This window comes from Myxine glutinosa, chromosome 8 (genome assembly GCF_964187855.1).
Source record: "Myxine glutinosa chromosome 8, kmMyxGlut1.1, whole genome shotgun sequence".
Lineage (NCBI taxonomy): Eukaryota > Metazoa > Chordata > Myxini > Myxiniformes > Myxinidae > Myxine > Myxine glutinosa.
Window position 1 is genome coordinate 63,908,818 of NC_136268.1, and position 144,179 is coordinate 64,052,996.

The 144,179-nt window shown below is 40.4% G+C and overlaps 4 protein-coding genes across 9 annotated transcripts in view; 2 read left to right on the plus strand and 2 right to left on the minus strand.

The window, feature by feature from the left end:
• Window positions 1-28,837, plus strand: part of TLL2 (tolloid like 2) — a 253,701-nt gene extending 224,864 nt beyond the window's left edge. For all 4 annotated transcript variants that reach the window (XM_068124572.2, XM_068124574.2, XM_078783341.1 and 1 more), the window contains 7 exons: window positions 9,413-9,573; window positions 11,102-11,282; window positions 15,686-15,811; window positions 17,944-18,071; window positions 19,815-20,028; window positions 23,981-24,231; window positions 27,724-28,837. In XM_068124572.2, the coding sequence (XP_067980673.2) occupies window positions 9,413-9,573; window positions 11,102-11,282; window positions 15,686-15,811; window positions 17,944-18,071; window positions 19,815-20,028; window positions 23,981-24,231; window positions 27,724-27,858 (1,196 nt within the window). In that variant the 3' untranslated portion in view covers window positions 27,859-28,837. The remainder of the gene's footprint in view (window positions 1-9,412; window positions 9,574-11,101; window positions 11,283-15,685; window positions 15,812-17,943; window positions 18,072-19,814; window positions 20,029-23,980; window positions 24,232-27,723) is intronic.
• Window positions 28,838-48,497: 19,660 nt separating this feature from the next.
• Window positions 48,498-56,711, minus strand: LOC144893376 (uncharacterized). Its single transcript, XM_078783960.1, has 3 exons — window positions 56,509-56,711; window positions 49,618-49,657; window positions 48,498-49,479 (listed from the first exon to the last, which is right to left on the minus strand). The coding sequence occupies exons 1-3, from the start codon at window positions 56,709-56,711 to the stop codon at window positions 48,631-48,633; spliced, it is 1,092 nt and encodes a 363-aa protein (XP_078640086.1). The 3' UTR covers window positions 48,498-48,630.
• Window positions 56,712-59,151: 2,440 nt separating this feature from the next.
• On the minus strand, window positions 59,152-117,368 carry MMRN2 (multimerin 2). 2 transcript variants are annotated; one of them, XM_068124576.2, is made up of 7 exons: window positions 116,572-117,368; window positions 107,988-108,113; window positions 95,756-95,862; window positions 92,863-92,928; window positions 73,317-73,472; window positions 66,589-68,451; window positions 59,152-59,975 (listed from the first exon to the last, which is right to left on the minus strand). In XM_068124576.2, the coding sequence occupies exons 1-7, from the start codon at window positions 117,150-117,152 to the stop codon at window positions 59,542-59,544; spliced, it is 3,333 nt and encodes a 1,110-aa protein (XP_067980677.2). In that variant the 5' UTR covers window positions 117,153-117,368; the 3' UTR covers window positions 59,152-59,541. The 2 variants fall into 2 exon arrangements, with proteins under 2 accessions (XP_067980677.2, XP_067980678.2); XM_068124577.2 differs by having other exon boundaries at window positions 59,153-59,975; window positions 95,756-95,832; window positions 116,572-117,198.
• Window positions 117,369-139,693: 22,325 nt separating this feature from the next.
• LOC144893288 (gamma-synuclein-like) lies at window positions 139,694-143,031 on the plus strand. 2 transcript variants are annotated; one of them, XM_078783343.1, is made up of 6 exons: window positions 139,694-139,969; window positions 140,073-140,205; window positions 140,614-140,655; window positions 141,205-141,335; window positions 141,648-141,692; window positions 142,379-143,031. In XM_078783343.1, exons 2-6 carry the CDS (start codon window positions 140,085-140,087, stop codon window positions 142,391-142,393), a joined length of 354 nt encoding a protein of 117 aa, XP_078639469.1. In that variant the 5' UTR covers window positions 139,694-139,969; window positions 140,073-140,084; the 3' UTR covers window positions 142,394-143,031. The 2 variants fall into 2 exon arrangements, with proteins under 2 accessions (XP_078639469.1, XP_078639470.1); XM_078783344.1 differs by lacking the exon at window positions 140,614-140,655.
• Window positions 143,032-144,179: the final 1,148 nt, after the last annotated feature.

The window sequence follows — 144,179 nt, forward strand, 5'->3', positions numbered from 1 at the left end:
CGTGATCGGATCACTGACTCAACCAATCACTTTTTTTCACTTTGATCACTCAATTTCATCAATGGATAATTGCTAATGTCATACCAATCATTATTTGATCTCACATACCTTAGAATATATGCCAATGTATACATATACACAAAGAATATATATTAGGGGGTGCTTACCTTAATTCGTTGTGTAGGGGTGCTTAACTTAATTCTTTGTGTATATATATATATATATACACACACACATAATCTATATAATGTTATGACGTCGCTGGATTTGGAGCAATGTCCCGATCCCAATCCTGACGAACCAGTGTTATCGTAGACCGTCGGGTGGACTTAAGGTCAAATCCTCCATCCACACGATCACCAACTTAGCGATGGATCATCCAGAAAGACCTAATGTTGCCCACTAGGAAAGCCGAGTAGATCTTTACTTTGGTTTTTGGTGTCCAGATACCTCAAACGAGAATCGGACGCTTTATCCAGATCGTCCGTATAAACAGGATGAGCCGAGGGGTGGCTTGGAGGATCCGGAAGGGGTTTTATGAACCCTCCTGTGAGGTAATGGCACCAATTACCGACGGCCATGGTTTTTAACCACACCGGGGTTTGTAGCACAATGACGAACCGCGAACCACCAATCTTTGTTAAGCAATTTTGACCGGTCGTTAATGGCTCGAATGAAGCTGCGTGCTCAACTGCAATTAAATTCACCAGCCGTGCTCACGGGTTTCCACCTCCTGCACTGATGCTAATTGCCCGCTTAGCACCTTAGGCCTCAAGGCCTTGTATGACTTTTAAAGAACATTTAAGGAAGAGATAACGGAGGAAAATATTGTTAAAGGCTTTCCAAAGGTTTAATGGGGTCCATACACAAAACAGAATGGAAGGATGTTGTTATCCTTGTTCACAAATACTCTACTCTCGTGCTGAACATTTAATAATGAAATAACTATGCGACTCCCGTTCAGCTCCCATTGAATCCCTGCAACTCTCTATACCTATAGTTTCGGCAAGTTGTGGTCGACTTCTGGTGGCATTCATGATCAGATTTTTCCAAACATTCCTATCCTGCATTGCTTCCTGAAGCTTTGGAAGATACAACTTGGATGTAGCCTTTACCTCCATCCATCCAGCACATATAAGGTCTGCCTCTTTCTTTTCTACCCTCAACCATGACAATCATGGTTCCCTTTTTGAGGCAATGTTTTTATGGCCGGATGCCCTTCCTGACGCCAACCCTTGGTCGCCTCTTACGACGCACAGGGATACGGTGTACCTATTCTAAATTGGGGTACACACTGGGATCATTCATCCCAGCAAGCTGGTACTCAAATTTGCCGATCGGAAGGATGACAGGCTGAGTCAACCCCCTTGGCGTTAATTCAGCGATGACCGGGATTCAAACCCAGGATCCTAGGATCCCAAGCCGGCACCCTAACCGCTAAGCCAACACCAGGCTAACCCAACGCTGACCATATGTTGATTTCTCCTTCACCTTTCAAAACTAAAGGACAGGATATCAACTGGTGACAAATTAGGAATTGTTTACCATTCATCATACAGAGAATCCCTGGTGTTGGGCTAGCGGCTAGGGTGCCGGCTTAGGATCCTAGGATCCTGGGTTCGAATCTCGGTCGATCGCCGAATTAATGCCAGGGGGGTTGACTCAGCCTGTCATCCTTCCGAGGTCGGCTAATTGAGTACCAGTTCACTGGTAATTCCCTGTTTGTCGTTGAAGGCGGCAAAAAGGGTTGGCGTCAGGAAGGGCATCCGGCCGTAAAACATTGCTTCAAAAAGGGGACCAAAAAACAACAACTACCACGGTCCCCGAAAAAGGCCAACCCCCGCTTTGCGGGGAAAAATGGCCTCTAAACGGTGGTATACAGAGATTGTGACCAATTCTACAATGGGGAAACTGGTAGGAATTTAAAAGAAAGGCTATATGAGCAGGATAGAGGAGTTAGGCTTGAAAAGGTGACATAGTCAGCCATAGTGCGTCATTGCCTGCAATCTGGCCACAAATTTGACTTTGATGGGACCCGTGTCGGAGACAAGGTGGCTAACAAACGACACAGATTGTTACTGGAAGCATGGCATGTGAAGAGCCGAGAGGGTGTTCTAACTGGGGAGAAGATGGACATACCCACACAATACACATCTCGACACGAATGCCAAAAAACTGGATAGTGCAAACACCTGAATAACGTGAGGGACAAACAATAACACTAGACCCATAACTCCACATGTCAATAACACCAAACAGAAACCCTATCAATCACGTAACCCACACCGCACCATGTCAAACCCAGACATTAACCCAGCCATATTTGTGGCCCAGACACACAAAAAAGAACTAAAACGGCACTCGGTAGATAGAGACCATACCTCCGCCATGCTGAACTGTTTACGTTTTGTATCCACAGATAGGCCAGATCTGGATTCGGACCTAAACCAAAATCTAATCAGCTTGTTCATGTCACCTACCCAACTCGTCCAACAAGTTTTGTCACAATCCATCCACAACGTTTTCAAATATCATGTTACATATCCTTTTGGCCCCCACCTCTCAACAACAACAACAACAACATGCATTTTAAAGCCATTTTCCCTGCTAGAGCGGGGGTTAGCCTTGCGGTCCCCATGACAATCTTCTCCATTTTGCCCTATTTTCTGCATCTCTCCTTGTTAACCCCCTTGCCCGCATTTCTTCTTCCACCATCTTTAGCCAAGTCTTTCTCGGTCTTCCCCTTCCTCTACTTCCTTCTGCATTCATTTCCATCACTCTTCTCAACCAGTCACTTTCATCCTTCCTCAACACATGACCAAACCATCTCAACCTGTTCCTCTTCACAGCATCAATCACAGGCTCTATTCCCATCATCTTTCGCAATTCATCATTTGCCTTCCTCTCTCTCAACGATAGTCCACACATCCACCGAACCATTCGCATTTCCACCCTTTCCAGCCTTCGTTGCTGCTCTACATTCATTACCCATGTCTCGCTCCCATAAATCATAACACTTCTCACACATGCAGCATACACCTTTCCCTTCAGCTTCAACGACACCCCCCTCCTCATCAGCATGCCACTCAGTTCCCGAAACTTCTTCCATGCACATCTCACTCCAGCAACCGTTGCCGAGTCTGATCCACCTTCTCCATTCAGCATGTCTCCGAGGTAGCAAAATGTTTTCACACTTTCCAGCTGCACGCCGTCTCCAAGATCCAACTCAATATTTCCTCCATCTGCAGCTCCCTCTGTGCACACCTTACATTTGAATGTAGCTGCCACACTGGTTAATGACCCTCTCAGACCACTGCATTTTTGATGAACCCACTCAGAGCACATTGTACATTGAATGGAGTTCACTCCGACACCCTTCCTGCACACAGCACAGGGCCACTTCCCAGTTCTTTCCACCTCACCACATGCTTTACCACTTGCCATCACCTTCGTCTTTCCGATATTCACCTTCAGACCTTTTGTCTCAATGCATTCCTTCCACTTGTTCATCTTTTCCTTCAGTCCATCCATACTTTTCGCAATCAACACCAGATCATCTGCATACAACAACTCCCACGGTAAACCCTCCTTTATGTTCTGACCCAGCACCTCCATCACAGCTACAAATAATAGTGGACTTAGTACTGACCCCTGATGTACTCCCACCTTCACCTCAAACTCACCACTGTTCCCGTCCTTCGTCCTTACAGCTGTGCGCGCTCTTTTGTACATTGCCATCACTACTCTGATCAACCATTCCTCCACTCCTAACTTCCTCAATGCCCATGTCAATACTTCACGTGGAACCCTATCGAATGCTTTCTCCAGATCAACAAACCCAAGAAACAACTTCTCCCTCTTCTCCATGTTCTTCTCCTGCAACTGCCTCACAATAAAGAGCACATCTGTCGTTCCTCTTCCTGGCATAAATCCAAACTGCATTTCGTCGATCTTCATCTTCTTCCTTATCCTCCTCTCCAACACCCTTTCCAATACCTTCATTCCATGCTCCAATAACTTTATCGCTCAGTACAAGGCACACTCCAGAGTTTCACCTTTCCCTTTGTATAGAGGGACGAGGGTACGCAGTTCCCAATCCACCGGAATGCGGCCTTCTTTCACCACCAGATTACAGATCTCTGTCATTCTCTTCACACCCCAACTTCCTGCTGCCTTCAACATATCTCCCACAACTCCCGTCGGCCCTCCCGCTTTTCTACTCTTCATTGCTTTTATTGCTTCCTCAACTTCCTTCTCAGTTATCTTCTCTGCCGGTCCTAAGACTGGGTTACTCTCTATGTTGCCATCCCATTCATTCTCTGTATTCAACAGCATTTCCATATATCTTTTCCATCTTCCTTTAATTCCATCTGGGTCCACAACGATTTGTCCCACTTCATCCTTCAAGCAACTCACCCCCATCATATCACACCTCTCTTTCGCCATCTGCTTTGCAATCCTGAATACCGCTCTCTGACCCTCTTCCGAATCCAAGCGTTCTCCGAACATTTTCCTACATGCCTCCTGCGCCTTTGCTACCTCTTTCTTTGCAGCCTTCTTGGCTGCCTTATAACTTTCACACTCTGCTTTTTCTGCTCCCGTACCCTTCGCCTTCTACCACTCCTTGAACTTCTTCCTCTTCTCGTCAATCTTCTTTCCAACTTCATCATCCCACCACCATGTTTCCGAGTGCCTCGGTGGTCCTTTTGTCCATCCACATACCTCACCAACGGCTCCCAACAGACTATCTTTTATTGACATCCAACTACTTTCAAGCTCAACAACATCATCCTCGACCCTACCCAGCCTCTCTTTTAATACCTCCCTTACTGTCACCTCTTTCAACCTCCACACCTTCATTCTCGGTTGGTACTTTACCCACCGAGCTCTCCTCGCACCTTTCACCCTTATGTCGCAGACAACCAAGTGGTGCTGTGATACAGCCTCCTCCCCCGGGATCACCTTTGTGTCCCGGAGGTGCCCCCTATCTCGCCTACGCACCATCAGGTAGTCAACGGTTGTCATCGACCCACCTGACGTGTATGTAATAAGCTTATTATCCTCTTTCTGGAACTGAGTATTACAAATCAACAAATCAGCTCCATCAGCAAACTCCAAAATCCTTTCACCTTCTCCATTCTCACACCATATCCGTAACCCCCATGAACTCGTTCAAAACCGTCCATACTCCTTCCCACATGTCCATTTAGGTCTCCTCCTACCACAACAACTTCCTCATCTTTCATGTTTTCCATCAGCTTCTCTATCGCACACCAGAACTTGTCCTTCTCTTCATCGCTCCGACCAACCTGCGGAGCAGAGGAGGCCCACACACAGGCTTTCCACAAAAAGGGGACCCCACCTCTCAAAGGTGAAGAATCGCTTTGAAAATTCTCTGATCCGGATGCAGATCTTCATCAAAATCTAATCAGTTCCTCTTTGTCACACACCCAACCTGGCCACCAATTTTAGTCCAAATCTGTGCACAGTATTTTGAAATATATTCTTCACAGACAGACAGACAGACAGACAAACAAACAGACAGGAATGAAAACACAACGTCCGTCCACCTTCAGTGGCGACGATAATTAATGAGCTGATCCACAAGAATGGAGGAGTGCTTTTGCTTCATGCTGTGAATAAGGCCACACGAATGTGCCCTTGAACATATGCACAACTATTCGCTGCATTCATGTATGTACCATACTAATATCTACTCGTATCTACTCAAACAGTTTTTGATTTAGCATTTGCTTTTTTGCTTCTCCTTCTATTTAATTTGATTCTCCATTTGATTGTTTTTCTCTACCCATTAGCAAATGGTGAATTAAGTCCTGTAGCATGGTGCAGAGTTAGAGAACTTCCCTTTGAGCTTTCTAGTCTTGGTTCAAATATCAACCTGACTATAAAATGTTGTAGGCTACCGTTGCTTCACAGGCAGGGAATTTCCATCTGTCAGATGGAACATTAAGCTGGGGACTTTTCTGTTTGCATTGATTGCTGATGGACGTGACAGAGCTCACAATGAAGACTGCGTTATCACCGACACACAGGCCCTTACTAAACGAGCTCTACAAAGTCCAACTCGTGAGTTTGAGCTCTGGCAATCCCATTACCGGCCTGAAAATAATGCTCCATGGAAAAGCCTGAAACATGGGTGGAACTAGAACGGCACTCAGTAGAGAGCATACCTCCACCTGTTTGGCCATATCCCTCAAAGGTGAGGAATCACTTAAAAAGTTGTATGATCCGGATCTGTCCGGATCTGGCTGTATCCGGATCCGGATCTTCACCAAAATTGAATCGATTCTTCCTTGTCACACACGCAACCTGTCCAACAAGTTTCGTCCAAATCCATCCATATCTTTTTTAGATATCCTGCTATGTCTCGTTTTTGTCCCGATCTCCCAATGGTGAAGAATCACTTTAAAAATTCTACTAGCCGGATCCGAATCCGCCAAATTTCGTCATCTCTGCCAAATTTCGTCCGAATCTGTCCACAACTTTTTGAGATATTTTGTTCATAAACAAACAGACAGACAGGGGTGAAAATATAACCTCCATCCACCTTTGGTGGCGTCGGTAATGCGTAAGAACCAAAACACCAGAACAGATTATGAAATGCATGACCACGTGCAGGCCCAAGCAGCACTTTAAAGTTGCAGCACTGTTTGAAGAGACCCACTCACTCCTGGTTGTTCAACACCGTTTCCAGCAGAAACATTGCAGAAAAGTTTAAAACATTGTTTTTTGATGCATGGACTTTTTGGAGTTGACCCAAAACTTCGAGGATTTCTGAAACTTCCTCCTCAATGTGCACTCTTTTTGCCTCGTGGCTTAAACAGTCGAAATGGCAGGCCATAATGAACTGCAGTTTTTGTCTGAAATGGTGTTGAACAACCACTACCGAGGATGAGGTTACCACCCTCTTTGAAGAAAATGGAAGAAAAGAGAGTAGAGCAACGACTCTCTTCAAACCCCCCTGCAATTTGAATGCACTGCTGTTGAGAAGTGATAATGAAATCATCATCTATTTCTGGAACGGGCAAATCGAGCAAGAAGGAAAAATACAAGCAGAAAAAAAAACTCCCCCCCACCCCCCCAAGCTCTCTCCCTCCCACAGATCTCCTGATGTCCCTGTTTTATACTGTTGTTCTTGTGTGCTTCCCTTTCTCTCCCCATCATGTCTCCCGCTCCCTTTATTTTATGTTTTTTTATGTGTCCGTTTTTTTTTTTTTGTGATTAATGTTAGCTCTTACACGAACCTCGATCTTGTATACAAAAAAACAACAACAACAAAAAAAACTAATTACTTGAACTAGAGGCTGGATACCCCCTTATTAATCTGCGGTCACGAAGCGAAAAGTGGTGGTAAGTGATTGGGTATGTATGTACACCTATGTCGTGCGTACGTATCTGCGTTTTTAAAATTCATTGTCTCGGCAATCAGTGATCCGATTGACACGAATGTTTCACCATAGTAGGCGTCTACTCATGTATAAATATTTTAGTGATAATCATGACGTCATACAGTATGTCACATTGTATGGGCGCCATCTTGTTGAATTAAAATTCATTTAATTATTTTCTCAGCAATCGTTGGTGCGATTGACACTAAAGTTTCACCATGGTATGCGTCCACTTATGTATAATTTTTTGTAGTGATAACTATGATGTCATATGCCAGTCATATGGTACGCTGGTACGGGTGCCATCTTGGGAAAACCGAAAAACTTTGGACCTCTATATCTCCAAAACCGCTGCATTGAAAACTTTGAAACGTGGCTCATTGTGGGGAATAAGTGTTGTTAATGATGACGTCATTGATGCCTTCATTGTGACGTCATAATTAGACAAGTACAATGCTTGGTCTGATCAGTATGAACTCTAGCGTGATCCACGCAACAATTATATTGGAGAATGTAAATATATGACGTCATTGGTCACGTTGTCTTGCAGCCATATTGGATCAAAGAAAAAAAAAACCCTTAAAAAAACAGAATAGTTGGCTCACACAAAGTGGACTGCATGGGATAAGTATACCATGAATACCACCGAGTTGTCTCGACACAGCCCATCATTAACCTATTAGTCTTCTATCACTCTATATTTTGTATTATATGTTTTGTCTCATATGTGTCCCTCCAGCACAACATGTTTATCAATCTGCCTCTTCTTAGTACAATTCCCAAGTTCAAACCTGTTATTTGACTCCTTTAGAACCACCTCTACATTTGAGTTCAGTCTTTTCCTTGCCTCTACAGCTTCTGCCGATTGTAATAATTTAGTGAACACTTTGTTGGTCGTCCATTGTTGCTTCACTCCAATAACTTCATATACACTACCGGTCAAAAGTTTTAGAACACCTCAGTTTTTCCAGTTTTTATTGAAATTTATGTAGTTTAATGTCCAGAGAATAACCTGAAATAGCACAAAGGTAAGCAGTAAACTGCTCGAGGTTAAAAAAAAGTTTAGGTTAGCAAAAACGGGAAAATAATGTAAATTGCACAGTTATATTGTAAAAAAAAAAGGCCTTCTTCAGGGAACAAGTAATGGGTTAACAACTTACAGCTGTTCTGCAGCAATGTAAGTAAATTAAGCCTTGAAAGTTGATGCAAACAATTCCTACAGGTGTCCCAACCTCTGCTGATTAACTGATTACAAACCCCCTGTCTGTATAAAAGCAGTACTGGAACAGACTGTTATTACACCCTCTGAAGCATTATCTGGACAATATTGCACTGCAGGAAGTAGTATATTGGAAACTGGAGGAAACTCTGACAGGAAGAGGTCTGGCAGACCCAAAGCCACAACAGAATCAGAAGACAAGTTTCTGAGAGTCAACAGCTTGCGTAATAGGCGGCTCACAGGACAACAGCTTCAAGCACAGCTTAACACTGGTCGAAGTAAGCAAGTCTCAGTTTGAACTGTGAAGAGAAGACTTCAAGCTGCAGGTTTGACAGGTCGAGTGGCAGTAAGAAAGCCATTGCTAAGATGGAAAAATAAGAAAAAGAGGTTTGCCTGGGCCATGAAGCACCGCCAGTGGATTACTGAAGACTGGAAGAAGGTCTTGTGGACCGATGAATCAAAATTTGAAATCTTGCTTAATTTCAGTGCATTGAGACATTAAACTGCGTAAATTTCAATAAAAACTGGAAAATTTGAAGTGTTATAAAACTTTTGACCGGTAGTGTATATCTCCACCTATCCATAATTTATGACAACAATTTTCATTTTAATTGTCAAGTTCTTCTTTAAAATCATTGCTTTATACAAAAAAACATTTTGGTCTGTTAAACTATGCAATCTTGATGAATAATACCTTTAAAATATAACTCTATTTTTAATATAAGTATGAGACATAAACATCTTGAAATCATCTTGTGCCTTCTTGCCCTCCCTGCTCTACCAGCGGCGTGTGGAGGCTTCATGACCAAGCTCAATGGCACAATCACTAGTCCTGGATGGCCCAAAGAGTACCCCACCAACAAGCATTGTGTTTGGCAGGTGGCTGCTCCCACACAGTACCGCATCTCACTGCAGTTTGAGTTCTTCGAACTTGAGGGAAATGATGTAAGTCTTTCCTCGACCAAATATGCTTGATGGTTTAAATTCTCCCCTGCATATACCTATCGTTACCTCCGCCACCGAAGGTGGATGGAGGTTATGTTTTCACACCTGTCTGGCTATCTGTTTGTGAACATGATATCTCAAAAAGTTGTGGACAGATCCGGACAAAACGTGGTGGAGAGGTTGAGTGGGTGATGATTTCGGTGAAGATCCGGATACTATAATATTTTAAGTAATTCTTCACTATTGAGAGATCAAAAACCATTGTGACCAAAAACGATAAATATGAACATTTGATATCTCAAAAAGTTGTGGATGGATTTGGATGAACATTGGTGGAGAGGTTGGGTGTGTGAAAAGGAAGAATTGATTCAATTTGGGTTAAGATCTGAATCCGGATCCGGATCAGAGAATTTCGTGATTCTTTTTTATTGTGCGATAGGGCTAAAAGCGATACATGGCATGATATCTCAAAAAGTTATGGACGGATTCCGATGAAACCTGGTGGACACGTTGTGTGTGTGCCGTTGAAACCTGGTGGACACGTTGGGTGTGTGATGATGAAACCTGATTAATCGATTCTATTTTGGAGAAGCTCCGGATACGATTTTTTTTTTTTTTATTCTTTGAATCATTCATCACCATTGAGTGATGGGGCCAAATATGATATACAGTATCGCCTGATATTTCAAAAAGTTGTGGATGGATTGTGACAAAATAAGGTGGATAAACAAGTAGAGAGAGAAGGAAGAGAAGTCATGGCAGGAACAAGCCGATTCGATTTTGGTTCAGGTCCGAATCCAGATCCGGCATATCAGTGTAAACTGTATGTAAATTTTTCCAGATCCGGCATATCCGGATTACATAATCCGGCATATGTAAAACATAAACTGTTCAGCCTGGTGGAGGTATGCGCTCTACCGAGTGCCGTTCTAGTTCATTTTTCGTCCCGTTGGCATTGTTTTTGGGTTGTCCATCTGGCTGTCCGTCCGTCCGTCCGTCCGTCCATCTGTCCATCCATAATAGGTTTTCGTTACAATGATAACTTAAGAACGCCTGAAGGGATCTCGGTCAAAATTGATACAAGTATGTATGATGATGCAAAGATGAACTGATGAAATTGTGGGATCAAGAGGTCAAATGTCCTGTTAGGTAGAAATTGTGTTACCACACTAACTAATGTAAACCAGTGATGGGATTTTGACCAAACTTGGTATAAGTACATATTATGAAGCAAAGGTGAACCGATTCGATTTTGGCATCAAAGGTCAAAGGCCATGTCAAGTAAAAATGTGATACCCGAGAACAGCTGAAGGTATTTTAATCAAATTTGGTCCAAGTATGTATAATGATGTAATAATGTGGGTGGAGGCATGTCGGTCATCTTTACCACGTCAAAGAGTATCGTTGTAGTTTAAAACAAATTTAGTTCTGCTGAAATGAGGAAGAGATATGAAAATTATTAAAATTGGTGCTCACAATACAAACATAACATACTTGCTATGACAACTTCACCTTCTTTGTGGTGTAGGTGTGCAAGTACGACTACGTGGAAATCCGTAGTGGATCTCCGCCTGATGCCAAAGTACACGGAAAGTTTTGTGGGACTGAACTGCCAGAGATCATCACATCTCAGAACAACAACCTGAGACTTGAGTTCAAGTCTGACACATCTATATCAAAGAAGGGGTTTAAAGCACACTTTTTCTCTGGTGAGACAAAACCACCTTCTTAAACGAATGTCCCTTGTTTCATTTTTTTTTTTTAATTAAATAATGTTGCTCTTGTCGCATTGATCGCTTCATGTTTTGTATCAAAAAGTATGACTATCCATTACAATAGTAAACTACCCATAAATGGTAACACTGACTCGTGGTAAAACTTGGGGTGTTTTAGTACAAAATTGTTGTTTGTGAGAGAATAGTCAATAGCTAAATTGAGGCGTTATGTTTGTGTCTATCTGTAGCCCATTTTACCATGTATTAATCATTTGTTTAAGGTAAGGAGTCGATTTAAAATGTTGCCCATGACTTAGACAGGAAGTTGTACTTTTATTAGTAGCTAATGTATGGTGTCTCCTCTGTTGACCCGGTCAGTGTGGGGAAGCACACGTCATGTTTTGCCTCAAAAGGATGGAGGGAACAGTCTTTGCTCGACAGATTTCTGTCATTAATGGTGCTGGAGAGACCACTTGAAAGACCTGGGGCAGAGATTGGTGGAAATCCTGTGGAAATCTCCCGGACAGAGATGTTTTGCTCAATTATTGAAAGGATGGTTAAGAAGAGAATGTAAAATATGAGGAGAGGAATGAGGGTGAGGGTGAGGTGGCTGTGAAATTCTCTGTCCAACTACCATCCCTTCCTTCTCCAACCATGCCTCCAGCTGCAGTGTTCCTCGGCCGGCCATGTGTTCTGCCATTTAAGAGCAATGTAAATGCAAATTTCCCATATCCATTTATTGTTTTTGGATACAGAGCCAAGCTCATGGAAGAGCTAGTACACTGAATGAATCAGGATTTAGGTGAAGAAAGAGAGACAGAGACAGAGAGAGACAGAGAGAGACAGAGACAAATTTATAATGGAAGAAAATAGAAGAGAAAGCAAGAGAACCATAAACACGAGAAAAAAAGTACCATTAAGAAAAAAATCATTACATTGTGATAACACAAACCATGTTACAAAAAAAAATTATTAAATTGTTTTCTTGAATTTCACAAATTCCTTCAAAACACCAGGTATCAATACATTTTTCAAGTTGGTTTGCACCCTGAGCAAAATTAAATTCAAGTTTTAACCTTGCTGAAATCAAAGCACTGAAAAAACCCATAACATTGCACTGTTCCAAGGGCTTGCCACCCAGCTTTGCCTTCCGTGACAAGTACACAGCAAGCTCGGCAGTGGCTATTAAAAAAATAAGTAATGTAGACACACGATCATATTTTACAGGAAAACCAAAGATGAAAGCTTTCAAAGAAAAGGTGACATGCATTTTACGGAAAGTATAGTTTAACCAATGAAACAAAGGAAAGAGTCTTTCACAATTAACAAAAGCATGAAACAAGTCTTCCCTTTCTGGACAAAAAGGACAACAAGCAGGAATAGGACAATAAAAACGAACAACAGCATTTGACGGAACAATCCAGTGGACTAACGGCCACTGGAGATCACCAGTTATTTTGGACATAGGTCCAGGAGAGAGAGACAGAGAAAGAGATCGAGAGAGAGAGATGGAGAGAGACAGAGAGACAGAGAGACAGAGAGAGAGAGAGATGGAGAGAGAGAGAGATGGAGAGAGAGAGATGGAGAGAGAGAGATGGAGAGAGAGAGATGGTGAGAGAGAGAGATGGAGAGAGAGAGATGGAGAGAGAGAGATGGAGAGAGAGAGATGGAGAGAGAGAGAGATGGAGAGAGAGAGAGATGGAGAGAGAGAGAGATGGAGAGAGAGAGAGATGGAGAGAGAGAGAGATGGAGAGAGAGAGAGATGGAGAGAGAGAGATAGAGAGATGGAGGGAGAGACACCAACACCAACAGGGGAGTTGAAGGACAAGTAGAGGTAGACTTGGACAAGCATTGGTTGTGGGGAGAAATGGGGGGGGGGGGGCAGGACAGGACGCATGGGGTGAACATGATGGATACAGAAGGAAATGTTCAGGAGGAAAATACTGGAAATTTGGAAGAAGGACTTGGGGTGGTTAACAAGGGTAGAAAAGATCATAGTTTTGGATTAGGGATGATTTGAGATGGTGGTGAATAGCGGCCTTGAAGACCTGCAGGGAAGAATGAGATTTAAGAGAATGTGGAAGTTGCTTCTATAGGCACAAATAAGAGGAACAAATGAGTGGAGGATAGCAGTGATCCTGGATTTAGGTAGTTTCTCCAGAAGGGGGTTGATGGTGGACCACGAGCACCCTACAGAAAGCTAGGGGGTGACAAAGCACGGAAAGAGCAGAAAGTGCAAGACCTGAAAGAAGGCAGAAGAAGACAGAGAGACCACTGACCTGTCTGCGATGGGAAGTGATAGCCCCGTATACTCAGCTTCAGCATGGGAGATTCCAATGATCTTAAAGGCCTTGGTTTCCACGGCGTCAAGCTGAGCAAGATGTGAGGCAGGGGAGCCAACCCAGAGGGTCTTGCCAGCCAGCCCAGAGCCACCCCAGACGCATCACTCCAGCAACCTGTGTATGAAGGTCTTGTTGTAGGTGTTAGGAGTTCAGGTGTGCTAAGGAAGGACTTTGTACGACAGAGGATGCCTAGACGACCGGCGACTGGCTTTGGAGGCCAACTTTGAAATGTGGTTTGCCCAAGAAAGATCGTGGCCGATAGTGAGACCCATGAGTTTGAATGACTGAACTTATTCAAGAGGATTGTTACATAAGTGGGTGGGCAGGGAGAGAGAGAGATCTGCCTGTCAAGCCCCCGGAAGAGCCATCTGACAGTGCGTAACTTCGATCTTAGTTCAGATACGATCACAAGTGTATACAAAACTCAGTTACCGACCTGGTTTCGCCCTTGTTGGGGCTTCATCAGGGCAACGCAGTGAGTCCTGCATACACTTGTGAATCTGAAAACCTTTCGGTTATAAACCAGTCATTATGCGATTCCATATCATCAGTGGTGAACCGCCATTAAGGTATCCCATCCAGCTATCACTGTACCTTAATGGGAGTGATAAGCACCGCCTGCCACACGGTGTATTACCTCTGGTATCCACTCATTATATGGAGTTGCCTGGATGCGGTGGATGAGTGGCCTGGACCACATCCAGGTTAAGCCATGTGTGGAGTTGCCTTGGATGCCACAGGCAGAGAGTTTTGGAGAGCGGAAGGCATGCATGGGGGACATACCCCAGAGGCAAACTTAACGAGGTGCCACCAGATTTTAGAGGAGGGGGACAAGTTTGAAAGTGAAATCTTGAGGTTGTACAGGTGTTTTCTGGCTCTCCTGAGAGTGGGCACACACTTGTTGTGGAGTTTTTGGAATGCACTGTGATTGCCTTTGGTCAGGTTAGCCTTCCAAGAAGAGAAGGCAAGTTGTTTCAGAGCAACTTCCTTGCCGCAGTGTACCATTGGTGGGAAGAAGGGTAGAATAATTGAAGATGAGATGGGAAGAATATGTGCATGAGAGAGAGAGTAGATTTCTGTTGAAGAATTCCCAAGATGAGTTAACAATCTGGGGGCAGTAAATATGGGAGATCAGTCCTGAAGAGAAATGGCTACTTGCAGTCCCTGCCAATGTTGTTTAGTGAAATGCCAGACTCGCCGACTTTGAGGCGGATCTCTGAGAATAGCCAGAGAGATATTGACTTTCACAATCACATGACCAGATGAACCAGTTTTAGCAGAGGAAGAGTAGGAGACATTTGCAGGGAAGTTTGTCATCACCAAGTCAAGAAGCGAAGAGTGCCATTGGGAAAATCGGTGTTGGAAAGTTCACAGATCGAGTCATTTCAATGGAGTGAACAAACCCTTTTTATTTCAAGCAATATTTTAAAACCTTCCAGATTTTTTGTTATGTAAGGAAATGGTAAAGGTTGTGATGTGTAATTCATCAACTTGGGGTGGTTAATAAGGGTAGAAGTTTTCATCGTCATTACTTACTGTTTGCAATTAATTAATTTCCTAGTAATATTCTAGTGTTGCAAGTGCCTAGTAATTTCCAGGCGTGTCTCATCAGCATCCAATTGTCTCGGTAGTGCAGCAACCTTTTGTCTCTGTTCATGTGCCTGGAATTGTTCATGTGCATGTGCATGTGCTCATGTGTCATGTGTCTGCTCATTTTGTCCTGAGGACCTCATGAAAGCTGTTGGGATTGCTCAACCGTAGACCAGGTTAGGGTATGAAAATTTCTGGCAATAAGCCTTCTCTTCATTTAAAGACATTTTAGGATCTTTAAGGTCCACCAACTAATGCTAGCAGATGGGTCCTCAGCTTGACGCCTACCCGAGGGACACATTCACTGATGTGGTGTCGTCATACACGTGAAATATCTGGGTGTCAGTTTTTAGCCAGGTCGAGAATCAAACTGAGACTAGACACTTCAAAAGCAAGTATGCTACTCGTGAGATCCTTCTAACACATATTTGGGGTCTTGGTGTGCATTCATGTGCCTACCCACAGACAAGGATGAATGCTCGAAAGACAATGGTGGCTGCCAGCATGACTGCATCAACACTGTGGGAAGTTATACCTGCCAGTGCCGCAATGGCTTCATTCTGCATGACAATGGGCATGACTGCAAGGAAGGTAAGAGCAAAACCTTTTGCAGAACATAAACATTTAACAGAACTCTCCAACTCTGTTTTGTTGAACAACGAGACCATCTCCGAGAGAATTAATCTGATATTCATCTGCAATTAATTCGTTTTTTTTAGTGTTCTCACCTAAGCCCATGGATAATTATGCTGTCATCCTCAGTTGTAATATACTGTACTGTATACTAATATTGATTTGTCTGTTGTCTGCCTTTGGAATTCATGTAAACATACACTGATGTCTTTGTCCTGCATGTGATATAGGAAGAAGCTTTGATTAATTTTTGATCACAATTGATGATCACACCTGTGCGGTGTTCATTATTCTGCTGCCAAGAATTCACTCGGCTTTTATTAGTTTCACCCCGGAGGGGATGCGAGACTATTGCAATACGTGTGTGTGTTAGGGTGTTTCATATTATAGGTTTAAAATTAAAATATGACATTTTTGTTGACTTTACTCATGCCCTCATTCCTATTTATATGCAAAGGTTGTCTGCCAATTTTGAGAAAGATCAGGTAATATTTAGGGGTTGCACAGTCTGCACACTTTTGAAATTTTACTCCAGTTCATTTAAGAAAAAGAAGAAGATATATTTGCAAAATAAAAATTAATAAGACATCGAGAGAATTGTAAAACATTGAACATAACACAATGAAATGAATATAAGCAGTGTGTGCAATGCAGTGTGTGTGCAATGTGTGTGCAATGCAATGAATATAAGCAGTGCAGACTATAAGTGTGCAACCTCTAAATATTATTCAATTTGTCTAAAATTTGGCATACGGGTCACTTAGATGAATAGAACCAAGGGGACGAGCAAAGTGACACGAAAATAGCAACTTCGGAAAATTGAAACACCCTAGTGTGTGTGTGTGTGTGTGTGTGTGTGTGTGTGTGTGTGTGTGTGTGTGTGTGTGTGTGTGTGTGTGTGTGTGTGTGTGTGTGTGTGTGTGTGTGTGATGATATTTTACTGCTAACTCTGACATCATAGGTCACATGCTATGGTAGCCATTTTGGATAAAAGGGAAAATAAATTGACATAATTTACTCCGAAACCGCTCAACGAAAAAAATTGAAACTTGGCATATTCCATCAACTCCCCATGATGTGTACAAGGTGATAATGATGACATCATCGGTGAAGTAATATTCCAACCACAATTGGTTGAATTGAAATCCTTATCCGAAAAATCTGAAACTTCATTTATCTAAGCTATGTGAGGGAAGAATTAAATTTACTAGCAACGGTACCCGCCCTATGCGCGGGGCTTCAATTGGGAGGCCCAAATGAAAAGGCAAAATATCAGAAATTGAAGGCTTTTCTTTATTTTAAACGATTCATATAAACATCCATTGAATCATATCACATGCAAATCATCAAAATCTAAACAGTACATGGCGCCCATTTTGAAAAAAGATTGAATTCTGCAAAACGGAAGCGGCCGCTACACGTCTTTCTCAGTCGCACGTTTGTGTGAAGAGTGCGCGCCGAATCTGTAACACGGGAGTGGCCGCTACACCTGTTTCTCAGTCGCTTTGCACACGCTGCCATGTTACTTCGGAGCCGTATGTTTGTATAGGAAGAGTTCGTCAGGAGTCGATCTACTCTGTCCTGGTACGTAGAATAAACAGTATTTGTAGAATTTCAACAAAAGCCACATCACTGTTCATATCGGTAAATATTATTGCATGCATCGTGTTTGAAAAAAATGGGAAAATTGGAAAACTTGGAAAACCTGGAAAAACAATATAGCCTATTTTACTCCCAGGGGTCCCAGGAATACCCACCCAAAATATCGTTGCGATCGGTTGAGCCGTTTTTGCGGTACCTCCGAACGGACGGACAGACATTTGGTGAATTATAGTAAGATGTTGTACATAATCCATGCCAAGAAACTATGTGACACGTTGAATTGTGCTGTGCAATTAAAGTCATGGAAACAATTCCACCATTTTATCATATGTAATGTAAACGGACTCTTCTTGGGAACGAGTTGTAATATTTCCTTGATGATGTTTTATTTTTTTTTGAGATGATCTGGTCGAATTGTCCGACTCTTAAGTGTGATATATGAGTGATAACAAAGTGGTGTTTGATGTTTCCCTACCTTTTCATAACAGCTGGCTGTGAACACAAGATGAACAGTGTGGAGGGTATAATTGCAAGTCCAAATTGGCCTGATAAGTACCCAAGTCGCAAGGAATGCACGTGGGCGATATCTGCCACATCAGGACATCGTGTAAAACTTGTAAGTTATTAAGTGTGGGGCGAAAAAAAATAACACATGAGACATCACAATGGTCCAAGGAACGGGCAGGTATAAAAATGCATAAATCAAATTCTAATCAATATGGCAGGTTATTTTTTTGAATGGACCGTTCAAACAGTAATTTCACGCCCACTCATGCCCCTTTTTTGTATGCTTGATTAAAAAACTATATGCTCACTGATGGATGGAAGTGTATTAATTTCCACTAAAATCTTGAGACAATTGAGATTGGAAACGAGGCAAGGCCAGCCCCAGACTACTTACATCTGAACTATTACGTCTTGGGTTTAATTGCTGACAGATTCACATCTAAGGTACATAAAAAGATGCAAAAAGTGACTACAGACCGATCAGCTTCCTTCTAATCATCATGAAGGTCATGGAATCCATCATCTCAGTTGATATGAAATCCTTCCTTTTCTCCAACAACCTCATCTCAGATCAGCAAATTTGATTTCAGTCCAGGTCACTCAGATCTTGAAAAAATCAGAAGAGGGTCAAACACTTGGAATATGTGTTTCAATCCTGAAAAATCTCACACTCTCACTATCTCTCTCCGAAAAGGCCGTCTTGGCAAACCCTCCCATCTTCTGTCCTCTTGAGGAAGTTCCATCATTCAAACTCCGGGGTCTCCCTGTCAGCCATGATCTTTGTTGGAAACCACATTTCAAAGTTGGCTTCAAAGCCAGCCTCCAACTGGGCATCCTCTGTCATACAAAGTCCTTCATTGACACACCTGAATCCTCCGCAGCTTGATGGAATACAGCTCTCCCCTCTGGGCTGGCTCCCCTACCTCCCATTTTGCTCAGCTTGACGCTGGGGAAATCAAGGCCTTGAAGATCATTGGAATCTCCCGCACTGAAGCTGAGTCTATGGGTCTATCACTTCTCCATCGCAATCAGGTCGGTGCTCTCTATCTTTGACCACCTCCTTTGTGGTCTTGCACCCTCTGCTCTTTCTGTGCTTTGTCCCCCATAGGTGTTTGCAGGGCATACACAGTCAACCATCAACCCCCTTCTGGTGAAACTTCCTAAATACAGGAACACTGCTCAACTCCACTCATTTGTTCCACTTTTCCCTGCCTGTGGAACCAACTTCCACATTCTCTTCAATCTCATTCTTCCCTACAGATCTCCAAGACAGCTGGTCACCACCATCTCAGATCGTCCCCATCCATAAACATTGACCTTTTCTACGCTTGTTAACCCCCCATCCCAATCCCTCCTCCTTTCAAATTTCCATTTTTCCTGCCAAAGAGTTTCCTTTTGTATCCATTTTGTCCACCCCATGCATCCTATCCTGCCCCTCATTCCTCCCTACACCCATTGTTTGTCCAAGTCTGCCTCTGTCTTGGCCTTCAACTCTGCTATTGTTCTTTCCCCAATCTCTCTACTGTTGCTCTTGTCTTGTTGCTTCCTGATCCGTTCAGTGTTCTAGCTCTTCCACGGGCCTCGGCTATGTCTAAAAAACGAAAAAAAAAGTATCCAAATGAACATTGCTCTCTAGGGTAGTGCCAGCAGAGGACTTTATATTGTCGAGCATATCATCCTTTCAAATGTACTTTTACTTTGCTATCTCTACTGTTTTCATTTGCTATATAATCTCTTCTGCACTTTATATCATTTTTGAGGTATTTTTAAGAAGTTCGATAAAAGCCTCACTAATAAAAAGCACAATCTGTGCACTCCCCTCCCCCATTACCCCTGTATTTTCCCCAATCAGGCTTTCAGTGACTTTGAAATTGAACAGCAGCAGGAATGTGCCTATGACCATCTGGAAATTTACGATGGAGTAAGCGACAAGGCTCCGATCATGGGCCGCTTCTGTGGGAACAAGAAGCCAGAGCCATTGGTGTCTTCCATTAACCAGATGTTTGTGAAGTTTATCTCCGATGCCTCAGTACAGAAACATGGCTTCAAGGCAGTGCACACCACTGGTGAGGACCTCTCGGAAGAGTTCTTTAGAATGAAATAATGACTTTATATTTCTTGAAAAACACAGTGACATTGAAAGCAAGAAAATACTTTGTGTTAATTCTGCTATTATCACTGCGACTCTCATAGAGGAATTGATTGTTAACAACTGGAATTGATGTTTTGCAATTACTGGCAAAACTAGACCATCACTCGGTAGAGCGCATAGCTCCACCAGGCTGAACAGACTACGTTTAGTATCCCACCAATAGGCCGGATTTGGATCCAGACCTGAACCAATATTTAATCGCTTGTTCTTGTCGCTTAACCAACCCTTCCACCTAGCTTGTCATAAGTCATCCACAACTTTTTGAGATATCCTGTTCACAAACAGACAGACAAACCGACAGACAGACATCACCCACCATCTACCATGTGCCAAACAGCCCCCACCTGCTCCAATCTCCTCACCATGCCCCCCTCCCCCCCCCCATGATCCCCCTGCTCCCACCATCAGAATGTGGTCCACCAATATTGAATGTCCCAATTCTAATACCACAGACCTCTCCGTTGTCTGTCTGTTGCAGCTTCAGACATTATAAAACGGAAATGTTCCTCTTATTAAAATCTATCTTTGGTTGGTTAAGCTTTGAGAGGGCAGCTTTGACATGAGAGGGCAGCTTGCAGTCCTTGTCAGTCTGCTTGAGTGAACTGCCAGATTCTATGCCATTGAAGCAGCTCTCTCACAATAGCCAGAGATATGTAGACTCTCACAAGCACATGATCAGATGAACCTATTGGAGCAGAAGAGGAACATGAGACATTTGTAGGAAAATTCGTCATTACCAAGTCCAGAAGGGAAGAGGTTCCAGGTCATTGGGAGAAATCCAGGTCAGAATGTTCAAGCCCATAGAGTCTAACAGTGAGGCCCATGGAGTTGCAGAAGTTTTTTGCTGCAATGCCATGGATGGTTGAAGAGGTACCAACCACCAGCCAATTGCTATGGTGACAGTTGAAATGACTGCAAATGAGTAAGAGAGAGTTAGGATGGGTTGTTCTAAGATGGCCCACGTTGGCAGAGGGGGAGATGTAAATAGAGTGTGTACAGCACACAGAAAAACAGGAGGAGGTTGCCGAGGGGAAGTCGAAGCCAAAGGTACTCCTGGATGTTATGAGGGGGAAGGGTAGTACACGGACAGTGGGAAATGGAGTTTTTGACATTAATTGCAACTCTGCCACAGGAACGGGGTTCAGACCTGTCGAACCAGAAGAGACAATACCCAGAGGGGGAACACAGAGGAATGATTATGTTCGGCATATAATGTAATAAAGAGAGGGCCTGGGCAGTTAGGCAAATAAAGCTTGGATTGCAAGATCTGTCAAATTGGAGAAAAGACTTCGGATGTTGACGGTCCATAGTGTTAGGGATGGGGGAGGAGGAGGAGGAGGAGGTGGTATTGGCAGGAAGTGAGTTGATTGGAAGAGGTGGGGGAGCATGGAGAAGTGAGGCAGGAGGATATGGAATGGGATTTGGGAAAGCAGAGAGGGGGTGGGATGCTGAAGAGAGGAGAGGGGCTGGGATGCAGGGAGAGAAGAGAGTGGCAGAAACACTTGAGAAGAAGAGAGGGGCTTTGGCGCGGGGGAAGAAGAGAGGGGGCGGAATGCTGAGGAAGCAGAGAGGGGGTGGGACACTGGCTGGGGAAGCAGGGCGGGACCCAGGTGAGAAGGGGGGGGGGGCAGCGGGGAGTAGAGAGGAGCTGGGATGCAGGGGAAGTAGAGAGGAAATGTGGTATAGAATGTCTGTTGTGCTTTTGTTACCTTTCTCATCCCATACCAGTGTTGGTCTCTTTTTGCTTTTCCCCCATTTGTTGTTGCCAGCCATTTTTCTCAGCCATCCCTCTCTTTCTCTACTCTCCAACTCCCAAATATTCCATTTCTTATGTCATCTCATATCTGCTACTAGCCGAGATCCCGGGTAGTTGCCCGGATACCAGCTAGTTGCCCGGTCTATTTTTTGTGAGTGCCCTTTTCACTGCACATGCTAAGGAATGTGGTTGGGGAAGATTTTTTAAATTACCTTTCATGTAGCTACAGGCTTAAGCACGATAAAGATATATTTAAAAAAAAAAATTTTTTAATGTCAAAACATATTTTTGCCCTATAGCAGGGATACAGGCATTGCCTTGGTGCTGTCCTAATCCTGTTGGCATTTTGTAGAAATTTAAGCGATTAGAAATATATCCAAAATAATCGGAACTTTTTTTTCAAAAACAAAACGAAACTTTTTTTCCTGAAAAAAAACTCCACGGCCACTGACTGTTGAACCTCTGAAGGTTTGATGAAGATCTGTTTCTGGCTAGACATCTAGACAAGAAAATGGCGACACAGACACGGACCGCCAAACAGCTCTTATAGTATAGATCTGGTATATATTGCTTCTCCCTTGTGATCACCTCATAACAGGATATCAACACCCAAACTCATTATCAATATGAAGAACATGTTTCCCTACAGTGGTACCTCAAGCCAATGGATAATTGACCGATGGATAAAAGTTGTGTGCTCTGACAAATTAATGTTTTCTGCCAAGCTCAAAATTAGGCTTTTGTTTCACATTAAAGGCAAAAAAAAGCTGATTACATATAAATCATCCAAATAAATCACAATGGGCACAATGTTTGAGTTGTCTCACCATTCCATGAAAAACACGGAAATGGCTTCTAAATGTAAGTACAAGATTAGGTTATGTATTTGGAAATCACACAAATCAATTTATTCAGACCATATAAAAACTTTAAAATTGGAAAGTTATTGAACGTTTACTGAGAGATACAAACCTGTTATCCAATTAAAACAGGCTTTCAAAGCTATCGTTCTCTTAACTGAAGATATAGATTTAAATTTTTTTTTTGTTTGTTTTTTTTTTTTTTGTATACTGAATCGAGGCTCGTGAAAGAGCTGACATTTACTTCACAAACAAATCAACCAGACAAACAAAATATATAAAAAGAGGGAGCGGAAGACAAGAGAAGGGGAAGCACACAAACACTTGAGGGCACACAACATTTAAGAGCAGGGAGATGTGTGGGAGGGAGAGGGCTTGGGGGGAGTGGGGTGGCAGAAGTATCAAACACAAGGACACCAAGGACTTCCAGGACAGAAGTTGGTATTTCAAAAAAGTGGAATTGGGGTGAAATTAGCGGGGATAGAAAAGATCAATGTTTTGGATGGGGAAGATAAGAGATGGTGGTGAACAGCTGTTTTAAAGACCTGGAGGGTGGAGTGGGATTGAAGAGAGTGAGGGAGTTTGTTCCAGAGGCGGGAGAAAAGAGGAATGAAGGAGTGAAGGTGAGCAGAGAGTCTTGATTTTGGCAGTTTAACCATAAGAGGGTTGCAGGCAGATCTTGTGCGACCTGTAGGAATATTTGGGGGACAGAGCCCAGAGAGAGCTGGGGGGGGGGGGGGGGGGGGGGGAGGGCATGGCCAGAGAGGAGTCGGTAGAAGATGGAAAGACCACCAACCTGCCTGCGGTGAGTGAGTGAGAGGCCCTTGGAGTTAGCTTCATCGCGGGAGATTCCAATGATTCTGAATGCTTTGATTTCAACAGCGTGAAGACGAGCTAGGTGTGAGGCAGGTGCACCAGCCCAGAGGGGAGAGCAGTATTCCATTGAGCTGCGGATGAAAGCCTTGTATGTGGCGAGGAGCTCAGGTGTGCCAAGGAAGGACTTCGCACGACGGAGGATGCCCAGTCGGCGACTGGCTTTGGAGGCCAGATTTGAAATGTGGTTTTCCCAGGAAAGATCATGGCAGATAGTGAGACCCAAAAGCTTGAGTGACAGAACTTCTTGGAGAGGATTATTCAGAAAGTGGATGGGAGGGTTGTCCAGTCGGTCTTTTCGGAGAGACATCGTAAGAGTGTGAGATTTGTCAGGTTGAAATGTTTTGCTACGCATTCATAAACTGCTCTTGTTGTAGAATGTGGTGGAAAGCTGCAAGTGGACGTCACAACACGGGAGCTCTTTTCACATGCCCAGTTCGGGGACAATAACTACCCGGGACAAATGGACTGTGATTGGGTAATCACAGCTGCTGATGGATATGGAGTGGAGCTCGTTTTTCAAACGTTCGAGATCGAGGAAGAGGTGGACTGTGGATATGATTACATGGAGATATATGATGGATACAACAATGATGCACCTCGTCTTGGAAGGTTCTGTGGCTCTGGGGTAAGAAACCTTTGTGTTTCTCCATATTTTATCTATTTATTTAATATTTTGCATGCAATATATAGCTTTGGAACGGAGTCACTCAGAGTAGAAAAGAAAAGCATCCTCTTCCGGAAACTGGAAGTCGGCAAAAGTAACCAGAAGTGTTTGTCTGAAATCAATCTGATGTTATGCATTTATCTGCACATGTGTGTGGAATTTGGTGTAGCTCCTCCACAATCCTTAGATCTTATAAATAAAAGAATTCTTGTTTGTTTTTCAAATTATTTTAGGCATACGAATTAAAACGTCAAGTTTGTCAGTACAACCACTATAGAAAACTCCATGAGCAGTGCAGGCCTTATGCTCTGGCTGTGAGATCATCATAATAAACAATTCAGCTGACCACATGCAAATTTTTTGCATTACAAAATTATCAAAGTAATGTTAAAAAATATAGTGTGTTTAGAAAGTATTCACACCTCTTGACTCTTTTCACATTTTGTTGTGTTACAGCCTGAATTTAAAAGGGATTGAATTAAGATTTTTTTTGTCACTGCCAAAAACACATAATACTCCGTCCGTAATGTCAAAGTGGAATTTTTTTTATTATAAATCTTTACAAATCTATTGAAAATGAAATACAGAAATATCTGGGAAGCTACTTATATAAGTATTCAGCCCCCTGAGTCAATACTTCGTATAAGCGCCTTTGGCAGCGATTACAGCTTTGAGTCTTCCTGTTTATGTCTGTATCAGCTTTGCACATCTGGATTTTGGGAGTTTCTCCCATTCTTCCTTGCAGATTTGTTCAAGCCTTGTCAAGTTAGATGGGGAGCATCGGTGAACAGCAATCTGAAAGTCTTTCCACAGATTCTCAATGGGATTCAGGTCTGTGCTTTGGATGGGCCACTCAAGGACTTTCACATTCTTGTTCTGAAGCCATTCCAGTGTTGCTTTGGCTGTATGCTTGGGGTCATTGTCCTGCTGGAACATAAATATTCGATGCAGTCAAAGGTCTTTTGCACTCTGAGGCAGTTTGTCCTCAAGGATTTGCCTGTATTTGGCTCCATCCATTGTTCCCTCTATCCTTTGAAGTCTTCCAGTCATTGCCACTGAAAATCATCCCTATTGCATGATGCTGCCACCACCATGCTTCACGGTAGGGATGGTGTTAGATGGATGATGAGCTGTGTTCGGTTTCCACCAGACGTAGCATTTTGCATTCTGTCCAAAGAGTTCAATTTTCGTCTCACCAGACAACAGAATATTTTGCCTCATGCTCACAGAATCCCTTTCACGTGCCTTTTTGCCAATTCCAGGCTTGCTGTCATGTGCCTTTTTCTAAGGAGTGGTTTCCGTGTGGCGTGTGGCCATAAAGCCTAGATTTGTGAAGTGCTGTTGAGATTGTTGTCCTTTCAGTAGGTTCTCCCATCTCAGCCAAATAACTCTGTATTTCTGTCCGAGTGGTCATTGGGTTCTTGGTCACCTCCCTAACCATGGTCCTTCTTGTCCTGTTGCTTAGTTTGATCGGACGGCCAGCTAATTCTATCTCGGAGTTCTATGAACATTTCCTTGGACTCTATGGAAGAGTTTATGCTCTGATATGCACCGTCAACGGTGGGACCTTGTATAGAAAGGTGTGTTTCTTTCGAAATCATATCCAATCAATTGAATTGGCCATAGATGGACTCCAATCAAGTTTTAGAGCTATCTCAAGGATGAGCAAAGGAAATTGGATGTACCTGAGCTCAATTTGGAGTCTCATAGCAAAGGGGTTGAATACTTGTTGACTCAAGACGTTTCAGCTTTTCATTTTTAATAATGATGATTTTATGGGGTATTATTTGTAGATCAGTTACAAAAAAATCTCAATTATAAACATTTTAAATTCAGGCTGTAACGCAACGAAATGTGACAATTCAAGAGGTGTGAATACTGTCAAGTCCGTAGCCAATGAACACCGGCCGCAGACGAATAGCCAAACGTTGTTACTCCGAGGCATATACCCGAACTTGGTGGGATTATCTTTTCGCGGGCACGGGAAGGAACCATGGCCTTACCTGAACGGACGGCCACCACGGGGTTTATTCCTCGAACCCACAAACACAAATACGAGACAAGCAAAATTCACAATACAAGAATGAAATGCATAAATAAAGGATTTAATGAAAATAAAGCACGGAAATAAAATGGATGCTGAGGTAAAACTATAATTCTTAAATTGAGGATCCTCCATCAGACGCAATTACATGACAGGGGAACGATAAAAGAAAAGAAAAAGGGGTTTGGTGAGTTGGCCGATACTCAGCTTTGCTCCGACGAGGACAAGCGCGACTGGTCCCCGAGTCTCTGTGCGGGAGCACACAAGATAGCGCAAATCGCCACATGGCACACTGAGCCGTGAAGCGGTGGAAAAACGTCCTCCTCCTCCGTTCATTCCACTCTCCACAAAGCTCCGATCAATCTCTCAGGCACATACGGCACGAAGCGCAGCCGTCCTCCACCCAGGCCAGAACAAAAGAGAGAAAGATTTTTTTCCACAAGCGCATACGAACCCAAGAATGCGACTGCTTGCACCCAGCACCAGAAGGAGAGAGAGCGAGAGGGAGGGACGCATCCTCCTTGGTCCCTCGCTTATGTCACACTCAACCAATCTTGACGTCTCATCACATCATCCCATCTCCATGACCAATCATCCCCTTCGGGGCGCCGCCTCACGGCCTGCCTGATGCCCAATGAAGAAGCTCGGGGCGTAGCCTGTCAATTATGGTTCTTCGAGGCGGAGTCTAGCTGTCCTTCGGGAATGTTTGGCTGGGCAGGGTTTACTTGCCGGTCGCAATGTCTGGGCACTGTCAGCGATTATGGTTGTTGTAATGGCGGTCCTTTTAGATGAAATAAAAACGTAGGGAAAATCACAGGGGGGGGGGGGGGGCAATTACACACTGGGGATTATCCTCAAGCCCTACCTAATTAGCATAACTCCATCCCTCAAATGGAGACACATAAACGATCTTATGCTCTACAGATTACCTACTTAGTACATTGAGGTTCTTCTTCTTTGCGTCACACTGTCCATGCAAGACGATACATTCCTATCTCCACTACGGTATTTCATCCCTACCCCCACAAACGTAACAATACTTTTTGAAGGCACTGAATATTTATTGAGTATTCTGAAGGCACTTTTATCGTATGACTATTGAAGTGTTAACACATATTTCCTTGTTGTGTACTCTATTCCTTCTCTTATCCTTTCTTTATGTGTAAATGGGTTACATTCATGATATACAAAGTAAATCACTACATTCCAGCTGTTCTATTGCTAAATAATATTGCTTCATTTATCTATGCAGATAGGTTAATATTAATTTCGGATATCAAGGTATATGCTCAAATATCGTTGGATGAGCATATGTTTCTGTAAGTTTACATACAGTATGTTGTTTTTTGTTTATTTTGAAGTACACTGTTGGCTGTAAGAATTCAGATTTTTCCCTTACCTCTGTACAGCCTCCTGAAGAGGTCTTTTCATCTGGTGACAGCATCATGATTCGTTTTCACTCAGATGACACAATCGACAAAAAAGGTTTCCACGCTCGCTACAGCAGTAACAAATTCCAGGACGCAGTTCATGCCAAAAAGTGATGGCCACAAATGGGGCTCATTTATACATGCCGTGCATATGTAAAGAGATTGTTCCATGCAGATAAATTTGTGTTTTCGAAGCAGCTCTTTGTTTTACAGCAACAAAAAAAAATTGCTTGCATTGAAACTTCAGGGATGGAACAAAACAGAGGACTGGTGTGTTTTACCTTCGGGGAGGGTGCTCATTCTTGTACATGAGTGCACAGAAAGAAATCGAGTTCACAGAAGCCACAAGCCAAGCCAATGCACTGCAAAATCGTCCTTGTTTCGAATGGTGCTCAAATGGCATTCATGACTGGCAAGTGTTTCAGCTGCTTGATGTTTTTACTTTGTTTGTATGCCCATTCTTCTTTTTGCTTGTGGCATTGTTTCTGGACTACTCACATTGACTGTCTGGCTTTGATATATAGAGCAATAGAACGGCAGATTAAATAATCTGCTATTCTTCATAATTCTTAGATTTTTTTTAACTGTGTGTCCCTTTCTACCATTGGTGTTGTGCACCAATTATATGGCAAACTGTGACTTTGGTTCAGAGGTGTGCTAAGGACATAATTATATGTTGAAATGCATCTCGGTGTGCACTGCTGCAGAGGGCTGGCCACACCACTCAGCGAATCGGCACAGTCCACCATTTCCCACGGCCTTTTTGTGGGATAATTGGGCAACGTTTTATTGCCACACTGCATTGATTGTTTGCATTTGTTTTCCTGACCGTTATTAAATTAATGCATAATTCAAATTTTTTGCAACTTTTCAAAAGAAACTGGATTTCTTTTTGTTGTCTTTTTGTATTTATGCATTTTAATCATGTGCTTGTTTTACCATCTGTGCGACAAAGAAATTGTACTTGTTTTCTCTTATTCTGAAAAAAGCACCCTTGAAAATGAACAATGTACAAGAAAAAACACATACACAATTAATACTGATGTGCTGTTTTTATTATTCATTTATTTCTTCTATTAAAATGTCATATTGACTTTGGTGTCTGTGCTACAAAACTATCAATCTTCCTTGTTCAGAGATTAAGTTGTAAGCCTGTTGAAATTGTATGATATTAATTATTCTGCTGAGCTATTATAGAGCAATCTTTCAAATAAAATACCAAAAATACGAGTATAGAATCTGCTCCGAATAACGATTTTATGAACTATTGTGGCTCACATAGTACTACACAATTTACATGTGAATTCACAAGGATCATGATGGTGGGTTCACTTGCATCTTTGCTTTCCTTCAAACAAATAAATGGCCAACATTTTGAATCCAGTCTCTCAAACAAGCATAACATTGAGTGATAAAGTCGATTCACTGAAAATGATGTTGAATGCAGTGGATGCTTCGTAGGAAAACCTTGCAGCAGCCACAGAGAAACACAGCATCCATATCCTTCAAATGACCCGGACTAACTTGGGGAGAAATGGCAAAAGTAAAACTCCAGCTATTTGAAAATGGCAAAAGTAAAACTCCAGCTATTTGAAAATGGCAAAAGTAAAACTCCAGCTATTTGAAAATGGCAAAAGTAAAACTCCAGCTATTTGAAAACGACAAAAGTAAAACTCCAGCTATTTGAAAATGGCAAAAGTAAAACTCCAGCTATTTGAAAACGACAAAAGTAAAACTCCAGCTATTTGAAAATGGCAAAAGTAAAACTCCAGCTATTTGAAAACGACAAAAGTAAAACTCCAGCTATTTGAAAACGACAAAAGTAAAACTCCAGCTATTTGAAAATGGCAAAAGTAAAACTCCAGCTATTTGAAAATGGCAAAAGTAAAACTCCAGCTATTTGAAAATGGCAAAAGTAAAACTCCAGCTATTTGAAAATGGCAAAGTAAAACTCCAGCTATTTGAAAATGACAAACGTAAAACTCCAGCTATTTGAAAACGACAAAAGTAAAACTCCAGCTATTTGAAAATGGCAAAAGTAAAACTCCAGCTATTTGAAAATAGCAAAAGTAAAACTCCAGCTATTTGAAAACGACAAAAGTAAAACTCCAGCTATTTGAAAATGGCAAAAGTAAAACTCCAGCTATTTGAAAATGGCAAAGTAAAACTCCAGCTATTTGAAAATGACACTTAAAACTCCAGCAATCTGAAAATGACAAACGTAAAACCCCAGCTATTTGAAAATGGCAAAAGTAAAACTCCAGCTATTTGAAAATGACAAACGTAAAACTCCAGCTATTTGAAAATGACAAACGTAAAACTCCAGCTATTTGAAAACGACAAAAGTAAAACTCCAGCTATTTGAAAATGGCAAAAGTAAAACTCCAGCTATTTGAAAATGGCAAAGTAAAACTCCAGCTATTTGAAAATGACAAACTTAAAACTCCAGCTATTTGAAAATGACAAACGTAAAACTCCAGCTATTTGAAAATGGCAAAAGTAAAACTCCAGCTATTTGAAAATGTAAAACTCCAGCTATTTGAAAATGACAAACGTAAAACTCCAGCTATTTGAAAATGACAAACGTAAAACTCCAGCTATTTGAAAATGACAAAAGTAAATCTCCAGCTATTTGAAAATGGCAAAAGTAAAACTCCAGCTATTTGAAAATGACAAAAGTAAATCTCCAGCTATTTGAAAATGGCAAAAGTAAATCTCCAGCTATTTGAAAATGACAAACGTAAAACTCCAGCTATTTGAAAATGACAAACGTAAATCTCCAGCTATTTGAAAATGGCAAAAGTAAATCTCCAGCTATTTGAAAATGGCAAAAGTAAAACTCCAGCTATTTGAAAATGACAAACATAAAACTCCAGCTATTTGAAAATGACAAACGTAAAACTCCAGCTATTTGAAAATGACAAAAGTAAATCTCCAGCTATTTGAAAATGGCAAAAGTAAAACTCCAGCTATTTGAAAATGACAAAAGTAAATCTCCAGCTATTTGAAAATGGCAAAAGTAAAACTCCAGCTATTTGAAAATGACAAACGTAAAACTCCAGCTATTTGAAAATGACAAACGTAAAACTCCAGCTATTTGAAAATGACAAACATAAAACTCCAGCTATTTGAAAATGACAAACGTAAAACTCCAGCTATTTGAAAATGGCAAAAGTAAAACTCCAGCTATTTGAAAATGACAAACGTAAAACTCCAGCTATTTGAAAATGACAAACGTAAAACTCCAGCTATTTGAAAATGGCAAAAGTAAATCTCCAGCTATTTGAAAATGGCAAAAGTAAAACTCCAGCTATTTGAAAATGGCAAAAGTAAAACTCCAGCTATTTGAAAATGACAAACATAAAACTCCAGCTATTTGAAAATGACAAAAGTAAATCTCCAGCTATTTGAAAATGACAAAAGTAAATCTCCAGCTATTTGAAAATGGCAAAAGTAAAACTCCAGCTATTTGAAAATGACAAACATAAAACTCCAGCTATTTTAAAATGACAAACGTAAAACTCCAGCTATTTGAAAATGGCAAAAGTAAAACTCCAGCTATTTGAAAATGGCAAAAGTTCACAGAAGCATTTGGTCTGAAAGTTTCTGCCCAATATGTCTCCTCTCGTGGTCCCTTATTTCCCTTCCCGGCATGAAATAGACTTGTTAGGTGAAGTGCCAGTGTTGGTAATAATGAGAATAATAATAATAATAATAATAATAACAATAACAATTGGGTAGCCTGGTGTTGGCTTAAACACATCAGCACTTCCTTGTTTCACATCTACTTTTCCTTGGGTTTTGGCCAAATTTTTAGCACCATGGCCAAATAGTACAGATGCTGACCTAACCAGCAGAGGGCATTACATCAGCGACACAACTGCGCCCTCAGCCATTGATGCTCCCCCGCAGCCTTGTACCGCATATGAACAAACGATCCTTGCAATTCATAACCTGCTTCTTGTCACTCTGTCTTACCAAAAGGTAATCAATCTGGCTACTATTCCTTCCATTTTTGTGAGTCAATAGATGTTCCTCCATATTGGTGAATCCCATATTCACAATGAATAGGTCAAGGATCTGGGAAATCTGAAGGATCCTCTCCCCATCTCCATTCCTCAAGCTATATATCCATTTCTTCCATGTTCCAATTTGTATGTACCAACTATATGTCCTACATGCTCATTTAGATCTGCACCAATTATAATTTTATCTTCTGCTGGTACCCTTCTGACTACATCTTCTAGCGGCTCACTAAATGCATCTTTCTCCAGGTCTGGAGACAGTTGTTTGTTTTTTTTGTATACAAGATCGAGGCTCGTGTAAGAGCTAACATTAATCACAAAAAACCTTTTAAAAAACAGACACACAAAACATACAATAAGGGGAGCGGGAGACAAGAAGGGGGGAGAGAGAGAAGCACACAAGTACAACAGCAGAGAGCAGGGCGATCTGTGAGAGGGAGAGGGCTTGGGGGGTGGAGGCATGGGAGGGGGAGGGAGGTGGGTGAGGTATAAAGTACATGAGGTATAAAACACATGGACACTGCTCTAGGACTTCCAGGAAAAGAAGTTGGTATTTCAAAAGAGTGGATCTGGGGTGAATTAATGGGGGTAGAAAAGATCAAGGTTTTGGATGGGGGAAGATAAGAGATGGTGGTGAACAGCTGTTTTAAAGACCTGGAGGGAGGAGTGGGATTGAAGAGAGTGAGGGAGTTGGTTCCAGAGGCAGGAGAAAAGAGGAGTGAAGGTGAGCAGAGAGTTGATTTTGGCAATTTCACCATAAGAGGGTTGCAGGCAGATCTTGTGCGACCTGTAGGAATATTTGGGGGACAGAGCACAGATAGAGCTGTGGGAGCTAGGCCGGATAGGAGTCGGTAGAAGACAGAAAGACCACCAACCTGCCTGCGGTGAGTAAGTGAAAGGCCCTCACAATGGGCTTCATCGCGGGAGATTCCAATGATTCTGAAAGCTTTGATTTCAACAGCTTGAAGCCGAGCTCGGTGTGAGGCAGGAGCACCGGCCCAGAGGGGGACCAGTATTCCATTGAGCTGCAGATGAAAGCCTTGTATGTGGTGAGGAGCTCAGGTGCGCCAGGGAAGGACTACGCACGACGGAGGATGCCCAGTCGGCGACTGGCTTTGGGGGCCAGCTTGGAAATGTGGTTTTCCCAGGAAAGATCATGGCAGATAATGAGACCCAAAAGCTTGAGTGACAGAACTTCTTGCTTGGAGAGGATTGTTGAGAAAGTAGATGGGAGGGTTGTCCAGTCGGTCTTTTCTGAGAGACGTAGTAAGAGTGTGAGATTTGTCAGGATTGCAAGACATGTTCCACTTGTTTGACCAGTCTGTGATTTTGTCCAGGTTTGCAGAGAGTGAGGAGGCTGTCGACTGCCGATCTGAGGGATGAGGAATGGAGCGGCAGAGAGTGGAGTCGTCAGTAAAGAGATAGAGGGGATTTTCCAGAGAGTCTGAGAGATCATTGATGAAGACCAGAAAAAGTACAGGGCCCAGAACACTGCCTTGGGGAACTCCAGTCTGAACAGGAAGGGGAGATGAGAGAAAACCATTCAGGGCCACAATTTGACTACGACTAGAGAGGACGTCTGCATGCCATGTGTGGAGATTTCCATGGATACCATAGGAGGAGAGTTTGGTGAGCAGAGCGGGGTGCCAGACCGTATCGAAGGCATGTGATATGTCAAGGGAGACAGCTCTAATTTCCTGTTTGGCATTGAGGACCTCCATCCATTGTTGAGACAGCAGAAGCAGCATGTCGAGAGTCGAGTGACCTGGTCTGAATCCAAATTGATAAATCAGAGATCAAGCCATTAACATATGTTTGTGGCACATATGCTGAAATTACTAATATTGACCATTCCTTTCTCTTATACCCACTTGACTGGCATCAACCTATTGCTGATTATCTTTACCTCCAGTACTCTCTCTCTCTCTCTCTCTCTCTCTCTCTCTCGCTCTCTCGCTCTCTCGCTCTCTCTCTCGCCGCGTTGGGTGTAGCGTCATGGCGGCTGTGAGCAACTGCTCGGTGTTTTGGTGAGTCCGTTGTGAGTTTTCCCCCCTCTCCTGCCCTCCCCTGCCCCCCCCTCCCTCTCCTTTTCCATCCTGTGTGCTTCGGCATTGTGTTTTCATCCGTTCATCACCCTTGTCTTCGAGAGAGAGAGGATTGAGAGCGAGCCCATTTTGGGTGCGGCCTACTGGCTTTGACGACGCTTTGTAAGCCTTTTTTGTGCTTATAATGCACGTTTATTATTTACTTTAGTTCGGTTATTTAGGTTTGATACCTTCTTGTCCGGTTCGGACAAGGGGGGGGGGGGGGGATTTCGCTGGTATGGCGAATACACGCTCTCGTTACAAGGCGTTCGAAAATTTAACGCGTAAGCATGCATTCGCATGTGTTCCGCCTGAAGGAGCTCCGGCTGAGGACATCATCCTTGCCGTGGGATCCATCATAGGAGACGGTAATGTTCGTGCGGCGTCACGAAAGAACCAGAAATTTGTTGTCTTCGTGTCAGAAGAAAAACTCGTTCATGACGTCGTTGGTACCGGTCTAACCATAAAAGGGGGTCATTATATTACGGTATCCCCTATGGATACGCCAGCGACCAAGATAACAATATCCAACGTTCCACCGTTTATGCCAGGCGAGAAACTCCTATCCGTTCTGTCTCGTTATGGTAAAATTGTTTCCCGAATCTCAATGATTCCGCTCGGGTGTCGCAGCGATCGTGTTAAACACGTAATGAGCTTTAGGAGGCAGGTGTACATGATTCTCCCGGATCGCGGAGCCGATACAGGTTTAAATATATCCTTTAAAGTATCGTTGGATGATCGGGAATACCACATGTATGCTTCCTCAGCCTCCTTAACTTGCTTTAATTGTGGAGAATTCGGACACGTTAAAAGATCATGTCCTAGGGCCTCTTGTCCGAAGTGTGGTGAACCGGGACATAACGAAAGGGTTTGTAAAAAGGCCAATCCCTCCACCGCGCCTTCTGACACCCCGACCATGCTCGCTGACACCCGGACCGTATCTCCTGTTACCCCTACCGTACCTTCCGTCACCCGGACCGTATCTCCTGTCACCCCTACCGTACCTTCCGTCACCCGGACCGTACCCTCTGACACCCCGACCGCACCTTCGGACGCCCCGACCGCACCTTCGGACGCCCCGACCGTACCCTCTGACACCCAGACCGTACCTTCTGACACCCCGACCGTACCTTCTGACACCCCGACCGTACCTTCTGACACCCCGACCGTACCTTCTGACACCCCGACTGAGTCGTCTGTCACACCGGTGCTTTTCGATTCCAATGTGATGACACCCACCGATGTGACTGACACAACTAGCATTGCCCCCTTTCCCGAACCCATGAACGAAGAATCCACAGTGTTTGCTAAAAAGCGAAGAGCACCAGCGCCAAGCAGTTTCGCTGGTGCTGCAAAGAAGGCGGTCATGGGCGGCACCATTTCCGGTGCACATGTGTCCGAGTGTCCCTCTGACATTCCCTCACTAACTGAGTACATGAATACCGTTGTCAATGACACCAGTGAGTCTCATTATGTAAATGAGCCGAAAAATAAAATTTGTACCTCTCACCAGGAAGTTTCCGAGTGCGAAACCTCCAGTGAAAGTATTACCATTTCCGAGCTGGGAAATGTTTTTCCGCTTGTCCCCCCTTTAAATACCGAGCAGACTAAGGATTCAATAAACGTTCCCACTGTACAAACGGGGCCGGCAAATCTGAGTTTGCTGGGATCTCAAACCCAAGCTCCGACCCCAGATACAAATATACACCAAAGTGTTAACGAGTGCTCTCGGGAACACCTTGGGAAACTTGTGAAGGTGCCTCCAGACAAGACCGCGGGGGCAGCGGGTAATACCCCAGATCCTGACGACATGTTATCTGACGTGTCAGTCCGAAGATGACATTGAGGCAACCGCGCTGTCACAAGCGATGACAGGTCACTCGCAGGTATCCCCTCAACTCATTCTTACCTTCCTTAACGAAACGTATCGTCACCGCAACATTGTCATTAAAGACTATTTCCCTGACTTGGCTGCATTCACGTGCACCGCAAAGTCAATAATCAAAGCGCGTGAGGATTTTGACCTGACGAAATCTCAATTCCACAGATTAAGAAAGTTTGTTACCCGAGCAGGTGCGGAGTGTTCCCAAGCACAGGGCGATTTCATTACCACGGAATGAAAAACATTTCCTTTGCGACCTTAAACATGAATGGTGGGGGTGCAAGTCACCTCCGTCAGGCCCAAGTCAAAAACTTGTTTGACCGTAAAAAGGCAAATGTTCTTTTACTACAAGAGACCCACATCACACCTAACGTGGAACATGACTGGTGCCAAACTTTCAAAGGGCAATGCTATTTTAGCAATCTGTCAGCCTCATCTGCTGGGGTTGGGCTTTTTCTACAGCCAGGTCTAGCTTTTGAGTCTTGTCATTTTCAGGAAGTCATAAAAGGCCGGCTTATTTCCCTTCAGCTTGCACATCAAAACTTCCGCTGTACCATTTTCAATGTGTACGCACCTAGCGAGAGCAGGGACCGAAAGGCCTTCTTCACCTCCATGGTAAACCACCTGAAATCGGTTGATCTCGACCAATGTGTGTGCATTGGTGGTGACTTTAATTGCACCTTTGACCCTTCGAAGGATAGAAACTCTGCAGAACCCCACCCCGAGTCCCATGCGGACCTATCCCGTTTCTTTAAGACGGCCGGTCTACTGGATGTTTGGCGATTGCATCACCCCAACATAGTCCAGTTTACCTGGTGTCGATGTGCCAATGGCCGGGTGTCTTCGGCAAGACTCGACCGCTGGTACATAAATGTACCCTTTAAGAACGTCGCGGCCTCGTCAGGTTGTTTTCCGTCATTGTTTTCAGACCACCATATGGTAACCTTAGATCTTTCTTTTCCTCGACCCACATGCAGAAATAGTTACTGGAAGTTTAACGTTAAACTTTTAGAAGATAGTTTATTTACAGACTCCTTTCGTGATTTCTGGGCTGAAATGAGTACTAAAAAATCTTCTTTCTCCTCAATTAGTCTCTGGTGGGATAACCTAAAGGCCCAAATTCGAGTATTTTGTCAACAATTTAATTCGCACTGTACCAATGTAAAACATATCACGATGGCTTGCTTGGAAGCAGACATCTTAAGGTTAGAGAGCAAGTTGGCCAATGAGAGCAACCCAGTGAACTATCGGTTGCTACTCGAGAAGAAGGCCCAATTAAGGGATTTGATCCATGAAAAAGCAGCGGGCACACTAGTTCGGCTAAGAATACAAAATATAAAGGTTTCAGATACCCCAACTAAGGCTTTCTTTCACCTAGAAACTGTAGAGAAACCAGCACGACTTATATCTTCGGTTTTGGACCCAGGGGGGAACATCCTAACAAATCCGAGTGATATAAGATTAAATGTAATCGATTTCTTTTCTGAACTTTTCAAGGCCAAAACAGTTTCTCACGAAATGATGAATGTTTTGACCTCTCATCTTCCTTCTGTGGCTGAGGCCCAACGTCTGGAACTGGATGCTCCAATTACCCTTCCAGAGCTAACCGGTGCACTCGCTGAGATGGAGTCGGGAAAAGCCCCTGGCATCGATGGCCTACCTGGCCGAATTTCTTTCGGCATTCTGGGACATTTTGGGCCCAGAGCTGCTCAATGTTCTGGATGCATCTCTTTTATCCAGAGAATTACCGCTCAGTTTTAGAAGAGCAGTACTCTGCCTGCTACCCAAGACTGGCGATCTCCGACACCTGTCAAACTGGCGTCCGATCTCTTTGTTGTGCACGGATTACAAACTGTTTTCCAAGGTCCTTGCGAACCGTTGAAGACAGTTATTGGGGACCTGGTGTCACCTGATCAAAGTTGCGGCATCCCTGGCAGATCCATCTATGACAACATATTCCTAGTCAGAGATTTGTTAACTGGTAAATGTGTCAAAGAGGATTTTGGATTGGTGTTTCTTGACCTTGCAAAGGCCTTTGATAGCATTGATCATGAGTTTTTGTGTCATGTGTTACAAGCTTGCGGGCTTGGCACTAATTTTAGAGCCTACATAGCTTTGTTATATGCAAACATCTCCAGCTTGATCAAAGTTAACAACGAATTTTGCCCACCCATAAAGGTTCAGAGAGGGGTAAGGCAAGGTTGTCCACTTTCAGGTCTATTATTTGCCCTCGCCTTGGAGCCCCTCTTAATCGCCCTCAGAAAGGATATCCCTGGACTTGTCCTTTCTCCAGGACACCCACCTTTGACCCTGTCAGCTTATGCCGACGACCTTTGTGTCATTATAAAAAGAAAATGCGACAGTGACGCCATGGCAAAGTGTTTGTCGGACTTCAACCTTGCCTCATCATTAAGGTGTAATTGGGGGAAAAGCAAGGCTCTGTGGATCCCCTTTCCAAAAAATGACTTACCTATGCCACCGTTATTACCACCACCTCCCCTTCCTGCAGAGCTAGTGTGGGCAAACGATGGCATCAAGTATTTGGGCGTCTTCCTCGGTCCTCCTCAGTATGCCCAGAACAATTGGGACAGGATCATTGACCAGGTAGATGGGCGTTTGAGCCGATGGAAAAGAGCTCTACCCCACCTTTCCTATAAGGGTCGCGCGCTAGTTGTCAACAACCTCGTCACTACCCTTTTGTGGCACCGGTTCATCTGCCTGCAACCACCGGAGGTTTTGCTCCAAGCTATCCAGAGGAAACTGGTGGATTTTTTTTGGGGAGGCTACCACTGGCTTCGACCCAGCGCCATATGTTGTCCCTTGGCCGAGGGTGGTCATGGCCTAGTCGATGTGAAATGCCGCCTGTTGGCCTTCCGGCTCCGCTCCATCCAACGCTTGCTTTATGCAGAACACCTACCAGGAAAGCCCTTAGCCTGCTCCATTCTTCAACGAGCTGGGAGGCTCGGATACGGACAGGAACTTTTCCTGACCAACCTTCAACACGTCGATACATCTCTGCTCCCAGTCTTTTATCAGAGCCTCTTGAATGCCTGGCAGGGCGTTTCGATAAGTCGCCAAACAGACTCGTATGGCACTAACATGTATGCACACGAGCCTTTATTTTTCAACCCACTTTTCCCCGATATCCCGAGGAGTCGCGACTTCTGCCAGCATTTTATAGTGGCCAACATCCTGAAAGTGTGTCATCTCCGACACGACTCTGGACAGGGATGGAAGCCTGCGAACGAGCTGGCGGACCTAACAGGTGTTCGGTCCAGGAGGCAAATCGGGAACATACTAAGAGCAGTGATCCGAAGGGGCCACCAGCTAGGCCTACATTGGACGCAGGACGCAGAGGTTGAGCCCACAGTCCCAAAATTAGGTGTCGCTTTTACCCCAAACGAGCTGCCCCCCATGAGCGCAGGGTCACCCCCCTTCCATGTTATGAGCAGCAAGAGTATTTATAGGTCTTGTGTGAAACTTCTTCTTGGGGACCCACCTCTAGCTGGGGTTATCCGGTGGAAAGGACTCTTGCCTCCCGGTCCCCCCTCTGAGCCTTTATGGGATACAATGTATGCTGGACTTATTTCTAAAAGAACAGGTGACCTTCAGTGGCGTTTGGCCCACTGGATTGTTCCTTCCAATGCTGTCATTCGTTTTTTTCCCCCCATTTCTGGCTGTTGCCCCTTTTGTCCGGTGAGGGAAGATTTGTTTCATGCTTTCATTAATTGTGAAAGACTTTCTCCTTTGTTTCATTGGTTAAATTTTATTTCCCATAGATTGCAGGTTACCTTTTCTTTGAAAGCTTACATCTTTGGCTTTCCTCCCAAAAAGGGAACCACATCTATTGTATTCGGGTTCCTAACCGCTACTGCTAAACTGGCCGTATACCTGTCGCGGAAGGCGAAGCTGGGCGGCAGACCCATGCAGGAATGCAGTATTATGGTGTTTTTTAGTTCGTTGGTGTCAGCAAGGCTCAAGCTTGAATTTGGCTGTGTCCAAACTGCAAACGACCTTGCAAATTTTGTTGCGACCTGGTGTGTTGGAGGGATTTGTGAGGTCCAAGATAACAAATTGTTAATTTCTGTATAATACAGTGCGGGTGTTTCTTATACACTGTTCCATGCTTCTCCTTGCCGGCGTTTCCCCCCCCCCCCCCCCCCCTGGTCTTGACCTACTCTTTCTTTCTTAAGTCTCTCCTCAGGGTTGCAGATGCGATTGTAAATTTGTACATATATAATTATGCCTAGTTTAGAAATTATGCCTAGATTTTCTCCTCGTGTGTTTTTTTTGGTATTTGCACCTTTTCTGTCGCTTGGTTTGCAGTGCACCGATTGTTTTTTCCTTCCGGGATTGCTATGATTTTACTGATTTTCCTGGATGAATTGCTTTTGGTGGTACTCTTGTTTTATACTTTTATAATAAAAAGAGCTTAAAAGTCAAAGTCAGTCTCTCTCTCTCTCTCTCTCTCTCTCTCTCTCTCTCTCTCTCTCTCTCTCTCTCTCTCTCTCTCACTCTCACTCTCACTCTCACTCTCACTCTCACTCTCACTCTCACTCTCACTCTCACTCTCACTCTCACTCTCACTCTCACTCTCACTCTCTCTCTCTCTCTCTCTCCCTCTCTCTCGCACGCCCCCTTCTGGATGGTTGTGAGTCGTGCGTGGGTGTGGTAATCATGGCGGCTGTGGGTGTTGAGCTGTGAGTACGGTGCTGTGTTGGTGGTCTTTCCTATCCTCCTTTCACTCCATTTGTGTCCTTGTACGAGTTTGTGAAGTTTTCTCCGTGTTTCCCTTCTGCTCTTGAGACGAGAGAGGGAGAGAGAGACAGCACGGTAACGGTTAGCCACCTGTATTAATTTATAACGTGGGTTGGTTATATCGTGCCGATTATTTATTTATTTATTTACTTATTTAACTAATTTTGATTTGTTTGGTTAGTTTATTGCATTGTTACTGTTTAGTTTGTTTAGTTTATTGCCGATAAATGGCTAATAGGAATAGTCAAAGGACTGCTGATCGTGTTAGTGATGAGGTGTTATCGCGTAAGCACGGGCTGTGCCTTGTTCCGCCGGAAGACGTGCAAATGGACGATGTTCTACTTGCAATCGGGGATTTGATCGGGGTAAATAACATTCGTGCTGCGTCTCGAATGAACCACAAAGTGGTGGTTTTCGTGTCACAAGTTAGCCTTGCAGACATCGTGGTGCAAAACGGGTTAATGTTGGGGAACGACCAATTTGTCCCGGTATCGTCCATGGACACGCCGGCGGTTAAAGTTATTTTAAGTAACGTTCCGCCCTTTCTGAGGAATGAAGAAATCCTACGAAAATTAGGGGAGCATGGGACTGTCGTCTCACGAATTATCACGGTCCCCCTGCGAACCAGGAACGGAAGGCTGAAGCATGTAGAGTCGTTTAGACGTTTTTGTTTCGTCGTACTAAAGGATGAGGCAAAACAGCTGAACATATCTATAAATTTTAAAATAGGAGATCATGATTACCGGATCTTTGCAGCTACTGAGACCTTGATTTGCTATACATGTGGGGCATACGGACACACTCGGCAGTATTGTCCTGATGTGAGGAAGAGTTATGCCACAGCAGCTGGGGCAGCCCCCCCCCCCCCACCCTCCCGCCCCCACCTGTAAATGACTTGAACGACCCTGTAGATGAGCCAGGTGTCGAAAAAAGGTCAACACCGGAATACGAGGGTGCGGGTGACAGTGGTGCTGGTGGAGAAGCCCATACGGTAGTGGAGCAACCATATGTGGAGGAGAGGCTGCAATCTCAAGAACAAAGGGACTTCGAGGAGGTGAAGCTGATGGAGACCGAGTCGAGGAGAAACTTGAAACGCTCTCTTGCGAGCGATGAGAATGGAGGAAAAGGAAACAAAATGGTTCTCGTGCAGGAAGATGGTAATACAGACCAACCTGATGACCATGAGCAAAATGGTAATGCAATAGGTAGAGATGCGAATCTGCCCATTTCACAGGATGAAGAGAATCGAAGCATTACCGAGCGTGTCACCGTGTGTGATGGTGGACACCCTGCACCATGCGACGAGCAGTCAAGGACCCCCATCTCAACGGAAGATGATGAGAAAGAGATCGATAAGTCGGTGGCAGACAACAACGATGGGGTAGTTGGTGCCATGCAGACGCAACAAAAATACCATGGTGACAATGACACAGACGAGGTGCCAGTACCTGACACACCACTGGGTGAGAGTGGGGTCGAGGCTGATGAGGAAGGATGCAGTCTTGCTGCCCTGAGTGAGTCTCAGAAGGAGCAGGTGAGGCAAGCAGAGGTGACAAAAGGGAAGGTCATTGATTTCTTAAACGTAACGTTTAGACAACGTCACGTTGTAATTAGAGATCACTTCCCTGATGTCCAAGCTTTCATTAAGGTTTCGAAACCTCTTTTACAGAAAAATGACCCCATGCTCTCAGAGCCTCAATTTCAACGTCTTCGTAAAGCAGTAACAAAGGCGAACAAAGAATTGCAGGCAGACGGTGAGCTACCACCTTAGAATGACAACGCGAGAAATACATATTGCCTCCCTGAACATCAATGGGGGATGTGCCCCCTTACGGAAAATTCAAGCAATCCAGGCAATGGAGAGGGTAAAAGCAGATGTCATTCTATTGCAAGAGACCCATGCCACAAACAATTTGGCAGCTGAATGGTGTAAACTTTTTAAAGGGCAATGGTGGCTGAGTGGGGTTTCCACACCCAAGGCTGGTGTTGCCATCGCCTTAAGTCCCAGGCTTCCCACTCAGAGTGTTATTTATAGGGAGGTCTATAAGGCACATTTGATAGCGGTGGAGTTCTACTGCAATACACAAAAGCTTATTATAGTAAATGTGTATGCACCAAGTGAACCTATAGAAAGAAGAACATTCTTTTCCACACTGCGGGACTTTGTAGAGGGACTGGATCCAGCTGCTCTCACCTGTATCGCAGGGGACTTTAACTGTACAATTGATCCTTCAGTTGACAGGAATGGACATGAACCCCACGGCGCTTCTGCAAAGGTGTTAGCGAGCCTCATCAAGAACTATTGCTTTGAGGATGTGTGGAGGTTGCAGCATCCAACTTCACAGGCCTACACATGGTGCAGATGTCATGATGGCGTCATATCATGGGCAAGGCTGGACAGGATCTATATCAATAAGCCAATGCTGAATGTGGTGTCCACTACCCAAATACTCCCAACAGGGTTTTCAGATCATAATTTAGTGGCAATGTCCTTTAAATTACCCCTGACATCAGGAGGTAGCGCATACTGGTCACTCAATACTCGGTTGTTAAGTGATAAGAAATTTAAAGATGCCTTCCGAACCGTGTGGGGGAAAATCCGGTCATCTAAGCTTGAGCATGCCAACCTTCGCATATGGTGGGACCTTGCAAAGTGTCAAGTTAAAACGTTTTGTCAACAGTATAGTCTGTTTACTACTAAAATGCAAAGTCTCTCAATTGACTCATTAAAGGCCGAAATTGCAGAATTGGAACAGAATCGTAATGGGGCTGGGAAAGATTTTGGATATGATCAGTTGCTATGGACAAAAAGGTCATTACTGACCGAAATGGTGAGGCAGCGGGCAATGGGTACCTTGGTGCGTATGAGGATGAGTTACTTGACTTTGGATATGCTAAATAAGGACTTCTTTAGCTTGGAGAATTCGGTGAAAAACTCGCAGCAAATTCATAAGCTCTGTACTGCTAATGGGTCAACGGTTACCTCCCAACTGGAGATTAAAGCGGCCTTGAAAGCATTTTACTCTGACCTGTATTCTGCCCAGAGTATCAACAGTGAGGCGATACAGGAGCTGATTGCTGGGCTCCCAGAAGTCGAGGAGGACAAGCAGCACACACTGGAATCGTCAATTTCACCTGATGAACTTGAAGCAGCCATGCGAGGCTTGAAAGATGGTAAAGCCTCGGGGATTGACGGGCTGCCTGGAGAGTTTTATAAGACATTTTGGAATCTTGTGGGACCGGATCTGCTTGAAGTCCTTGACGAAAGCCTTCGTGCTGGAGAACTTCCTCTGTCCTGTAGAAGGGCGGTCGTATGCCTTTTGCCGAAGCCTGGGAACATTCAACTCATTGAGAACTGGCGACCTGTTTCCTTACTGTGTACTGACTACAAAATCTTGTCTAAAGTATTAGCGAATCGGCTGAAAGAGGTGATCAGCTCTGTCATACAGCCGGATCAAACCTACTGTGTTCCTGGACGGTCCATGCATGATAACCTGTTTCTGGTAAGAGATATTATTTCCTGTAAAAAGTATGTGCCTGCCAGTTTTGGGTTATTGTTTCTGGATCAAACAAAGGCTTTTGATCGTGTTGATCATGCATACTTGTTTTCGGTTCTTAAGGGGATGGGCTTTGGTGAAACCTTCACAGCATATGTTAAACTGTTATATACAAACACTTTCTGTATGTTGAAAGTAAATAATAACTTATGCTCCCCCTTTCCCTTTCGACGGGGTATCCGCCAAGGCTGTCCTCTCTCGGGACTGTTGTACACAATTGCCCTTGAACCACTTTTGGCATCCTTCAGGAAACGATTGCCTCAGGATATGGGGGTAGAGGGGTTAAAATTTGTCGTAACAGCTTATGCTGATGATGTTTGTGTTTTACTTAAAGGCCCGGGCAGTGTAGCTGCAGTACAGCAGTGCTTAAAAGACTTCTCTGCAGCCTCTTCTGGTGAAGTAAACTGGAGTAAAAGTGTAGCCTTGTGGTGTAGTTCAGGTAACCCCTCAGTCATATCACCACCATCACTCCCACAAAATCTGGTATGGAAAACAGACGGGGTCAAATATCTTGGAGTTTATCTTGGAAACCATGAAATGGAAATGAGGAATTGGGAAGGAGGTGTGGAACAAATCACATATCGTTTAAAATCATGGAAAGGACTACTGCGGTCTCTTTCATACAGAGGCCGCGCTCTTGTTATCAATAACCTGATTGCAGCGAGATTGTGGCATAAAGTCATTACCCTGCAGCCACCCAAGGAGCTGATCCCTGCCATCCAGAGGAAGTTGATAGACTTTTTTTGGAGCGGCTACCACTGGCTGCGGCCCAGTATACTGTACCACCCTCGGAAGGAGGGGGGCCAAGGAGTCATTGACGTCTCTGGGCGGCTTATGGCTTTTCGCCTGCAGTCTGTGCAGAGACTACTGTATGCGGAGGAGCTGCCCTGGCGCCCATTTGCACATTTTCTATTACAACAGGCTGGTGGAATGAACTATGATCGGCACCTTCTCTTGGTGGACCTTGATTGTGTCAGCAGTGCTTCACTTCCCGCTTTTTATCGGAGTTTGCTGGATGCATGGAAAGGCCTTGAGGTTAAACGTTGTCTTGAGGCATATAATTGTCGTAATTTCCTCCAAGAGCCTCTGTTCTATAACAGCTTTTTCCCATGTATTCCTCGTAGCCATGCTTTAATTCAAAAATTCATTAAAGGAGGCGTAAGCAAAGTGAGTGATCTAAGGGATGCATCTGGAACCAAGTGGAGGTCTGCTGGGGTGGTGGCGACAGGTGTTTGTGTAGCATCTGTTCGAGTTGTTCAACAAATCAAACAGGTAGTCGTAAAAAAATTCAGGCAGCTAAACATTGGCTGGGAAGGTGCCGGAATTGTCGAAGATCTTCGACTATCTTTCCCCGAAATCAAGGTGCTGCCCTCTGTCCAGTCCAATGATGATGGGTTTCCCTCCCCCTTTCACTTAGTAACTAAGGCTGGTGTCCTTAAACTCGTGAGGGGGAAAGAAGTCTCATCCCTGTCTGGAGCGATGCGTGTGGCCTTGTGGTCAGAACGGTTAGGGCCGGGGTTTCCCTCTACTCCACTGTGGCATAATATGTTTGTTCCACCCATCTATGGGTTCTTAGCGGATATCCAATGGAGGCTAACACATTGGGCTCTCCCCTCAAACACTTTTATCCACCATCTTAATGCCTCGGTGCCTGTAAATTGTCCCTTCTGCGAACAGGAGGAGGATCTTTTTCATGCATATGTCCAGTGCAGGAGGTTAGCACCTCTACTTTCTGTGATTGCACACCTTTCTTATAAATTATCCTTCACTTTTACCTTGCATATGTTTATTTTTGGTGTACCCTTTACCTCCTCTTGTAAAAATGCTGGTGCCTTGATGAATTTCCTGATTGCCATTGCAAAATATGCAATTTATAAGTCAAGGAAAATTAAAATTGATAAATGTTATGGTGATGACGTCATTCCAATATTTAAAGGGCTGGTGTCAGCAAGATTAAGGCTGGAATTTGATCACCACATGAGTAACGGGAATATTGAATTTTTTGAATGGAAATGGTGCACTCACGAGGCCTTGTGTGTGGTTCAGGACTCGAAACTCGTCATGATGTTTTAAGAATTGCATCAAGAGTGTGATGCTTTGGTGTTGTTGTACCTTTTTTTTCTCTGCCCCTGCTTGTAAATACCCTTGCGGTATAGGTTGACATCCTAGTGCATTTTTGTGGAAATAAATGGTATCCATTCTCATTCTCTCTCTCTCTCTCTCTCTCTCTCTCTCTCTCTCCGAATGAAAATGTCAAACTCATTGAGTGCAAATGGTGTAATAATGAAGCATTATGTGTTGTAAATGAATCGGATTTGTACTTTTTTCTTTTTAACATTAAGAACTGTTGTTTTTATTTTTATTTTCTCTCCTGTAAAAATGGAACTTGACCTGGTGTATTTTTTTTGTGAAATAAATGGTGTTGCAAATTCAATTCTCTCCACTCTCTCTCTCTCTCTCTCTCGCTCTCGCGCCCCCTGCTGGTCGTTTGCATGCTGGTTGTACTGTCATGGCGTCTGCTTGTGGAGGCCTGTGAGTGCTCTGTGTTGTTGCTCCATTCCCCCCCCCCCCCCCCGTTTTCCCCCCTCTGTGTCCTTGTACCTGTTCGTGGAGTCTTCCTGGTGATTCCCATATACGTTGAGACGGGAGAGAGAGCCGGAGAGCACAGGGTGATCGCTGGTAAGGGTTCGCCGTTTTTGGGCGTCGCCCGATCGGTGTTTGCTCCTTCATCTTAAACCTCTATTTCCTTTTTTTCCTTTCGTTTATCCTTCCTTCAGTTTGTTTTGTTGCCTCCCTTTTCCGAAGTTAGGGAAATCGGAGAGGTCTGATTGCTTCCCATTCCCGGAGTTCGGGTAGGGAAGATTGTATTATATATTCACCCTCCCCGAGTTGGGGAGGGGTTGTAAGTGCAGCTGTTCCAGCATGGCAGCTGCACTATCTCGATTTACGGCCTTTCAGAGCCTGACCCGTAAGCACGGGTTCTTTTGTGTACCTCCGGAACGTGAGGTTAGTGTCGAGGACGTTGTCCTCGCAACCGGTCGTGTTGTCGGGATCGACAAGGTTGTTGCCGCTTCGCGGATGAACAAGCGGATCGTTATTTTTTTGTCCGACGTGGATTGTGTCCCACAAATTGTCGAACAGGGTTTGACAATCGATCCAGATTTATTTGTAATGATTTCCCCACTAGATAGCCCAGCGATAAAAGTCGTGATATCAAATTGCCCCCCATTTGTATCCGACGATGTACTAATTAAAGAATTGTCCCGATACGGTACCATCGTGTCTCGTATCTCCATGATTCCCTTCGGGTCACGAAACAACGATTTAAGGCACGTGGTTTCATTCCGGCGGCAAGTGTTTATGATTTTAAAAAATTCCCAGAAGGATTTAAACCTTATAATAAAATTAAAACATCAACAGAACGAATATACAGTGTACGTGTCCACCAACGTTCTAAAATGTTTTGGCTGCGGACAATTTGGGCATGTTAAGCATGACTGCCCCCGAAAAGAGAATTCTCCACAAGTGCAACCTCCCCTCCGAACCGGGAATAAGCAACCCCCCCACCTTCCCACCACCGGTCCAAACCCTCCCACCACTGACCCAAGCCCTCCCACCACCGACCCAAGCCTTCCCACCACCGAACCAAACCTTCCCACCACCGAACCAAGCCCTCCCGCCGCCGAACCAAGCCCTCCCACCACCGACCCGAACCTTCCCACCATCGACCCAAGCCTTACCACCACTGATCCCAATCTGTCCACCACCGACCCAAGCCCTCTTACCACCAATCCAAACCCCCCCGCCGTACCCCCCTCCCCTCCCCTTGAAACAGGGGCCCCTCCCTCTACTGAAGGATCTAATTGCAGCCATCTCCTGTTAACTATAGATCTCACCCCCCAGGCGACATCGTCCAATCACAGCTTGTTGCCTGCTATAACTGATCCTACCTCTCCCGCCGTGGTAGCCGATGGGATCCCCCTCCCGATGATCACGTCCTCCCTCCTTTTCGCCTTCATCGCTTAAATTCGACGAAATACACAAGGGATCCCTAGCATCCCTAGAATTCCACTACTGTTAGTCTAGTAGGAAGACTAGGTCCCCCTGCACCCCCCGGAGATATACTTCTAATCAGTGTTTCTAGATTGGAAAAAATGTGTAGAAAATGACTAGCTATGGCCCCAAGCTGAAAAAATGTCCCACATACCATTTTTATGCAAATTACTGCTGCCATTATCAAAAAAACGATTTTTGACATATCTCAGCCAATATTGCAGATAATTGAAAAATGAAGGTGTCTAGACCCATGTTTTGAAGGGCATAGATCATGATAGAACTATTCATAACATGATTACATGTGTCTATGGTATACTAGTATGCTAATTAGTGCTTTATTTACAAAATAATCACAGTTTTACGAAATAATAGACTCATATTAAGGTCCGTCTACACAGACGTTAACACAAAGTTTTATTTTTCTAAATATTACAACTGTCAAAATAGTCCTAGCACTCAATGTGACCACTCTTCTCTTGCTTGTTTTAGATAAACATCATTAGCATTAGTGATTCTACACTGAGTCAGTCATCATCATTTTCATCGAAATCGTCAGAGTCAAACTCTTCTTCTCCTTCCTCTTCCTCCTCCTCTTCGTGCTCTCCTGTGTTCAGAAGATCCACCAGTGAGGTTGGTAGGATGGGACCACTGGACCACATTGGTTTCAACAGTCCTTCATCAGTCCTTATCCATCCTTGCTCCTCATAAGGTTTTGGCTTTTCGATGATAGGTTGATCGGCTCTTTTGTACAATGCTACGCGGTGGTTCACACGCTGGATGTGCGGCTTCAGGGCAGACTGGCATGGAGGAAGGCGAGCCAGATCAACCTTGGACTTGGATGTGAGGGTCTTGTCCTCTCCCACCATTTTTCGTAGCAGCTTGGCACGGACAATGTCCACTGATGACTCGCGACTCTGGCCGTACATCACACAGGTGAATTTTTCTAACTGCCTCTCCACCTCAGGGTTGGCATCCCAGTTGTCACCCAGTTCACCGAATGCCCTGTGAAACCTGGGATTCTTCTCCAGCTTTTTCAAGGGCCCGACTTTTCCCTTCCCTTTGAAGGCACTGGTGCAGTCTTCTCCGCTGAACACATAGTACCCCAGGAGAGTGGCACAGTAGTCCTCTCCCAGGGATTCTGCCAGCTCAGAGACGTTGACAAGTTGGCGATGCTTCCCTGACCCTGTATCCAGGTACACCGTCAGCTTGATGTTGTGGGCATGGTGGAGCAGGATCAGGAGGATGTCTGTGTCCGGTGTTCTGACTACAGCGTTCTTGTATCCGATGGTAGCAGCATGATGGAGGTACAGAACCACCCTGGTATCAGTCTCTTCCTGGTTGCTGTAGATCGTGGGGAGTTCACGTACCTCGACCTGAAACACAAAAAGGCACCGCATTTCAATCACCAGTCACTGCCAGTTTCAGATCTAGACAAACATCACAGGTAATCACCTTTTTTTCAGGAAAAATTACAAATTGAATCGCCATTCACGAAGGGCTTTCAATTTTACCTTGCCATTCGTTGAGGCAAGTTGGTGGGCCTTCAGGGAACTTCGGGCCAACGCGAGTAAAGTGCAAGGGTGGGAGAGTTTTTGGTGTGTCGACCTTCAGGCTACGCTGTTGTGACCTATTGATGGTAGGTAGCATTCGGTCCTTGCTGCTCTCGAACCCGGGCTTGACCTCCTGCACCATGATTCCTCCAGCACTGTTTACAATGTTGCTGCCGTGCACACTGGTAGTGGTTTTATTCAAGTTGTCCCACTCACAGTGGAATACAAGGTTGCCCTCTCCTGTCACAATTTGTGGTGTACGATAAGTTGAGACTTCATCCAGGACCTTGGCGAGAGCAGTTTCCAACTCCAAGGCGAAATCGTAGCTCTCAGAGTGTCCAAGCCTGTGTAGTATTGTGGTGAGCTGTTTGCTTCGGAACAGGTGCCTTACAGTCACACAGAGGAGAATGTGCTTTGGTAACTTCCATTTTCCATCTGACACTGCACGGCACAGATCTTGTCCAATGGAGAAGACCAGACGCTTCACCTTTTCTGTCTCGATGCCCTCCTTGCCAGTCATTAGCACGCTGAGAAAGCGGACAAGGTCTGGAGGTAGGATGTCTTCAGGATTGAGCTCCATGTCTTCAGCTGTTGGTGGCCATGGTTGGTCTTTACACTCTCTGAAAGCCTGTAGAATACCCTGGCGAAGTTGGAGGGCAACATTTTGGTTCTTGTTTGTGCTTCCGAGTGTGAATGCTCGTGCGAGAGCATTGGAAACTGTTATGTTTGAGCTGTGCACAAGCCAGAAAGAAATGACATCACATTTGTCATGATCAACCTTCGTGAAGTGGATATGCTCCTTGATTGGGTCATTCTGTAGGCGTTTCAGTAGTTTCTCTGACCGATAATTTGAGTTCTCATATCCATTCAGTTTCAGTTCCTCGACATAGAGCAAGCGCAAGGAAGAAAGCTGTAGAACTTTATTCTGCTGGATGACCTGGGTTTGAATGTGTTCCAGTACTGAGTTGAATGCCTTTTCATGGGCGGCTGACATGCAAGCCTGCTCCTTTGGTGCTTCGGCTCTGTGAATCGCACGCTCATAGTTGTAGAATGCTGTGCGGAAAGCTTTAAAACATGACGGATGGTGTTTGGCCTCACATGCAAAGAGGTCTTTGTTTTTCACCTTTCGATGGAGTCGATAGAGACCCATTTTCTCAGCCCGTGTTTCGATTTGCTCCCATGCATTTTCTTTGTTTTTAAAGGATGGGAAGGTTGTAGGCCTCTCAGTATTGCGATGAGCATCTTTGGTCTCAACTTTCTCACAAAATATACACTCTGGCGGGAAGATGGGTTCAGCAGAACCTCCTGGTTTACGAGGAGAGTGATGCCATGATGAGGTTGATGGCCCTGGTTCTGTATCATCTCCCAGACGATGAAAGTGGCGGACAAAGTGCTTATAACACTTGCTGTGATATCCTACTCTTTCTAGGTCATCAGGAAGAGTTGCCGGGATCTGATCACATACTGATTGCATACGACATGGGGAGTCATGCGGTTGGTTGAGACGTCTATCCCGGATCTTTTGAAGCAGTTGCAGTTTTTCTGAAGCAGATCCTTTAATTTTACGGAGGGGCGTGAAATCCCCATGATCAGACATGGATGGTACATGAAGGATGCATGTAGGAGGAGAGCTTTGGGCTGCAGGTTCTACACTCCGTTTTCTTTTGGGCATGCTTGCTGTCGATGTCTACCATCACTGTTAAATGACAAATAAGAAATCACGAATGATGTTAAAAGTGCCTGTGAAAGGAGGCTCTGAGTTTTCAGTGAGGTAACAGAGGTTCTGAGTCATGTTCTACACTAGGGTACTTTTTAGCTGACTAAACCATGTTTAGTGGCATCAAAAGTGCTAATAGCTAAAACATCTAAATTCTTCCACACTAACGTTAGCTATCTAGGCCAATGAAACATTGTGCTAAGTTACTGTAGCTAGCTCAGCTGTCGTGCCTCTTTCTGGTTCAATTCATATACAGAAGTCAACAGATATGTCTCATGTTTGGCATTAACAAAAGTTTAAGTTACACCGACATTAGGAACATACTGTACATAGATGAGGCTAGCTTTAACGTTAGCTAACATGGTGCTAGCTGGCTCAGCTGTTATTCTGCCTGTTTATGATTTCATGCAGAAACTGAAGTCAAGAGTGTGAGTAACATTATAGTTAGCATCTTACCTGGCTAGATTGGAGGATGAATACCAAGAACAACACACAGATGGAATGGAAGACTGAACTTTCAACTGAGGTATTCAATAACATCAACGTTACCAATTGATACGAGCGCGCGACATTACCAATTGATACGAGCGCGCGAGCGCGCATGTTACATGGATGGAAATGTAAAATGGCAGCTATAGCAGCACTAATTTGGATCTCTAGTCTGTCATTTCTGCACTGTGATTGGATAACATAAAAAAATATGTTTGGGAGTTAACAGCAGGAGTTGGTAGATTTTACGTGGGCTGGGTGAGAAACCTTTAAATAAGCAAGTGAAAATCTCTCGCAATACAAAGTCAATGGTGGGAAGAAAAGTTGAGTGGTACCAATGTTACTGCCAATGTCCCGCCCCTATGCAAGACTCAGGAGCATCTTGTTGACATTTAACCTTGAAAATACCTGGGTTTAGACCCCTTATGTACCATGTTAAGTTATCTGCAGTATTAACGTATCCTTATCATTTGTAAAACTGATTATTTTGTAATTACAGCATTAATATGCATACTAGTATACCATAGACACATGTAATCATGTTATGAATAGTTCTATCATGATCTATGCCCTTCAAAACATGGGTCTAGACACCTTCATTTTTCAATTATCTGCAATATTGGCTGAGATATGTCAAAAATCGTTTTTTTGATAATGGCAGCAGTAATTTGCATAAAAATGGTATGTGGGACATTTTTTCAGCTTGGGGCCATAGCTAGTCATTTTCTACACAATTTTTCCAATCTAGAAACACTGATTAGAAGTATATCTCCGGGGGGTGCAGGGGGACCTAGTCTTCCTACTAGACTATGTGGAAAATTCTATACTATTTTTAATATCTATGCCCCAAGTACGCCTGTAGCTCGGCGAGTTTTTTTTAATGCCCTTGGGACACACCTAACGTCCCTCGACAGCCAAAACGCCCTAAAAAACCAAGACAATCATGTTTGTATTGGTGGAGATTTTAATTGCACCCTCCAACCCCAACTCGACAGGAACAGTGCAGAGCCCCATCCTGCCTCCACAATCCCTCTCACCAAATTTTTAAAACAAATGAATTTAACAGATATATGGCGGGTACAGCACCCATCAATCAGGCAATACACATGGTGTCGATGCATTCAGGGTAATATTGTACTTGCTCGCTTGGACAAGTTTTATATTAATCCTCCACTTGAACGCCTCGTTCTGTCATCCAAAATTTGCCCATCAGGATTCTCGGACCACAGCGCAACATTTCTCAAAATTTCTGCCCCCTGCCCGAAACACAAGAGTGCTTTTTGGAAATTTAATAACAACTTACTTGATGATAGTACCTTTAAGGACATTTTTCCGGAAATTTGGAATATTCTGGTTGCCTCCCAACAGAATTTCTCCAACCTCAGACAATGGTGGGATAATGCCAAAACGCACATCAGACTGTTCTGCCAACAATATCGTGCGTATGGTGTTCAAGAGGAAAGAAAAACCACAACCTTACTTGAAGATGAAATCCTGGAATTACAGGAACAGCTTCAGGGAACCGCAAGTGTGAGCTACCAGGGAATGAGGCAACAAATCCATGGAAAAACGGCCTTACTGAATTCCATATCCGAAAGGCGAGCACAAAATGCTTTATTGCGCCTGAAGATGAGGTACATACACGACCTTGATGCTCCAACCAAATTCTTCTTCAGCCTTAAAAGGGGGGCCTCTTCGTCAATGATTACACGCTTGCTCCATGATGGGGAACTCCTTTATGAAGATGGCAGAATCAGGGAATGTGCCCGGAAACATTTTAAACAACGGTTTATGCGGCATGACATTAACCAGGATGCAATATCGGAACTTGTTTCTAACCTTCCAACATTGGCGGAGGATCAGAAGCAGCAGTTGGAGGATCCTCTTAGGTTACCTGAGCTCACCGCTGCCTTGAAGGCCTTGGAACCTGATAAAGCCCCTGGACTGGATGGGCTGACAAGTGAATTTTTCCAGTTTTTTTGGGACACCATTGGACCTCACCTACTGCGGGTATTGAATGAATGTTTAGAGGATGGACAACTGCCGTGGAGCTGCCGGAGAGCAGTCACCACCTTAATTCCTAAGAAAGCGGACACTCAACTTATAGAGAACTGGCGTCCTATTTCTGTTTTATGTACGGATTATAAAATTTTAGCCAAAGCCTTGTCTAATCGAATGAAACCTTTTATGAATGTACTAATAGGAGAACATCAATCCTTTTGTATTCCTGGACGTACTATTTTTAATAATATCTTTCTTATCCGTGATACCATTCGGTTTTGTAACAATTTTAATATGAATGTTGGTCTGTTTTTTATTGACCAAGGAAAAGCCTTTGACTGTATTGACCACATGTACCTTTTTAGAGTTTTAGAGAATTTTGGGTTTGGACCTAGTTTTTATCTCGTACGTTAAACTTTTGTATTGTAATATATCCAGTGTTCTTAAAATTAATCAAGTATTGTGTAGCCCCATTGCTGTACAACGGGGAGTACGGCAAGGTTGCCCGCTATCTGGACTTTTATACTCTCTTGCCATCGAACCTCTTCTGCTCCAATTACGTACGCACATTTCTGGCTTCACTGGATCAATTCTTACCACACCGCTAAAAGTCTCTGCCTATGCAGATGATGTCTGTATTTATATAAAAAATAGTACTGATGTCACTGCGGTGGCTCAGGCACTAAAAACATATTGTCAGGCTTGTTCAGGCCAGGTAAACTGGAAGAAGAGTGAAGCCCTTTGGATAGGACCTGGAGATTGCCCGCCAATTGTCCTACCAGGAGGAGTGAACTGGCAGAAAAGTGGCATTAAATACCTCGGTATTTTCCTCGGAGACAACACCTTTGAGCAGCAGAACTGGGTGGGATTACCAGACAAGGTAATGGCAAAACTGGCCCGCTGGAAAGGACTTCTTTTCCAACTTTCGTACCGCGGAAGAACTCTCGTCATTAACAATCTTGTCGCCTCTATGCTATGGCATAAGATGATATGCCTACAACCGCCTGGGAGCCTTCTTATTACACTGCAAAAGAGCATTGTCGACTTTTTCTGGAGCGGGAAACACTGGCTCCAACCCCCCGTGGCATACTTGCCACTCGCTGAAGGTGGCCAAGGTCTTATTGATATCCGCAGCCGGATTATGGTCTTCCGGCTTCACATCGTGCGCCAACTTGTATATGGAGATGAAGCCCTACTCTGGAGGCCTCTGGCTAACTGCATATTACAGCTTACATGCAAGCTGGGCTACGACCGAGAACTTTTCTTAATGAACCCTCATCAAATCGATTCATCCTTGCTGCCCACCTTTTACCAAGGGGTGATGAACGCCTGGCAAGCCCTGTCCTTTTCCCGTGAAATGGCAACATACAACATGGAAATGTTGTTGAACGAGCCCCTATGCTACAACCCCTTCCTGGAAAACAGCTTGAATAATAGGGGACTCGTTCAACGTTTTGTTGATGCCAAGCTGCTGCGAGTGAAAGACCTCATGACAGAGTCTGGGAGCTGCCGGCTGAGTGCTGCCGCTGTGGCACAAAAAACCGGAATAAAATCTGTCAGGATCATCTCTCGGTTCCTTCAAGGGATATCCACAACGTATCGTAATACCTGCGAGGAACTTGGCCCTTCCCCCGAGGAAACAGCGGGTGACTTCCCCAAACTCCTAGTTTTCAGCCCGCCACTTAATCTGTCCCCTGGCCTGAACAGCCCTGATGATACTGCATTATCCCTTCCCGCCTTTCCAAAGAAAACTCTGTACAACGCGTACGTTAAAATTTTATACGCAAAAACATTTTCTGAGCACCCGAGGCTTCGATGGCGGGATGTTTTACCCCCAATACCACCCAATTGCCCCAATTGGCGAAGTTTTTATCTCTTGCCTACTCCAAAGTATGTTGGAGATATTCAATGGAAACTTGTACACTGGATTTTACCTTATAATGTTTTACTGAACCGGTTTTCTACTGCTAACTCTAATCTATGCCCTTTCTGTGCATCCATTGAAACCCTACCGCATATATACCTGGAGTGTGAACGATTGCAACCTCTTTTTACATTCCTTCAGGAACGTTTTGTGAAGCTTGGTTCCCTCTTCAATCACAATGTTTTTATTTATGGTGTTTTAGGACCGTCTTCCCTTAGGAATGTGGTTTTAATGAATTTTTTAATTGGCCAGGCCAAGTTTGCAATTTATAAATCCAGGAAGAAAAAAATGGGAAACGCTTCTGACTCGTCATGTGATGTACTGCTCACCCTTAAGGCTCTTGTAAATGCAAGACTAAAGCTAGAGTACCGGTTTTTTAAAATGAACAAGAATTTAACATGTTTTAAAGAAAAGTGGGTTTTTAATGATGTCATATGCACACTTGATGATGATGATTTGAAAATAACCTTTCCTTGAGACCATTTTATTGTGTTTTGTTTCTTTGTGGCTGAACATAACTGATTTTTTGTACTCTTGTAATAAAAGGAAGAAACAGTCAGTCTCTCTCTCTCTCTCTCTCTCCACTCTTCCTTCAATGTGACTCCAACTCCAGTTCATTCACAACAATTCAATTTTTAACCTTCCCCTAATTATTTTGGTAACTATCCCCACAAGATGTCAATCCTTCTCATCATGGCATCCACCAACTCTCTCTCCTTGCCTGCCATCGTGCCAACATTCCATGTTCTCACTGATATTCAGTGTCTCATGTTTAGCCACCTGCCTCTTTGGTTGCACCCACGGATACTGTGGTACCCTTTGCCCATTTCTCACATCAGCCAGGGGATAGCTCGGTTGTATAACCCTCCACAACTGATAACTACGATCTAGGACAGCACAAGCCAATTCATTTCTTGTTTGCATATATGTATCTCATTGCATCAGATTAGCAGGTGCCACAAATTTTGGCTGAAAAGACATTCAAGGATTGTTTATAAGAAAATAGAATAATATTTTTGCTCTATTATTCAACAATGATGGCAGGAAAAATAGAAAGGAGATAGAAAAGATAGATAAGTGGTCATCCATATATTACTTGCACACAATGTGGGTTGTGAGTGGGGGGAGAGCAGGGTGCAGGTCAGTGCATGGTCAGTAAAGGAGGGGAGAGGGAGGTTTTTAAAAGTTCCAAAATAAATTTCTAAATATATGGCTCCAAAATAAAATTTAAACTGCAAAGCAAAATAATTGAGGAATATCAGAGATTCAAAAGTAACACTAGAAAGCATCTGAAAATGCAAAGCTCTTCCACGTCCGTTTGCTTTTCAGACGTCTTCTTCTTCTTCTTCTTCTTCTTCTTCCTCTTCCGTATGCTCAAAATAACGAAAACAGTTTCAAAAAAATACGAAATGAAAATTGATGATTTTATACAGACTTAACCTTTGACCTTTAGATCTAAAAAAATAATCAGCTTCTAGCTTTTGATTAGTGAACCAATTCTGTGATCTAATATGCAAATTGTTAAAAATTTCAGGACAATTGAACGCAAACTGACGATTTTAAGCAATCTTGAACTATTGATCTAAAAAAAAAAACAATCGGCTCCTACCTTTTTATTAGTGAACCAATTCTGTGATCTAATATGCAAATTGTTAAAAATTTCAGGACAATTGAATGCAAACTGACTATTTTAAGCAATCTTGAACTATTGATCTAAAAAAAACAATCGACTCCTACCTTTTTATTAGTGAACCAATTCAGTGACCTGATATGCAAATTCTTCAAATTTCAGGTCAATCGGGTGAAAATTGGTGATTTTAAACAATCTTGACCTTTTGATCTAAAAAAGAATTGGCTTATCTATCTATAATTCCAGTAATCTCTGTGTGTGTGTGTGTCTGTGTGTGTGTTTGTTTGTTTGTCTGTGACCGCTGTTTCTCGACAACCACGGGTCCGATATACTTTAAACTTGCCAGGTATATTGCTGGGGACCCGAGGATGTGCCTTTTCAAGGTTTCATATTAATCGGACAAGTAGTTACCGAGCTATGTCCAAAAAACGATTCAACCAATCAGAGAGCAGCGAGCTATCACGTGTGCCGAACGTGGCGAACAGACTCTGCCTCGGACGGCACATTTGAGAGCGTATTCATTTATTTCACGTTGGCAAACTATGTTGCCGTTAAACTATGTTTTAAAACTAATTAAAACTAATTTGCGATTCATCGTAACTGCGATTTGCGACCTTCCGGACAGTGAAGACTGCACTTCCGGCAGCCAATCACAGAACGCGTTATTGCGTAGGCGTGGCCGATGTGAGAGCGAGCCGAGCCGAGCGCGTGCGCCATTACGGTTCGTAATTCGATTTCTTCCGGAGAAAATAATAATTTCTCGATTTCTTATGCGCATTATTTCTCCCAATTCAGTCAGAGCGAAGGGCGGAAGCGAAGAGCGTTGTTTTTTTTGTTTACGGGCGGGGTAGAGCGTACGGGTAGCGTTTTTTTTTTTTTTTGGCAAGGAACGGGCACCCACGTACGGGCATGCCCTAGTAGCTTTTGATTGGTGAACCAATTCAGTGACCCGATATGCATATTCTTAAATTTCAGGTCAATCGGGTGAAAATTGGTGATTTTATACAATCTTGACCTTTTTCATATAATAATTTGCCGGCTTCTAGCTTTTGATTGGTGAACCAATTCAATGACCCGATATGCAAATTCTTTAAATTTCAGGTCAATTGGGTGAGAATTGACGATTTTGTGTGACACTGACCTTTGACCTTTTGACAAAATTCTTAATTTGCATTATCCATATCATCATAAAGCTTTGGTGAAAATTTGATGCCAAAACTGAAATGGTAAATTTAAATTTCAGGTCAATCGGGTGAAAAATGACGATTTTGTGACGCTGACCTTTGACCTTTTGACCAAATTATTAATTTGCCTTCTCCATATTTTCATAATAAAGCTTTTGTTGAAAAAACTCAAATGGTAAATTTAAATTTCAGGTTAATTGGATGAAAATTTATGATTTTATGTGATGCTGACCTTTGACCTTTTGACCAAATTATTAATTTGCCTTCTCCATATTATCATAATAAAGCTTTGGTGCAAATTTTATGACAATAGCTCAAACGGTAAAAAAAAAAAAAAAAAAAAAAAAAAAAATTATGGCCGGACACACGCGCACACACACACACACGTGATTGTAAAAGCCCGTCTTGTGCTGCGCAGGGGACGGGCTAACAATATGAGCTGTTAGGGTTAGGAAGGATTGAATATATATATTTTTTTACAACAACTTCCAAAGACTTGTTTGCAGGTAGGCTGCTGATGCTGCAATAAAAAAAAACTCACCAACAATTTTGTATACTCTGTTTAAGTTACACCATGAAGATTCACATTGCAAACATATAGTAAAAAAAAAAAAAAACTTTTTCCCAGAAAACATCCATTTGGTCTCGGTGAATTATGTTCAAGTTGGAATGGTATGAACTGTATAAAGGCATAAAATAAAATACATATGTAAAGTCGTCATTTTCAAAAAGTCATGCTTCGAAAACCTGTAAACATATCCTTGGGTGACAACATGGAACTTGAATCTCCATGTTCGACTGTAAAACTGAAAAGATGACCCAAATCAGAGCAGAGGTGGAGAAGGATGAAAATTGTGAACACGAGGTATTGCTTCATGCTTCAGCACAGGCTAATAGTACGGTACTCCACATTTATTCACTCAGGTGAATAACATAGTATTTACCTGCCCACCAGCAAAAACCCTGCAAAGGTCGATAAAGAAGGGTGTCCAGTGCACAATTTGCCTGCGTGCAGACATACCCACACTTGCTGTCCAGCTTTTAGTTCTAATAGTGCAAAAGCAGACAAATGTTGCGTTGTACGCGGTGTCCAAGCATGCGCAGTGCCAATCCCAGGTTTGCTCACGACACGGTCGTGGCCATTCACGACGAGTGCCGCTCTGAGTTCACGCCAAGTGCTGAATCCACCTTGAACAGTCAGTGTGAAGTGAAAAGCGTAGACGCCGTGGCAAGGTGCACTGAACACACCAACCCTTGGAGGTTTCTTGAATCCATGGTTTGTGAAGAGTAAATCAAATGGTACCATATTAGAGGAATTGGTAACATGGCTCAATCCCCAAAAGAATGCAACCTGATCCTGCAGCCTGTGGCATTCTGCAAACAAGCAGAAATAGGGGACATAAAATTTAAAAAATGACAGAAGTAAAAACAAGAAGACGTCATGCAGAGCCCGATACGAGCAAAATCCACCCTCCCCAAAATAAAAAGTTGCCATGGATACATCAAATTGTCCATTTCATTTAGATTAAAATTGACGATCTTAATCAAAGCTTGGGTCAATCGCATTAACATTGATGATTTTTCAGATGAAAATTGATATTAGAAGTTTGACCTTGAGTTGACCTTTTGACCCTTTTGACCTCAAAAGTAGTTGGTTTCCCAATTCATTGATGCACTATGTAATTGCTGTTTAATTATCAAGTTAATAGGATGAAAAGTGACAATTCTTCAGATGAAAATCAATGATTTTAGAAGTTTGACCTTGAGTTGACCTTTGACCTTTTGTCCTCAAATAGTTGGTTTCCCAATTTAGTGACTCAATGTGCAAATGCCGTTCACTTTTCGAGTCAATCGGATGAAAAATGACAATTTTAGAAATTTGACCTCAATATGACCTATGACCTCAAAATCAACAGGCTTCTTCCTTTTGACGAACTCAACCACCTGGTGAAGTTTCGTGAAGATTTGTTTACAATTGTGTCCTGCAGGTGATTGACAGACAGACAGACAGAATGAAAAATCACTCACAGAGCAACACTTGGCAAAATAGAACAAAGTAGAATGGCACTCAGTAGAGCATCCTTTTTACCTCAAAAAGAATTGGTGGTTGGATTCTGTGACCTGATATGCAAATTGTCTTCAAATTTTATGTTAATCGGATGAAAATTGACAATTTTAGAAATCTGGCCTATGTTGACCTTTTGGCCTTTGTTGATCTCAAAAATAGTTGGTGGTTGAATTCAGTTAGCTGATATGAAAATCCTTTTCAAATAATTTCAAGTCAATCAGATGAAAATTGAGAATTTTGGAAATTTGAAAAACAGTGGTTCACCTTTCGCCTATGTTGACCTTTTGGCCCATGTTGATCTCAAAAATAGTTGGTGGTTGGATTCAGTGAGCTGATATGCAAATCTTACTCAGATTTCAAGCCAATCGGATTAAAATTGAGGATCTTAGAAATTCGAGAAAAAGTGGTTGACCTTGGGCCTATGTTGACCATGTGACCTATGTTGATCTCAAAATTAGTCGGTGGTTGAATTCAGTGAGCTGATATGAAAATCCTTTTAAAATTTCAAGTCAATCAGATGAAAATTGAGAATTTTCGAAATTTGAAAAAAAGTGGATCACCTTTCGCCTATGTTGACCTTTTGGCCTATGTTGATCTCAAAAATAGTTGGTGGTTGGATTCAGTGAGCTGATATGAAAATCCTTTTCAAATAATTTCAAGTCAATCAGATGAAAATTGAGCATTTTCGAAATTTGAAAAACAGTGGTTCACCTTTCGCCTATGTTGACATTTTGGCCTTTGTTGATCTCAAAAATAGTTGGTGGTTGGATTTTGTGACCTGATATGCAAATTGTCTTCAAATTTTATGTTAATCGGACGAAAATTGACAATTTTAGAAATCTGGCCTATGTTGACCTTTTGGCCTTTGTTGATCTCAAAAATAGTTGGTGGTTAAATTCAGTTTGCTGATATGAAAATCCTTTTCAAATAATTTCAAGTCAATCAGATGAAAATTGAGAATTTTCGAAATTTGAAAAAAAGTGGTTCACCTTTCGCCTTTGTTGACCTTTTGGCCTTTGTTGATCTCAAAAATAGTTGGTGGTTGGATTCAGTGAGCTGATATGAAAATCCTTTTCAAATTTCAAGTCAATCAGATGAAAATTGAGAATTTTCGAAATTTGAAAAAATGTGGTTCACTTTTCGCCTATGTTGACCTTTTGGCCCATGTTGATCTCAAAAATAGTTGGTGGTTGGATTCAGTGAGCTGATATGCAAATCTTACTCAGATTTCAAGTCAATCGGATTAAAATTGAGGATCTTAGAAATTCGAGAAAAAGTGGTTGACCTTGGGCCTATGTTGACCACGTGACCTATGTTGATCTCAAAATTAGTCGGTGGTTGAATTCAGTTAGCTGATATGAAAATCCTTTTCAAATTTCAGGTCAATCGGACAAAAATTGAGAATTTTCGAAATTTGAAAAAAAGTGGTTCACCTTTCGCCTATGTTGACCTATTGGCCGATGTTGATCTCAAAAATAGTTGGTGGCTGAATTCACTTTGCTGATATGAAAATCCTTTTCAAATTTCAAGTCAATCAGATGAAAATTGAGAATTTTTGAAATCTGAAAAACGTGGTTCACCTTTGGCCCATGTTGACCTTTTGACCTTTTCACCTCAAAAATATATAGGATTTCGTCGGACCACAAACTCTACGATTTGGTGAAGTTTCGTGAAGATCGGTTTAAAATTGTGACCTGTAGGCAAGTATAAGTAAGCGGACAAACAAACAAACACACACAAACCGGATTGGTCAACATACTTGTCCAGTTTTTCCAAAAAACTTCACGATGGTGGTTTTATATTCATCAAATAGAAAACCATTTCAACCAAAAGGAGTGAGAAAAAGGGATATCGTACAAAAAATAATTTTTTGGCCAAGTAATAATGCACAAGACTAACCAACATACTTTTAAAATCTTCCATTTTGCAAGTAATAAAATATATTGCATCCAAATATTGGTTTGGTGACACTTTTTGTTTGTCCAGGTTTGGTGACAAAGGCTTTGCAGACTGAGTAACTCTAATTTTCCAAGCAAAGGCTTGTATCGACTGAGGATGCACATTGTGCCGCTGGCGTTGGAGGCCAGCTTTGCTATGTCCTCAGCCCGGAAAAGGTCGAGGCTGATGATGAGGCCTAGAAGTTCGAAAGACTATTTATTAGCACGACAGGGAAAGGCCAAGGCCAAAAATCAATCGTAGCCACCTGGGTGGAAAAGTAAAGAAAGATGGGAATATATAATCAGGATGGGTGTGCTGTGGAGTGTAGATGATTGGTCCACAGTTCAGAGAGAATTTGGAGGGACCCCAGAGAATTTTGAAGACAACTAAGGTGCATTAGAGAGGGCAACAACAGTGCAGACTAGTAAACTCGGAAGGGCCTCCCATAATTAAATGATTGGTGCGGCTCCAGTCACAAACTGGCAGAGAAGGGGACCCAAGATTATGCGCCACCTGGGTGCAAGCCTCTAGCTTTCTGATGGCAAGCAGGTGAGAAAACCGACTCCAACGGTACACTTTCGCTGACACTCCAGAACCAGAAACGTGACCTGTAAGGCAGGAAGAACACCCGAAAACCTGCAACCCCCCCCCCCCCCCCCACCCTCCCACTGGCAGAGCCAATGTTCGACTAAAGGCCCCAAAGGGACAGGTGGTAGTACTGCCCCAGGTGGCTACAGACAGCTTAACACCTTACCCCTTTCCATCAAGGCCAACCAATTGAAAGCCTTTTTTTATTATGAAGATGAAGAACACCTGGCAAAAAGTAACACCGAACCTCTTCCAGTGGATGATCAATCAAATACATAGGTGGGTTCATTCATTTAACAATACATCTGGAGTGACAAGGTGAAACTGAGATTTTCCAGGATTGAAGGACATGTTCCATTTATCAGACCAGCATCTAATCATTTCAAGATCAGCAGAGAGATGCAGCTGCTGTCTGCCAGCAGAGGGATGGGATATTGTGTGACATGGAGTGGAGTTCTCTGCAAATATATATATATATTGTGTCCAAAAAATATTTTTGCAAATTTCAACCGTTTAAACTTTCGATTTACACATGATGACATGAGGGAAACAAACTGTAAATGGTGCATGAAAGCATAATTCATAAGGTTTTTACTCGATACAGTTTAAATTTTTAGGCGTCAACATCACCACCATCTAAAATAATAATAATAATAATAATAATAATAATAATAATAATAAATAAAAGGCAAGGTGTGCCCATTAATGTGTGTCCTCCATAACTCTAAAACCATGAAACCGAGAGGGCCGAAGGAAGGCATGAATGAAAACTGGGTGTTGGGTGTGTTTAAACACCCCTTTTGGAGAGAATCGACCGGCTTATTTAATTAAAACAAAAACAGGTTTTATCACTATCCCGCATAGGAGTCTTAAGCTTTTTGGGCATGCTCAAAAATGCCTTTCCTTGGAACAGACCGCAACGGTTTATGCACGATTAAGTGCTCAAAATTATTTTTTCACTTTCCTCAGTCACATCATCAAATGTCTGATCTTCATACCTATGAATCGCTGCATACATTGCTCTTGTAGGTGCTATAGTTTTGAAATTAGGAGCTTTGAGCGGTTTTATGCATTATATGATACGATTTTCCACGATAGCCTCTCACAGATGAATTAAAGTATATAATCAAAGTTCTGGGATTTAAAAAAGAGAGCTGGGAATCCATATAGTATTACAGATTACATAAAGGCTCCTTTGTTCACCACCATTAGGTCTGGTCGCTTAGCGTGTGTAGAGCATCACGGCTCTGAAAATGCCATAAAAGCAAGCCGTTCCTTATCAACGGTTGTTTGTAAGCCATGGCGATATAGTCGAAAGCGGTTTAATTGACTTTCTATCACAGCTGACTTTTTATCGTATTTGGAAATGTAATTACAAATTGCCATTCAAGCCAATGCTAAGATTGTAAAAGAAACCGAAGTAGTCTTCAACCATTTTGTTGGAGTGCTTGCTTGAGTGCTTAAACCACTTGGTGAGCACTCTACAAACTTCCTTCCTTCCATGTAACTAAGTTACTGTAGCTGCTTCATCAGAATTAAGATGATTGTCAGTTTGGTGAGGCCGAGATTACCGAAGTTCTGAGATTTCAAAAAAGAGAATGGGAAATCCATATAGTGTTATGGATTAAATAAAGGCTCCTTCGTTCAACGCTCTTCAAGCTTATTGGGAATGGAACTGGAACGCCTGCTTTAGTAATGGAACCCCTGCTCCCTCCTGCTCTCCACCATCCCCGTCCTCCTGCTCTGCCCTTCCCTTGCCCTCCTCTCCCTTCTCCTCCTCTCCTCTTCCCCTTCACCCATCCCCTCTCTCCTCCTCCCTCTCCCCTTCTCCTCCCCTCACATCCTCGCCCCACCCCTCCTAACCCCATCCTCCCCACCCCCAATCCTCTTCTCCCCCTCATCCTACCTTCCCCCTACCCTCCCCTCCTCTCTCCATGGCCACCTCCTATCTCCTCCCCCTCACATCTTATAATATTCCCGTCAGCGAAGCGACTCTGCATTGCCCAGCAACATCAGGTACCTTCGCTAGTCTTTTATAATAAATCATTCAATCCGATATTCCAACTTGATGAAAACATTGTCCAGTTGCTGTTGAGTAATTTCATGAATTGCATTTGTGATCATAGCCCTAAGTTCATCCAAAGAATGTGGTTTTGATGAGTAAACAACAGTTTTACATAACCTCATACAATGCAGTCCAATAGGGATGGGTGAAGCAAGCGACGGGGCCAATCACTTGATCCACGTCTACCAATCCGCTTGTCTGAGAAGACATCGTTCAAGAACCTTCGTACATTTGAAGCATCATGGCAGGGAGCTTAGTCTTTCTGGTACAAGGTGATGTGTCAAAGATTTCATCATCATAGTTTTGGAACCAAAATAAGCTAATTGTGGTGGTTCTAGCTATCCTACATTGATGTAGAAGTTGCCTCATCAGAAAATCTCAACTCGTCAAGAAACCCATGAGAATTGTGGATTTAACAACATCAATACCAACAACATTAATTAGAATGGCATTTGGTAGAGAGAGAGAGAGCGCATGCCTCTGCCAGGCTGAACAGTTTACGTTTTGTATCTCATCGATAGGCCAAATCTGGATTCGAACCTGAACCAAAATCTAATCGGCTTGTTCTTGTCACTTACCCAAATCAAACTAGTTCTGTCATACGTCGTCCACAACTTTTTGATCGTTAAAAAAAAAAAATGTCGTCATATATCGTTTCTGGCACTATTACTCAATGGTGAAGAATCACTTGAAAAATTAAAATAACTCTCGTATCCGGATATTCACTGAAGTCGAATGAATTCGTCCTTATCACACACCCAACCTGCCCACCAGGTTTCTTCGGAATCCGTCCATAACCTTTTGAGATATTGTGCCCTATCACTCAATGGTGAAGAATCACTTAAAAAATTATCTGATCAAATGAAAGGACTCCTGTTCTTCACCCAAATCGAATCATTTCGTCCTTGTAACATATCCAACCTCTCCACCAAATGTCGTCCGAATCCGTCCACAACTTTTTGAGATATCCTGTTCACAAACAAACAGACAGGGGTGAAAACATCCGTCTTCGGTGGCGGAGGTAATAACAACATTACCATGAACAAAACGATGAATTCTGCTTGACACCCAAACATGGAATTGTCACGATATGCACCAACAAGGTATGGATAAGACTCAGGAATGGGTTAAAAACACAATTACCAGCACAGGGATGAAACGATAACAGAAAGACATGACAGATCTGGTGCAGATACCTTAACTTTGATTAGCTTCAACAAGGCAAGTAAAAACCAATGTTCACCACACTCAGACACAGAACTGGAGGTTTTACACTTTTTCTGTAAAAGTGTAAAATTATTCTTGCAAACCTTGTTTATAGTACTTACTGTTTAATGTAGAAACATCACGAATAGTTCTGTGGCTGGGTTTTCTGGCCTGTTTCTGTTGTGATGACTTGGTGGACCTTTGCTTTTTTTGCGTCTTCTTTCTGCGCCACTTCTGGAACGTTTTCTTCACCAGTGCTTGGATGTTGTGTGGTGTTGCCCTCTGGGCGACTACCAGCTCACCCATAGTACGTTTTAACTCGCTGACATTGCGCGCCATCTCCTGCCGAAGTTCTGCCAAGTTTATGCCATCCGATAAACAGCAAGAATGAAGCCTTTCTAAGGACTCGGTGACGCTGCGTCTCAACATGTCCAAGTTTCCCCGCAATCCTTCGAGTCTGCTCAACCTCGCGTCCGTCGTATCGTTTCCATCCACTTCTTGAGAAAAACTATGAGTTTGAGATATTTGCGACGGGTCAAGTAAACCAACAGCATTTTCCAGGTCTGATAGGCGTTGCGCGGCATTGTGGATGTCCAAATTGCTGATGTCTTGCTGGAGTTCATTCAACACAGATTGAAAATCTTTGAAATGCATCGTATGGTCCAGTAAGACTTTCATGACGCCATCAACCTTTTCTTGCAAATTAATCAAATTAACATTCGTTTCTGGTAGTTCATCGTCGTCATCAATGTCGAGCGATATTCCAAGGTTCTCCAATGCGATGGAATGGCGCACTGCATCTTCCAAAAGTGCACTAAAGGAGTCGTTGAGAATGCCTATTTGCAAGTTACTTTTACTTTGTTCTGCTACGATTTGCTCCACAGTTCTGTAGAGTTGTTGAAAATTATCCTGAATGATGGCGTGATCATTCATATTCTCTTTTTGTTTTTCAATGACTCTGATCATGACATTGAAAATTCTCGTGAAATTTTCTTCGACTTCTACTTTATTTTCTGTAAAAAGTTGTTTCTCTTTAGCAATTTGACTCTCAAGATGGTTTAACTTGTTGGCATGCAATTCTCTAAGGTCATCTATTTCTAACTGCAGTTGTGCGCAGTCCAAGTCCGTGCTGCTTTCTTCGGTATCGCCTCGGCCATCAGGTTCAACATAAATCGATTCTGTTGTCAAATATTTTCGGCCTCTCATATCATTTTGCTTTAATTCATCTTCGGAAATATTGTGTACAATGTCCATTACATGCTGAAACTTTTCTCTGCATTCAAATAGGTTTTCTCGTATGCTTCTGTTCATGTCTGAAACCTCTCGTTGCGTTTCGTTCATCTGTTTTTCAAACTTTTCTTCGACACGATCAATGGACGACGTCAAAAGATCTTCGGTGAGATTAAGCAGACTCGTCTGTTCAAACAGCAGGTTCTTCGTGCTCTCCGCGTCCATTGCGAAAGAGTCAAACTGCTGAGATAGTCCCATCAGCTGAGCCGTATGGTTATCCAACAGCTTATTTGCACCTTCAAACTCCTTTCTGCTCACGGTGACGTGCACAAGGCCAGGCTGAAATGTGCCATAATGGTCACTCGTCTCATTTCCAAGGTGTTCTGGTGTCGGTTTCAAAGCCAGCTTTGCTAATGATGTGTCCAGCCGATGTTTCACATTCAACAAGGTGCTGTTAAGATCACGCAGCTGGGATACCTGAACACCAAGCGAAGAAATTGATGCAGCATTGGACTCAACTTGCCTGTAGACGTGCTCACAACATCGTGCCTTTTCCAAAGCCATCACGGTTACTCTTTCGTCCATGGTACGAATTGTCCGCCTTGTACTCGCCACATCTCTGGACAGGCTGGTGATCCTGGCAGACAACTGATGCACTTGATCCTCCATCATGCTCCAAAGAGTACCCAAGTGTGTTGAAAGGGCTTTCTGGACTAACTTATTAATCATTTCCTCTGGAGGTTCTCGTGGTATGCCTGTAGAACAAAATGAAACAATTTGTGATGAAATATAACTTAAGAAAGAATATACTTCTGTTACTGCTGTTGCATTTATTTACAGATATGACGTGTCTAAGACCCCTCGTAACTCTATATCTCTTTGGTAATGATTATACTTTGGGTGTTTTTTTTTTTTTTTTCTCTCTTCCCATTCCATCTGAAAAACAAAACGTTTCATATTCTCTCAACTTTGATCTGTTTTGTTTTCTTTCTAAGTGTTTTTTGTCGACAGAAATCTTCGTTTTTGGAAGAATTAAGTGACAAGGGGTACTAGGTTCACCGATGTGCAGAACACGAAAAGGTAACAAGGAAAAAATTTACAAGGGAAAAAGCACAAGAGTAGGTGAGTTGGGCTGGCAGGATAGGTTAGAGGTATGCACTCTTTCCTCTAAGATATCTTGTCTGGGTTTGAATCTTGGCCCAGTTATAAACTGTCATCCTGGTGTTTCATATGCATGGTGAGGGATCAATGTATGCATTTGCCATCCCTGAGATGGAGGTAAAACAGACAACCCTTTCTGCTGGTATTACATTGGTAGTTGTTAAAGATCCCATGGTGTCCTTTACAAAGATTAGGCAAGTTATCATCGGCATCCTCACAAATTTTCAAATTCTCCTCTAACCTACAAAACAGCCACGCTCCAGTAAAGATACCCGCAGACAAAATAAGTGCTTGAATGGCAGAAAAGGAAAGGGATGGCATCTTGGGTCAGCAAGATAAGAAGAGAGAAAAATTTAGAATGAAAGAAAGAACGCGTTAACGATGAGAAGAATTATTGAAAGACTGGAGGCAGGGACATGAGACAACAGGCAAAGGCAGTCACTTCCACAGACAGAAGAATAGAGCAACGACCGAATGAAGGTGATTTATTTTCAAATAAATGAACCCACGAAGGAATGAAGGACAGAAGCGAGGCGATGCCACCAAATGGAGATGCCACCAAATGGAGATGCCACCAACCTGTCTTTGATGTTTAACCAACAGGGCATGTGCTTCTGCCTCATCATGAGAGATGCAAATAGGAATGACAGTTTTAGATAACATATATTCAAGGAGAAACAGATGTGATGCTGTGGTACTAACCCATTGGATAAAGCATTACTCCATTGAGCAATGAACAAAGGCCTTGTAGACCGAGAGAAGACATAATTGTTCAAAGACTTGGAACTAGGGATGATGCACAGTGTGCAGCTGGTTTTGGAGGCCAGCTTTGATATGTGGTCATCCCACCAGGGTTGAATTCCTTTGATGATCCCTCTGGATTAAAAAGGTGCGAATGTGAGATGTGAAAGGGTTGACGATACGTTCCATTTGTCAGCATACCAGAATCAAATAAATTCCAGATTGGTCGAGATTGATGCAGCTACTGTCAGCCTGACAGTGAGACAGGGTATGGCATAATGTGGCATCAACTGCAACCAGGAAGAGGGGGTTTTCAGACCTTCGTATGATTGTCCATGAGGAACATTTTATTTGAGCCGAAGACACTTACTCATGACACTCCAGTCTCAACTGAGAGAGGGAAGGATTCCATTGATAACATTGGGTTGAATGTGTGAGTGGAAGAATTCAGCAAGCAAGGTATGAAGTCAATCTTTTATGCCACAGACCGCAGGTTTGACAATCCGAGTAGTATATCGGACTGTGTTGAATGCTGGAATTAGTTCCAGGGAGATGGTCCTGACCTCTTCTTTGAGATATAGGGCCTCTGATCATTGTTCGGAGAGAAGCATTTGCAAATGCAAAGTTCAGTGACCATGGACAGAATCCAAGTTGATGGTCAATCAGGTTGTTTGAAAAAAAAGGATTGCATTTATGCAGCTTTATGGAGTTCTGCTTCATCCACATGTCAATGGAACACTGCTAAAACCTATGGGTTGATGCCCCACCTCACACCTTGATATGTCGACAACGTGAAGATATGTTATCTTTTACTACCTCCTTTCTGGTCTTGCATTGTCTGCTCTTTCCATGCTATGTCCCCTAGCTTCTCCAGGTCACATGTTCTGCCACTAATAAACCACTTTTTGTGAAACTGTCAAAATCCAGGCTCACTGTTCACCTCCACTCATTTGCTTCTCTTTTCTCTTACCTATGTAACCAATTTCCTCAGTTTGTTCAATGTCATTCTTCCCTCCAGGGCTTCAAGGTGGCTGTTCACCTCTTTCGCAGGTTATTCCCCATCCATACTCATTATGTTTCCTACCCCCATTATCCCTCCACAAGTGTACCCCTTCTCTTTTAGGTTATCGTGTTGATCTTCTCCCGTCTCCCTCCACCTACCTTTCCATTTATTGCTGTATTGCTTTTTCATCCCTGGCTTTCCCATCATGTTCTTTCAGCCCACCTATTGCTGTGTTTGAGCTGATACCCTGCTCAGCTCCTGTGTCCTCTCACTTCCTCTCCCCATACTCTCTCCTACTTCACCTCGCCCATTCTTCCTCCAAGTCTCCCTCTGTTGTTCCTCCACTCCTCCGAGGATAGTTGTATCATGAAAAGGTGGTGATCGCGAAAGAAAAACAAAGAATCCCAGAAGAGAGAGGAAAAGGAGAGAGAGAAAAAGGGATATCGTACGAAAATACGCAACTTGGTGTCTGTCTGTCTGACGATTTTTGACCGCGATACATTCAGTCATTACTTATCCAATCTCAACCAAACTTGACAGGGAGACTAAGGGTCACACAATGGAGGTTGTAGTGATTTAACTTCCTCCCTCCACCCCAAGGGGTTTTCCCTACCAAGTGGTTTGCGTGTTGAGGTGTATATCCGTGTTAAGATAGCTTTATCGTGGCGTTTTTCCAAAGCCACCTCTGATAACAAAAGTAAAAGCAATGCTAATGGCATTAGCATAATATTAATGTTATTACAAAAGAATATTAATATTAATAATATCCCCCTCTCCAAGGGTTGTTTCCTCCTTGAACAAACGCCATGTTAACGTGTATAAACAGCTTAGTGTGACGTTTTTGTGGGAGCACCCCCTACTAGAAGTAAAAATAGTATAAACCACAAACACTTTTTAAACAATTGCTACTGCTGTTTAACACTAAACTGAAATAAATTTGGAGGAATCCCGATATCCGTAAGGCAATCTATGCTTATCACATCGACGATTGCATCTGATCGTAGATCTACTGTAGTCTATATACCCCACAAGAGTTAAACACATGACCCTTCCTGCTGCTTCCTTGGCGTTTTTCCAAGGCCGCTTATAACACCAAAAGCAATAACAACACTATAGATAATAGCACAATATTAATGTCCACTCCAATTACACAACAATATCCCCCACCCCAAGAGGTTTTGTAACTTGCTATATTGCCAACCTCCCACCTCCCTCCCCACCTCCCTCCCCACCTCCCCGACACCCTGAAGTAAATTTTATTTTAGGGGATTTAATTTAGATCTTTCTAATGACCTGATCTAACGTAAATAATAGTAATAACTAGATGGTATTCTTAGAATACTTACCCTGCACAGTCAACTTGGTGTGAGCCAACTCTTCTATTTTTGAGCGTTTTTTTTTTCTTTCATCCAATATGGCTGCCAGACCACGTGAACGATTAAATCATAAAGTTATATTCTCTAATATAATTGTTGCATAGATCACACTCAACAAATTTAAATATTTGTCTGTTGAGCGTTGCATTGTCCTGTCTAATTATGACATCATAATTACGACACCATTGACGTCATCATTAACAACACCTGTTCCCCATGCAGAGTTCTTTACAATGAGCCACGTTTCAATTATTTCCCTGGAGCGGTTTTGGAGATATAGAGGTGCAACAATTTTCAGTTTTTCCAAGATGGTGCCTGTACCACGTGACATATTACATCATAATTATCATTAAAATATTCTACAGGAGACACTTCTATGGTGAAAATTTAGTGTGCATCAGACCAACAGTTGGAGAGAAAAAAATTCATACTGATCGGATGAAGCGTTATACTTGTCGAATTATGACATAATAATGGAGGCACCGATGACATCACCACTAACATATATCATTCCCCATGGGGAGTACTTGACAATGAGCAACGTTTCAATTTTTCCATCGAGCGGTTTCAGAGTTATAGTGGTATGAAGTTTTTCCAAGATAGTGCCTGCACCACGTGACCCATGATGTCATAATTATCATTAAAATATTCTACAGGAGGAGGTGCTGCTATGGTACAAATTTCGTGTCCATCGGACTAAGTTTGGGAGGAATATATTTTTTTCATACTGATCAGATCAAGCATTGTACTTGTCAAATAATAATAATAATAATAATTCATTTATTTTGTATCGCGCTTTTCCAGATTATGACGTCATAATGAAGGCACTGATGAGATCATCATGAATATATCTTATTCACCACGGGGAGTACTTGACAATGAGCCTTGTTTCAACTTTTTCCATTGAGCGGTTTGGGAGATATAGAGGTGTAACTTTTTTCCAAGATAGCGTCCGTACCACGTGACCTACGATGTCATAATTATGAATAAAAAAATTCTACACGCGAGGCGCTCCTATGGTAAAATTTCGTGTCAATCAGACAACCGGTTCCCGAGAAAATGAATTTCAAAAATGCAGACACGTATGTCACGCATACGCACCCTAATGCTTAACCCTGATTTTCGCTTCGTGAGCGCCGGGTAATAATTGGAAATAATAGCAAGGATAATATTAATAACATGACTCCTCCTGCCGCTCTCGTGTAGTGAGCGGGTGTACTCGTTTCTGAAATATCTTTGTGAATTTGCGGTCTGGACAAACGACACACATGTACATTACAAATCATCCTGCATAATGATTTAAAGCAACCTATTTGTTGGGGGATAAGCTGTTTCAGACCTTCATGTTGACTCATCCTTTCCTCCAGGTCATCAAATTTTCCTTTCACATCCTGTGTCGCAGCAGACACGTTGTTCATGTCTTTCTGCAGTTCTCTCAGCCATCGGTCATGATTATCCAGCCTCGTATTTATCTCTTGCTGCGGCAACAATCCCACTGCTCTCATCAGACGACAGAAGAAGAAAAAACATGGGTTGGTTTAAGGTTAGGATGGCAGAGACGTCATTAAGGACTCACCTAAACATATAAATAGGAAATACATAAAGGCAGATCGTGTAATGACAAGAGTAACCAATAGCTTAGAAATCAAGACACTGACATATATTACATGAATTAACTTTGTCCTGAAAGAATAAACCAAAAATAACTCAAAGATCCAATGACAACAAAACAGCAGTTCTCATCTCTATTCACATCTCTTCTTTCGTCTCATGTTTTCCACACCATTCGTTTCTTATTCCTTTTCCAGGCGCTGCATGACGTCTCATCGCTGCATAACGGCTGCATGATGCCGAAAACGAGTGCTCAGTTTTCACTCCGGTTTCTTTCTTGTTTGTTGTACACCGCTCCTTTCCTATGCCATCTCCAGGCATTGCAAATCGTCATTGCCGGGCACCGAAGGGGGCTCGGCAGTGACGCACGCTGAAAGAGAGTACTCAGTTTTCACTCTGGTTTCTTGTTTTCTTGCTTTCTTGTTGTACACCGCTCCTTTCCTATGCCATCTCCAGGCATTGCAAATCGTCATTGCCGGGCACCAAAGGGGGCTCGGCAGTGACGCACGCTGAAAGAGAGTACTCAGTTTTCACTCTGGTTTCTTGTTTGTTTGTTTTCTTGGTTGTCCGGGCGATATCTCAGCCATCCTTCAAGCTAAGAAGCTGAAATTTCGGCACAATAGTGAGCAAGTCCTTTGTCAAAAACGGTATTTTTTGTTTTTTGATTAATCAATTAATTGAGGAGTTATTTAATTATTAGCGTTTAATTAAGTACTTATTTAATTAATTAAATTTCATTTCTCTTCTGACCATTATTAACTCAGGCACCTTTTGAGTTAGGAAGCTGATATTTGGACATGCCAATGACCAGGTGATTTGGCTGCAAAGGATATTTTTGATTTATTAATTAATCAATTAATCGATTAATTATTTAATTATTCGATTAATGACCCAAAAAAATTTTTTTTTTGAGTTACAGATTCTGATGAAATAGTGGTAGTTTATGTGTTCTCTGACCAAATTGATTACCAATTTAATTTTTTATGATTATTATTTATTTATTTTCATTATTAATCATTTATTTATTTTCTTTCTCATTTGGCCAATATCTCAGGCACCTTTTGAGCTGGGAAGCTAATATTTGGACATGAGTGACCAAGTGATGTGGCTATCAAGGATATTTTTGATTTATTGATTAATCATTTCATCTATTAATTATTTATTGATTAATCGATTAATTATTTATTGAGTAATCAATTGATTATTTAATTTTTTATAAATGACTTATTTAATTAAATTTCTCAAAGATACATCTTCGGATGAAGCACGAGTGGTTTAGTTATGCGATTAGCCAATTGATTATGAAAATATTTTGTGATAATCTTTTATTGATTTTAATTATACAATTAATCAATCAATTAGTGTACACCTCTCCCTCCCAATGCAGCCTCAATGAGCTGCACTGCAGTATTGCCGGGCGCCTGAGGCGCCCCGGCAATGCCGCGCTGTAGGATATTTAATTATTTGGCATGGGGGCGGTGTACTTTGAATGTATGTGTACTTGTTTTCTTTCTTGTTTGTTTGTCCGGGCGATATCTCAGCCATCCTTTGAGCTAGGAAGCTGAAATTTCGGCACAATAGTGAGCAAGTCCTTTGTCAAAAACGCTATTTTTTTTTTTGATTAATCAATAAATTGAGGAGTTATTTAATTATTAGCGATTAATTAAGTACTTATTTAATTAATCAAATTTCCTTTCTCTTCTGACCATTAACTCAGGCACCTTTTGAGTTAGGAAGCTGACATTTGGACATGCCAATGACCAGGTGATTTGGCTGCAAAGGATATTTTTGATTTATTAATTAATCAATTAATCGATTAATTATTTAATTATTCGATTAATGACCAAAAAAAATTTTTTTTTTAAGTTACAGATTCTGATGAAATAGTGGTAGTTTATGTGTTCTCTGACCAAATTGATTAATAATTTAATTTTTTTATGATTATTATTTATTTATTTTCATTATTAATCATTTATTTATTTTCTTTCTCATTTGGCCAATATCTCAGGCACGTTTTGAGCTGGGAAGCTAATATTTGGACATGAGTGACCAAGTGATGTGGCTATCAAGGATATTTTTGATTTATTGATTAATCATTTCATCTATTAATTATTTATTGATTAATCGATTAATTATTTATTGAGTAATCAATTAATTATTTAATTTTTTATAAATGACATTTAATTAAATTTCTAAAAGATACATCTTCGGATGAAGCACTAGTGGTTTAGTTATGCGATTAGCCAATTGATTATGAAAATATTTTGTGATAATTGTACACCGCTCCTTTCCTATGCCATCTCCAGGCATTGCAAATCGTCATTGCCGGGCACCGAAGGGGGCTCGGCAGTGACGCACGCTGAAAGAGAGTACTCAGTTTTCACTCTGGTTGTTTGTTTGTTTGTTGTACACCGCTCCTTTCCTATGCCATCTCCAGGCATTGCAAATCGTCATTGCCGGGCACCAAAGGGGGCTCGGCAGTGACGCACGCTGAAAGAGAGTACTCAGTTTTCACTCTGGTTTCTTGTTGTACACCGCTCCTTTCCTATGCCATCTCCAGGCATTGCAAATCGTCATTGCCGGGCACCGAAGGGGGCTCGGCAGTGACGCACGCTGAAAGAGAGTACTCAGTTTTCACTCTGGTTGTTTGTTTGTTTGTTTGTTTTCTTGTTTTCTTTCTTGTTTTCTTTCTTGTTTGTTTGTCCGGGCGATATCTCAGCCATCCTTTGAGCTAGGAAGCTGAAATTTCGGCACAATAGTGAGCAAGTCCTTTGTCAAAAACACTATTTTTTTTTTTGATTAATCAATAAATTGAGGAGTTATTTAATTATTAGCGATTAATTAAGTACTTATTTAATTAATCAAATTTCCTTTCTCTTCTGACCATTAACTCAGGCACCTTTTGAGTTAGGAAGCTGATATTTGGACATGCCAATGACCAGGTGATTTGGCTGCAAAGGATATTTTTGATTTATTAATTAATCAATTAATCGATTAATTATTTAATTATTCGATTAATGACAAAAAATTTTATTTTTTTTTAAGTTACAGATTCTGATTAAATAGTGGTAGTTTATGTGTTCTCTGACCAAATTGATTAATAATTTAATTTTTTTATGATTATTATTTATTTATTTTCATTATTAACCATTTATTTATTTTCTTTCTCATTTGGCCACCTTTTGAGCTGGGAAGCTAATATTTGGACATGAGTGACCAAGTGATGTGGCTATCAATGATATTTTTGATTTATTGATTAATTAATTAATCAATGTATCGATTAATTATTTAATTATTCGATTAGTTACTAAAAAAAAATTTTTTCCCCCAGTTACAGATTCTGATGAAATGGTGGTGGTTTATGTGTTCTGTGACCGAATTGATTGATAATTTAATTTTTTAATGATTATTATTTATTTATTTTCATTATTAATCATTTATTTATTTTCTTTCTCATTTGGCCAATATCTCAGGCACCTTTTGAGCTGGGAAGCTAATATTTGGACATGAGTGACCAAGTGATGTGGCTATCAAGGATATTTTTGATTTATTGATTAATCATTTCATCTATTAATTATTTATTGATTAATCGATTAATTATTTATTGAGTAATCAATTAATTGTTTAATTTTTTATAAATGACATATTTAATTAAATTTCTAAAAGATACATCTTCGGATGAAGCACTGGTGGTTTAGTTATGCGATTAGCCAATTGATTATGAAAATATTTTGTGATAATCTTTTATTGATTTTAATTATACAATTAATCAATCAATTAGTGTACACCTCTCCCTCCCAATGCAGCCTCAATGAGCTGCACTGCGGTATTGCCGGGCGCCAGAGGCGCCCGGCATTGCCGCGCTGCAGCATATTTAATTATTTGGCATGGGGCAGTGTACTTTGAATGTATGTGTACTTGTTGTACACCGCTCCTTTCCTATGCCATCTCCAGGCATTGCAAATCGTCATTGCCGGGCACCAAAGGGGGCTCGGCAGTGACGCACGCTGAAAGAGAGTACTCAGTTTTCACTCTGGTTTCTTGTTTGTTTTCTTGTTTGTTTGTTTTCTTTCTTGGTTGTCCGGACGATATCTCAGCCATCCTTTGAGCTAGGAAGCTGAAATTTCGGCACAGTAGTGAGCAAGTCCTTTGTCAAATACGGTATTTTTTGTTTTTTGAATAATCAATTAATTGAGGAGTTATTTAATTATTAGCGTTTAATTAAGTACTTATTTAATTAATTAAATTTCATTTCTCTTCTGACCATTATTAACTCAGGCACCTTTTGAGTTAGGAAGCTGATATTTGGACATGCCAATGACCAGGTGATTTGGCTGCAAAGGATATTTTTGATTTATTAATTAATCAATTAATCGATTAATTATTTAATTATTCGATTAATGACAAAAAAATTTTTTTTTTTAAAGTTACAGATTCTGATGAAATAGTGGTAGTTTATGTGTTCTCTGACCAAATTGATTAATAATTTAATTTTTTTATGATTATTGTACACCGCTCCTTTCCTATGCCATCTCCAGGCATTGCAAATCGTCATTGCTGGGCACCGAAGGGGGCTCGGCAGTGACGCACGCTGAAAGAGAGTACTCAGTTTTCACTCTGGTTTCTTGTTTGTTTGTTTTCTTGGTTGTTTTCTTGTTGTACACCGCTCCTTTCCTATGCCATCTCCAGGCATTGCAAATCGTCATTGCCGGGCACCAAAGGGGGCTCGGCAGTGACGCACGCTGAAAGAGAGTACTCAGTTTTCACTCTGGTTTCTTGTTGTACACCGCTCCTTTCCTATGCCATCTCCAGGAATTGCAAATCGTCATTGCTGGGCACCGAAGGGGGCTCGGCAGTGACGCACGCTGAAAGAGAGTACTCAGTTTTCACTCTGGTTTCTTGTTTGTTTGTTTTCTTGGTTGTTGTACACCGCTCCTTTCCTATGCCATCTCCAGGCATTGCAAATCGTCATTGCCGGGCACCAAAGGGGGCTCGGCAGTGACGCACGCTGAAAGAGAGTACTCAGTTTTCACTCTGGTTTCTTGTTTGTTTGTTTTCTTGGTTGTCCGGGCGATATCTCAGCCATCCTTTGAGCTAGGAAGCTGAAATTTCGGCACAGTAGTGAGCAAGTCCTTTGTCAAATACGGTATTTTTTGTTTTTTGAATAATCAATTAATTGAGGAGTTATTTAATTATTAGCGTTTAATTAAGTACTTATTTAATTAATTAAATTTCATTTATCTTCTGACCATTATTAACTCAGGCACCTTTTGAGTTAGGAAGCTGATATTTGGACATGCCAATGACCAGGTGATTTGGCTGCAAAGGATATTTTTGATTTATTAATTAATCAATTAATCGATTAATTATTTAATTATTCGATTAATGACAAAAAAAATTTTTTTTTTTAAGTTACAGATTCTGATGAAATAGTGGTAGTTTATGTGTTCTCTGACCAAATTGATTAATAATTTAATTTTTTTATGATTATTATTTATTTATTTTCATTATTAATCATTTATTTATTTTCTTTCTCATTTGGCCAATATCTCAGGCACCTTTTGAGCTGGGAAGCTAATATTTGGACATGAGTGACCAAGTGATGTGGCTATCAAGGATATTTTTGATTTATTGATTAATCATTTCATCTATTAAGTATTTATTGATTAATCGATTAATTATTTATTGAGTAATCAATTAATTATTTAATTTTTTATAAATGACTTATTTAATTAAATTTCTAAAAGATACATCTTCGGATGAAGCACTACTGGTTTAGTTATGCGATTAGCCAATTGATTATGAAAATATTTTGTGATAATCTTTTATTGATTTTAATTATACAATTAATCAATCAATTAGTGTACACCTCTCCCTCCCAATGCAGCCTCAATGAGCTGCACTGCGGTATTGCCGGGCGCCGGAGGCGCCCCGGCAATGCCGCGCTGCAGCATATTTAATTATTTGGCATGGGGCGGTGTACTTTGAATGTATGTGTACTTGTTTGTTTGTTTGTTTTCTTTCTTGGTTGTCCGGACGATATCTCAGCCATCCTTTGAGCTAGGAAGCTGAAATTTCGGCACAGTAGTGAGCAAGTCCTTTGTCAAATACGGTATTTTTTGTTTTTTGAATAATCAATTAATTGAGGAGTTATTTAATTATTAGCGTTTAATTAAGTACTTATTTAATTAATTAAATTTCATTTCTCTTCTGACCATTATTAACTCAGGCACCTTTTGAGTTAGGAAGCTGATATTTGGACATGCCAATGACCAGGTGATTTGGCTGCAAAGGATATTTTTGATTTATTAATTAATCAATTAATCGATTAATTATTTAATTATTCGATTAATGGCAAAAAAATTTTTTTTTTTAAAGTTACAGATTCTGATGAAATAGTGGTAGTTTATGTGTTCTCTGACCAAATTGATTAATAATTTAATTTTTTTATGATTATTATTTATTTATTTTCATTATTAATCATTTATTTATTTTCTTTCTCATTTGGCCAATATCTCAGGCACCTTTTGAGCTGGAAAGCTAATATTTGGACATGAGTGACCAAGTGATGTGGCTATCAAGGATATTTTTGATTTATTGATTAATCATTTCATCTATTAATTATTTATTGATTAATCGATTAATTATTTATTGAGTAATCAATTAATTATTTAATTTTTTATAAATGACTTATTTAATTAAATTTCTAAAAGATACATCTTCGGATGAAGCACTAGTGGTTTAGTTATGCGATTAGCCAATTGATTATGAAAATATTTTGTGATAATCTTTTATTGATTTTAATTATACAATTAATCAATCAATTAGTGTACACCCCTCCCTCCCAATGCAGCCTTAATGAGCTGCACTGCGGTATTGCCGGGCGCCAGAGGCGCCCCGGCAATGCCGCGCTGCAGCATATTTAATTATTTGGCATGGGGCGGTGTACTTTGAATGTATGTGTACTTGTTGTACACCGCTCCTTTCCTATGCCATCTCCAGGCATTGCAAATCGTCATTGCCGGGCACCAAAGGGGGCTCGGCAGTGACGCACGCTGAAAGAGAGTACTCAGTTTTCACTCTGGTTGTTTGTTGTACACCGCTCCTTTCCTATGCCATCTCCAGGCATTGCAAATCGTCATTGCCGGGCACCAAAGGGGGCTCGGCAGTGACGCACGCTGAAAGAGAGTACTCAGTTTTCACTCTGGTTTCTTGTTTGTTGTACACCGCTCCTTTCCTATGCCACCTCCAGGCATTGCAAATCGTCATTGCCGGGCACCGAAGGGGGCTCGGCAGTGACGCACGCTGAAAGAGAGTACTCAGTTTTCACTCTGGTTTCTTGTTTGTTTTCTTGTTGTACACCGCTCCTTTCCTATGCCATCTCCAGGCATTGCAAATCGTCATTGCCGGGCACCAAAGGGGGCTCGGCAGTGACGCACGCTGAAAGAGAGTACTCAGTTTTCACTCTGGTTTCTTGCTTTCTTGGTTGTCCGGGCGATATCTCAGCCATCCTTTGAGCTAGGAAGCTGAAATTTCGGCACAGTAGTGAGCTAGTCCTTTGTCAAATACGGTATTTTTTGTTTTTTGAATAATCAATTAATTGAGGAGTTATTTAATTATTAGCGTTTAATTAAGTACTTATTTAATTAATTAAATTTCCTTTCTCTTCTGACCATTAACTCAGGCACCTTTTGAGTTAGGAAGCTGATATTTGGACATGCCAATGACCAGGTGATTTGGCTGCAAAGGATATTTTTGATTTATTAATTAATCAATTAATCGATTAATTATTTAATTATTCGATTAATGACCAAAAAAATTTTTTTTTTAAAGTTACAGATTCTGATGAAATAGTGGTAGTTTATGTGTTCTCTGACCAAATTGATTAATAATTTAATTTTTTTATGATTATCATTTGTTTATTTTCATTATTAATCATTTATTTATTTTCTTTCTCATTTGGCCAATATCTCGGGCACCTTTTGAGCTGGGAAGCTAATATTTGGACATGAGTGACCAAGTGATGTGGATATCAAAGATATTTTTGATTTATTGATTAATCATTTCATCTATTAATTATTTATTGATTAATCGATTAATTATTTATTGAGTAATCAATTAATTATTTAATTTTTTATAAATGACTTATTTAATTAAATTTCTAAAAGATACATCTTCGGATGAAGCACTAGTGGTTTAGTTATGCGATTAGCCAATTGATTATGAAAATATTTTGTGATAATCTTTTATTGATTTTAATTATACAATTAATCAATCAATTAGTGTACACCTCTCCCTCCCAATGCAGCCTCAATGAGCTGCACTGCGGTATTGCCGGGCGCCGGAGGCGCCCCGGCAATGCCGCGCTGCAGCATATTTAATTATTTGGCATGGGGCGGTGTACTTTGAATGTATGTGTACTTGTTTGTTTTCTTTCTTGTTTTCTTGGTTGTCCGGGCGATATCTCAGCCATCCTTTGAGCTAGGAAGCTGAAATTTCGGCACAGTAGTGAGCAAGTCCTTTGTCAAATACGGTATTTTTTGTTTTTTGAATAATCAATTAATTGAGGAGTTATTTAATTATTAGCGTTTAATTAAGTACTTATTTAATTAATTAAATTTCATTTATCTTCTGACCATTATTAACTCAGGCACCTTTTGAGTTAGGAAGCTGATATTTGGACATGCCAATGACCAGGTGATTTGGCTGCAAAGGATATTTTTGATTTATTAATTAATCAATTAATCGATTAATTATTTAATTATTCGATTAATGACAAAAAAATTTTTTTTTTTTAAGTTACAGATTCTGATGAAATAGTGGTAGTTTATGTGTTCTCTGACCAAATTGATTAATAATTTAATTTTTTTATGATTATTATTTATTTATTTTCATTATTAATCATTTATTTATTTTCTTTCTCATTTGGCCAATATCTCAGGCACCTTTTGAGCTGGGAAGCTAATATTTGGACATGAGTGACCAAGTGATGTGGCTATCAAGGATATTTTTGATTTATTGATTAATCATTTCATCTATTAAGTATTTATTGATTAATCGATTAATTATTTATTGAGTAATCAATTAATTATTTAATTTTTTATAAATGACTTATTTAATTAAATTTCTAAAAGATACATCTTCGGATGAAGCACTACTGGTTTAGTTATGCGATTAGCCAATTGATTATGAAAATATTTTGTGATAATCTTTTATTGATTTTAATTATACAATTAATCAATCAATTAGTGTACACCTCTCCCTCCCAATGCAGCCTCAATGAGCTGCACTGCGGTATTGCCGGGCGCCGGAGGCGCCCCGGCAATGCCGCGCTGCAGCATATTTAATTATTTGGCATGGGGCGGTGTACTTTGAATGTATGTGTACTTGTTAATCATTTATTTATTTTCTTTCTCATTTGGCCAATATCTCAGGCACCTTTTGAGCTGGGAAGCTAATATTTGGACATGAGTGACCAAGTGATGTGGCTATCAAGGATATTTTTGATTTATTGATTAATCATTTCATCTATTAATTATTTATTGATTAATCGATTAATTATTTATTGAGTAATCAATTAATTATTTAATTTTTTATAAATGACTTATTTAATTAAATTTCTAAAAGATACATCTTCGGATGAAGCACTAGTGGTTTAGTTATGCGATTAGCCAATTGATTATGAAAATATTATGTGATAATCTTTTATTGATTTTAATTATACAATTAATCAATCAATTAGTGTACACCTCTCCCTCCCAATGCAGCCTCAATGAGCTGCACTGCGGTATTGCCGGGCGCCGGAGGCGCCCCGGCAATGCCGCGCTGCAGCATATTTAATTATTTGGCATGGGGCGGTGTACTTTGAATGTATGTGTACTTGTTGTACACCGCACCTTTCCTATGCCATCTCCAGGCATTGCAAATCGTCATTGCTGGGCACCGAAGGGGGCTCGGCAGTGACGCACGCTGAAAGAGAGTACTCAGTTTTCACTCTGGTTGTTTTCTTGTTTTCTTTCTTTCTTGGTTGTCCGGACGATATCTCAGCCATCCTTTGAGCTAGGAAGCTGAAATTTCGGCACAGTAGTGAGCAAGTCCTTTGTCAAATACGGTATTTTTTGTTTTTTGAATAATCAATTAATTGAGGAGTTATTTAATTATTAGCGTTTAATTAAGTACTTATTTAATTAATTAAATTTCATTTATCTTCTGACCATTATTAACTCAGGCACCTTTTGAGTTAGGAAGCTGATATTTGGACATGCCAATGACCAGGTGATTTGGCTGCAAAGGATATTTTTGATTTATTAATTAATCAATTAATCGATTAATTATTTAATTATTCGATTAATGACAAAAAAATTTTTTTTTTTTAAGTTACAGATTCTGATGAAATAGTGGTAGTTTATGTGTTCTCTGACCAAATTGATTAATAATTTAATTTTTTTATGATTATTATTTATTTATTTTCATTATTAATCATTTATTTATTTTCTTTCTCATTTGGCCAATATCTCAGGCACCTTTTGAGCTGGGAAGCTAATATTTGGACATGAGTGACCAAGTGATGTGGCTATCAAGGATATTTTTGATTTATTGATTAATCATTTCATCTATTAATTATTTATTGATTAATCGATTAATTATTTATTGAGTAATCAATTAATTATTTAATTTTTTATAAATGACTTATTTAATTAAATTTCTAAAAGATACATCTTCGGATGAAGCACTAGTGCTTTAGGTATGCTATTAGCCAATTGATTATGAAAATATTTTATGATCATTTATATATTTAAATTTCACAATTAATCAATCAATTATTGTACTCCTCTCCCTCCCAATGCAGCCTTAATGAGCTGCACTGCGGTATTGCCGGGCGCCGGAGGCGCCCCGGCAATGCCGCGCTGCAGCATATTTAATTATTTGGCATGGGGCGGTGTACTTTGAATGTATTTGTACTTGTTTGTTTTCTTTCTTGGTTGTCCGGACGATATCTCAGCCATCCTTTGAGCTAGGAAGCTGAAATTTCGGCACAGTAGTGAGCAAGTCCTTTGTCAAATACGGTATTTTTTGTTTTTTGAATAATCAATTAATTGAGGAGTTATTTAATTATTAGCGTTTAATTAAGTACTTATTTAATTAATTAAATTTCATTTATCTTCTGACCATTATTAACTCAGGCACCTTTTGAGTTAGGAAGCTGATATTTGGACATGCCAATGACCAGGTGATTTGGCTGCAAAGGATATTTTTGATTTATTAATTAATCAATTAATCGATTAATTATTTAATTATTCGATTAATGACAAAAAAAAATTTTTTTTTAAAGTTACAGATTCTGATGAAATAGTGGTAGTTTATGTGTTCTCTGACCAAATTGATTAATAATTTAATTTTTTTATGATTATTGTACACCGCTCCTTTCCTATGCCACCTCCAGGCATTGCAAATCGTCATTGCCGGGCACCGAAGGGGGCTCGGCAGTGACGCACGCTGAAAGAGAGTACTCAGTTTTCACTCTGGTTTCTTGTTTGTTTTCTTGGTTGTCCGGACGATATCTCAGCCATCCTTTGAGCTAGGAAGCTGAAATTTCGGCACAGTAGTGAGCAAGTCCTTTGTCAAATACGGTATTTTTTGTTTTTTGAATAATCAATTAATTGAGGAGTTATTTATTTATTAGCGTTTAATTAAGTACTTATTTAATTAATTAAATTTCATTTATCTTCTGACCATTATTAACTCAGGCACCTTTTGAGTTAGGAAGCTGATATTTGGACATGCCAATGACCAGGTGATTTGGCTGCAAAGGATATTTTTGATTTATTAATTAATCAATTAATCGATTAATTATTTAATTATTCGATTAATGACAAAAAAATTTTTTTTTTTTAAGTTACAGATTCTGATGAAATAGTGGTAGTTTATGTGTTCTCTGACCAAATTGATTAATAATTTAATTTTTTTATGATTATTATTTATTTATTTTCATTATTAATCATTTATTTATTTTCTTTCTCATTTGGCCAATATCTCAGGCACCTTTTGAGCTGGGAAGCTAATATTTGGACATGAGTGACCAAGTGATGTGGCTATCAAGGATATTTTTGATTTATTGATTAATCATTTCATCTATTAAGTATTTATTGATTAATCGATTAATTATTTATTGAGTAATCAATTAATTATTTAATTTTTTATAAATGACTTATTTAATTAAATTTCTAAAAGATACATCTTCGGATGAAGCACTACTGGTTTAGTTATGCGATTAGCCAATTGATTATGAAAATATTTTGTGATAATCTTTTATTGATTTTAATTATACAATTAATCAATCAATTAGTGTACACCTCTCCCTCCCAATGCAGCCTCAATGAGCTGCACTGCGGTATTGCCGGGCGCCGGAGGCGCCCCGGCAATGCCGCGCTGCAGCATATTTAATTATTTGGCATGGGGCGGTGTACTTTGAATGTATGTGTACTTGTTATTTATTTATTTTCATTATTAATCATTTATTTATTTTCTTTCTCATTTGGCCAATATCTCAGGCACCTTTTGAGCTGGGAAGCTAATATTTGGACATGAGTGACCAAGTGATGTGGCTATCAAGGATATTTTTGATTTATTGATTAATCATTTCATCTATTAAGTATTTATTGATTAATCGATTAATTATTTATTGAGTAATCAATTAATTATTTAATTTTTTATAAATGACTTATTTAATTAAATTTCTAAAAGATACATCTTCGGATGAAGCACTACTGGTTTAGTTATGCGATTAGCCAATTGATTATGAAAATATTTTGTGATAATCTTTTATTGATTTTAATTATACAATTAATCAATCAATTAGTGTACACCTCTCCCTCCCAATGCAGCCTCAATGAGCTGCACTGCGGTATTGCCGGGCGCCGGAGGCGCCCCGGCAATGCCGCGCTGCAGCATATTTAATTATTTGGCATGGGGCGGTGTACTTTGAATGTATGTGTACTTGTTGTACACCGCTCCTTTCCTATGCCATCTCCAGGCATTGCAAATCGTCATTGCCGGGCACCAAAGGGGGCTCGGCAGTGACGCACGCTGAAAGAGAGTACTCAGTTTTCACTCTGGTTTCTTGTTTGTTTTCTTGGTTGTCCGGGCGATATCTCAGCCATCCTTTGAGCTAGGAAGCTGAAATTTCGGCACAGTAGTGAGCAAGTCCTTTGTCAAATACGGTATTTTTTGTTTTTTGAATAATCAATTAATTGAGGAGTTATTTAATTATTAGCGTTTAATTAAGTACTTATTTAATTAATTAAATTTCATTTCTCTTCTGACCATTATTAACTCAGGCACCTTTTGAGTTAGGAAGCTGATATTTGGACATGCCAATGACCAGGTGATTTGGCTGCAAAGGATATTTTTGATTTATTAATTAATCAATTAATCGATTAATTATTTAATTATTCGATTAATGACAAAAAAAAAATTTTTTTGAAAGTTACAGATTCTGATGAAATAGTGGTAGTTTATGTGTTCTCTGACCAAATTGATTAATAATTTAATTTTTTTATGATTATTATTTATTTATTTTCATTATTAATCATTTATTTATTTTCTTTCTCATTTGGCCAATATCTCAGGCACCTTTTGAGCTGGGAAGCTAATATTTGGACATGAGTGACCAAGTGATGTGGCTATCAAGGATATTTTTGATTTATTGATTAATCATTTCATCTATTAAGTATTTATTGATTAATCGATTAATTATTTATTGAGTAATCAATTAATTATTTAATTTTTTATAAATGACTTCTTTAATTAAATTTCTAAAAGATACATCTTCGGATGAAGCACTACTGGTTTAGTTATGCGATTAGCCAATTGATTATGAAAATATTTTGTGATAATCTTTTATTGATTTTAATTATACAATTAATCAATCAATTAGTGTACACCTCTCCCTCCCAATGGAGCCTCAATGAGCTGTACTGCGGTATTGCCGGGCGCCAGAGGCGCCCCGGCAATGCCGCGCTGCAGCATATTTAATTATTTGGCATGGGGCGGTGTACTTTGAATGTATGTGTACTTGTTTGTTTTCTTGTTTGTTTGTTTTCTTTCTTGGTTGTCCGGACGATATCTCAGCCATCCTTTGAGCTAGGAAGCTGAAATTTCGGCACAGTAGTGAGCAAGTCCTTTGTCAAATACGGTATTTTTTGTTTTTTGAATAATCAATTAATTGAGGAGTTATTTAATTATTAGCGTTTAATTAAGTACTTATTTAATTAATTAAATTTCATTTATCTTCTGACCATTATTAACTCAGGCACCTTTTGAGTTAGGAAGCTGATATTTGGACATGCCAATGACCAGGTGATTTGGCTGCAAAGGATATTTTTGATTTATTAATTAATCAATTAATCGATTAATTATTTAATTATTCGATTAATGACAAAAAAAATTTTTTTTTTTAAGTTACAGATTCTGATGAAATAGTGGTAGTTTATGTGTTCTCTGACCAAATTGATTAATAATTTAATTTTTTTATGATTATTATTTATTTATTTTCATTATTAATCATTTATTTATTTTCTTTCTCATTTGGCCAATATCTCAGGCACCTTTTGAGCTGGGAAGCTAATATTTGGACATGAGTGACCAAGTGATGTGGCTATCAAGGATATTTTTGATTTATTGATTAATCATTTCATCTATTAAGTATTTATTGATTAATCGATTAATTATTTATTGAGTAATCAATTAATTATTTAATTTTTTATAAATGACTTATTTAATTAAATTTCTAAAAGATACATCTTCGGATGAAGCACTAGTGGTTTAGTTATGCGATTAGCCAATTGATTATGAAAATATTTTGTGATAATCTTTTATTGATTTTAATTATACAATTAATCAATCAATTAGTGTACACCTTTCACTCCCAATGCAGCCTCAATGAGCTGCACTGCGGTATTGCCGGGCGCCGGAGGCGCCCCGGCAATGCCGCGCTGCAGCATATTCAATTATTTGGCATGGGGCGGTGTACTTTGAATGTATTTGTACTTGTTGTACACCGCTCCTTTCCTATGCCATCTCCAGGCATTGCAAATCGTCATTGCCGGGCACCAAAGGGGGCTCGGCAGTGACGCACGCTGAAAGAGAGTACTCAGTTTTCACTCTGGTTGTTTGTTTGTTTTCTTTCTTGGTTGTCCGGACGATATCTCAGCCATCCTTTGAGCTAGGAAGCTGAAATTTCGGCACAGTAGTGAGCAAGTCCTTTGTCAAATACGGTATTTTTTGTTTTTTGAATAATCAATTAATTGAGGAGTTATTTAATTATTAGCGTTTAATTAAGTACTTATTTAATTAATTAAATTTCATTTATCTTCTGACCATTATTAACTCAGGCACCTTTTGAGTTAGGAAGCTGATATTTGGACATGCCAATGACCAGGTGATTTGGCTGCAAAGGATATTTTTGATTTATTAATTAATCAATTAATCGATTAATTAAATAATTAATCGATTAATGACAAAAATTTTTTTTTTTTTTAAGTTACAGATTCTGATGAAATAGTGGTAGTTTATGTGTTCTCTGACCAAATTGATTAATAATTTAATTTTTTTATGATTATTATTTATTTTTTTTCATTATTAATCATTTATTTATTTTCTTTCTCATTTGGCCAATATCTCAGGCACCTTTTGAGCTGGGAAGCTAATATTTGGACATGAGTGACCAAGTGATGTGGCTATCAAGGATATTTTTGATTTATTGATTAATCATTTCATCTATTAAGTATTTATTGATTAATCGATTAATTATTTATTGAGTAATCAATTCATTATTTAATTTTTTATAAATGACTTATTTAATTAAATTTCTAAAAGATACATCTTCGGATGAAGCACTACTGGTTTAGTTATGCGATTAGCCAATTGATTATGAAAATATTTTGTGATAATCTTTTATTGATTTTAATTATACAATTAATCAATCAATTAGTGTACACCTCTCCCTCCCAATGCAGCCTCAATGAGCTGCTCTCAAATGCAATGCCGCGCTGCAGCATATTTAATTATTTGGCATGGGGCGGTGTACTTTGAATGTATGTGTACTTGTTTTCTTTCTTGTTTTCTTGCTTTCTTGTTTGTTTGTCCGGACGATATCTCAGCCATCCTTTAAGCTAGGAAGCTGAAATTTCGGCACAATAGTGAGCAAGTCCTTTGTCAAAAACGGTATTTTTTTTTTGATTAATCAATAAATTGAGGAGGTATTTAATTATTAGCGATTAATTAAGTACTTATTTAATTAATCAAATTTCCTTTCTCTTCTGACCATTAACTCAGGCACCTTTTGAGTTAGGAAGCTGATATTTGGACATGCCAATGACCAGGTGATTTGGCTGCAAAGGATATTTTTGATTTATTAATTAATCAATTAATCAATTAATTATTTAATTATTCGATTAATGACAAAAAAATTTTTTTTTTTAAGTTACAGATTCTGATGAAATAGTGGTAGTTTATGTGTTCTCTGACCAAATTGATTAATAATTTAATTTTTTTATGATTATTATTTATTTATTTTCATTATTAATTATTTATTTATCTTCTTTCTCATTTGGCCAATATCTCAGGCACCTTTTGAGCTGGGAAGCTAATATTTGGACATGAGTGACCAAGTGATGTGGCTATCAAGGATATTTTTGATTTATTGATTAATCAATTAATCAATGTATCGATTAATTATTTAATTATTCAATTAGTTACTAAAAAATTTTTTTTTTCCCCAGTTACAGATTCTGATGAAATGGTGGTGGTTTATGTGTTCTGTGACCGAATTGATTGATAATTTAATTTTTTAATGATTATTATTTATTTATTTTCATTATTAATCATTTATTTATTTTCTTTCTCATTTGGCCAATATCTCAGGCACCTTTTGAGCTGGGAAGCTAATATTTGGACATGACAGTGATCAAGTGATGTGGCTATCAAGGATATTTTTGATTAATTGATTAATCATTTCATCGATTCATTATTTATTGATTAATCGATGAATTACTTATTGATTAATCAATTAATTATTTGATTTTTTATTAATGACTTATTTGATTAAATTTCTAAAAGATACATCTTCGGATGAAGCACGAGTGGTTTTGTTATGGTATTAGCCAATTGATTAAGAAAATATTTTGTGATAATCTTTTATTGATTTTAATTATACAATTAATCAATCAATTAGTGTACACCTCTCCCTCCCAATGCAGCCTCTATGAGCTGCACTGCGGTATTGCCGGGCGCCGGAGGCGCCCCGGCAATGCCACGCTGTAGGATATTTAATTATTTGGCAAGGAGGCAGTGTACTTTGAATGTATGTGTACTTGTTGTTTTTTTTGTTGGTCCGGGCGATATCTCCATCCTTTGAGGTAGGAAGCTGAAATTTTGGGGAAAATATTGAGCACGTGCTTTGGCATAAACGGTATTTGTTATTTTTGATTAATCAATTAATTGATTGAATACTTAATTATTATCGATTTATTAATCACTTATTTATTTTCTTTTGCATCTGGGCAATATATTGGGCACCTTTTGAGCTAGGAAGCTGATATTTGGACACGACGATGACCAAGTGATTTGGCTGTAAAGGATATTTTTGATTTATAGATTAATCAATTAATCGATTAATTAATTGATTTTCAAAAAGTTATAGAAGATTCAGATAGAACAATGCTGGTTTAGGTATGCTATTAGCCAATTGATGAAGAAATTAATTATTTTATGTTTATTATTGATTTCTTTTCATTATTAGTCACATTATTTATTTTCTTTCTCATTTGGACAATATCTCAGGCACCTTTTGAGCTAGGAAGCTGATATTTGGACACGACAATGACCAAGTGATTTGGCCATAAAGGGTATTTTTGATTTATTGATAAATCAATGAATTGATTAATTTTTTTTTTTTAATCGATTAATTAATTTATTTGATGATTTTTCAAAAAGTTGCAGATTCGGATGAAACACTGGAGGTCTAGGTATGCAATTAGCCAATTGATTAAGAAATTTATCATTTTACGATGATTATTTATTTATTTTATTTACGCAATTAATCAATTAATCAATCGATTATTGTACACCACTCCCTCCCAATTCTGTCTCCAATGCTGCATGGTGGCATACCCAGTTGCCAAGCACGCTCTGGCAATGGCATGTGCTGGGGGATGTTATTTATTTATGTGGCATGGGGCAGTGTACTTTGAATGTAGCTCTACTTGTTTCTCATCTCTTTAGGTAATCTGTCTGATAGGTGCATGTTGTATGCACACATACGTACCTGTGATTGTGGTTTGCAATCTATCACCGCTGTGATTTCTCCCTTTCAATGTTTTTTTGTTACAATGTCAAAATGCCATAGTTCACTAATCTAGAGAAAAACTGAAAAAGAGAATACATTTTTTTGTGATCTGGGTGGATTGAAGCACATCTACGAATGGGATTCAACTCATCTGTGCATGTTATTCAGCACTTCAAAAGGGAAACAAACTCAATTCTCAAAAATAGAGAATGACAATAGATGAAAAATCATTATATTTTTCACTTTGCATTGTTGCACTGAAAAATTTTCACCAACAATAAGTAAATGGAACTTAGTGAATCTACCAGAAATATACAGTACATATAGTACACAAAATGTCATGCCTTGCCTTTGTGAGTATATGATTGTTCATGAAATTTCACATGGTGTTCACAGCCAATCATGAGGGATTGCACTTTGTCGCTGAAGGTGACCTGGTCTTTCACACGTGACAGCATGAATATGTTTAAATGGGAGGAGCTGCTGGTGATAACTCGCCTTCACTTCATGAAATACACGATGGTACCTTTAACGTCCACCAACCACCAGTGCTGGCAGTCGGGTAACCCACAGTTTAACTTCATTATGATGGACGGTGCGCATACTTTGATGCCTCGTCCTCCCTGAAAAATGCCAGGGTGACAGTTTATAGCTGGGTCGCAATTGAAATCCAGGCTAGACAGCTCAAAAGGGAGTGTGCAAACCTCTATGCTATCTTGACAGCCCATCAGCCAATCACAGACTTGCAAACACAAGATGTTAAAATTAAAATTTCTGATATAACGTGAACCTTCCATTGATTTTTGATACTGAATATGAATACGACTGAACAATTTCAACTCAAGCACTGGCTTTGGCGTACAATGTTTTTTCCAAAATTATTAGGTCTGGCTGAAAGCCATGTGTGATGTAACTGACTCCAACATACATTTGTTGTCCCCTTGCTGCCCGGCTCGACGTTCGGAGGCCTGGAGCTTGGAATTGGATTTCTGACCTTAAAAAGACAGGCATTTCACACAAAAAGGAAATTATATGAAAGTAGGGATACTCATGAAAACATGAATAAGTTAGATTACAGTAAGATTTATTCATGAAGACACATTTATGAGTACCACACATGGCAAACTTCAATAAACGTTGTCGGAATTATATTTCAAATTGATTTGAAGTTTCTGTTTACTGACATTTGTGAAGACAAACTGATTTACAGACTTGGCATTTAATATGGAATATTATTTTTTTCTTGACTTGGGTTTACTTTCTTAACTCAGTATATCAATCTGGTGAGTTTCTTTTACACTTTGGTGATTCATTTGTTAAAAGAACCATGTCACTGATTGTCTGTCGCAGCAAGAAGTCAACAACAGGATTATATCACAGGTGGCGTGGCAAAATGTACGGACAGGTGCATTTGATGATTGGCTTCACAGTCGGGTATACAAGGGTTGTTGCGTTCTGTATTAGTGGAAAACAACTGCTGCACGTCTCCAAAAGTTATTGCCCCTTCCTCTTGAGATGGTCCGTCAACTCGACAATGCTGTTTGTCATGGAGTGGTGGCTTTACGAAATTACGGCATGAAACAGCGTGCTATTGCTCGGCAGTATGGCATCACTCAAGGTCAGGTGTCAAAGATCCTGAAACGAAATGCTCAGAGGGGTGTCCCTACTCCAATACCGAGGCCAGGACGTCCCCGCAGAACCACAAGGGATGATCGCCAGCTGCACCGGTTAGTCCGCAATGGCCGTACCAAGTCAGCTAATCGGCTTTGGGCTGAGTGTCAGCAACTGACAAATGTGCCTGTATCCAGAAGGCTAGTCAACCAATGACTGGTTCAAGCAGGCTATCGTGCCAGGCGTCCCCTGAGAAAGCCACGCCTGACCAGACAACACCGCCAGCGCCGATTGCAGTGGGCCAGAGAGCACCACCAATGGCAACCAGGACACTGGAATCACGTGATCTTCAGTGACGAGTCTAGATTTCTGGTCTATCGTCAAGATGGCCGCGTCCGAGTGCGCAGACAAGTGCATGAAGCCTACAACGAAGATTGTATAGTGCCAAGAGTCCAAGCTGGAGGTGGTGGGGTGACCGTTTGGGCTGCTTTTCATGCAGGGGGCAAAACTGACCTGGTTGTTCTGAATGGAAACCTGAACCAGTTCAAGTACAGGGTCATTCTGGAAGAAACATTGCTTCCATTTGCTCGTGCAGCCTTTCGAGGAAACTTTGTCTTCCAAGATGACAATGCACGGCCTCTTCGTGCTCGCATGATCCAACACTTTCTTGCTGACCATGGTGTGGAGCATATGGAGTGGCCTGGCATGTCCCCGGATAAGAATCCGATAGAGAACTTGTGGGCAGAATGAACGCGTCAAATCGACAACTTGGACCTGCAGCCTCCCTCTGTGCGTGAATTGCAGCAGGCTATTGTCACTGCATGGCAAGCGATTCCTGTCCAAACCTTGGCAAATCTCGTGAACACCATGCCTCAACGTGCACGTGCTCTCCTGAATGCTCGTGGGAGTTACACGAAGTACTGAACTGTAATTTTACTGTCTGTAATCCCAGTCATAATTAAACTTTTGTTTTTGTTTAAAAATTTTTTGGCTAATGTGCAAAATAAAGAAATACTTCTGGAAAACACACAGAAGTTTAACACAGTACTGTCCATGAATCGAGTTCGATATCAGTTTACATCACTTTCAAGGATCAATTTATTTGCTTCGAAATGTCAAATGTGGTTTTTGTTTCTTTTAAAGGTCACATTAACAAAATCTAGAATAATTTCAACATAATTCCAATGAACTTTTGGTTCTAAGTCATCTTGAAAAGTAAGTTCACCCCCACAAAAAAAAAAATTCCATATTAAATGCCAAGTCTGTATATAAAAATAATAATTTTGATTACTTCACTTGCCCAAGTCATCCAGCAAGTTTTGTCATAACTCGTCCAAAACTTTTTGAAATATCGTGCTCGGGGTCTGAATACTTTCTGAATGCACTGTAGTTAAAGGCCGCCAGTCAGCCATCTTTGGTTGGATTAAAAAACAAAATCTTCTGCTTATGTATACCATCGTGTATAACCATCATAACATCCAATATAACCAATATACCATCATAACAATATAACAATATATGCATAACAGTATAACCAATATACCATCATAACAGAGGAAATAGCAACTTTCAGTCTCTCAAAATCCATGCTGTCCCAATTTATCGCATGTTAACATATAATTTCTCAAACAGTACATTTCAAAGTTTCAAAAAAAAAAAGTTTCGTTGATTGGTGGGGTGAGGGGGGTGCTAGGTGGGCCCCTCTAGCTCATGGACTGTTCGTGGAAAACGGCTGCGAATAGAAAAAAACCCCACAAATTTGCAGGACACTTTTCCACGAATAGAGAAACAGGTCGCATTTTATTAACAGCGAATACGTGGAACCCGCGAAATGCGGAACCGCGAATAGCAGGGTCTGACAGTATATATGAGTATATATATATATATATCAACTGAATCAGTTGAAAATTGACGATATATGTGACCTTGACCTTTGGCTTTGACCTTTTGATCTATTGATCTCAAAAACAACAGGCTTCCAGCTTTGGTCACTACCTTTACCAGGCGGTTAAGTTTCGTGAAGACCAGGGTAAAAATGTGACCTGTAGGTGATTGACATACAGACAGACAGAGACGGAATAACAGACCAGACCAACCAATATACTTGTGAATCTTGCATTTCACAAGTAACAAACAGGTTGGGGTGAAGACATAACCTCCATCCACTTTCGGTGGCGGAAGTAATAAACATATTCATAGAGGATGCTTACGTTTCAGCTTGCAATCCGCACCAATGTATCCTGGGCAGCATTTCCACTCAAGTGACGTGACAATCGTTTGCTTGAGTCTGTAGGGAGGTCGGTATATGATCCGGTAACTGAAACAAGAAGTGCATGGAGTGCACGCAGCCTACTTTAAACTCAGAACACAATTCACTAGGATCAGGTATAGATCACTGTAGATTTTGAAAATGCTACCGACATGTGTGCAGTGAAATAGCTGGTAAATTTCTGCTGACACTTGATATAGAAGCCACTATACTTATGGCACTGTTACCACAAGAGCAGGGTTCTGTTTTGACCAAACAGGAGAAAAGTTAAACAATACATACAGGTGATAAATTACTTTGTTTGACCATTGGCTCTGCATCAAAAAGCTGTGCTAGGTACAGGATGATCCGTGAAAGTCTGAGTACACGGTGATCCGTGAATGTTGCATTTATTAGAAAAGATTGTAATAAATGCATCAGCAAGTTGTTTCTCTAAGGTCGAGACTCATGAAAGAGCGAGGTGATCTAGGGTATCGCTGGATACTGAGGCAAGAGTTGGGCACAAGGAAGGGAATGAATGAACAAGAAAAGAGGAAAGCAATGAGGGACGGAAATACTGTAACCTGCAGGTAATACGGTTGGGCTGGGAAGGGTTAATTAGGTTAATAAAAGTTGTGGTGAGGGATGAGGTGACATGAGATGGTGGTGCACCCCCTGATTGAAGCCCTGGATGGTAGAGGTGATTGAACAGCCCGAGGACAGCGGTTCCACAGATGGGAGAATTGAGGAAAAAAGGAATCCAGATGCGCAGGCAGCCTGGATTTTGGAAGTTCAACTAGGAGGGGCTTACTGAAAGAACGAGTACATCCTGGAGTTGCTGGGATGGGTCGGAGGACTAACGAGTAAAGGGAGCAATATGGAAGAATAGGCCTTAAAACAAAACCCAGTGAGGCCTGAAATGCGAGAGCAACACACCTTTTGGTTCAGCCTCATTGTGGAAGATTCCAATAATGTCGGGAGCTTTAGATTACACCGAATCCAAGAGAGACAGTTGTGATGCCAGAGCACCATCCTATTGCTGAGAGCATCCTACAATTAGCGGAGCACCCCATATTTGAGATAAAGATAATGCTTTATGAAGCCTCAGCATAATATTTTCCTAAAATAGTCACTGTTTCACCTATATATTGATTAAAAAAAAGAAGGTTAAATCCATCTAAGTTATCTTACCACATCACCAATGATCATCATCCTATTTGCTGGCTTGAAATATGCCATCTTTTTTCATGGCTTCTCGTTTGGGACATTCCTGTGGGTGCGGCTGTTTAGCTCAATGCAGCTGTGCTGTTTATAAATTAGCCAAAATACAGAAAAACTCTTTACTCTTTTTCTCAAATCTTAGCATTTTTTTGTGGGTAAAGCAGTGCGATAACTGCCACGTTCAACCAGGTGGATACTTAATTTGGAACGCAAGGTACCCGTTTTCTGACCGGTTAACTTAGCCTAGTCAAAAAATCTGAAAATGTGCCTTTATAGAATGATTGAGGCATTTTTGAGTAAAAGCAAACAAACCACTTTTTCTGGGGTAGTTTTTCATGCTGAATATGAATCTGTTGTTTGCCAAGCCCAAAAATGCGTAACTAGGTCACTAATCAAGGTCAAAGGTCAATGAGTGCAAAATTCAATTTTTTTGAAAAAATGCTTTATTTTACATCCCCTATCTGTACATTTCAATTATTTTACAATATTTTGTCTAGTAAGGTTGCTAAAGCTTTTCAAAATCTTATTTTTAAAGGAAAACGTGAGGACACATCTATGCTCATTTGCCTTTATCTCTGTAAGGGGCGACAATTAGTTTTTGCGTAATTTGCTTGCAGTTTAACCTCTAAATGCACAATGGGGCAGAGTTTTTATGCTCCTATTGATGGTCTAGAGATAGATTTTATAAAGACAGAATCTAAATGTCACCGGTAAACAACATAGGTCAAAGGTCAATGAGTGCGAAAGTCTTGCAATGACGTAACAGTTACTTGCACTTGAAACCATCCCTTTCACTCAACAGTGAAAGTGGCTTCATCTTTCTGACCCCAATGCATTTGCCATGTTTGTCAAATCATTTCCATTCAGACAGAGCAGGGTGTTCTTCAATAGACCCTTAATGATGAAGAATGAATCTAATAGCCTAGCATAAGCCATCTAGTTCGTACCCTAGGCATCAGGCATTAAACATTTCAGGAGTACAGGTAAGGGTCTTTTTAAGATTGTTAAAAAATGAAATATAAAATCAAATGAAAGTAAAGGAATGCATTCTTCTTTGGTGAGATACATGTACATACAAATGTGTAATGTATGCTTGACATCTCACATCATAGGCAGGCCTACATACATGTACATTTACCTAACAGTAGCAAAAAGACAGGCAGGGCATGGGCATTGACGATGAGTGCCTAATGCATCTACCACTAATGAATTAGTGATATCGGTTAGATGTTTTGTCTTGAAGAAGCTTTACTTTGTGTCTTTGAGAATAAGATTAAAACCCGGGCCAACACTGCCTGCGCTTATTCGATCATTTAAGGGCTGTTGCAGTATATCATACAACGTTGTAGTTTTCATGGTCAGAACATGCGTGCCTGGTGCTTAGTTTGGTTTCTGTTTCTCCCCTCAGGCCAACCATGGAACCTATTGCCAGCCTCAAGCGACAGCGTGAGGATGTGTCGTTTGAACTTTGTATCATTTGTCAGGGAACTAGCCAGGTCAAAGATACGATTTTCAACCAGACAAACCAGGGTATTGCTGCCATCAGAGAGGCGACCGAGCTCCGATGCAAACTTAGACACTATGAATTTCGATCAGCCGTGGACAGGCTTTCGACTCTCTTTGCAGAGCCTCCAGAAAGTCTCCCCAAACTTAAATGGCATAAGCTATGTTACTCTGCATACACACACAAGGGGAAAATAAATGCTAAGCTAGCCAAGGAACAATCGAAAAACGAAAAAGATCCTGAAAGAAAGAGTGTTTCGGCTGAAGCATGTCCGTTTTTACGCAGTAGTACTACTAAGATGAACTGGACATTGTGTATGTTCTGCCAGAACTTTGACAAGAAGCAGAAGACAAGTCGTGTCACAACCTTCAAAATGAGTAATGAAATTACGGAAAAAGCTAAATTTGTACATAACATCTTAGTCCGTACTGCAAATGAGAATGATTTAATCTCAGCTGAGGCATGTTACCATGTTAACTGTCTTAGTAAATTCTTTAGGGATGTCAAAAGGGCGGAAACTGAAAGCAAATCAGCAGACATGGCGATATCATGGTTGTGTCAAGAGCTGCGTCACTCTGCTGAGAAAGGGCACGTATTTGAACTATCTGCAGTGTTCGAGAGGTACAAAGAGTTAGCCAGTGAGTGCGACGGCACAATTCCTACATTGTATCTTAGTAGACTGGGGACTTTTAAAGAAACTTTGTCGAATTGCATTGGGGACATTTATGAATTTCTTGTGCTAAGAAATTTGGCGCCTTCAGAGAAACAAACTTTGCTTCTTCCACGACATTTCAGTCACATACCTCTTTCAGAAATGGTGTGCGGTCAGAACAGTGCAGACTATATTCCCATATTTAGACAACAGGATGATCATTTTCTGTCTTTAGTGCACGTTGCTCTGCAACTCCGCAGTGATATCATGTCACATCCTGCATTCGAAGGTTGCGATGTAAGCGAAAAAGCAGAGTTGGCAAGTGTACCACCATCTGTACTCATGTTTGTGAATATCTTGCTTGGAGGCCAAAGTAGTGTCGATGCTGAGTTTGACGAAAGTGAGATGTCTGAAACTGGTTGGGTGAAGAAGACAAGGGTCCTTAGCATTGGACAAGACATGGTCTATGGTGTATGTGGAGACAAGAAGGCACCGCCTAAACACGTTGGAATGGGTATGACGCTGCACCAGTCAACTCGATCAAAGAAATTAGTTGAGCTATTCCATAATGCTGGGCACATAATCAGCTATAACCGGGTTCTTAGGTATGACACTGCCATGGCTGAAAACACTCTGAAAGCGCTTGATCAAGAAACTGGGGCAGCTGTTACCAGCAACCTGGTTTCGGGACGATTTGTGCATTTTTCTGGCGACAATATTGACATCAATGACTCTACCCTAGATGGCAAAAATACATTTCACGCTACTCAGTTAGCTGCCTGGCAGAGGGGGCCATCTGCTGAAAGCGGTCTTGGAGACATCAAACCATCCAATACGTCAACGTTGGATATACCAACAGCAGTTGAAAAGATCCAACAACAGCAGTTTCCGACACCATCAAAGAAGGTCACAGAAGATGCTGAAAAGTTCATTTGCCATATCTACAAGGAACCATCTGAGAACTGTAATCAAGCCCGCATTAAACTGTTCAACAAATGCCATGCAACGGAGACCCTACCTCCATCTAGTGATGCAGCAAAGTTCCACATAGAGCGTGCAAACTACCAAAGTTTCATTTGGAGAGAGGCCAGTAATCCAATGACAGATCTGCCACCGCCGACTGATTGTGGATGGAAACTCGTTGATGACAAGTTGTCACCGGTTCTTACAACTTTACCGTCAATTCCAAAGGGATGCCGAGAACTTACTCAGTGTGGTTGCAAGAAAGGTTGCAGTTCTGATAGTTGCTCTTGTCGGGAGTGGGGGAAACAGTTCTGCACTGAGGCCTGCAAGTGCAATGCCAGTGAAACACCATGTCGAAACAGGCCAAAGTAGGGGGGGGGGGGGGGGGGGTCAGAGCTTACACAGTTAAGCTAATTGGCATTCCCCTGGATGGCTCCTCCTTCCAGCCAATCAGTCTGACAGACTGCAATTGATTCAGGATTAATTAAGAATACATGTGATAATGATCAACTGCCTGCACTCCAAACATGTTTGCCATGAAGTGCATTTTGCGCCTTGTGCCATGTAAGTGCACTTTGCGCCTTGTGACCGTTAGCCTTAATTAAGTGGCTAATTAGTCAAATATTGACATTTAGTGTAGAAAACAATCTTGCTATTATATAGGACTCAGGTAAACCACTTCACTGATGGTATTTAAGGCAACAATTCAAGTGAATTAAAACAGTATGTCAAAAAACGAAAAGTTGCTTCATTACGGATATATTCACAAAAATCTGATTTTTTCCCTTCACAATTCCCTTTACTTTCATAATTGTGAAAAGCTGTAGTAACCTTACCAGACAAAATACTGTAAAATAATTGAAATGTACAGATAGGTGATGTAAAATAAAACATTTTTTCAAAAATTTTGAATTTTGCACTCATTGACCTTTGACCTTGATTAGTGACCTAATTACGCATTTTTGGGCTTGGCAAACAACAGATTCGTATTCAGCACGAAAAACTACCCCAGAAAAAGTGGTTTGCTTGCTTTTACTCAAAAATGCCTCATGAATTCACGTTTCCCAGAAATTTGACTAGACTAACTAGGATACGGCCTTTCAGGCAAGCGCAAGCGTTGCGTGACTCATGGTGGCATCACTGGACTCGACCCTTGAATGCTCATGGAGGGTTTGAAACTCTCTACGGTATTAATCTGGCCACTTGCGCACAGAACAAAGCAAAGTTTTCCAGTATGGTTTATTTGTTCATCGACCCAATCATGCCAGAAACTGAACATTGTTCCCCCTCAGAGGGGCTGTGATCCTTGAAGACGTCAGCAAAACCTACACGGCAGGATAGGTGTGTGTGTGTGTGCGTGTGCACGTACGTGTGTTTTATGTGCGTGCATTTGCAACTCTTCTAAATCCGTTCACTAACATTATTTCACATTTTGCTTTGCTTTCATAAAACCAAAAGCTTGTGTACATTTATACATGATATAACAAAGCCATGGTAACAAAGCGGTGAAATCCAGGAAGATACCTGCACAGCCTCTGAAGGCGCTGGCCATCCATATAATTGTTAAACCAAAAAAAACGTTGGGTTATTTCTTCCATCTTTAATACTAAACAAGTAAGGATTTCTATTGTATCTGCCAACAGCACAAAATCAGTAGCGAAATCCAGATATTTCAGTTTCTTCACCAACTATTGCAGTTTTGGGTACCAGCTCATAAAACCAAGAGAGACTGAGACACCTGGATACGTACTCTCTAAGTTATAGTTGTAGGTGAGGTGACATGATACAGGTTTTCCGGATCATAAAAGGATTGGACTGCGTCATGCAACCCCCACCACTTCTTCACTCGTGCATTACCAACTCTACGAGGGTCAACCCGTGAAGGTTTTCAAGCCCAGGTGTAGGCCAATTCTGAGAAGAAGTTTCTACAGTTAGATTGATCGAGTGTTAGAACAGCCTCCCAACTTCCCTGGGGGAATCCACATCTGTAACAACCTTTAAAAACAACTTGGACAAATCTTGGCAAAGTGACATCTTTACCCTGCACTGACTGCCAACATACGTTCCTTTCATGGTTTAATACCAACATGTACCAACCAATGCAAACCAACCAATATGGAAGGGTAGACCAGGATTCACCACAGGATTTCATCCTCCTATTGATGATGATTGGGCACAATTCCACAGCAACCACACAGCAACTGAAAAGATCAGCAATCGAAGAGGCTATCCTTCAGCCTCTGCTTGCAACAACTCCTAGTCGATTGTTCATCACCAACAACAACCCCTCTCACATACTGTTTACAACCACAATGAATGATATGATGTAACAAGATATCATCATCAGCCCTAATGGAAGGGCTTTTGTAACAAGAACAACATTCTCTTCAATCTCATTCCAAGAACAACATTCCCTTCAATCTCATTCTTCCCTCAAAGTCTTCTAGACAGCTGTTCACCACCATCTTAGATCATCCCCTATACAAAACCATGATCTACCCATCACCATACTACCTCCATCACCCCCATCCCCATGCCCACTTCCTTCCAAATTTCCAGTTTTCCTTCCTGAGAGTTTTCCTCTGTAACCACTATCCATCTTGTCCACCCCATGTATCCCCCCCTACCCTTCATTCCTCCATACGCCCCTTATCTGTCAAAGTCTCCGTCCATTTTGTCCCTCAACCCTGCTGTTGGTGTTTCCGCCTCTCTCTCTCTACTGTTCCTTTTGTTATGTTGTCCTGATCCGCTCAATGTTTTAGCTCTTTCACAAACATTGACTCTGTATACAAAAAACTCTAAAAAAAAACCCAATAGATTCAGTCAATCTTTTCTTCTTTTTTTTTTTGTTATACAAGGTCGAGGCTCATGTAAGAGCTAACATTGATCACAAAAAGACAAACTGACACATAAAACATATGATAAAGGGTGCGGGAGAACAAGATGGAGAGCAAGGACATCGGGAGATCTGTGGGAGGGAGAGGGCTTGGGGGGAGAAGGCATGGGAAGGGGGAGGGGGGGGGGGGGGGGAGTGGGAGAGGTAAAAAAAACAACCACATGGACACTGCTAGGACTTCCAGGAAAGAAGTCGGTATTTCAAAAAAGTGGTATTTCAGTCGCCACCATGAAGATCTTGATTTTAAACCACTGAGATATGATATGACACCATAGACCTCATTTCACTTTTTTAACACTTTTAAATGGCGACTTCCCTATTATTAACATCCAGTTCAATTCCTGTGCCTCTCCTTCACTTTCAGATGGCAATCACTTTTGCTAACTAAAAGTAAACTATAAAAAGTTGAGAACTAGAGTAAACAGTTTCTTCGTGGAAAACAAATAATCCTGATTTATTTTATTTTATACGTACATTCTGCCATACTAACGAGGAACCCTTCCTTATGGACATTGATGAAACGAAATATTTTCTTGATAAATAATCTTCTTTTCAATATTGCATAGTTGTATTTGAATTAAAGAGTTTAAAATAGTAAAATTTGGAGAGGGGTGGTTAAGAGGTACACGCATCATGGAGTAACTGTGCCAAGGATATGTTGGAGGGTGATACGCTGGGCATGTCCAGTAGGGGACGTGCATGCATCGCCACCGTGGAGATGTACCTGGGCATTCCAAGCATTCCCATGATCTCCGAAATTCCGCTCCCCTCCTTTCCAGGTTCTCTTGCATAATCGCTGACCTAATCCGTAGAATACTAGATCACGTCAGTTGTGATGCAAGGAGGAAAAGAACTCCAATGATGATGGCGTGGCTTTATCCTGACACTCTGGGAAATTCTAGGCTTTGGCATGTGGTCAGAAATTAGTTGTGAATGAGATATAAAAATGGAGTTTGGGCTTGAGGAAATTTGTGGAGCATGAATGAAGTGTCGCCTGAGGTGAAGCTTTACTCCAGCTATTGTTACAAATTGGTGGCTGGTTGTTCCTTTTTTTGAACAATGGAAAATCCAAACCACCCTTATCTTATCTTAATAATCATTTATTATTATTCTTCTGGAAATGATTTTTTCTGGAGGGGGAGCTGGCTGCTTAAGACTGTTGTTGGGTGAGAAATTAACAACCACCGACAGCACATTAACATTTTGACGAGATCTCTCACAGGCATTACAATTACTATACATATACAGTCACGTGAAAAAGTAAGTACACCCCATGTAAAGTTTTGACTTTTTCAACATATTTCAACATACAGCTATTTGATCTTCATTTCAACAATATTGATAGATAAAGGTGATATAATATAACAAATATCATGAAACATTTACATTTTGTAGTCCATTGTATAATTTAAATAAACATAAATGCAAATTTCGCATGTGGAAAAAGTAAGTACACCCTTGGCTCTAATAGGTGGTATTGCCCCCTTTGGCAGAAACAACCTCAAGTAGACGTTTCTTATAACTGTCTACCAGTCTCTGACATCGACTGGGAGAAATTTTTGCCCACTCCTCCATGCAGAATTATTTCAGCTGTGCGATGTTTGAGGGGTTTCTTGCATGCACAGCTCGTTTCAAATCCCCCCACAACATCTCGATGGGATTTAGATCCGGGCTTTGACTTGGCCATTCCAGAACCCTCCATTTCTTTCTTTTCAGCCATTCCTTGGTGGATTTACTGGTATGTTTAGGGTCATTGTCATGTTGCAAGGTCCACCTTCGGTTGAGCTTCAACTTTCCGACAGATGGCCTCACATTATCCTCAAGCACACTCTGGTACAATGAAGAATTCATAGTGGATTCTATGATGGTGAGCTGCCCAGGCCCTGATGCAGCAAAGCTGCCCCAAACCATAATATTTCCACCACCATGCTTTGCAGTTGGTATCAGGTTCTTGTGGTCAAATGCTGTGTTTGATTTTCGCCAAACATGTCTTCTGGTACTGTGGCCAAATAGCTCTACCTTTGACTCATCTGTCCAGAGCACATTGTTCCAGAAGTGCTGGTCTTTGCCCAGGTGTTCATTGGCAAACTTTAGTCTTGCCCTGATGTTCTTTCTGGACAGCCAAGGTTTCCTCCTGGCACACCTCCCGTGTAGATCAAATTTGTGCAGCCTCTTTCTAATGATAGACTCGTGCACTTTGACATCAACAGTGGCAAGCGCTACCTGTCGGACATTCTGGGGTTCTTAGAGACTTCTTTCAGCATCTTGCGGTCTGCTCTCGGGCTGAACTTGCTGAGGCAGCCTGGCCTGAACAAGTTGGCAGTTGTTTGGAATCTTCTCCACTTGTAGATGATCTTCTGGACAGTCGAATGATTGATTTCAAATTGTTTGGAGATATTTTTAAATCCCTTCCCAGACTCGTAGGCATCTATAACCTTCTTTCTGAAGGCCTCAGAGAGCTCTTTTGATCTAGGCATGGTGACGCTGCACACTTCAACAACAAAGAGCAAACCAAACTAAATGTCTGAGGTTTAAATAAGACAGGTTCCTCCAAGATCCTCTCCAACGATGTTCTAATCATTTGCACCTGAGCTGGTGCACCTGATTCTAATTTTAGGTATTTGAAGTAGTGATAAATGTGGGGGTGTACTTACTTTTTCCACATGCGAAACGTGCATTTATGTTTATTTAAATTACTAGGGCATGCCCGTACTATATCTATATCTAAAATTATATCCCCCCCCTCTATTTACATGAAATGGTTTGGTCCATGAAATGTTTTGGTTCATTCGCAACGCCAAAGCGAACGGCGAACGCTTTACATGAAATGGTTTGGTGCATGAAATGTTTTGGTTCATTCGCAACGCCAAAGCGAACGGCGAACGGCTTGCGAGTACAGTGACAATCCCCCCGGGGTTTTAATTAGTTTTAAAACATCGTTTAACGCCAACATAGTTTGCCGACGGGAAATAAATGAATACGCTCTCAAATGTGCCATCCGAGGCAGAGTGTGTTCGCCACGTTCGGCACACGCGATAGCTCGCTGCTCTCTGATTGGTTGAATCGTTTTTTGGACATAGCTCGGTAAGTAATTGTCCGATTAATATGAAACCTTGAAAAGGCACATCCTCGGGTCCCCAGCAATATACCTGGCAAGTTTAAAGTATATCGGACCCGTGGTTGTCGAGAAACAGCGGTCACAGACAAACAAACGTACAAACGTACAAACAAACAAACACACAGAGATTACTGGAATTATAGATAGATACAATGGACTACAAAATGTAAATGTTTCATGATATTTGATATATTATATCACCTTTATCTATCAATATTGTTGAAATGAAGATCAAATAGCTGTATGTTGAAATATGTTGAAAAAGTCAAAACTTTACATGGGGTGTACTTACTTTTTCACGTGACTGTATATATATATATATAGTCACCGACTGGGCATTCTCCGTCATGTGAAGTCCTTTCTAGGCACTTCCCAGCTCCTCACCACTTGCAAATCTTTCATCCGCAGCTCAATGGAATACTGCTCTCCCCTCTGGGCCGGTGCTCCTGCCTCACACCTAGCTCGGCTTCACATGGTTGAAACCAAAGCATTCAGAATCATTGGAATCTCCCGCGATGAAGTAGATTCTGAAGGCCTTTCTCTCCATCACAGCAGGCACGTTGGTGGTCTTTCTGTCTTCTAACGACGCCTATCTGGCCTAGCTCCCCTAGCTCTATCTGTGCTCTGCCCCCCAAATATTCCTACAGGTCGCACAAGATCTGCCTGCAACCCTCTTATGGTTAAATTGCCAAAATTAAGACTCTCTGCTCACCTTCACGGCTTCACTCTTTCATTCCGCTTTTCTCCCGCCTCTGGAACAAACTCCCTCACTCTCTTCAATCCCTCTCCTCCCTCCAGGTCTTTAAAACAGCTGTTCACCACCATCTCTTATCTTGCCCCATCCAAAACCTTGATCTTTTCTACCCCCGTTAAAACACCCCAAATCCACCTCTTTCAATCCACAACTTCATTGCTGAAATTCCTTGTAGTGTTCATTTGCTTTATACCATGTACCCCCCCCTCCCAGCCCTCTCCCTTCCACAGATCTACATCCCTGTTCTCTCCTGTTGTTGTGCTGGTATGCTTTCCTCTCTCCCCCTCTTGCCTCCCGCTCCCTTTATTGTATGTTTTATGTGTCCGTGCATGTTTTCATGTTTAAAGCGTTCGCTCTTACACGAGCCTCGATTCTGTATAAAAAAAACAAAAAACAAATATATCTATCTATCTATCTATCTATCTATATATATATATATATATATATATATATATATATATATATATATATATATATATATATATATATATATACTGTATATATATACATATATATATATATATATATTGCATTATTTCGGTAACATTTAGAGGCTGTGCCATAAGTTGTTTTTTAATGAACTTTCTTTTATACATCTCACTCCCATTTTAACTTACTACATTAAGTATATATATATATATATATATATATATATATATATATATATATATATATATATATAATTCCGTGTTGTGTTGTCACTACCTCTTTGGATTTACAATTTAACACCCTGTAAATACAACCTAAAACCTCATTAACTTTACCATAGATGCCTGATGTCTGCGATAAAGCTGTAAAATAACGTCGAGTTGAAATCCCCCAGAATTACACAAATGTGAAATATAAATGCTAATTGTAATTGGTAATTTAAAAACATTTTAAAACGACTCACCTGTACAAGGGGTGATCAAAAAGTGCGTACACACGGGTTTAATTAACATCAATAAACTGAAACATTTCAAATTTTAGCCACAACATCATTAAGTTTATCCGATTATTTTTTTGAACGATATACGAACTTATTGATCGCCCCATGTACTTCATAAGCGGGAAGACGTATTCAGGAATTGTGCAATAAAATCGTACACCGTGTTTGTGTTGCATTCGGTGAAACCTCGTGGGCAGGGCTCAATGAACTCGGCCGCAAAAGACTCGCTGCCAGTGGACACAACTTTTGGAGCCAGGCGTGTCCGGACGTACGCACACCAGTTCCTGCGCCAGGGACACGCGGAGGGTGACACGCTGGACACGTCCAGTAGGGGACGTGCAAGCATCTCCAACATGAAGCTTACCTGGTGACATCCCGCATACATGCTCAATCCACAATATTACCTTTTAGCTCCTTAAAATACTACTACGACTACTACTACTTTAACCACCCCAATTATTCCGACCTTCCTGTGGGGTCGGCCCAATACATTTTTGGCCCAGGTGTTTCAAGTACCAGCTGGCCAGATCTGACATTCGACTGAAACTATATATATATATATATATATATATTGTTAGGGCAATAATTTGGAGTTTGGCTGGAATATTGGCACATCACAGCCTACACCTACAAAATGGCCTAAAGGAGTCCTGGCACATTTTAGGTGTACTAGCGAATGTGAGCAGCTGGAAAGTCCCACTTGAAGTCACTCATATGGATGGTCCACTCATTAATGCGACACCTTTTACCTGGAGCACATAAGGACAGTAAAATGTAATCTGATCTAATCTTGTCCACTTGGAAATTTGCAGAAAAGCCTAAATTGACATTAACACAAAATTATAATCAAATTCAACAATTATATATATATATATATATTAATTTTATCGAATGCATTTTCTCCAGCGGGTATGGTTTGAGACAACCTCTGCTGGCTCCGTGTTTTTATCCATTATTAGGACATCTCCACCATCAGGTATTTTCATCATCATGCCCCCTCCTCAAAATTCGAAAACAGGCTCTGATATTTATGAAGTTTGACAGCACACCCTTTCCAATGGTATGAAAAAGATGAAAATCAATTGTTGTCATTGCAACGCAGAGCTCTGGGAGTTCTGGGTGTGCGCCAATCCGTAGATTTCTCTGTAAATTTTCATAGTGATGAAAAATCCGCTATTTATATATACTAGGGCATGCCCGTACTATATATATATCTAAAATTATATCCCCCCCCCTCTATTTACATGGAATGGTTTGGTCCATTCGCAAAGCCAAAGGCAAAGCGAACGGCTTGCGAGTACGGTGACAATCCCCCCCTCTATTTACATCAAATGGTTTGGTCCATTCGCAACGACCACAGAACCCCCCCCTCTATTTACATGAAATGGTTTGGTCCATTCGCAACGCCAAAGCGAACGGCGAACGGCTAAATCGCCATAGCTCGGTAACTACTTGTCCGATTAATATGAAACCTTGAAAAGGCACATCCTCAGGTCCCCAGCAATATACCTGGCAAGTTTCAAGTATATCGGACCCGTGGTTGTCGAGAAACAGCGGTCACAGACAAACATACAAACATACAAACATACAAACATACACACAGAGATTACTGGAATTATAGATAGATGACGTGACTAAGCCGAGCTGTTTAAGTGCATGAATCATTGCATTTTATGAAGATTGTATGTTGAAGTTCTTTTAAATCTTTTTTAAAATTTGTATTGTAATTTTTTTGCAAACACTCAGTGTTTTGTGATACAATAAATGCAGGAAATTGTTTGTGGTGCTTCAATCTAGTGTACTGACGTCCCTGTTCTCTACTGTTCTGCTTGTGTGCTTCCCTTTCTCTCTCCCTCTTGTCTCCCGCTCCCTTCATTGTATGTTTTATGTGTCTGTGCATATTTTCATATTCAATGTGTTAGCTCTTACACGAGCCCAGAGTCGGTATACAAAACAAACAAAAAAAAAACTGTTATATTGTAAGCTCAATTATCTTGGGTCAAGTGACCGCTACGAGGATAGCGAGTCTACAAATGGCGTATTATTTGCGGATATTTTCGTTTATGGACACTTTCCGATGGTTTGTGATTTTTCCTTGGATATTGGCTTTGAGTTGTTTCAGTATGCAAAATTTTAGCATTCTATTCAATTTAGAAAGTACTAAACAGGTATATCAGGGAGTCAGTTAGTGATTAAAAACTAAATGAAGCTGTATGCGTATATAAACACCTTTAGAGGCCATTTTTCCCCGCAAAGCAGGGGTTGGCTCTTTTTCGGGAACCGTGGTTGTTGTTGTTTTTCGGTCCCCTTTTTGAAGCAATGTTTTACGGCCGGATGCCCTTCCTGACGCCAACCCTTTTTGCCGCCTTTAACGACAAACGGGGAATTACCAGTGAACTGGTACTCAATTAGCCGACATCGGAAGGAATGACAGGCTGAGTCAACCCCCCTGGCATTAATTACAGCGATTAGACCGGGATTCGAACCCAGGATCCTAGGTATCCTAAGCCGGCACCCTAGCCGCTAGCCCAACACCAGGGATTCAACACCAGGGATTCAAGCTGTATGCATATGAAGCCTTCAAACCCATTGCCTGGACAGCTGGCCTCTTCTACCCACAATTTGCAGCAGCAAATTCATACATCCGCCAGTTGGTGCTCTGGTAAGCCAAAGACGTCTTCAGAAGTCTCATCTTACTATTAATTCACCAAATGTCTGTCCGTCCGTCCGTCCATCCGTTCCCAGGTACCGCAAAAACGGCTGAACCGATCGCAACGAAATTTTGGGTGGGTAATCCTGGGACCCCCTGGAGTAAAATAGGGTATATCGTTTTTCCAATTTCAGCTTTAGTCTCCAGCATTTTCAGGTTTGGACTCCCGCATAACGTTATTGTCCCGGGTACCGCAAAAACGGCTGCACCGATCGCAACGATGCACCTCCTTGCCCGTGGGATTCCCACGGGTGACCCCACTAGTATTCACAATTTGAATTTATCCGAGCTATTTATAACCACGATGTATTATTTATGCACATAAGAAGTCGGCATGTTTTTGCTTCATGTACACCGGGTTTTTTTTTTTTTTTTTCAGGAGCAATCGATGCAGTTGTCTGGCCAATACACCACTCAAATAAAGAGATGAACAATTTATATGATAAATGGATGTTTTTTTTTCCTGAGTTGTCAACAGCTCGGCTCAAGGTCAAACTTTTCAAAGAGTTGGAGGGTACCTGCGTGATGTATTTTCCACACATGGCCAACTATATGTTGTTGCTTCCCACATTTGCCATCCACAAAATATTTCGTTGTCAGTAGCAGCAGATTCATTCAACAAAACCATAAACATTGTACACAAGAGAGAAGTGCTTTGAATTTTTTGTTGAAAAATTATTTTTGCCATAAAATGTTTAAAATATTTTTGCCAGCAATGCTGCAACTAGCAGTCTCGTGCCCATGAATGTAATCACCCGGAAAGATCGGGCATTGCGAAGAAGCGTGGGTTGAGGGCTTGCCAAAGCCTCTATCGGATGAGGTGAACATACTGGCTACATCCCCAAACCATACTAGGAGGCATATACTTCTGACGGAGGAGAATGTAACCTTGGCACAGGTGTGTGATACCTTGGCGCATCTACACACTCAAAATGCTCTGGTATGGGTAGAAGAGCGAAGACAAAGTGGGACGTGATGGCTCTCACTGCAGCGTAGAAACAACATGGACAGTGAGGTTGTAAAATGGAATTTATGTCCCTCTTTAATGGATGTGAGACAGTTACAACACAATTTCCATCGGATTGTGTTGGAATTAGCATAGGGTCATGTGATCTTGCAGAAGCAGCTCAGTGATTGGTCGATTGAGCAGGCCCCTCCACCCGGATATAAAAGGGAGGAGAATAACGGGAAAAATGTGCTCTTCAGAAAGGCCAGTGGAGGTACGGCATGCCATAGTGCTGGTGAAAATGTTAAGGTATTCAATACAACTAGAGGTTGGAGTACCTATTCTGGATCTTGATGAAATATGAGAACAATATATATATACAGTGCATTCATAAAGTATTCAGACCCCTTCACTTTTTTCACATTTTGTTATGTTGCAGCCTTATGCTGAAATCGTTTAAATTCATTTTTTCCCTCATCAATCTACACTCAATACCTCATAATGACAAAGAGAAAACAGGATTTTAGAAAGTTTTGCAAATTTATTAAAAAGAAAAAACTGAAATATCACATCGACATAAGTATTCAGACCCTTAACGCAGTACTTAGTTGAAGCACCTTTGGCAGCGATTACAGCCCCGAGTCTTCTTGGGTATGACGCGACAAGCTTTGCACACCTGGATTTGGGGATTTTCTGCCATTCTTCTCTGCAGATCCTCTCAAGCTCTGTCAGGTTGGATGGGGACCATCAGTGGACAGCCATTTTCAGGTCTCTCCAGAGATGTTTGATTGGGTTCAAGTCAGAGCTCTGACTGGGCCACTCAAGGACCTTCACAGAGTTGTCCCGAAGCCACTTCTGCGTTGTCTTGGCTGTGTGCTTAGGGTCATTGTTCTGTTGGAAGGTGAACCTTCGGCCCATTCTGAGGTCCTGAGCGCTCTGTTACAGGTTTTCATTAAGGATATCTCTGTACTTTGCTCCATTCATTGTTCCCTCAACCGTGACCAGTCGCCCAGTCCCTGCTGCTGAAAAACACCCCCACAGCATAATGCTGCAACCACAATGCTTCACCGTTGGGATGGTATTGGGCAGGTGATGACCGGTGCCTGGTTTCCTCCAGACATGACGCTTAGAATTGAGGCCAAACAGTTCAATCTTGGTTTCATCGGACCACAGAATCTTGTTTCTCACAGTCTGAGAGTCCTTTAGGTGCTTTTTTGCAAACTCCAAGCGGGCTTTCATGTGTCTTTCACTGAGGAGAGGCTTCCGTCTGGCCACTCTGCATAAATCCCAGATCGGTGGAGTGTTGCAGTGATGGTTTTCCTTCTGGAAGTTTCTCCCATCTCCACACAGGATCTCTGGAGCTCAGCCAGAGTGACCATCGGGTTCTTGGTCACCTCTCTTACCAAGGCCCTTCTCCCCCGATTGCCCAGTATGGCCGGGCGGCCAGCTCTAGGAAGAGTCCTGGTTGTTCCAAACTTCTTCCATTTAAGAATTATGGAGGCCACTGTGCTCTTGGGAACCTTCAATGCAGCAGAGATTTTTTCGTAGGCTTCCCCAGATCTGTGCCTCGACACAATCCTGTCTCTGAGCTCTGTAGTCAGTTCCTTCGACCTCATGGCTTGGTTTTTGCTTTGATATGCATTGTCAGCTGTGAGACCTTATATAGACAGGTGTATGCCTTTCCAAATCATGTCCAATCAATTGAATTTACCACAGGTGGACTCCAATCAAGGTGTAGAAACATCTCAAAGATGAACAAGAGAAATGGGAGGCACCTGAGCTAAATTTCAAGTGTCATAGCAAAGGGTCTGAATACTTATGTCAATGTGATATTTCAGTTTTTTCTTTGTAATAAATTTGCAAACCTTTCTAAAATCCTGTTTTCTCTTTGTCATTATGGGGTATTGAGTGTAGATTGATGAGGGAAAAAATGAATTTAAACGATTTCAGCATAAGGCTGCAACATAACAAAATGTGAAAAAAGTGAAGGGGTCTGAATACTTTCTGAATGCACTGTATACATATATAATATATATCCATGTGTGTTTGTGCGAGTTAGATCTTATTTGAGTGAGTAAAACAAGCCACAGTATATCGTGTGAAGGTGTAAAGTGAATAAAATGTCTGCTGTCATATTTGTTTCATTCATCTCATGATTCTAATGAGTAAATAGTTAATTATCACACTTCAGACATATTCTTCACAATAATATAACTGTACGGAAACAACAAAAATGAGATCAGGTGATAAACAAGAAGTCGAGTGTTAGGGTTAGAGTTAGAGTTAGGTTACTATACTAATTGTGGGAGACCTCTAATCTAAATTTCCAATGGCGATAAAACTTTGCAGGTAAATGGAATACCCAGTTTCATGCTCCACACATATCTCGTATAATTTGATGTCAATTTGTCCTTCATGGATAATAAATGCAAATATTTCCTGACAATATGTGCAAAAGATAGGGTGAATGTTGCATTTAGTTGTGACGTCATTATGATTAATTCATATAGTATTTGATTTGAGTCCATTGGGTTAGTTAGAGTCATAATAGGGGAGGAAGAAGTCAATTGGGGGAGGTGGGAGGGCTTTTTCTTCTTTGATATATAATTATAATATATTATATACAATCCATGTGCAAGACAGAATAAATGCAATTTCAACGACAACTAGATGTCTGCGATCACAGAGCGATCGCCAAGGCCCCTGGGGAGGCCTACCCTTGGCGATCACAGAGCGACTTGGCGATCGTGATCCAATGATGGCCATATTTTTTCCTGACTACCATATGACCTTGACCTTTAACATTGAGGAATAGAGTGTAAATTAATAAAATGTGTCCCCATCTAAAATCTATCCATAAAACTCAACATCATGAAAATCGGAGGAAAATTATTCCGATCCGAAAAATTATTTTTTATTTTGTGTTGATCAAGTTATGATGGAAAATGCGTTTTTTGGTTAATTTTGTCACAATCCGAAAGGAGTAAGTCGGTCAAGGACACTAATAAAATATTAGGTGCACAACTTTAGTGCAGGCATGCATGAACATCTATATTATGATGCAAGAACATATTTTCTTGGAAGGCCAAGCGATCTTTGAGATTCTGCATTGGCAAAACTGAGCAATGACAAAAAATGCATTTTTTTTTTCAGACCGCCATTTCACCTTAACCTTTAACTCGGAGGGGTACGATGTAAATTACGTGTAAATACGCCTTGCTCAGGCTATCTAGAGAGGGCAATTTAATTCTGATCAGACAAACCTTAGTCGAGTTTTGATGAAAATTGTTTAAATGTCTATAATTGGGTCATTACCTTAAAATGAGGTCAAGGTCAAAAATTAGTTTACCCTGCATACTTTTTATTCCCATTATTGATGCAAAATTTCATTCCGAAAGTTCCTGCCGGCTTCGAGATACAGCTCAGAAATTGGCAGAAAAAAGGGAGAATAAATTAAAGGCTGGTTAATACTCATAGGGGTGTCAGACCTTGATCTTTAGCCTGGAGGGCTCTGGTGTAAATTAATCTTAAATGCACTTTGCTCTAGGTTATTTAGAGGGAAATTTCATTCTGATCGGACAAACCTTAGTCGAATTTTGGTGAAAAATGTTAAATTGACTATAATTAGGTCATGACCTTAAAATTAAGTCAAGGTCCAAATAAAATAATGTCAACCCCACATACTTTGTATTATCATTATTGAGGCAAAATGTCATTTCAAAAGTCCTTGGACATTGGCAGAAAAAACCGAAATGCTTTTTAAAATACCCTTAGGTGTGTATGACCTTCACCTTTAACCTGGAGGGGTATGGCGTAAACCTAGCGTAAATGCACCTTGCTCTAGGCGCGAGAGGGCAATTTTGTTCTGATTGGACAAAGCTTAGTCGAGTTATGGTGAAAAATATTTAAAAGTCTGTAATTAGGTCATGACCTTAAAATTAGGTCAACGTTAAAAAAAAGTCAACCCGCATACTTTTTATTCACATTTTTTATGCAAAATTAAATTCTGAAAGTCCCAGCTGGCTCTGAGATACATCTCAAAAGAAAATTCATACAGTTTGGCAATTTGGAGTGTTGAGAGTGGAGGAAGAAAAAAATAATAAATAATAAAGTTGTAATTTTCTAAATGGTGGTTTAGTACTTTGATGGGTCCAAGAAACTCTGTGGTCCCATTAAAAATTAGGGGCGCCAATTGTAGAAACAAACCATACAACAGTAATAACCCTTCCCCTATGCTATGGGGTGGGAAAGGGGTGGGGAGGAGGGGGCCAGATGAGCTGAATCAGGATTTTAATGTTTAAATTTTAGCAGATAAAAAAATTTTTACGTCACGTTTTCTTCTATTATGAATAAAAATTAAAAACAGAACTTGCAGAGTCAGTATTACCTCATTCCAGATGCTATTAATTTTTAAAGAATATCTATAAATGCGTGAAGTGATGGCCACAGGACAAGAGATTTCCAATAATACTGAAGATGGACACTCTATAGATATGATGTGCTGGAAAGACATGAAAACTGACATAAAGACTGATACTACTACTACTACTACTACTACTACTACTACTACTACTACTACTACTACTACTACAACTACTACTACTACTACTTTAATGGCCCAATTAATCTTTGCGTGAGGTCGGTTGCATGAGTTTTCTCTCTCCCCGCCACTCTATCCCGAGCATCCTCTCTCTCTCTCTGCATCCCCAGAATGTGAGGATGGGGTGATATCTGTCATTGTGTAATCACAACAGACCAGGCATAAAGAGATTGTTTCCAGAAAGGAATTTGGAATTCGGTCATGGTGCCAAGCCAGTCGTAAGCCAACTCTTGAGAAATGTAGTCGTCCAGAGATTTCCAATGCCAACAGAGAATGCAGAGGAGGATATTGTAGTTAGGGTACTCCAACATGCATCGCTCTGCGTGCACAACAGACCCCAGTGTTAAACAATATTGTCGAGAAGGAAATAACGATCCCGAAAGACCTTGATGCACCCACCGTGCATGTGGGACACAGATGTAAATGGTAAAGCAAGAAGTGCTAAAACTAAAAACCAACGGAGCAATTATGGTGTGACCCGCGTACCTTTCCCTGGAGGAAGATCTCCCAGACAGGCCGCTGGAAGGGGACATTGAGGAGGACTTTAAGGAAGACCTCGTAAGGGTCGTTTGCGTCCCATGGTTTGAGGCGTGCTTTGGCTGGGGTCTACCAACCCCGGGAGGTAATTGTCCTCCGTGAGCATTCGCCCCCGTTGGCGCGGATAAAATTCCCTCGAACGCCGATGATGGTCGCTCCTTGTCTGCGGCTGCAGACCCCTCGAGCCTCCGATGTCCCGTGGCAGGTCCGTAAGCATCTCCCTCGTTGGAGAGCGGATGCTCGACCGGCGGAACGTGCGCTCCTGATCGTTCCCGGCCCTCCGCGTGCCGCTGTCCTCCGCGGGTGTCTGAGTACCTGAAACTCGAGTTCAAGGTCACAGGAGACCCGTCGGTCACTCTCTGTCTGCGAGGTCTTGAAAATGCGAGCGCTGCCGGAGAAAGCGATCCGGTTACTACAAGCAGAGTCCACAGGGTGTTCATGGTGAAAACCCGTAAGGTAGAGGTCAACGCGTCACGCGGGAACACGACCCAATTAAGCGTGAAGGTCCCTTTAGCCCAGGGACGCCACATCAAGACCGGGCCGGCCCAGTGCCCTATTTAAGAGGCCGCTGAGAACGGCAGAGGAAGTCATGGAAGTAACACGCCTTCCAAGGGGAAAGGCACCGTTTCCGTTCTTTACCAATGGGAAGAGCACTCCTGATCGGATGAATCTTCACTCTTTTTCCTTTAGCGGGAAAAGCTCAACAAACGAGCGGAATCTCCTTGGGTCGCGCTCATCCTTGAGGGAAAGACCGGAGAGGGGAGGGGTCTGGGGAGGGGATCGGTGGTGACCCGAGCTGGTCACGTGATTCATTGTTGCGTTTGGCGAGTGTAATAATAATAATAATAATAATAATGTGACAATAATAACAATAATATTAATCACCATCATTAATTAATGAAAATTGATAGCAGCTTGTGCAGTTCAAAATGTTCTCAGATCAAGATAATATGAAACTCCAATATTATTCATTTTACAAAATTATAAGTAATTTTAAGTACAGTATAAGTGTAAGACTATAAAGTGTATAACAAAGAAAAATGTTTACACGAAGTGGCCGGAGGCATCATATGTTTACGGGTTGTCTGTCCGTCCGTGTCCGTGATTCCGTGATAGGTTTTGATTGCCGCGATAACTTGAGAATGGCTCAAGGGACTTTAGTCAAACTTGGTACAAGTATGTATAATGAGGTAACGATGAACTCAATAGATTATGGGGTCAAGAGGTTAGAGATCAGGTAAAAATTCTGTTACTGTGTTATATTGTGAACCAGTGATGGGATTTTAACCAAATTTGGTACAAGTGTATATTATGATGCAAAGATGAACTGAATAGATTTCAGCATCAAGAGGTGAAAGGTCAGAGTCTGCAATAGGTTTTCGTTACAGCGATAACTTAAACATAGGGGCAATAACCCTGGCGCTCACCTGGTAGAATAAACAGTATACTGCACCGACTAAGGGTATTTTAAACCAATTTCAATAGTTGCTAGAAGACAGGGCAGCATTTAGGATTTCATCGAAATGGTGTGTGGAGTTTCAGAGAAAAAGCAAATTCCTATTTTGGGGGTCAAACCTGGATCCACTTTGACCCAGGTCGGTGCAGTATACTTTGAATATATTTGAATTTGAATATTCAGTAGTAATTGAATGAGCGGTGGTAAAGATGAATATTCAGTCGTAATTGAATGAGCGGTGGTAAAGATGAATATTCAGTAGTAATTGAATGAGCGGTGGTAAAGATGAATATTCAGTCGTAATTGAATGAGCGGTGGTAAAGATGAATATTCAGTCGTAATTGAATGAGCGGTGGTAAAGATGAATATTCAGTCGTAATTGAATGAGCGATGGTAAAGATGAATATTCAGTCGTAATTGAATGAGCGGTGATAAAGATGAATATTCAGTCGTAATTGAATGAGCGATGGTAAAGATGAATATTCAGTAGTAACTGAATGAGCGGTGGTAAAGATGAATATTCAGTAGCAATTGAATGAGCGGTGGTAAAGATGAATATTCAGCAGTAATTGAATGAGCGGTGGTAAAAGATGAATATTCAGTCGTAATTGAATGAGCGGTGGTAAAGATGAATATTCAGTAGTAATTGAATGAGCGGTGGGAAAAACGAATATTCAGAAGTAATTGAATGAGCGGTGGTAAAGATGAATATTCAGTGGTAATTGAATGAGCGGTGGTAAAGATGAATATTCAGTCGTAATTGAATGAGCGGTGGTAAAGATGAATATTCAGTCGTAATTTAATGAGCGGTGGTAAAGATGAATATTCAGTCGTAATTTAATGAGCGGTGGTAAAGACGAATATTCAGTAGTAATTGAATGAGCGGTGGTAAAGACGAATATTGAGTAGTAATTGAATGAGTGGTGGTAAAGATGAATATTCAGTAGTATTTGAATGAGCGGTGGGAAAGATGAATATTCAGTAGTGGTGAAACGAATGGTGGTAAAGATGAATATTCAGTCGTAATTGAATGAGTGGTGGTAAAGATGAATATTCAGTCGTAATTGAATGAGCGGTGATAAGGATGAATATTCAGTCGTAATTGAATGAGCGGTGGTAAAGATGAATATTCAGTCGTAATTGAATGAGCGGTGGTAAAGATGAATATTCAGTAGTAATTAAATGAGCGGTGGTAAAGACGAATATTCAGTAGTAATTGAATGAGCGGTGGTAAAGATGAATATTCAGTAGTAATTGAATGAGCGGTGGTAAAGATGAATATTCAGTGCTAATTTAATGAGTGGTGGTAAAGATGAATATTCAGTAGTAATTGAATGAGCGGTGGTAAAGATGAATATTGAGTAGTAATTGAATGAGCAGTGGTAAAGATGAATAATCAGTAGTGGTGAAATGAGTAGTGGTAAAGATGAATATTCAGTAGTAATTGAATGAGTGGTGGTAAAAGATGAATATTCAGTCGTAATTGAATGAGCGGTGGTAAAGATGAATATTCAGTCGTAATTGAATGAGCGGTGGTAAAGATGAATGTTGAGTAGTAATTGAATGAGCGGTGGTAGAGATGAATATTCAGTAGTGGTGAAACGAGTAGTGGTAAAGATGAATATTCAGTAGTAATTGAATGAGTGGTGGTAAAAGATGAATATTCAGTCGTAATTGAATGAGCGGTGGTAAAGATGAATATTCAGTCGTAATTGAATGAGCGGTGGTAAAGATGAATATTCAGTCGTAATTGAATGAGCGGTGGTAAAGATGAATATTCAGCAGTAATTGACTGAGCGGTGGTAAAGATAAATATTCAGTAGTAATTGAATGAGCGGTGGTAAAGATGAATATTCAGTAGTATTTGAATGAGCGGTGGTAAAGATGAATATTCAGTAGTAATTGAATTAGCGGTGGTAAAGATGAATATTAAGTAGTAATTGAATGAGCGGTGGTAAAGATGAATATTCAGTAGTAATTGAATGAGCGGTGGTAAAGATGAATATTCAGTAGTAATTGAATGAGCGGTGGTAAAGATGAATATTCAGTAGTCATTGAATGAGCGGTGGTAAAGATGAATATTCAGTGGTAATTGAATGAGCTGTGGTAAAGATGAATATTCAGTTGTAATTGAATGAGTGGTGGTAAAGATGAATATTCAGTAGTAATTGAATGAGCGGTGGAAAAGATGAATATTCAGTAGTAATTGAATGAGCGGTGGGAAAGATGAATATTCAGTAGCAATTGAATGAGCGGTGGTAAAGATGAATATTCAGTCGTAATTGAATGAGCGGTGGTAAAGATGAATATTCAGAAGTAATTGAATGAGCGGTGGTAAAGATGAATATTCAGTGGTAATTGAATGAGCGGTGGTAAAGATGAATATTCAGTAGTAATTGAATGAGGGGTGGTAAAGATGAATATTCAGTAGTAATTTAATGAACGGTGGTAAAGATGAATATTCAGTCGTAATTGAATGAGTGGTGGTAAAGATGAATATTCAGTAGTAATTGAATGAGCGGTGGTAAGGATGAATATTCAGTAGTGGTGAAACGAGTGGTGGTAAAGATGAATATTCAGTCGGAAGTGAATGAGTGGTGGTAAAGATGAATATTCAGTCGTAATTGAATGAGCGGTGGTAAGGATGAATATTCAGTCATAATTGAATGAGTGGTGGTAAAGATGAATATTCAGTAGTGGTGAAACGAGTAGTGTTAAAGATGAATATTCAGTAGTAATTGAATGAGCGGTGGAAAAGATGAATATTCAGTAGCAATTGAATGAGCGGTGGTAAAGATGAATATTCAGTAGTAATTGAATGAGCGGTGGTAAAGATGAATATTCAGAAGTAATTGAATGAGCAGTGGTAAAGATGAATATTCAGTGGTAATTGAATGAGCGGTGGTAAAGATGAATATTCAGTCGTAATTTAATGAGCGGTGGTAAAGATGAATATTCAGTAGTTATAAAAATGAGCGGTGGTAAAGACGAATATTCAGTAGTAATTGAATGAGCGGTGGTAAAGATGTATATTCAGTCGTAATTGAATGAGCGGTGTTAAAGATGAATATTCAGTCGTAATTGAATGAGCGGTGGTAAAGATGAATATTCAGTAGTAATTGAATGAGCGGTGGTAAGGATGAATATTCAGTAGTGGTGAAACGAGTGGTGGTAAAGATGAATATTCAGTAGTAAGTGAATGAGTGGTGGTAAAGATGAATATTCAGTCGTAATTGAATGAGCGGTGGTAAGGATGAATATTCAGTAGTAATTGAATGAGTGGTGGTAAAGATGAATATTCAGTAGTGGTGAAACGAGTAGTGTTAAAGATGAATATTCAGTAGTAATTGAATGAGCGGTGGAAAAGATGAATATTCAGTAGTAATTGAATGAGCGGTGGTAAAGATGAATATTCAGTAGTAATTGAATGAGCGGTGGAAAAGATGAATATTCAGAAGTAATTGAATGAGCGGTGGTAAAGATGAATATTCAGTCGTAATTGAATGAGCGGTGGTAAAGATGAATATTCAGTAGTGGTGAAACGAGCAGTGTTAAAGATGAATATTCAGTAGTAATTGAATGAGCGGTGGAAAAGATGAATATTCAGTCGTAATTGAATGAGCGGTGGTAAAGATGAATATTCAGTAGTGATTGAATGAGCGGTGGAAAAGATGAATATTCAGAAGTAATTGAATGAGCGGTGGTAAAGATGAATATTCAGTAGCAATTGAATGAGCGGTGGTAAAGATGAATATTCAGTAGTAATTGAATGAGCGGTGGTAAAGATGAATATTCAGAAGTAATTGAATGAGGAGTGGTAAAGATGAATATTCAGTGGTAATTGAATGAGCGGTGGTAAAGATGAATATTCAGTCGTAATTTAATGAGCGGTGGTAAAGATGAATATTCAGTAGTTATAAAAATGAGCGGTGGTAAAGACGAATATTCAGTAGTAATTGAATGAGCGGTGGTAAAGATGAATATTCAGTCGTATTGAATGAGCGGTGGTAAAGATGAATATTCAGTCGTAATTGAATGAGCGGTGGTAAAGATGAATAGTCAGTAGTAATTGAATGAGCGGTGGTAAGGATGAATATTCAGTAGTGGTGAAACGAGTGGTGGTAAAGATGAATATTCAGTAGTAAGTGAATGAGTAGTGGTAAAGATGAATATTCAGTCGTAATTGAATGAGCGGTGGTAAGGATGAATATTCAGTCATAATTGAATGAGCGGTGGTAAAGATGAATATTCAGTCATAATTGAATGAGTGGTGGTAAAGATGAATATTCAGTCGTAATTGAATGAGCGGTGGTAAAGATGAATATTCAGTCGTAATTGAATGAGCAGTGGTAAAGATGAATATTCAGTTGTAATTGAATGAGCAGTGGTAAAGATGAATATTCAGTCGTAATTGAATGAGCGGTGGTAAAGATGAATATTCAGTAGTAATTGAATGAGCGGTGGTAAAGATGAATATTCAGTCGTAATTGAATGAGCGGTGGTAAAGATGAATATTCAGTAGTAATTGAATGAGTGGTGGAAAAGATGAATATTCAGTTGTAATTGAATGAGCAGTGGTAAAGATGAATATTCAGTGGTAATTGAATGAGCGGTGGTAAAGATGAATATTCAGTAGTAATTGAATGAGCGGTGGTAAAGACGAATATTCAGTAGTAATTGAATGAGCGGTGGTTAAGACGAATATTCAGTTGTAATTGAATGAGCGGTGGTAAAGATGAATATTCAGTAGTAATTGAATGAGCGGTGGTAAAGATTAATATTCAGTCGTGGTGAAACGAGTGGTGGTAAAGATGAATATTCAGTAGTAATTGAATGAGCGGTGGTAAAGATGAATATTCAGTCGTAATTGAATGAGCGGTGGTAAAGATGAATATTCAGTAGTAATTGAATGAGCGGTGGTAAAGATGAATATTCAGTAGTAATTGAATGAGCGGTGGTAAAGATGAATATTCAGTGGTAATTTAATGAGTGGTGGTAAAGATGAATATTCAGTCGTAATTGAATGAGCGGTGGTAAAGATTAATATTGAGTAGTAATTGAATGAGCGGTGGTAAAGATGAATATTCAGTAGTAATTGAATGAGCGGTGGTAAAGATGAATATTCAGTGGTAATTTAATGAGCGGTGGTAAAGATGAATATTCAGTCGTAATTAAATGAGCGGTGGTAAAGATGAATATTGAGTCGTAATTGAATGAGCAGTGGTAAAGATGAATAAATCAGTGGTAATTGAATGAGCGGTGGTAAAGATGAATATTCAGTAGTAATTGAATGAGCGGTGGTAAAGATGAATATTCAGAAGTAATTGAATGAGCAGTGGTAAAGATGAATATTCAGTCGTAATTTAATGAGCGGTGGTAAAGATGAATATTCAGTCGTTATAAAAATGAGCAGTGGTAAAGACGAATATTCAGTAGTAATTGAATGAGCGGTGGTAAAGATGAATATTCAGTCATAATTGAATGAGCGGTGTTAAAGATGAATATTCAGTCGTAATTGAATGAGCGGTGGTAAAGATGAATATTCAGTAGTAATTGAATGAGCGGTGGTAAGGATGAATATTCAGTAGTGGTGAAACGAGTGGTGGTAAAGATGAATATTCAGTAGTAAGTGAATGAGTGGTGGTAAAGATGAATATTCAGTCGTAATTGAATGAGCGGTGGTAAGGATGAATATTCAGTCGTAATTGAATGAGCGGTGGTAAAGATTAATATTCATTCGTGGTGAAACGAGTGGTGGTAAAGATGAATATTCAGTAGTAATTGAATGAGCGGTGGTAAAGATGAATATTCAGTCGTAATTGAATGAGCGGTGGTAAAGATGAATATTCAGTAGTAATTGAATGAGCGGTGGTAAAGATGAATATTCAGTGGTAATTTAATGAGCGGTGGTAAAGATGAATATTCAGTCGTAATTAAATGAGCGGTGGTAAAGATTAATATTGAGTAGTAATTGAATGAGCAGTGGTAAAGATGAATAATCAGTAGTAATTGAATGAGCGGTGGTAAAGATGAATATTTAGTAGTGGTGAAACTAGTAGTGGTAAAGATGAATATTCAGTAGTAATTGAATGAGTGGTGGTAAGAATGAATATTCAGTCGTAATTGAATGAGCGGTGGTAAAGATGAATATTCAGTAGTAATTGAATGAGCGGTGGAAAAGATGAATATTCAGTAGTGGTGAAACGAGTGGTGGTAAAGATGAATATTCAGTAGTAAGTGAATGAGTGGTGGTAAAGATGAATATTCAGTAGTAATTGAATGAGCGGTGGAAAAGATGAATATTCAGTCGTAATTGAATGAGCGGTGGTAAAGATGAATATTCAGTAGTAATTGAATGAGCGGTGGAAAAGATGAATATTCAGAAGTAATTGAATGAGCGGTGGTAAAGATGAATATTCAGTAGTAATTGAATGAGCGGTGGTAAAGATGAATATTCAGAAGTAATTGAATGAGCAGTGGTAAAGATGAATATTCAGTGGTAATTGAATGAGCGGTGGTAAAGATGAATATTCAGTCGTAATTTAATGAGCGGTGGTAAAGATGAATATTCAGTAGTTATAAAAATGAGCGGTGGTAAAGACGAATATTCAGTAGTAATTGAATGAGCGGTGGTAAAGATGAATATTCAGTAGTAATTGAATGAGTGGTGGAAAAGATGAATATTCAGTTGTAATTGAATGAGCGGTGGTAAAGATGAATATTCAGTGGTAATTGAATGAGCGGTGGTAAAGATGAATATTCAGTAGTAATTGAATGAGCGGTGGTAAAGACGAATATTCAGTAGTAATTGAATGAGCGGTGGTTAAGACGAATATTCAGTTGTAATTGAATGAGCGGTGGTAAAGATGAATATTCAGTAGTAATTGAATGAGCGGTGGTAAAGATTAATATTCAGTCGTGGTGAAACGAGTGGTGGTAAAGATGAATATTCAGTAGTAATTGAATGAGCGGTGGTAAAGATGAATATTCAGTCGTAATTGAATGAGCGGTGGTAAAGATGAATATTCAGTAGTAATTGAATGAGCGGTGGTAAAGATGAATATTCAGTAGTAATTGAATGAGCGGTGGTAAAGATGAATATTCAGTGGTAATTTAATGAGTGGTGGTAAAGATGAATATTCAGTCGTAATTGAATGAGCGGTGGTAAAGATTAATATTGAGTAGTAATTGAATGAGCGGTGGTAAAGATGAATATTCAGTAGTAATTGAATGAGCGGTGGTAAAGATGAATATTCAGTGGTAATTTAATGAGCGGTGGTAAAGATGAATATTCAGTCGTAATTAAATGAGCGGTGGTAAAGATGAATATTGAGTAGTAATTGAATGAGCAGTGGTAAAGATGAATAATCAGTAGTAATTGAATGAGCGGTGGTAAAGATGAATATTTAGTAGTGGTGAAACGAGTAGTGGTAAAGATGAATATTCAGTAGTAATTGAATGAGTGGTGGTAAGGATGAATATTCAGTCGTAATTGAATGAGCGGTGGTAAAGATGAATATTCAGTCGTAATTGAATGAGCGGTGGTAAAGATGAATATTCAGTAGTAATTGAATGAGCGGTGGTCAAGCTGAATATTCAGTCCAAATTGAATGAGTGGTGGTAAAGATGAATATTCAGTCGTAATTGAATGAGCGGTGGTAAAGATGAATATTCAGTAGTAATTGAATGAGTGGTGGAAAAGATGAATATTCAGTCGTAATTGAACGAGCGGTGGTAAAGATGAATATTCAGTAGTAATTGAATGAGTGGTGGTAAAGATGAATATTCAGTAGTGGTGAAACGAGTAGTGGTAAAGATGAATATTCAGTAGTAATTGAATGAGTGGTGGTAAGGATGAATATTCAGTCGTAATTGAATGAGCGGTGGTAAAGATGAATATTCAGTCGTAATTGAATGAGCGGTGGTAAAGATGAATATTCAGGAGTAATTGAATGAGCGGTGGTCAAGCTGAATATTCAGTCCAAATTGAATGAGTGGTGGTAAAGATGAACATTCAGTCGTAATTGAATGAGCGGTGGTAAAGATGAATATTCAGTAGTAATTGAATGAGCGGTGGAAAAGATGAATATTCAGTCGTAATTGAACGAGCGGTGGTAAAGATGAATATTCAGTAGTAATTGAATGAGCGGTGGTAAAGATGAATATTCAGTAGTAATTGAATGAGCAGTGGTAAAGATGAATATTCAGTAGTAATTGAATGAGTGGTGGTAAAGATGAATATTCAGCCGTAATTGAATGAGCGGTGGTAAAGATGAATATTCAGTAGTGGTGAAACGAGCAGTGTTAAAGATGAATATTCAGTAGTAATTGAATGAGCGGTGGAAAAGATGAATATTCAGTCGTAATTGAATGAGCGGTGGTAAAGATGAATATTCAGTAGTAATTGAATGAGCGGTGGAAAAGATGAATATTCAGAAGTAATTGAATGAGCGGTGGTAAAGATGAATATTCAGTAGTAATTGAATGAGCGGTGGTAAAGATGAATATTCAGAAGTAATTGAATGAGCAGTGGTAAAGATGAATATTCAGTGGTAATTGAATGAGCGGTGGAAAAGATGAATATTCAGTCGTAATTTAATGAGCGGTGGTAAAGATGAATATTCAGTAGTTATAAAAATGAGCGGTGGTAAAGACGAATATTCAGTAGTAATTGAATGAGCGGTGGTAAAGATGAATATTCAGTCGTAATTGAATGAGCGGTGTTAAAGATGAATATTCAGTCGTAATTGAATGAGCGGTGGTAAAGATGAATATTCAGTTGTAATTGAATGAGCGGTGGTAAGGATGAATATTCAGTAGTGGTGAAACGAGTGGTGGTAAAGATGAATATTCAGTAGTAAGTGAATGAGTGGTGGTAAAGATGAATATTCAGTCGTAATTGAATGAGCGGTGGTAAGGATGAATATTCAGTCATAATTGAATGAGTGGTGGTAAAGATGAATATTCAGTAGTGGTGAAACGAGTAGTGTTAAAGATGAATATTCAGTAGTAATTGAATGAGAGGTGGAAAAGATGAATATTCAGTAGCAATTGAATGAGCGGTGGTAAAGATGAATATTCAGTAGTAATTGAATGAGCGGTGGTAAAGATGAATATTCAGAAGTAATTGAATGAGCAGTGGTAAAGATGAATATTCAGTGGTAATTGAATGAGCGGTGGTAAAGATGAATATTCAGTCGTAATTTAATGAGCGGTGGTAAAGATGAATATTCAGTAGTTATAAAAATGAGCGGTGGTAAAGACGAATATTCAGTAGTAATTGAATGAGCGGTGGTAAAGATGAATATTCAGTCGTAATTGAATGAGCGGTGTTAAAGATGAATATTCAGTCGTAATTGAATGAGCGGTGGTAAAGATGAATATTCAGTAGTAATTGAATGAGCGGTGGTAAGGATGAATATTCAGTAGTGGTGAAACGAGTGGTGGTAAAGATGAATATTCAGTAGTAAGTGAATGAGTGGTGGTAAAGATGAATATTCAGTCGTATTTGAATGAGCGGTGGTAAGGATGAATATTCAGTAGTAATTGAATGAGTGGTGGTAAAGATGAATATTCAGTAGTGGTGAAACGAGTAGTGTTAAAGATGAATATTCAGTAGTAATTGAATGAGCGGTGGAAAAGATGAATATTCAGTAGTAATTGAATGAGCGGTGGTAAAGATGAATATTCAGTAGTAATTGAATGAGCGGTGGAAAAGATGAATATTCAGAAGTAATTGAATGAGCGGTGGTAAAGATGAATATTCAGTCGTAATTGAATGAGCGGTGGTAAAGATGAATATTCAGTAGTGGTGAAACGAGCAGTGTTAAAGATGAATATTCAGTAGTAATTGAATGAGCGGTGGAAAAGATGAATATTCAGTCATAATTGAATGAGCGGTGGTAAAGATGAATATTCAGTAGTGATTGAATGAGCGGTGGAAAAGATGAATATTCAGAAGTAATTGAATGAGCGGTGGTAAAGATGAATATTCAGTAGCAATTGAATGAGCGGTGGTAAAGATGAATATTCAGCAGTAATTGAATGAGCGGTGGTAAAGATGAATATTCAGAAGTAATTGAATGAGGAGTGGTAAAGATGAATATTCAGTGGTAATTGAATGAGCGGTGGTAAAGATGAATATTCAGTCGTAATTTAATGAGCGGTGGTAAAGATGAATATTCAGTAGTTATAAAAATGAGCGGTGGTAAAGACGAATATTCAGTAGTAATTGAATGAGCGGTGGTAAAGATGAATATTCAGTCGTAATTGAATGAGCGGTGGTAAAGATGAATATTCAGTCGTAATTGAATGAGCGGTGGTAAAGATGAATAGTCAGTAGTAATTGAATGAGCGGTGGTAAAGATGAATATTCAGTAGTAAGTGAATGAGTAGTGGTAAAGATGAATATTCAGTCGTAATTGAATGAGCGGTGGTAAGGATGAATATTCAGTCATAATTGAATGAGCGGTGGTAAAGATGAATATTCAGTCATAATTGAATGAGTGGTGGTAAAGATGAATATTCAGTCGTAATTGAATGAGCGGTGGTAAAGATGAATATTCAGTAGTAATTGAATGAGCAGTGGTAAAGATGAATATTCAGTTGTAATTGAATGAGCAGTGGTAAAGATGAATATTCAGTCGTAATTGAATGAGCGGTGGTAAAGATGAATATTCAGTAGTAATTGAATGAGCGGTGGTAAAGATGAATATTCAGTCGTAATTGAATGAGCGGTGGTAAAGATGAATATTCAGTAGTAATTGAATGAGTGGTGGAAAAGATGAATATTCAGTTGTAATTGAATGAGCGGTGGTAAAGATGAATATTCAGTGGTAATTGAATGAGCGGTGGTAAAGATGAATATTCAGTAGTAATTGAATGAGTGGTGGTAAAGACGAATATTCAGTAGTAATTGAATGAGCGGTGGTTAAGACGAATATTCAGTTGTAATTGAATGAGCGGTGGTAAAGATGAATATTCAGTAGTAATTGAATGAGCGGTGGTAAAGATTAATATTCAGTCGTGGTGAAACGAGTGGTGGTAAAGATGAATATTCAGTAGTAATTGAATGAGCGGTGGTAAAGATGAATATTCAGTCATAATTGAATGAGCGGTGGTAAAGATGAATATTCAGTGGTAATTTAATGAGCGGTGGTAAAGATGAATATTCAGTCGTAATTGAATGAGCGGTGGAAAAGATGAATATTCAGAAGTAATTGAATGAGCGGTGGTAAAGATGAATATTCAGTAGTGGTGAAACGAGCAGTGTTAAAGATGAATATTCAGTAGTAATTGAATGAGCGGTGGAAAAGATGAATATTCAGTCATAATTGAATGAGCGGTGGTAAAGATGAATATTCAGTAGTGATTGAATGAGCGGTGGAAAAGATGAATATTCAGAAGTAATTGAATGAGCGGTGGTAAAGATGAATATTCAGTAGCAATTGAATGAGCGGTGGTAAAGATGAATATTCAGCAGTAATTGAATGAGCGGTGGTAAAGATGAATATTCAGAAGTAATTGAATGAGGAGTGGTAAAGATGAATATTCAGTGGTAATTGAATGAGCGGTGGTAAAGATGAATATTCAGTCGTAATTTAATGAGCGGTGGTAAAGATGAATATTCAGTAGTTATAAAAATGAGCGGTGGTAAAGACGAATATTCAGTAGTAATTGAATGAGCGGTGGTAAAGATGAATATTCAGTCGTAATTGAATGAGCGGTGGTAAAGATGAATATTCAGTCGTAATTGAATGAGCGGTGGTAAAGATGAATAGTCAGTAGTAATTGAATGAGCGGTGGTAAGGATGAATATTCAGTAGTGGTGAAACGAGTGGTGGTAAAGATGAATATTCAGTAGTAAGTGAATGAGTAGTGGTAAAGATGAATATTCAGTCGTAATTGAATGAGCGGTGGTAAGGATGAATATTCAGTCATAATTGAATGAGCGGTGGTAAAGATGAATATTCAGTCATAATTGAATGAGTGGTGGTAAAGATGAATATTCAGTCGTAATTGAATGAGCGGTGGTAAAGATGAATATTCAGTAGTAATTGAATGAGCAGTGGTAAAGATGAATATTCAGTTGTAATTGAATGAGCAGTGGTAAAGATGAATATTCAGTCGTAATTGAATGAGCGGTGGTAAAGATGAATATTCAGTAGTAATTGAATGAGCGGTGGTAAAGATGAATATTCAGTCGTAATTGAATGAGCGGTGGTAAAGATGAATATTCAGTAGTAATTGAATGAGTGGTGGAAAAGATGAATATTCAGTTGTAATTGAATGAGCGGTGGTAAAGATGAATATTCAGTGGTAATTGAATGAGCGGTGGTAAAGATGAATATTCAGTAGTAATTGAATGAGTGGTGGTAAAGACGAATATTCAGTAGTAATTGAATGAGCGGTGGTTAAGACGAATATTCAGTTGTAATTGAATGAGCGGTGGTAAAGATGAATATTCAGTAGTAATTGAATGAGCGGTGGTAAAGATTAATATTCAGTCGTGGTGAAACGAGTGGTGGTAAAGATGAATATTCAGTAGTAATTGAATGAGCGGTGGTAAAGATGAATATTCAGTCATAATTGAATGAGCGGTGGTAAAGATGAATATTCAGTGGTAATTTAATGAGCGGTGGTAAAGATGAATATTCAGTCGTAATTGAATGAGCGGTGGTAAAGATTAATATTGAGTAGTAATTGAATGAGCAGTGGTAAAGATGAATATTTAGTAGTGGTGAAACGAGTAGTGGTAAAGATGAATATTCAGTAGTAATTGAATGAGTGGTGGTAAGGATGAATATTCAGTCGTAATTGAATGAGCGGTGGTAAAGATGAATATTCAGTAGTAATTGAATGAGCGGTGGTCAAGCTGAATATTCAGTCCAAATTGAATGAGTGGTGGTAAAGATGAATATTCAGTCGTAATTGAATGAGCGGTGGTAAAGATGAATATTCAGTCGTAATTGAATGAGCGGTGGTAAAGATGAATATTCAGTAGTAATTGAATGAGCGGTGGTCAAGCTGAATATTCAGTCCAAATTGAATGAGTGGTGGTAAAGATGAATATTCAGTCGTAATTGAATGAGCGGTGGTAAAGATGAATATTCAGTCGTAATTGAATGAGCGGTGGTAAAGATGAATATTCAGTAGTAATTGAATGAGCGGTGGAAAAGATGAATATTCAGTCGTAATTGAACGAGCGGTGGTAAAGATGAATATTCAGTAGTAATTGAATGAGCGGTGGTAAAGATGAATATTCAGTAGTAATTGAATGAGCAGTGGTAAAGATGAATATTCAGTAGGAATTGAATGAGCGGTGGAAAAGATGAATATTCAGTTGTAATTGAATGAGCGGTGGTAAAGATGAATATTCAGTAGTAATTGAATGAGTGGTGGTAAAGATGAATATTCAGTAGTGGTGAAACGAGTAGTGTTAAAGATGAATATTCAGTAGTAATTGAATGAGCGGTGGTAAAGATGAATATTCAGTCGTAATTGAATGAGCGGTGGTAAAGATGAATATTCAGTAGTAATTGAATGAGCGGTGGTCAAGCTGAATATTCAGTCCAAATTGAATGAGTGGTGGTAAAGATGAATATTCAGTCGTAATTGAATGAGCGGTGGTAAAGATGAATATTCAGTCGTAATTGAATGAGCGGTGGTAAAGATGAATATTCAGTAGTAATTGAATGAGCGGTGGAAAAGATGAATATTCAGTCGTAATTGAACGAGCGGTGGTAAAGATGAATATTCAGTAGTAATTGAATGAGCGGTGGTAAAGATGAATATTCAGTAGTAATTGAATGAGCAGTGGTAAAGATGAATATTCAGTAGGAATTGAATGAGCGGTGGAAAAGATGAATATTCAGTTGTAATTGAATGAGCGGTGGTAAAGATGAATATTCAGTAGTAATTGAATGAGTGGTGGTAAAGATGAATATTCAGTAGTGGTGAAACGAGTAGTGTTAAAGATGAATATTCAGTAGTAATTGAATGAGCGGTGGAAAAGATGAATATTCAGTAGTAATTGAATGAGCGGTGGTAAAGATGAATATTCAGTAGTAATTGAATGAGCGGTGGAAAAGATGAATATTCAGAAGTAATTGAATGAGTGGTGGTAAAGATGAATATTCAGTCGTAATTGAATGAGCGGTGGTAAAGATGAATATTCAGTAGTGGTGAAACCAGCAGTGTTAAAGATGAATATTCAGTAGTAATTGAATGAGCGGTGGAAAAGATGAATATTCAGTCGTAATTGAATGAGCGGTGGTAAAGATGAATATTCAGTAGTAATTGAATGAGCGGTGGAAAAGATGAATATTCAGAAGTAATTGAATGAGCGGTGGTAAAGATGAATATTCAGTAGCAATTGAATGAGCGGTGGTAAAGATGAATATTCAGTAGTAATTGAATGAGCGGTGGTAAAGATGAATATTCAGAAGTAATTGAATGAGCAGTGGTAAAGATGAATATTCAGTGGTAATTGAATGAGCGGTGGTAAAGATGAATATTCAGTCGTAATTTAATGAGCGGTGGTAAAGATGAATATTCAGTAGTTATAAAAATGAGCAGTGGTAAAGACGAATATTCAGTAGTAATTGAATGAGCGGTGGTAAAGATGAATATTCAGTCGTAATTGAATGAGCGGTGTTAAAGATGAATATTCAGTAGTAATTGAATGAGCGGTGGTAAGGATGAATATTCAGTAGTGGTGAAACGAGTGGTGGTAAAGATGAATATTCAGTAGTAAGTGAATGAGTGGTGGTAAAGATGAATATTCAGTAGTAATTGAATGAGCGGTGGTAAGGATGAATATTCAGTAGTGGTGAAACGAGTGGTGGTAAAGATGAATATTCAGTAGTAAGTGAATGAGTGGTGGTAAAGATGAATATTCAGTCGTAATTGAATGAGCGGTAGTAAGGATGAATATTCAGTAGTAATTGAATGAGCGGTGGTAAAGATTAATATTCAGTCGTGGTGAAACGAGTGGTGGTAAAGATGAATATTCAGTAGTAATTGAATGAGCGGTGGTAAAGATGAATATTCAGTCGTAATTGAATGAGCGGTGGTAAAGATGAATATTCAGTAGTAATTGAATGAGCGGTGGTAAAGATGAATATTCAGTGGTAATTTAATGAGCGGTGGTAAAGATGAATATTCAGTCGTAATTAAATGAGCGGTGGTAAAGATGAATATTGAGTAGTAATTGAATGAGCAGTGGTAAAGATGAATAATCAGCAGTAATTGAATGAGCGGTGGTAAAGATGAATATTTAGTAGTGGTGAAACGAGTAGTGGTAAAGATGAATATTCAGTCGTAATTGAATGAGTGGTGGTAAGGATGAATATTCAGTCGTAATTGAATGAGCGGTGGTAAAGATGAATATTCAGTCGTAATTGAATGAGCGGTGGTAAAGATGAATATTCAGTAGTAATTGAATGAGCGGTGGTCAAGCTGAATATTCAGTCCAAATTGAATGAGTGGTGGTAAAGATGAATATTCAGTCGTAATTGAATGAGCGGTGGTAAAGATGAATATTCAGTAGTAATTGAATGAGCGGTGGAAAAGATGAATATTCAGTCGTAATTGAACGAGCGGTGGTAAAGATGAATATTCAGTAGTAATTGAATGAGCGGTGGTAAAGATGAATATTCAGTAGTAATTGAATGAGCAGTGGTAAAGATGAATATTCAGTAGTAATTGAATGAGCGGTGGTAAAAGATGAATATTCAGTCGTAATTGAATGAGCGGTGGTAAAGATGAATATTCAGTAGTAATTGAATGAGCGGTGGTAAAGATGAATATTCAGTCGTAATTGAATGAGCAGTGGTAAAGATGAATATTCAGTAGTAATTTAATGAGCGGTGGTAAAGATAAATATTCAGTAGTAATTTAATGAGCGGTGGTAAAGATGAATATTCAGTCGTAATTGAATGAGCGGTGGTAAAGATGAATATTCAGTCGTAATTGAATGAGCGGTGGTAAAGATGAATATTAAGTCGTAATTGAATGAGCGGTGGTGAAGATGAATATGAAGTAGTAATTGAAAGAGCGGTGGCAAAGATGAATATTCAGTAGTAATTGAATGAGCGGTGGTAAAGATGAATATTCAGTAGTAATTGAATGAGTGGTGGTAAAGATGAATATTCAGTAGTAATTGAATGAGCGGTGCTAAAGATGAATATTCAGTAGTAATTGAACGAGCGGTGGTAAAGATGAATATTCAGTAGTAATTGAATGAGCGGTGGTAAAGATGAATATTCAGTGGTAATTGTATGAGCTGTGGTAAAGATGAATATTCAGTAGTAATTGAATGAGTGGTGGTAAAGATGAATATTCAGTAGTAATTGAATGAGCGGTGGGAAAGATGAATATTCAGTAGCAATTGAATGAGCGGTGGTAAAGATGAATATTCAGTCGTAATTGAATGAGCGGTGGTAAAGATGAATATTCAGAAGTAATTGAATGAGCGGTGGTAAAGATGAATATTCAGTGGTAATTGAATGAGCTGTGGTAAAGATGAATATTCAGGAGTGGTGAAACGAGTAGTGGTAAAGATGAATATTCAGTGGTTGTGAAACGAGTAGTGGTTAAGATGAATATTCAGTGGTGGTGAAACGAGTAGTGGTTAAGATGAATATTCAGTAGCGGTGAAACGAGTGGTGGTAAAAATGAATATTCAGTCGTGGTGAAACGAGCGGCGGTGAAACGAGTGGTGGTAAAGATGAATATTCAGTTGTGGGGAAACGAGTGGTGAAACGAGCGGCGGTGAAACGAGTGGTGGTAAAGATGAATATTCAGTTGTGGGGAAACGAGTGGTGAAACGAGTGGTGGTAAATATGAATATTCAGTTGTGGTGAAATGAGCAGTGGTGAAACGAGTGGTGGTAAAGATGAATATTCATTCGTGTATATATATACATATATTATAACACACTTTTCTCCTTCTTCTTTAAATCGTTGTTTTCGATTTGCTCACTAAATCTCTTCATTTCAAATAAAAATTCCATCTCTCACAGTTCTTCCTTCCTGCATTCACTAAACTTACCTGCATTCCACCCCTCCTCCAACGTTTGCAAATGTATCTTTGACTTGAAATTCACAAGAAACACATTTTGCAATCAATGTTCGTTTTCCATTAATCGTCCAACACTTTCTAAAATCCAAACTCATCCTTCCCCTCCGAAACTCCCCCCTCACCCATCCCTTTCAAATCTCCCCCCTTGCCCCTTCACTCCTAAACTCCCCCTCGCCCCTCCCCTCCAAAACTCCCCCCTCACCCCTCCCCTCCTAAATTCTCCTCTCACCCCTCCATTTCAAAACTCCCCTCTCCCCCTCCCCTTCAAATCTCCCCACCCTCCTTTTTTCTCCAATTCTCCCCTCTCACCCCACCTCCTCAAAGCATCCTTCCCGCTTCCTCTCACTTCCAACTCTTACCTCCCTCTCCTCCAACCTTCTCCCTCGCTCTTCCCCCTCATACAACACCTCACTGTGCCTCATCCAATCACTATCAAACGTTTTGTCCTCCTCATCGTTCCCTTTCTCCTTGCTCTTCTGAAATCTCTGACACGCTATCAACGGCTCTCCCAACCTCCTCCTCTTCCTCATCTTACCCCCGACCCCTCCCCTGTCCTGTATCCGATGCTCTCCCTGCCTCTTCCTTGATGGCATGTACCTCAAAAATCCGGGGCCTTCGCTCAAACCTGATTGATCTCTCAATACAGGTTGCTTCTGACAAACCAGACTTAATCTGCTCAACAGAAACTTTCCTCCTTCAAGATGTCTCTGATTCCTTAATACAGTGCATTCAGAAAGTATTCAGACCCCTTCACTTTTTTCACATTTTGTTATGTTGCAGCCTTTTGCTGAAATCGTTGAAATTCACTTTTCCCCTCATCAATCTACACTCAATACCCCATAATGACAAAGAGAAAACAGGATTTTAGAAAGTTTTGCAAATTTATTAAAAATAAAAAACTGAAAAATCACATTGACATAAGTATTCATACCCTTTGCTATGACACTTGAAATTTAGCTCAGTTGCCTCCCATTTCTCTTGATCATCTTTGAGATGTTTCTACACCTTGATTGGAGTCCACCTGTGGTAAATTCAATTGATTGGACATGATTTGGAAAGGCATACACCTGTCTATATAAGGTCTCACAGCTGACAATGCATATCAGAGCAAAAACCAAGCCATGAGGTCGAAGGAACTGCCTGCAGAGCTCAGAGACAGGATTGTGTCGAGGCACAGATCTGGGGAAGCCTACAAAAAAATTCTCTGCTGCGTTGAAGGTTCCCAAGAGCACAGTGGCCTTCTTAATTCTTAAATGGAAGAAGTTTGGAACAACCAGGACTCTTCCTAGAGCTGACCACCCGGCCAAGCTGAGCAATCGGGGGAGAAGGGCCTTGGTAAGAGAGGTGACCAAGAACCCGATGGTCACTCTGGCTGAGCTCCAGAGATCCTGTGTGGAGATGGGAGAAACTTTCAGAAGGACAACCATCACTGCAACACTCCACCGATGTGGGTTTTATGGCAGAGTGGCCAGACGGAAGCCTCTCCTCAGTTAAAGACACATGAAAGCCCGCAGAATCTTGTTTCTCACAGTCTGAGCGTCGTTTAGGTGCTTTTTTGCAAACTCTAAGCGGGCTTTCATGGGTCCTTCCCGAGAAACTCCCGAGAAGACATCATTCCTTTGTATGAATATGTATATATATCAATGGGGGGTGCAAAGCTCTCTTCCCTTTATATAAGGGATCGTTTCTCTGTATGCAGCTTTCACATGGGGACTGAAAATCGTTTCTCGGCTTCTAATGCACGAAATCGGCTGCAAATTTCAGAAGTAAATACTTTGTACGTGGAGGTAATATGTTCCAAATTTCAGAAGTAAATACTTTGTATGTTGAGATAACATGTTCCAAATTTCATAAGTAAATACTTTGTATGTTGAGATAACATGTTCCAAATTTCAGAAGTAAATACTTTGTATGTTGAGATAACATGTTCCAAATTTTATAAGTAAATACTTTGTACGTTGAGGTAACATGTTCCAAATTTAATAAGTAAATACTTTGTACGTTGAGGTATTATGTTCCAAATTTCAGAAGTAAATACTTTGTATGTTGAGATAACATGTTCCAAATTTCATAAGTAAATACTTTGTATGTTGAGATAACATGTTCCAAATTTCAGAAGTAAATACTTTGTACGTGGAGGTAACATGTTCCAAATTTCATAAGTAAATACTTTGTATGTTGAGATAACATGTTCCAAACTTTATAAGTAAATACTTTGTACGTTGAGGTAACATGTTCCAAATTTAATAAGTAAATACTTTGTACGTTGAGGTATTATGTTCCAAATTTCAGAAGTAAATACTTTGTATGTTGAGATAACATGTTCCAAATTTCATAAGTAAATACTTTGTATGTTGAGATAACATGTTCCAAATCTCAGAAGTAAATACTTTGTACGTGGAGGTAATATGTTCCAAATTTCAGGAACGTCCGTTTATGCATTCTTGAGTTTTATTAAGAAAACCCTCAAATTCACGTTGGTGTCTGTCCGTCCACCCCAAATGTGTTGGTGCCCCAAACCCCAAATCTCAAGGGCTACACATTGAAAATAGCTGAAACTTGAAATATACATCAACCAATAGGTCTAGTTAATGGCTTTCGAAACAAATTCTACTTAAGTGCTGTAGTTTTTGCTTTAAAATTAATTAAATTCGCCAATTTGATTCATACACCTCCATGAAGAAGTAAATGTATTTTATTTGCCAGATTTAGGGCGCCACTTTATATGAACTTTTCTAGAGCATTACTTGTTTCGTCCTAAGAACACAAGGGTAGTACAGCATGCACACGATAATTTTTGAATGTCCCTTCTTTTCTATAGTTTGCCACATGGCACATACTCTTATGTAAAAGGGGCCTTTTCTATGCCCCTGGCATTTTACCCATGAATATATATATATATACATATATACATATATATATATATATATATATATATATTGTTTACATTTACATATATATATATATATATATATATTGTTTACATTTACATATATATATATATATATTGTTTACATTTACATATATATATATATATATTGTTTACATTTACATATATATATATATATATATATATATATTGTTTACATTTACATATATATATATATATTGTTTACATTTACATATATATATATATATATATATTGTTTACATTTACATATATATATATATATATTGTTTACATTTACATATATATATATATTGTTTACATTTACATATATATATATATATATATTGTTTACATTTACATATATATATATATATATATATTGTTTACATTTACATATATATATATTGTTTACATTTACATATATATATATACATATATATATATATATATATATATACATATATATATATATATATATATTGTTTACATTTACATATATATATATATATATATATATATTGTTTACATTTACATACATATATATATATATATATATATATATATATATATATATATGTATGTAAATACACATATATCGGACTTTACTGAAAACGAAACAGCCATGCGCAAGCTCAGCTATAAACTGTCATCCCGGTGTTTCACAGACATGGTGGTTCATCAATGTGTGTGCCGTCCCTCGGATGAACGTTAAACGGACGTCCCATCTGCCAGCAATCGTTGTTGGACGTTAAACATCCCACAGCGTCCTTCGCGAAGAGTAGGCGAACCGTCACCGGCATCATGAACAAATTTCCGATTCCCTCCCCAACCAGCAGAGGGCATTGCATCAGCATCATAGTCAATGACGCTACCCCGCAGCCTCGTTCTGCGTACGGACGAAGAAGAAGCATGGTGCATGAGCATGTCTGTCCAGAGTGTGCAGGATCGCTCAGAGAAAGCACACTCACCCTTGAGTTGCCTAGTTTGGGTTCAATTTATCGACCTGACAATGCACAATAAATGGCGCATCAGTGTCTGTCAGTTGGACGTTAATCTAGGTGTCCACTCCGTCGTTGAAGATCCAGCGGTGTTTTTCAACAATAATTAGGCGATTGTTGCCATGAAACTTAACTAATTCCAAAAAGTTGCGTACGCTGTGCTTATGGTCGTGCAATGCAGAGATAGACAGATGTAGGCCTACGTCCACGGAGTGAGGCAGAAGTTGAGGGAGAAGAAGAGAGCAATTCCAAAGGGTGGGTGGAGCAAGGGAAGAAGGTTAATGTGGAATATATCAGAGTGGGGTGGGGTCTGCTTTGTGCGCCGCACTCTCTCAGCCTGTCACTCTCACTGGCGAATGCGACATGAAAACCTGCAGGGCGCGCATGCGCAGTAGCGCTGCGGGAACCGCACCTCCTCCATCACTATCAGCCTTCCAGACAACCCTAACCCCTTCCAGGCTGCGGCACATCATGCCATTGCCTGCCGATCATGTTCTCCAGATCAGCTTGTTCATGATGTCGAAATCGCAACCCGTCAACAATTGCATGCTTTATGCGCTCGTTAAACATCCGGCACGCACACATCGAACATGGGATGAACCTATGAGGTGGAATTATCGATCGAGCATAAAACAAACAGATCACATGGACAAATCGTTCTCTGCCATTCCGGGCGCACGTTGGCTGCTCGCTCCCTGCATTTACCTGGACAGATATACCTGAGCAGAGGTCTCCAGCTCCATTAAAGAGTAACGAGGAATGGAGAATGCACAGTGGGGGGGGGGGCAGATTAAGTCGAGTATGGTTGGGGGTTGTGGGGTGCGCACGTGGTGCCCATCAAGCTCCTCGGCCAGCCCCACCCTATATAAGGGTCCACGGACGCTGTGATCCTGCGCATCGTTGCAGCATCCCCTACGAGAGGTGAGGGCGCCGCCCCTTAATGCGGCAATCGGTACCGTACGGCAGTGCGCCCGCTCTCCCTGACCCTTGTATATCTCTCTCTCTCTTTGTTTTTAATCCGCAGCGGAATCACACAATGGATGTGTTCAAGAAGGGATTCTCCATTGCCAAGGAGGGAGTCGTCGCTGCGGCAGAGAAAACGAAGCAGGGAGTGGCGGAAGCAGCCGAAAAGACCAAGGAAGGTGTGATGTATGTAGGTGAGTACCTGCGCTGTGGTCTTCGTCCGATCATCCGAGTTGGTGATGCCGCAGAATGATTGGACGATCGCTGACATCCATCTAAACACATTGGTGGATTTTCATGGTGAATAATCGGTGCATGATCCAATTTTAGTTGCTGCCTATCTTGATGAATTAGCGCTGTTTGCTCTGAGACGAGCCGCACCTCTGCTAAAGTGCTTATTATTCGCACTATCGCTTCCGATCACCTTCCGTACGGCACGCTTAACACCGGCAATAGGTAAAGGCAGACAGAGGTGATACGAGTAATCCAATGACCTTGACAACTGCAGCATCCTTAATTGTTGCTGCAAATCTACAATATATTAGATCACTAGATCAGAATCAGGATGCACAATCATCAAGATCATTTTGTCTCCGCAACAGGGAACAAGACAAAGGAAGGAGTGGTCAGCGGTGTGAACACAGGTATGGACATCACAACTCCTTTGGGGAAACGAATCCTTGTGTCCTTGACATGCCAATAGATCCTTTGGCCTGGGAAAACTTTGGCTCCTTTTCACACGATACATGAAAGAGCTAATTGTGAGCTCTTGACTCGTATATCACTTGCCAAATGTTCTGCCGGAGTGTTGCGGCCGTTGTGCAATGATGTCTGCAGTTCCACGAGGGTATAGAGGACACGTAAAGCATTCGTTGTTATCCAAATGCCATGCGCAAACAGGTGTGCTCTTATCAGTATGTGAGATGTAGACCAAAAAGTTTCTCTTGAAATTATTTTTCTGAGCCAGAAATATGGCATCAGGTGGGATACTGTGCGAAGATGGCTGTTTAAGCTACTTTGTAAAGGACTGGCATCTGTGTGACCCTCCCTCCACCACTGCCTTAAACAATGTATTTATGCATAACCCTCACAATTCTTCAAAAACAATTGTTGTTGTTGTTGTTTTTTTGCTATAAAGTACATAATGAGCATGATGTTCCAAACAGGTGTAAATGATTCTCATTTGTGCGCAGTGACCGAGAAGACACGAGAATCAGCACAGGCGGTTGGAGGAATTGTGTCTGGTGGGGTGACCACAGCGACTGATAAGACCTCCGAGGGGATGGATACTGTCGTCGATGCAATGGGCGAGACCGTAACGACGGTACAAAGATCTGAAGGCTTTGCCATATCGACCTGAAGCGTACTCCCTTTGACATGAGATATACGGAGTCATGGATTCTAGTGCATTATTCTGTCTGAGATTTTTATTCAACTAGGATGTAATAATATACAGCAGGTTTTAACTTTCCTGTGGTATAAAGATGTAGGTTGAGGATGCAGCTGAGCAAAGTACCAGGTGTATTGGGACGGGTTTGGGGTGCAAATGCAAAAAATTGGAGTGAGATTTGTCTTTCCTTGTCCCTCTGCGTCCCCTTTTATTTTTATTTTTTTCCTTCTTTCACCAATTTCTCAGGGTGAAGAAGTTGTTGAACAACTAAAGGAGGAGATACCGGCTGAGGTGGGTCGTTATAATCGCTACCATCATCATACTCCTTCCCAACAGCACATCTCAAATTCATTTCCATTTATTTATTAACTCAACTGGACTATGTGCAGCTGAGTTTTTGTCGACACCCAGTGTCCGTCGTCTGTCTGTCGTCTGTAAACAATTCGACGTCTATGCTCAGTCACAAATATTGATTAAATTTGATGGAACTTGTTATGCAGCATCTTTAAGACATAAACTAGTTTGGGATTGCATTTGGGCGTTGCACGCCCAAAAATGGGCGTGGCAGGGCGGCCATATTGGAATAATAAATTTTTGTCAATCTGGTACTTCCTAATGTAGCTAGAAGGCTGAAACTTGGTGTGTAGACAGTATGTAACAAACCTCAACACATATATTACGGGTTTTGACGATGTCCGAAAAATGACCTCGTCGTGACCTATGACATGACGACCCATAAACATCAGTTTGGACGACGTCCAAGCTCTAAAAGTCACAAATACTGATCAAATTTGATCAAACCTTCAACGTTACTGTACCTCTTTAGCACATATAAACTATATAGTTTGTGGTTCTATTATGCATATTCTAACCATATTGATATAGACCAGTTGAGTTCAGGTTCCCTGGAACCTCTAGTTTATTATTTCATTATGGCAAGCCTTGTTGCTGTTTACACACCTTCTTGTGTTTTGCAGGTGGCACAGTCGTGAGCTCCTTCTCTCCGCTCTCCATGTCCCGCCCGGCTGCTCCGCTCGCCCGGCTCAAGAAAGCTTTGTAGCTTTTGGAAAAAAAAAAAAAGAGTTATTATAATAGTTATTTCCCTGTCCCTCCAAACGTCTGCATCCATACAGAGGCAATGTGTGCCTTGCTGGTAAAGCATGGAGCAAATTGCACTGCACCTTTGTCTGGATCACACCTGCCTCTTTCAAAGACTATACCTAATAATGCATCTAATGGTCGTGCAATGTTTTAAACCTATGTCCAGCGTAATTGATTCTTTCGGCACGATTTTATTGTAACATTGAGTTTTGCTGTTCGAATGTATAAATGTCTAACTTTGAAGGGTACAAAGCATGTTTGGGACAGAAATCACATCACCGAATAGGATGACGTCACAGCGTGATGGAAAGTTCCAACTTGCCGTTGATGTACGAATCTTGATCAGTTTGCCCATGGCCCAGCATAGTTGAAACACAAAATACGTCTGAAAAAACAAACAAATAAACGTGTAGAAAAATGCTTCGTTAATGTTAGTCGATAACTTCTTAATCTGGGTCCATGGACTTACTGATCACATTTCGTACCATGTATTGAAATAAAGTGAGCGAATAAAATGATCTGAAATAGACCTAAGCCTTCTATATTATTCTTACTTTGCAGGTTTTTCTTGAGGAAGTTATATCTTGTGCATTATTTTTGTTATCCTGCAGTTTGCCCATCCCATCCAAGCACTTGCCTCATGATGGTTACCCCAGGTTCGAAGTTCACATAATATCCTGAGTTGTCCATTACTCGCAACTAAGCTCCTTGTTATTCATGTTAAAAGTATCTGCACTGGCATGTCTTCATGCAGATGCCCTGAAACATTTTTGATAAAAATTATGGTTAAAAATAATTCTCACACAAATTCATCCTAAACAGTTGGGATCATTATGAATTTGACAGAAGATAAGATAAATAATTACATCTGTGTCTGCAATTTGAAGGTGGGAAACATTAGCTCCTTACAAAATGTGCAGAGTTCTCGTTAATGAAATATTTTATTCTGGAGATGTTTAGTCTAAATTTAGCTGAAACCATTCAGCTTTGATCTAATTTCAACGGTGATCAATCTGCATTAGTCTAAATTCAACTGTGATCATTCAGCTTTGGTCCAAGTTAAACAGTGATCATTCAGATTTGGTCTAAAATCAACTTGGGTTTAAATTCAACTGTGATCATTCAGAATTAATCAAAATAAACTTTGGTCTAAATTCAACTGTAATAATTCAGCTTTGGTGTAAAATTAACTTTGGTCTAAATTCAACTGTGATCATTCAGAATTGGTCTAAACTCAGGTGTCATAATTCAGATTTGATCAAGAATCAACTTGGTCTAAATTAATTTTGACATAAATTCAGCTTTGGTCTAAATTACACTGTGATCATTCATCTTTGGTCTAAAATCAGCTTTGGTTTAAATTCAACTGTGATCATTCAGATTTGGTTGAAAACAACTTTGGTCGAAATTCTACTGTGATCATTCAGATTTGGTCTAAAATCAGCTTTGGTTTAAATTCAACTGTGATCATTCAGATTTGGTCTAAAATCAGCTTTGGTTTAAATTTTGGATCATTCAGATTTGGTTGAAAATCAACGTTGATCAAAAATTTAATTGTGATCATTCAGCTTTGGTCAAAAATCAACTTTGGTCTGAATTCAACTGTGGTCATTCAGATTTGGCCTAAATTCAGCTTCGTCTAAATTCAACAGTGATCGTTCAGGTTTGGTCTAAGTT

Coding starts and splice junctions, on each gene's coding strand:
- MMRN2 (XM_068124576.2), bottom strand. CDS start 117,152: ATGTGGCGTCCCTGGGCTAAAGGGACCTTCACGCTTAATTGGGTCGTG. Junction 95,863..107,987: donor GAATGCAACACAAACACGGT/GTACGATTTTAT, acceptor TTCTTGTTTCAG/TTACCGGATCATATACCGAC. Junction 68,452..73,316: donor AAGGATGAGTCAACATGAAG/GTCTGAAACAGC, acceptor TTTGTTCTACAG/GCATACCACGAGAACCTCCA.
- LOC144893376 (XM_078783960.1), bottom strand. CDS start 56,711: ATGCAAACAAGAAATGAATTGGCTTGTGCTGTCCTAGATCGTAGTTAT. Junction 49,658..56,508: donor GAATGTTGGCACGATGGCAG/GCAAGGAGAGAG, acceptor GTTGGCCCGAAG/TTCCCTGAAGGCCCACCAAC. Junction 49,480..49,617: donor TTGCCTCAACGAATGGCAAG/GTAAAATTGAAA, acceptor TTTGTGTTTCAG/GTCGAGGTACGTGAACTCCC.
- LOC144893288 (XM_078783343.1), top strand. CDS start 140,085: ATGGATGTGTTCAAGAAGGGATTCTCCATTGCCAAGGAGGGAGTCGTC. Junction 140,656..141,204: donor GGTCAGCGGTGTGAACACAG/GTATGGACATCA, acceptor ATTTGTGCGCAG/TGACCGAGAAGACACGAGAA. Junction 141,336..141,647: donor TGGGCGAGACCGTAACGACG/GTACAAAGATCT, acceptor CCAATTTCTCAG/GGTGAAGAAGTTGTTGAACA.